Raw genomic sequence first — 123,962 nt, forward strand, 5'->3', positions numbered from 1 at the left:
TTTCAATTTATTTTATGTGGATTTATTCTGATTTTATGAATTTATTTTTTTATTCGTAATTTTAACCATCAACACTATATCTGCTGGAATGGAGATTACAATATTGTTTTATTTTCTTTTTATGAATTTATTATGGTCTCATGACCTAGGTTACAATTTTAACAGGTTAGTCCAAGTTGGCTTGGATTGTTTTTTTTTTAATCCTGTTTTTAATTGATTTTTTTTAATTTCATCTTTCAATAATAGGTTGATTAGAAATTAAGCTTCATAATATTTTTTTTATTTTCTTTCTATGTGACTACCCTTATCTCATGATCTGTGTTGCATGTTAACTTAGGCTGACTCAGATTTTTTTGTTATTTTTTATTTTAATATTTTTTTTTCAATTTCATCCTCTAATATAGGGTTGAATAGGAATTGATCTTCATAATTTATTTTAATTTACTTTCAACAGAGTTATCGCGGTCTCATGACTTGGGCTATATATTTTATAGGTTAACTTGAGTCGATCTATATATCATTGTCTTAATATTTTTTTAAGAAAAATAATATCTAATATGTCATCATATTAATATTTAAAAAAAATATCGTTCCATATGTATTTTATTTTGAGTTTATAATTAGATTTATTTTATTAAAAAAATAAATTAACAACACTTGAATATTTTTTTACATTAAACAAAAATTAATCCAAACCAACCCACATTGAAACATGTATCAATGAGCTTTTTTATATATCTATGGTACCAGCTGACCATTAATAGAGATAGAAACTCCTTCAAAGTTAAAAGATGTTGACTTTGATATTTAGTCATTAATTATTTTCATTAAAATCGGACCAGAAAAACCTATCCCACTCGTAAACCAACCATCAAATTGGTATGAATTCAAGCATGAATTAAATTGTTTAGGAATGCTTAAGCCCAACTGAGATTGATCAACCAGGTTGAATCCGGTTGCATCAAATAAGGACGCATCATTTCATTTACCCGTAGTGCCTGGCTCATGCCTGTCCTCTTGCTCGGGTTTGAAATTGTGCGAGTCAACCGGGAAATTAATGGATGAACTTGAGTTTATTAAATTTTTTAATTAAATAATATTATTATAGATAAAATTAAAAAAAAAATAAAAAGTCATTGTTTTTGTAGGGTTAGGTGATAAACTCTGCTTTAGATTAGACAGTTTAAAAACAAACGTGGCTTGAGCAAGGTCTTGAATTGACGAGGCATTAAACTTACATTTGATAAAAAAAAAAAAAAGTCAAATAAAACTTGCTTTGATAAAGATTCGAACATGTGAGCACATACCATTTAGCAATTCACGCTCCTGTGCCGCGTGGCTCAAACAGACACACACTATATTTCTATTTTTATTATTTTATTCGACCTGTTGATCAACTCCTTGAAATATGATATGTTATAATATAATTATGCAAAATATTATACGGTACTATGGAGTCGTGTTTTTGGTTTTATGTTTTAAATATTTTTTTTAAATTAAAATTAATTTTTTAAATTATTTTTATGGATTGATATCAAAAATAAATTTTAAAAAATTAAATTAATTATTTAAAAAATAATTGATACATATCTTTTTTTTATTCAAATCAGTATAATCCAATTAGAAGAAGCAATACCATTATGTATATAGTCTGTGTTGCTAAGAAATCAATACCTCGCCCATTACAGCAATTTATCATGTCCCCTTGCTAAATTGCTACGAGTTTATTTCAAGTGCGGAGTGATTTAATTAAAATTGTATTTTATCTTAATTATAGTTTTAAAGAATTTGATTAATCAATATATATAGTCTTGTATAAATCCTACAAAACATTATCTCTTGAAATCTTGATTAAAAAAAATTATAATTTATATATATATATTTTTAAAACTATATTTTTAAACCAAAACTATAATATCAAACACATAAACTACATGCTAAACTAGACTACTATGTCACCTTGTGCTTCATTCATTTAAGAGTTAACTAGCTTTTTAACTTGCATTGCGATGCGATTAAGAGTATTTTTTTTTTAAAAAAAATATACAAGTTTTATCAATTATTTTTTATATATATACAAAAATTAACATCAAATCAAAAAGTTTATGCAAACTTCTAATTAAATAAATCAACCAAACATTTGTGTAAATAAGTGAAAAAAATTAAGAAATAGATACAAATTTAATATATCTTGAAATTTTAGTTATGAAAAAAATATAATTTATATTTTTTTAAACGTATCTTTTTAAATCACAACCATAAAAAAAAAAACACACACAGTATATGCCAAATTACACCACTGCACCAACTTGTTCTTTTCTCGTTTAGAGTTAACTAGCTTTTTAACTTGCATTACGCAACAAGTAAGAGTTTTTTTTTTTTTTTTAAAAGGGATATACAGGCTTTAACAACAAGTTTTTACACATAAATTTCTTTTAAGTGCAAAGTAAAAAAAGCTTATGTAAATATTTAATTAAATAAATTAATTAAATATAAAAACTATTAAAAAATAAAATTGAAAAGGATAATTTTAGAGAAAATCATAAAAAATAAAAAAAACCTATGTGGAGAAATACTGTAGCAATCAACAATGTTTTAAAGAAAAAAATTACAAAACTAAATTCTCAATCAACTTAATATTAAAAAAATAAAATCAATAAATATAATTTTAAAAAATAAAAAAATAAAATAGAAAAACTATATGAGAAAATACTGTAGTAATCTACAGTATTTTAAAAGAAAAAAATTATATAAAAAAATTTTTAATTAGCTTAATATTAAAAATTTAAAATTGACAAAAAAAATTTAGGGAAAAAAAAAGAGAAAAAGGGGGGAGAAAAAGAAAAAGTGCGAAAAAAATAAAGTTAAAAAAAAACAAAAAAGTGAGAAAAAAACGAAAAAAAAAAAAACGAAAAAGTGCAAAAAAAAATAAAGAAAAGAAAAGAAAAGTAAAAATAAATGCATCGCGAATTACTATTATAATCTACATTAGATATAAATGAACAGTCTCCACGCCCTTTAACTTATTACTTTTATATATATATATATATATATATATATATATATATATGTACAGTGTTTGCACTAACAAGCAACAACCATGTGGATTGCGGAATCGAAGGCCACATACAGTCATTGCAAAAACGACAGCCACTCCACAATATTGCTGTCAATCACTTACATAAATGATTTGTAGGCCATAATTGAGGATGAAGGACAGCTGCCATGAACCCTCCCCTTATTATAATTATAAATCGAAACAAGCTACCGACACTATATAGAGTTATAGATCTCACTATATTGTTTTTTTAGCAACATTTAATTCGATAATAACTCTTCTAAATACCACATTTATTTGCCATGCATTAACCTTGAGTTTCATGTTGTTTTGGGCCTGCAATTTAGACGCCCGTAGGTTTTAAGTTTCTTCTGGGCCTGGTCACTGCCCTTAGATATCATATAGCTCTAGCACTTTAGGTGATTCTTAGCCCAAGAAATATAATAAAAATATATAGGGCAAATGGACCTCCATAGTTCTTGTAGAAACTATGTTTTGTGTATGGTAGTTTTTGCATCCAATAATTTGACCGTTGTATTAGATTAATCTTTATATATTAAAGTTTTTTTTATTAAAAAAACATTAGTAATGTCTAATTCTTTTTAACATTAAAAAAAATAATCTAATACGTAGAGCGTGACAACAATCAAAAGTAACTACTATAAAACCCAAGAAAATCCTATAAAACCCCTCGGCTCCTTTAATCAAGGTCCTAACAGCATGGCTTTTAATAATGAAGGACTGAGTTAGAAGCTCGTGCCGAAATTAAGTATCAATGAGCTCCAAAAACATCCTGCGGGTTAACAAAACAAAAAAAAAAACAACAAAGTCAAGAACAGAAGAGAAGAGAGAAACATGAAGCAGTTGAGTTGATCAACGGTTCAGAAACAGAGGCAAAAAATGGAGAAAGTAATGAACATAATAAAGCCAAAGGCAAATCCACAGCAACAACTCAGAGATTGGCAGCGCAGGCTACGCCAAGAGTGCCGCAACATCGAGCGTCAAATCCGAGGCAATCTCTTCTTTTCTTCTATTTTTTAGGTCTTTTTTTTTTATTTTAAGATTTCTGGTTTGATTTTCGTCCGATGGATCTGGGTTTTTATTTTTATGTTAACGGGCATTCTTTATTTTGGCCTAACTTTAATGGGTGTGTTCTTTTCTTTTCTTTTCTTGATGGATCCTTTTTAGATATACAGAGAGAAGAGAAAACTGTACAAAAAGCAATTAGAGATGCTGCTAAAAGAAATGATATGGTCTCAGCCAAGGTATTACTTTTGTTATCAAATAAATTCCTTTTTATTGATCAATTGCTAAGCACTCTTTGGAATTTTCAACATTTATTTATTTGACAAAGTTAGAATTTTTATTGGAGTTTTCTCTGATTGATTTATTATATAACTTGATGTTACCTTTCCACTTTAATTGCTATTCTTCTGCTGTTAATGAAATTAAGAATTATTGTTATGAATGCTATCATGTTTTGTGTTTTATTCTATCCAGGCACTTGCCAAGGAAATTGTGATGTCTAGAAGAACAGTAAACCGTCTTTATGAAAATAAGGCACAGATGAATTCAATATCAATGCATCTTGGAGAAAGTGTCGGTATGATTATTCATTATTACCTCTTCTTTTTTACTTTGTACTTTGCAAATGTGGATAACCATTGCTTTGTGTTGTTTATGTACTGCCATAAGTCTCTGAATTTAGGCAGCGTCATTGCTTATATTTATCTCTACAAGTTATCTCGATTATAGAAACAACTTTGACACAGATTCAGACACAATTGACGAGAGGGATGGTTAAATGAGGAGGTGCCTTTCAGATAGTTTGTGTTAACTTAGAGTTCATAACGGTTTAGAATTCTTTAGAAATCATAACTTGAAGAAAAAATTTCATACCTTTTGTTGCAAAGTTTTATGGACAAAGAGCAATAAATGAATTTTTGAATAATCTGGCTTTTGTTTGGATGTTAAGGCAGATGAATCATAAATGTGAAGAAACGAATACCAGAAGAAAAGTTGAATGCATTCAGTAGTAAATATATGCAATAATGGTCATCAGCATGCAATCCTATAATTTATCTTTGGGGAGAATTCTCTTTTAATTCTCGATTGCTTCTAAGAAACTTGTAGAAGTATGTATTTCTTACAATGGAGCGCAAATACAGCCATTGAGAGTGATTGTTGGTAGTATGAACTTCTGATTATGAGTTCAGAGGTGCCTTCCCATCGTTATTCTCACTTTGCTGGAGAGTTAAGGTTGTAATGTGATTTGAACCCTACCCTTGTTGCCATAAGAACCAAAAAAAAACCATAATTATTGTGAGTGAGATATTTGTACTTTGGCTCAAAGTAACAGAAGTATGTTTGGAAAAACAGAGTCAACCATCTGTCCAAGATGTAAGGGGACCAATCAATCCTTTTTCCCATAAATAAATTCAGGCTTTCAAACAACACTTTAATTTCAAGTAAGAAGATGATGGTTTTCATCAGCTGGCTATTCATCAAGTGTGTTATTGAAGCAAGTTATATAATACTTGGAAAAATGTATGCGCAGTTGATTGCCATGTTGAGTAGGATGAACGTGTGTGTATGTTGTCTACTTTCTGATTTATTTTCTCGTTCATTACCCTTGTTTCAGTTGGAATGAGCTTTGATAGTATATTTGAATTTCCTGGTATCATTCTTTTTTGGTTGATTTTGCAGCGATTGCCCGTACAGTGGGCCATTTGTCCAAGAGTGCTGAGGTTATGAAGCTTGTCAATGATCTCATGAAGGCTCCAGATGTGGCTGTTACGATGCAAGAGTTCAGCAAAGAAATGACCAAGGTTCATTTGATTGTTCTGCTACATGAACTGATAATCTAAGAAATGTGAACCTTGGAAGAAAGTGGAAATTTATCATGCATTGCATTTACTGCAGATCTTCAAGGAGTGCATCAACATTTCCTGCCTTCATTCTAGGCATTTTTGATCTAATATGGCAGGAAAATTGGGATAATCTTTGTTTAATATGTTGTGGCTTCTTTATGCACTTGAGCTTATTATATATGTATGGATGTTGCCAACTGAAGAAAATCTTTCTAAATTGATGTTATCATTGGTTGCCTCCATACAAACTAAACTACCTAACAACTAATAGATATTTGTATTTTGTGCTATACTTTTAAAATAAGAGCTCTCGTTCTTGTTTGTGGTTTGCAGGCAGGGGTGATTGAGGAGTTTGTGAATGATGCCCTTGACAGTGCGCTGGATTCGGAGGATATGGAAGAGGAGATTGAAGAAGAAGTTGACAAGGTATTGACTGCTATAGCTGGCGAGACTGCAGCAGAGCTACCAGCAGCAGTCAGGAAGGAGAGAGTGAAGCAATCTGCCCAGATGGAAGAGGTTTGTGTGGCATATTTATGTTTTCTTTATTTTCTTTTCTTTGATGCCTTGAAGCACAAGAATATAAAATACCCTTCTGGATTGTTTTTAGGAAGAAGCTATAGCTGAGGGTGTTGATGATGAGGGTGAACTCGAAGAAATAAGGGCACGACTTGCCAGCGTTAGATCATAAATCAAAGTGTTACACCCCTTCATCTGTCCCATGTATTATTAGAGAAGGATGGTGAACTCATTAACTTGAAGGCTGCCTTAAGTCAGAATGAAATTGCAGTTGGTGCAACACAGTTTTACTTTGAAAATGGTACATGGGATAAAATGCATGTTTTATCTTAAAAGCAGCCCTTTTCTATCTACTTAAGCTATCAAATGTATTTGTACCATATTGAACTGAAGGCACTGTTTGTAGTGCCATTCATACGCCTTACTTGTACAGAAGATAAAAGAGTTATGCTGTGGGATGGAAATAAATCATGTTATGGAATTAGCCAACACAATCTTTTAGATTCAAAGCTTACAGTAGATAAGAGTTGGTATTTGAACTGGTCTGATTTCAAATTTTAGCAATGATCATATATTTGATACCTGTTTTCTTCAGTAAAGATGCCAGAGTGTTACCTTCCATCATTCCATGTGCCCACAATGGACCTATGATTTTTATTTCTGCAATTTCATGTAGTTTGTTTGCCACTTCGTATTTTCAATTTACATGATCTACAGTCAAACTGTTTGTAATGGGTCTGTGCACGCAAGCATTTTTATGCATGTGCCTGCCTGGTTGACGTGCATTGAAAATATGCCGTCATGCATGTGCCTGCCTAATAGATGTACATTGAAAATATTTGTGACTAGCGTGAAAGAAGCCAATCTGCAACCCATGTGAGCTTTCGAAATTGCCTACAGTTTTGCAAACGCAAGTGCGGTGCTCGTGTTTGTGTTGGAAACTGTTGGGAAAAGAAGCCAAGTCACTCCCAGAAATTACATAAGAAAGCAAAGAACCTTTTGTTACCTCATCTGCACAACTACCTTTCGTTTCTGTCATCTTTGTTTGCTGAGGACACGTTATAATATTTTTGTTGTTACTCCCAGAAATTGCCTTCACGTTATAATATTTAGTCATCAGCAGACTGCTTTTCTCAGTGAAGGGGCCATTTGGAATTTCTAAAAAAATGATTTTTTTTTTCTTAAAATTATTATTTTTTTAATGTTTTTGGATCGTTTTGCTGTGTTGATGTTAAAAATAATTTAAAAAAATAAAAAAAATATTATTTTAATGCTTTTTGAATGAAAAATACTTTAAAAAATAATCGCTATTACATTTATAAAAGCAGAATCTCATGCTGCTTTGGATGAAATACTCATCTCATGCTTGCATATGCTTATAAGTGGGTAAGGTTTGTCAAATTTTAATATCTACACTATTTTGTAATGGAATTTAGGCTCCAGCCATCTGTAAACTGCACAACTCATTTACCATCAATTGATTGAATATAAAAGATGGAGCTCATCCGTCTGAAAGAGGGGCTTGAATCACTGGACTCCATGCTCCATAAACTCTTTACATATCTGTCTTGTCTTTACAGTTAAGCATATATGTTGGTATTAAAATAGGTTCAAAACTCTATCAGAAGATGCCATTCCTGACTCATTTCAGGTCACGACACTGTCCTTATAAAAAAGATAAAATCTTGGACGTTGAGTGAAGTCTAATGCTTTTCATTACTTTCTGTACAGATGCTCGTTGCCTTGTGCAGAGACCATGACCATCTAATGCTTTTCATTACTTTCTGTATAGATGCTCGTTGCCTTGTGCAGAGACTATGACCATGACACCAACTTAATCCATTAACTTTCCAGGTTACTGATGATATCTTGCACGCAAGATAATCCCTCTAGCTCCTCTCACCACTCTTCTGCAACCAACCCCGCTTTCTTTTTAGAAAAGCAACTTAACCGCAAAAGGAACAATTGTTTGAGATACAACGTGCTCCTTGGAATAAGGACAATAACTTCCTTGCTTTCTTCCTCTGTTTTTGGCATGATGAAGATAAGCAGACATTTTAAGGTTAAGACATGCATTCTTAGTTGGGGTGACAGACACGATCTAGATAAACCACTAGAGATGTGGCTTACCTTTCAAGGTAAGGCATGCGATTGCAAGCCATATATTTTCACAAACTCTACCTGTGAAATACACATCCAATTTCACATGTAGCCTACTTAAAACTCTACGTGGGAGGAGCATAGTTTTAGTATGCAAAAATGAGTCCGAGAATACTCTTCTTGTAAATAAACGTCCAATTTTAATTGTTCCTTAGTGAATAGTACTAAAATTTGCGTACTGCACAAATAATTTTTTTTCTTTCTTTAACACAAGGCCTAATTAGTGTGGGCTAACATTTTAGCGAAAATCCCAGATCTTAAAAACCTCCTTGAGAACACCTACTCAAATAATTTGAACTTCAAATATAGCAATTTAGCATTCCATAAAAAAAAATATATTTTTATTAGTAATGCTAATTAAAATAAATCTAAATTAGATTGAAGTTGCTCTTTAATCTAATTTCCGAACATATCAAATCCTAAAAAAGAATAAAGTGTTGAGCAGCCTAAGCCATGTATGGCTAATTTTATCCCAATTTATCATATGGAAATTATATGATTATGATTAGGGTCAAGGCATGAATTATTTGTCCCAGTTGTGCTAACTTGCTCTAGTTATAAAATCTTAACTCACCTAGACTTGGGACTTAACCAATTCAGGTTTTGGATTGATTTGGTTTGAAAAAAATAACGTAAAGAATTGATCCAGTTTGATCTAATAAAAAACTCAGGTTGACTAGCGACGTGGTTAATCCGAGATAAAACTTGGGATAAAATTGATATAAATATAATGAAAGATAATCGAGTTTGTTACAAGTCAAAACCTCAAATACAAAGAAAACCATAACTATGGTAAAACTCTTAAAATACTTAATTTTATTCAATCATGTATCGATGCTAAAATACTATTACAACCCTTTATATAGAAAAAAAAACTAGAAAACCCTAATAATTCTGAATAAAAAAATAAATAAACTATTATCTTCAAATAGAAAAAAAACTAGAAAAACATAATAATATAGAATAGAAAAATAATTTTTTTTAGTCAACTCAGGTTGACCCTCTCGATTTAAGATCCCGGCTCTATTATGGATCGATACTTGAACTAGGTTTTATAACTATACTTTCCGTATTGATATATGTGACCATTAGCATATACCATTAATTAGGGGTGTTCAAAAAAATCGAAAAACTGATTAAATCGAGAAAACCGGAAAAAAATAACCGAAAAAACCGAACCGTGAAAAAAAACCAATTAAACTGATTAAAATTTTGAAAAAACCGACCGGTTCGGTTTCGGTTTTTTAAGTCTGGAACCGGAAAAACCGAACCGAACCGAACCGGAACCGAAAAAAACCAGAAAAAACCGAGCCAAAACGAAAAAACCGAGCCAAACCGGTTTGAACCGGTTTTTGCTCTAAAAAACCGAACCGAACCGAAACCGGTCGGTTTGAACCGGTTTCGGTTCGGTTTCAGTTTTTTTTAAAAAAAAAAAATTTCGATTTGGTTACTTTTTTTGATAAAAACCGAACCGTGAACACCCCTATCATTAATTAATATGGGCCGACCAAGCATAACAAAGTATATTATATTTAATTTGAGTTTGAAGAAGCATCATTGTTTAATCAATTTACTTTAATATATTAACATTGAAAATTGAATAACACACAAACTGGATTCAAGATAATAGATCGCATCAACCAAATAATGGTATTATAAGATACATTATTATACACAAACTTGATATTTTTTTTTTGTTTTTATTCAAGTATTCTCATGTTCTTTTAAAAAGTGAGATTAGTCTCATTCGGAGTTCGTAACTGCCCCTTATAATAAGTATACTTTTTAAAGATCAAACTTATATTTTTATTTTTGTAAAAATATACTGTTAGACCAACACTTAATTAATAAACATGAAGTTAGTATATGAATTATCGTATTAAGATTAATTATTATAAATGCAATAGAGCACATGGGAGTCAAAAAGGTTTAACTCATTGACGCGTTGAATCCCATTACTATAATTAGTTCATGTACTGCGAGCCACAATAATATTTTTTTTTGATAAATTACAGCATGAATAACTTAATATTTTTGATACATACTATGTACATATCCCATAAATTCTGAATGATAAAATTGCATCATTAATGACTTCATATTTCTCTGATACATTCTACGGACGTATCCCATAAGATATACAATTGATGCTTCAAGAAAAGGAAAGGGGAAAACAAAAGAAGAAAATAATAGAAAAGGAGGAGGCGTGCCAACAATACAAGATTCTATTAATATATAACTAGAAAATGGGCAAAAAATTATGACATTAACTCTCTGGTCTTTCACACACAAACCCTTTGTAGTTTGGTCCGAATTAACTATTTAAATCCTCATGGTTTGATACCAAATCCATTCATGTTCCATTGTTCTCGTTAGCCATGGCATCGACTTATTCTTACATGTTTTTTTCTTTTTTTCTTTTTCTCTTCATCACTTCACAATTCTCATATGCTAGATATCCCAAGGGCCAGCTTGACTTGTCTGCCAGCTTCCTGCCAAGACTACATGCAGAAACGCAGATAAGAGGGCTTAATTTGTTCCCTAAGCATGCCATCAACGTACCTGCCTTTGATGATAATGAACTGTTAGGCACTTCTTCTCCAAGTATTGTTGAGAAACAATTCCAATTCCATCTTCTTGGTAACCCAGGGCCTTCTGTTCAAGAGTTTGGCCATTATGCTGGGTACTACCGCCTTTCCCATACTAAAGCTGCAAGGTAATTCAGAGCTGCATGTATTTTTTTTTATCGTTATTATGCCTGATGCAGTAAATTAATGAAGACTTGATGCATATGCACGGAGATTTTCAGCCAAGTTATGTAATCATGTGCTGCTTGTTATTTGCAGGATGTTCTACTACTTCTTCGAATCGCGGACTAACAAGAATGATCCTGTTGTCGTATGGTTGACAGGAGGGCCAGGATGTAGCAGTGAATTGGCATTGTTTTATGAAAATGGTCCTTTCCATATTGCAAACAACCTGTCTCTTTCATGGAATGACTACGGTTGGGACAAGGTAATTGCAGCACTGCTTTTACTTTTCTGATGACCTTGATTTCAAATTTCCTCTGATACATGATGATTATGCCTCCAGCATAAACAAGTTTTCTGTAACCTTTGATCTTTGGCAGGCATCAAATATTATATTCGTTGACCAGCCGACTGGAACTGGCTTTAGTTATACGACAGAGGGGACTGACATTCGCCACGACGAAACTGGAGTCAGCAATGACTTGTATGACTTCTTGCAGGTCAGATTACTTTCATTTACTGTCCTCCTTTTCATTTCATTATTTGTCAACATATGAAGTTTTACGTTAATGATTTGATATTCACATCATCTCTCTCTCTCTCTCTCTCTCTGATTCTGTAGACATTTTTCAAAGAGCATCCTCAGTTGACGAAAAATGATTTTTACATAACTGGAGAATCTTATGCTGGGCACTACATTCCAGCGTTAGCTTCAAGGGTTCACCAAGGAAACAAAAAGAAAGAAGGAATTCATATAAACCTCAAGGTATGCACCCAATGCCCTCAAATCTTGCTTGTTTTATAGCTGTTTCATAACTGCTGAATTGGTTTCTACTATTTCTAACCGCTAAAACTTGTGTGATAGGGTTTTGCCATTGGCAATGGTCTAACTCAACCTGACGTTCAGTATAAAGCATACACTGATTATGCTTTGGACAACAAGTTAATCGAAAAACCTGATTACGATAGCATTAACGAGATGATCCCAGACTGCGAACGAGCAATCAAAGTTTGTGGTATCTTTTCTTACTTTGGTTTCATTTCACCTAGTAGTGATTTAACAAGCCGAAGTGGCACCCGAATTACCAGTACCTGTTTTTATTATATATTGAACTGAAAACTCCCTTTCCAGGAACTGATGGTGTATCTACTTGTGAGGATGCATTTGACGTTTGCAACAACATATTTCAGAGCATCTTGCAAGTTGCTGGCAATATAAACGTAAGGAAGCACAACCTCCACTATACATCTTTTTTTCTTTAAACAAACAACCTAGCAACACTAATGGTGGATAAAGGGAAAACGAAAGCATTTTTTATGTAAATGTGAGTTTGTGAACTCTGTTGTCTGCAGTACTATGATATTAGAAAGACATGCGAGGGCAGTCTATGCTACGATTTCTCAAACATGGAGACATTCCTGAACCAGAAAACAGTAAGGGATGCTCTAGGCGTAGGAGATATTGAATTTGTTTCCTGCAGCAGCGTGGTGTATGATGCCATGACAAGAGACTGGATGAGAAATCTTGCAGTAGGAGTTCCTGCGCTCCTAGAGGATGGTATCAAGGTGCTTATTTATGCTGGAGAGGAGGATTTGATATGCAACTGGCTGGGTAAGTCTACATGGTATAACAAACTAATTAACCCTGTTTTTGATCAGTGACAGTAGTATCGTGCTTGTATTTTGCCAGGAAATTCAAGGTGGGTAAATGGATTGGCATGGTCTGGCCAGAAAGACTTCGGAGCAGCTCCAACAGTTCCATTCATTGTTGAAGGCCGAGAAGCAGGACAGCTGAAAAGTCACGGTCCTCTCAGTTTCCTAAAGGTCAATTCTCTCCCCCGTCGTTTTTCTCTGTTGTTTGTGTATGCTGTGATGATATTTAATTCTTACTCAAGAAACTTTGATCACCTATAACTACCAGGTTCACAATGCTGGTCACATGGTTCCAATGGATCAGCCAAAAGCTGCATTACAAATGCTGAAGAGCTGGATGCAAGGAAAGCTTGCCGTGACTGGCACTAAAGATTGGATTGCTCCCCAGTAATTTGCCTCCACTGTCTTGGCATTCTCAAGCATTGTCGCACACCCATGGTTTTCAGCAATGATGTTTTGTGCATTTCTCCAATGATAGATTCTGCTAATCTCAATATTCATGTTCTCAACTCCAGAACAGATACAAAATAAAAGACACATACAATTTTCACTTATATGTCTTCAGTGTGAGCTCAATGGGTTTGGTACTGGTAACCATTTGTAGACCATGAATCAAATCAAAATAAAACAATTTAAAAGAAACCAATTTGAACAACTTGACAGCATTGATATCACCCATTTATGATATACGAGACCGGGAAATATAAACATTACTGTATGTAAAGAGAAATATAGTCTGTCACTTAAGTGATTGGCAGGCCCTTCTCCCAGAGAATGACGATTTCAAGTAAGTTAGGCTGAGCTCTACCCAGTTTATTACTCAAACAATTGATACCCTAAAAAGATATCCTTGAATGCTTAAGTCCTGGAATACATAGCTTAAGACTGTAGTGTCTCTTATACATACTCCCCGCAGCCAATTTACCACTAACAATAAGCAATTATTTTCTTCAGTAAAAAGGAGCCTCGGTGCCTTTGATTTCTCAATTGTCGTAAACAGAACTCAGAAGCAAAACAAATTATCATTTTAAACCATGTATCCAACCCACAAGACCTCCTTGCCAAAAACTACTCTTTTAAGGAAAATTTGGCTGGAATGTTTACAGCAAAACAGATGGCATTGTCAATCCAATGATGAGTGGATAAAAGAATCAAGAAGTTGCTGGTTTTACCCCATAGAATTCCTTCAATGATTCAATTGCTGGCTTGAAACCAGACCTCAAAGGTACAATAGAGACAGCTCGCAAGTGTTGTGCATTACCATTCTTTGGTTTGGACAAAGTCATTCTAAACATCTCTCCTTCCAAAATTTTAGCAGCATTGGAAGCTGCATAAAGCCAGGCATACATCCCATCATTGGAATTTGCATTAAAAAAAAGACAAAAATCACAAGAAAATTTTGTTTTCTTTTTTTCTTTTACCAGCGAAAGGGTGAAGCTTGGAAAAGTGAAAGAAGTCATCAGCAGAGCAGCCAAACAAGACTCTAGCAGCCCTATCAAAGCACATGACATTAAGCACCTTGGTATCCGTGGCTATGGAAACCTGCCCAGAAAACAGAAATCATAAACAGACTCTAGCGACCCTTTATTCCATTATGAAACTTTTGGCAAACTAAATGGTGGGGTAGTAGAAACTTACAAGGACACGAAAGAGGCGCTTGGAAGAGGAGGAGGCGGTATTGTTGTGGCAGAATTTGCAAAGGGCATTGAGAGTATCAGGAAGAGTTCTCTCGCAGAGTGAGCAGGCTCTGTAAGAGAGACTGTTGGCGTAGTCCATGCCTATCACTGTACACATTACTGTTGTTGCCTTCTCATACTCCTCCATTGATTCGCTTCCTCAAAGATAGCTATTTTCTTCCTTCCTTTTTGTCTTTCTTTATTTGTTTTCCGTTCTCCCTCGTTTGGTTGTGCCGTTCTCTGAAGGGAAAAAAGAAGGATAACTTTCATTTTACCCCCTAAATTTATGGATTTTACCAAGCTCTTTCAAAAGGTTTTTTTTTTTTAAATCACCTACCCTTCAATTTCTTCCAAAAGTATAGATAGTTATCGATTTGACTTTTTAAATAAAATTTTAACATCATTCGATTTTAAGACATACACTAAAAATAATTTTTCATAAAAAAAAACAGTATAAAATTCAATCAATTGAAGATATATATTGATGAGATACAAATTATTTTTTCACAATGTCTAATGAAGACATCAAACTAGAATTTCTTGGAGATTTAGTATGGGCCAAGTTTGATAATAACCCGTGATATTCCATCTTATTTATGAATAAGTATTCCAATCAGATGGGGTTCCATAGAATTGATCAAGCAACTCTTAACAATGAAGTTTTCGATTCTCTATCTTCTACAAGTTTGGTTTGCAGGTGCAAGTTGGGTAAATCCTCATTAATATAATCCAATTTATCTTTTCTGAAGATGTACATCTCCACAATTTAGGACTATAAAGCATAAATGATATCATTTAGTTTAATACCAATTTAGGCAGTAGAGTAGTCTAGTGTTTGAGTTTGTATTTGGAGAAGGATTTAGTCTATTTTTGAGGTGATATTATCTAGAGTTTCTGGTGTGTCTATGATCTCAATTACAGAAAGTCTGAGATATTTTTAAGATTTATAGCAGGATTCCTGCTCCAATACCATGTTAGATAAGATCAATGAGCCTCAAAGACTTAGTCTTTCCATTGATACATACAACAGAAAACATATCTCAACATTTAGTATGCTACCATTTAAAAATTAATACAATTAGAGCTCATGTTAACATGATATCTTCTTTTAAGTATGAAGTTTTGTTGTTTTGATTGCGAAATCCATGAGAAAATGTTAGAGAGAGTATTTGGTGTGGGAAAGCCCTTGAATCCTAAGAAAATCAACCCTAGGTGTTTTCAATTCATGTTTTAATTAGGAGGCATGTTTGTTCTTCGATTTGTGAGTAATAGGGTTCTTATGATCTAGGGATACTTTATTTAATTTAGAAATAGATGTTTTGGAGACTAAAAGTTCACTACTGTAGGGTTTCTCTGTGCATTAATTTAAATGGAGCATGTTAGATCTCCTTGATTATATAGAAGATGTAACGTCTCATCTCCATTTTTTGAAAACTGAAGTTCATGGGAAGGGGAACTTGTAAACCCAAACAGTTTCATCTGATTTGATAAATCATGAGCTTGTCATCCATCCCTCTAACACAAGGTGGAAAAGATGTGAACAACTGAAAAAACTAATGATAAATCACAAGCTGCCATCCATCCCTCTAACACAAAGCAGTAACACACGTTATTCTCCCTATCCATCGTGATATCCTTAATTAAACGGCTGGTTATCAATTGTAAAGCTTAAAGTCTCCACTAATTGATCAAGGCTCTGCCTAGGGATCTCAAATGGGGAAGAGGAAAGGGAAGCTTAGAGCATCCTAGCAGATGAGTAGTAGCAACCTTGAAAATTAGTACAGCGAAAATGAAGAGGACAGCCTCCTGAATCTATAAATCACTCAAAAAGATTAATGATGTAAACATCATAGTCCATAAATCATTGATCACCAAAGTTCTCAACTAAATTAGCAGAGGTAAACATCTCATCATATGCAGCCAATCCTGCTTAACATAATTTTGGTTCAAAATTGACCAACTTAGACATAAACACCAGAAGCAAGTAACAGGAACAAGGACCCAAAACCCTGCACCAGCGACATCAGAGATCAGATTGAGCAATGAACCAGAATTAACAATAACAAATCAGAAGGTGATGGGGGAGTAACAAACATAACAAATCATACCAGAAATAAGGAGGCAATTGCTCCTGTTGTAAGCTCCTTTGCCAAACTGCGATTTCTCCTAGAAGAGGTCGCTTCGTAACTGCATAAACCACACTTGTATAACATCGGAAACGAGATGGCACATGTTGGTACACAAACAGATCTTTTCATAGTTCGTCAACAGCATGATTAAACAAAATAGCAGATCTTTTCATAATTCATCAACAACATGTTTAAATTTAAATAGAATACTCTTTGTTCTAGAAAAGAAAACGAAATGCCTGCTCCATAGAGTGTTAATCTTTGTTATTACAGTATATTAAGTATGCCGATGACGTTTGTAATAATTAATCTGACGCAAATTTTGGTGGTATTATCTCATGGAAAACCTAAATAGAAGATTAAAATGTGAGGAACAAATCAAATTAAGGCCTCTTTTGTTTGCTTGGCGAAAAGTTCCATGGAGGAAAACGTTTTCCTAATAATAACAAAAAGCCTTGATTTTTAAGCTGTGACTAGGAACCATTTCCATTGACTAACTTTCCTAAAATTCAACGTGGGAAAATCTAGAAAGTGGTTTCCAGAAACCATTCTATGAAAAACAAATACAAAAAAGCCCTAAATTAAAATCACAAATCACCTTGACTGGTAATTGAATTTTTTTGGGCAAATTACATCACATGTAGATCTGATCTAGTGGAGGAAAGGAACTGCTAATGAAGCAAAAGCACAACAATAATTCCAGCAACAATTCATTTCAGCATAGCTTAGCTTACATGAAGAAGGAAGCAGTGACAATAAGGCCGATGGCCAGCATGAAGACTGCTAGGGTTGGGTACCATGCCACCGGGACTGGACTCGATATTGCTGCTGCCTTTGAACCCTTCATTTCAATAAGAAAAGAAAAAAGAAAAAATCAAGAAGCAGAACAACTACGTAAATCATCCAATTCTAAGCTATTAAAATTAAAAAAAATAATAGCAATTGATCTTCTACCATTGACTTGGATCAGTGCTGTTTGTTTTGAGAGATGTTTTGTTCACTTGACGACACACCCAGACTTCTCTGCTCTGCTTGAATGCTTGGTATCATAAAAAGGGAGGGACTGCGGACTTCGACTTTGGGCCGATATCCAGTTGGGTGAAGCCTTTTCTTTTTAATGCGATGGCCCAGGATAGTTGGACGTGCTTCCTTAGTCCAGCCCGTTTTAATATTGGAGAAGAGATTAGCACTAAGAATTGGGATACTATTTTTTTTTTACTATGGCCTATTTATTTATCTGAAAGTATTTATTTCATGAAAAGTGAATTTAATGGAAAGTTTATTCCTTTTCTAAGAAGAGGAAAATGTTTTCCTAGCAAAAATGTTTTTTTTTTTTAAATTGAGAGGCTTTAGAAATGCATATGTCCATTGATTTTCCAACCCAGCCCCAGTGATTAAAAGAATAATTATTAAAACTTTACCCATGGTCATTTTAATATTCCATAATTTTTTTTTAAAAAATAAATTTTAGAAAACTGAATTCTAAAAAATAAATTATTTTTTGATATTTGGTAGTGTAATGAAAAATATAATTTAAACAAATATTATAAATTATAAATTTAAATAAAAATGAAATTAAAAAAAATATAAGTTTATATGCATCCATGAATATTATATAAATAAATGACTTGCGTGTTAAATGAATGAAGCCGACAAGTAGTGGGCTCGAAATGGGCTATGACCTGCGGGCCTTTGTGTAAAATGAAAACTCCACGTTTGAAGCTTCTGCAAATGGGTGCGGCTGCTTCAATTCCATTACATATGGAGAGCATCATTCGTACTAAACTGCATGTCGTTTTTCAGTGAAGACTATTTCTTTTCTTTGATTGAAAACAACGTTGAGCATGCAATTCAAAGAATTTTAATATATTTAAAAAATTCTTTATCATGTGTTTGAGGGTAAAATCATTGAGGACATCAACAATGTTTTTTCTTTCTTGGTCTTAAATAAAAAGTTATTTATCATGTGTTTGAGGGTAAAATAATCTTTGTTTTGGAAAAATTCTCCCGGGGGGGTTTGGGTTATATTTTGCGATTGGATTGCACAGTAAAATTACAACACCGCCCTTAAAAGAAATCATTTTTTGAATTTCTACTTAGGAACAGTTTTGTTTTTCAATTAAAAATATACAATAAAATAACATTTTCACTCTTAGAATAAAAAACAACTAACAGGAAAATGGAGCGCCTTTTCATTATTTTTAATATTATTGCAGAGTAAAAAGAACTTGATGTCAAATAATTTAACTCTTAGATTAAAGGTATTTTTGTCCACTCTTTTCTTTTTTGCTAATTTCTATAAAAAAAACTGGAAAAATGTTCAAATTTATATTCTTCCAGATAAAAAGAACTCATTTTGTTGTTGGTTTTTCTTTTAATTAATTGGTTGGGTGGGGTCATTTGAGTATTTTAATAATTAAAAAAAGGCTGACGTGTATTGCACAAGTGTCAGCTATTTTGTTGTCTTTAGACGACGCATGCAGTTGATTACAGAGGCAAAAAAAGCTATTCCGAGACGGCTTTAGGTTCATCTCAACATCTCCTTTTAGGATATGTGGCGCGTGCATTGATAAGAGGTCTGGTTTGTCACCAATAATTGTTTTTCTTTCCTCCCTCTTTCTTAGCGCCCTGCCACCTAATTTTTCAAGTCATCCCCTAAACTTATATTTCTTTTTCATGTAGTCCCTATTTTTTGGTTATATTTTTTTAAATAATTCATTGAATTATATTTTTCTTTTGATCTCATCCTTATTTAATTTTTTGCCTTGTCAAATTTGATCCTCATTCTTTTGATCGTTATTTTTTTGTTGTCTAAGATAATTTTTAGAGTTACTTTTTTTTTTCAATTTCACCTTCTGTAATTTTTTTCTTGATAGATTTTATTCTCATTCTTTTGATTATTTTTTTTCTTTGTAAAATTTTCAAAAGTGGTATTTTTTACCCGATTTAATTCTTCAATATTTATTTGGTTTGGATTTGAGCTTGGTTAAGCTTGTGTCTTATATTTCATGAGTTGCAAGTTTTGAAAATTAACCTAGTTTTATGAGGTTTGCCTAAGATTCTTTTTGTTTTTCTTATAATTTTTTTAAGCTAGCGTTTTTTTATTTCATCTTTCATTATTTATTTAATTGGAGATTGAGCTTTGTTTTTTTTTCATGCTCTATATAACTTTGGTTTTATCATTTTTTTTATTTAATTGAGTTACCTCATGTATTTTTATTTGTTATTCTTTGTTAAGTTTATTTTTTAAAATAAATTTTATTCTTCAATTAAATAGATTTGGTTTATTGAATATAGACAGATGTTCACTTCACTTCATTTTGTTTGATTTGTTTTTTCAGGATGTTTTTCTAGTGACCCAACAACCCGGGTCATAAGACTGAGATGACCTCGCAAAACGCAAAAACAAAAAAATCTCGAACAAGATTCTTAACCATCAAAAAATAAAAAAATAAAATAAATAGCAATCAAAATAATAAAGATCAAATATGGTATAAAAACAAATGAAAGAAAATAACGAGGGACTAAATAAAAAAACAAAAAAAACTAAGAAAAGGATAAGAAAAAAGAGAAATTAAAAAAAAATGAGGATTAAAATTGGATAAAAACACAAATGCAATAAAATATTGAGGGATAAAATTAAAAGAAAAAACAAATTAAGAAAAAAATAAAAAAGAGAAATTAAAAGAATGTGGACCAAATCTATATATAAAAAAGAAATGAAATAAAATATTGAGAACCAAAATTGAAAGAAAAAAATATCAAGAAAAGGATAAAAAACAACAATAAAAAATGAATACCTTATTTAATATAAAAATTAAACAAAATCAAATAAAAAAATGAAATTGATTTAAAATAAAAGAATCCTAAAGAAATAAATACCAATAAAAAAGAGGACCACGATTGAAAGACAAAATAAATAGAAGTACAATTTTGTTTTTTTGACTGACCTGACATGAATTTCAATAAGAGAAGAGAGAAAAAAAAGGAGAGAGAAAATAACTTAACCACCGTCGAATTTCTGAGAATTGAACAACACGCGCCACCCCAACAAATGTGCTTCCACTAGACGTTTTAAAAGATATGGTGGTTGGGAAATTTTGGTTGCCTTACGACGCCACGCGTTCTGCTAGGAGAGGATAATTTCCACTCACCGGCGCGTACATGACACTTGCCATCAATTTTTTATTATTATTTAAATTTATAAAAATACTAATTTGCCTGTAATCCTAACAAATTATAACAAAAAAAAGATAAAAAAAAATACTAAAATACCTATGGGCTTTGACTCATACTTTATTTTTTTTTTATCTTGAAAGACAATGAAGTAATTATACTATTTAAAAAAAATGATGTAAAAGCTTTATTAACCTTTTTTTTTTGTTTTTTGCATTTCAATAGTGTCTATGTAATTTAATCGTGAAAAAAATATAAACTTACTAAATTGTCCGGAATCAATTTGCAAATAATATTTATATTCCATGAAAAAAAACGATTTTATCCTCGCTAATAAGATAATTATTTTTCTGTAGAAAAAGGAAAAGAAGTTAAAAGACTACAAATCCCGGTGTTTTCCTTACCATCCACGGCGCACCACATTGCACAACCCTCCTCTTTTATTTTTTTTAATATAATAATGAATAATTAATTAATATAGAAAACAAAGCACGAATCATCCTAAGGTTGATTGTCTTGCTCTTATTTTGTCTGATACACTTTCGCCATCTGTTGCATCATCATCAAGACAGCAACAGCGAGACTGATGTTTGTCCGTCTTTAGTCCCTCCTCGAATCCCAGTCGAGACTTGTTTGACTTTTGTTCTAGTTTGTTGCAAGGAGAAGCCCCTCTTTTTTCTGAAATTGCCTTTTGGTCCTCATCTGGTTTGGTTTTCTCTAGGCTAGCGACGACCTTCTCCAACGATTTTTTCCCCATTTTTTTTTTATATATTCGATAATGATGACTGGAAGAGGTTCTAGTTACTGTACTTGAGCATGATCTGAATACTTCATCAAGTCCATAAATAGTTCTCATGGTATAAAACTCTATAAATTGATGCTACCATGGATATATTAACGTGTCAAAAAACCTATCTTGTGTTTTTTAGTTGTCTTTTTTTTTAGGGTTTGAATTTGACATGTACTGTATTACTTTAGGTTTTAATTTTGGAAATCTCATCATGGAAAATGAAAAGATTGAATCCGAAAAATGAGATGTGAAGCTTACTCTTCCTAAGTCATATGATTTGTTGACAAAAGTTCATTAAAATATGCCTTTGGTCATTTGATGTGATGTGATGATGATTTGTAACATGTTTAGCCTATAAAGTTTAGAATTATTTTTGAAAATTATTATTGTTTTTTAAAAAATTAACAAAATAACACGGTTTGAAAAAAATTAATTTGACAAATAACACAGTTAGTACATGTTGAAAAAAATTAATTTGACAAATAACATAGTTAGTACATGTTGCGATTGAAAAACATGATGTGTTCAGATGTTGTTTATATAAATAACAAAATGTTCAAAAGAATCGGCACAAATTATTATGAGAAGAGAAGAAAGAGATAAAAAGAAAGTAAGTAAGAAATAGAATTTAGAGGCATATTCAAACTCCAATTACAAAATAATCAATATCATTGAAAAGACCTTGACGAGATAAATCTAACAACACCAAGAAATGTCACCAATGGTAATTAGAGTGGGCTATACTATGTGTCCAAAGGCAAATGAGTAATTACAATGAGGAGCAAGAACAAAGAAAACAAAAAAATAATAAAGAAAAAGACCTCAAAGGCACACAAAAGCTCCGATTATGACACCAATGATATCATAGAAAAGATCTCGATGAGATGAACTCAATGACATCAAGAAATGTCATCAACGGTGACCAAAGTAAGTCACACATGACAAGTAACTCACTTTTCTTTAAAAAGAGAGTGTGACTCACTCTAGCCACCATTAGTTACTTTTTTTGGTGTTATTGGATTTATCTCGTAAATATCTTTTCGATGATACATTTGGTGTCATAACTGGAGCTTTGATGTACTTTTAGAGTCCTTTTCCTTTCTTTTTTCCTTTCTTTCTTCTCTCCTCATTGTAATTGTTCACTTGTCTTTTAACGAAGAGCGTGACTCACCTTAATCATTGTTGGTGACCTTCATTGATATCGTTAAATTTATCTCATCAAGATCTTTCTAATAATACCTGTAGTGTCGTACTCGGAGTTTTGGTGTGCATCTATGATATTTTCTTTCTTTCTCTCTCATCTCTTATTATTATAATTTGTGCAATCCATTTAATTTCTCCTTTTGAAATGCTGCATTTTACATCAACGACAACTTTAAATGTCATGTTTTCTAATTGTGACATAATAAAGTTGTGCTATTTTGTCAATTTTTTCTCAAAATGAATTATTTTGCCAATTGCTTTTAAAAACAATGTTAATAAGCAAATTAAAAAACCCAAAATTCAGAGTAAAGAAATATTTCTAGAAGCTCTACAAAATTTATAAATTATAAGAGGTAGGAGAAGGAGAAGTGTTAACTTTTTGAGAAAATTACATTAAATGGTACTCTTTCTTTCACATTTAAAATATTATACTCTACATATATACCACAAGCTACTTATAATTGTTGTTGATAAATTAAAAACTCTTTTATTCTAAAGAAAATTACCACAAGCTACCCAAAACAACCTCGAGATTGAACCAAACCCGAACACCTGAGCCACACCTCATGCCATTGGACAGAACAAAATAGAGGCGAAGGTTATGGAAATGTTTGGTTTTTAAATCATTTGAGGTGTAATCATTTTCTTACATCGTCAACTACAATATCTTAGCTAAAACCCTAACAACGTCATCAGCTCAGCCCCACTAAAAAGACAAAAGAAAGAAGGAAGGTGGGGTTTTACTTGTGATTTTTACTCGCTTACTTGTAATTGCATTTTGTTCTTATTCTTTTGCAGTCTCAAAAATTAATTAATCACAGTACTAATTTTGGTTAATATATGTAGCGACTAGCAAGCACGAAAGAAGAGGTCGAAACACTAGAGTCAAGTGCAGCCTGTAGGGAAATTGACGGCAATTAACGACATCCTTTACATTTTAACAACATAGAAATAATAATATACTAATATGTTTTAATTAACAATATAATAATTATCAAATGGGTACAGCCTGCAACATTTTTCTACCTTGGCTTGCCAACCGTTGAGAAATAGAGGAGAGCGCTAGCAAGAATCTTTCTTGTAAAAGAGTCAATGTTGATGATGACACTTGTCTTTTACGTTCTATAATATTTAAAATTAATTAATTATATTCTTACTGTAGTTTTAATTATAAAGAAGTAAACGTATAGCCTCTAATCCCTTTCAAATCAATGATATCATAATTAAGTTGAAGAATGGGTAGAAGAAGGATTCTTAACTTAATTTGTTCAAAACTTTCTTTAAATATTATTAAACTTAAGCCTTTTATTTCGAAAAGAGCTTGTTTTTCGTACCGGAAATTTGAATAATCTTCCTTAATTATAATTCATTTTCCTTACAAGATTTTTCTAACATTATCAAGCATAGAAAAATAAGAAAACTATTTGAGAAAAATATATCTTAATATATTACACTGACATTAAAAACCAATTAATCATAATCTTTAATTTATTTATATTCTTAAATATTTTCATCCATTTAAAATTAATGGTCAAACTTGTTGTACAAAATTATCAAGCCGCTGAATATATGTTGAATAGTTTATCATTACCGAAGCATACTAATCAAATTAGTTATCAATTTGTAGACTTGTATTCATCCAGGTTTAGATTATAAGCATACAATTTATATATCAAAGCAAACTTTTTATAATTTATTTAAATATATTTTTAAGCAAGGTCTATAAACGGAAAGAAATTTGATTCAAATTATCTTAGATATGAAGTATATGATGGTTATTATCTTTTTTATTATTTAATTAACCCTTTATCTAAAATCTCTCAAGACTATCAGAGTTTTTTACTTACCATAAACTTGGTGGGGACTCCTTTTTTTATTTTATCCCTTTTATATAAAGTTCGATGAGATGTTCTTTAAAGACTTTCACTTAAAAAAATATGTTATAAAATAATATAAATCATAATTTGAGATATTAACTAATAACTTAAGCATTTTTTTGAACTAGTTCTTTGACAAGTTATAACCCTATTGCTCATATAACCTTTATTTCTATTTGAATTCTTTTATTAACTAAAAACTATAAGAGATGATGTTTTTACTATACATCACCATACAAAACATTATTTATTGTAATAGTTTTTTTAATTACCTTTTATTTTTTTAATTCTAATTTCATCATTAAACATTTGGTTTTTTAAAGATTGGACTTCATGATTTATTGCGGTTTGCTTTTTATATGATTATCTCAGTTTCATAATCCATATAATGAGTTTGTCGGGTTAACTCATTTGACTCAGGTTTTTATTGTCTTTCTTTTTAATTGATATTTTTTTCTCAGTTTTATCATTCAACATCCTCAACATTGTATTGATTAGGAATTAGCTTTTGTCATTTATTTTGGTTTGTTTTCTAGAAGGTTATTATAGTTGCATGATTCAGGTAATGAGTTATACGAGTTAATCTATATAGTCTCACGTTATTTTATTGTGTTCATTTTTTAGATTGGTTTTTTTAAAACTTCACTATTCAACAATAGGTTTATTGAGATTTGAGCTTCATAATTGTTTTTATTTGCTTTCTATAGGGTTATCTTGATCTCATGACTCAAGTTATTGATTTAGCAGGTTAACCCGAGTTGTTTTTTTTTTTTAATTTTTTTCTTCAATTTCATCCTTCAAGTTGATTGAATCGGGCTTTGTAATTTATGTTAATTTATTTTATATGGGGTTATCATGATCTCATGACTCGGGCCGTGAATTTGAAAGGTTAACCTGGATTGACTCGGGTCTATCCAAGATGTTGTTGTTTGAATATCTTAAAAAAGAATGTCACCTTGAATTGTTTTTAGTTAAATTATATTTTTATCAGTCGTTCAGGTTACATTTGGACCCGTCAAGTTTATTGGATCATATCGGGTCGACTCCCACTCTACTTAAATTTTTTTCTACTAAGAAAATGTTGGCTTCATCTAGTTATTTCTTTTTACATTAATTTTTTTTTCTAATTTGCAATGCAGCGCAAAGCAATAATCTAGTATATCCTAAATTTGATTGCTATATTACTAGATTTGATGATTTTCCATTTAGTTTATCTAATGCTTGAACTTACTTTTTAGAATTTTATTTTAGTTATTAGTTTTTGTTGTTTTTGTGCTACTTTGATGGATTTTTTATGCTATAGTGAGATTTATTCAAGATTTAAGTAGTTTGGAGTTTAGATTGTTTAGGTGAAAAGTGAGTAGCAATAAAAATATTTTTCAAAGTAGAAGAGTTGTTGAGTGAATTGTTAATTAGAAAACAAGAGCAATTTGCATATTAAACCAAAAGTTCACGTTTTTGGTCTATATAATAGTACAGATTTTTTAATTGACTTGATATATATTTTGATTTTTTAATCTCATGGCTCAACTCCAATACATGATTATAAATCGATTACATCAAATTAATTATATGGGCGTGTTTATTTTTTTTAAAAGAGATAAATATTAATAGAAGATCAATAGATCTCAGACTATGGAATAATAAATTCCTTTTGTTTTATATAAGTATTTTAGTTTTTAAAAATGCATCACAAGAGGAGCTCAAAATATATCCTTGTATATGTAATGACAGCCAACTGAGTTTTTGTTGCAGTAATTACATTTTTTTTTAATGTCTTGCTAACCATTAAACTACTAATATTAATCCTCTAACCATATATAATTAACTTATGACTGTGGGTTTATGATCTTATCTAGGAAAAAAATAAACAAAATAAAAAGAAAATGTTGGTTATTAAAATGTCCAAAGGCTTCAAGAAATATTAATGAGTAGTTGACGATTTCAGGAAAAAAAAAAAAAGCTGTTTCACGCTGGCGATGACTACAATCAATTTCTTAATTAGATAAAACAATTGGGCAAATGGGACCCTTTGGTGTCGCTTCAAGAAATATATACGGAGATATATATATATATATCTTAATGATGTAAAACAGTTGTATGCAATTAAAAGTATTTATATTCATCCCTTTTGGTGTCGCTGGACAGAAATTTCAACATATAGATATATATTTCTGTCTTTCCGTAATCTTTTACATGCTTATCTTTCTTGCGGGCTTTGCCACACTAGTCTCTGTTTAATTGTATTTAATCATCTCAAAATCATCTGTGTTTATCTCCCCCTTATCACCATTTTAAAGAAAATTATAATTCCTAGAAGTCTGATGCTTCCAAGAAGCTTCAATCCCGTCCAGCTTCCTTTCAAGTTGAAAAACCATCTATTATCCTCAATTACCATCTTTAATATATATTATGTGACTCAAACGGTACGTGTCATTGTTTTTGTGGAATTTTAAGAGATAAAATTCCATATTAAGTTTGAAATTAAATAGGACCCTCTCCTCCGCATAAGAGAAAACTCCACTAGATTATTCTTGCTCTATAATAAAGAATTCAAGTTGCAAATATGACATTGGAAATCGTGATCAATATTTCTACTTTTACTCTTATTTTAACTTCTAAGACTTTTGTCTAATTATAATAACGAATCGATCAGCTTCATGTCCACTACTTCCTTTGAGAGGCATTGCTTCTTCTTTTTTCACCTGTCAAGAAATTAAGGCCAAGGAGTTCTTCTCCAAGGAGTTGTTGGAAGAAACTTCAACCCAAAATATTGCAGAGAAATTATATGACATTAAGATAGAGTTTGGTTCGTGTATATATATATATAAACAAACATCACCACTTTAAGAAGATTTTAGGAATCCAGCTTTAAAAAATGTCACCCCTTTATATATATATATATATATATAATAGTAAAAAGAGCACTTTTTTGGAAAAAGAAAGAAATATTAGAGCAGAACGTAATTAATTCCATCAAGGCACTGTCCTTTCAAAAGTGACAAAATCTAATCTTCAACAGATTTTCATCTCAAATTTTGAGTTGGAAGACTCCAAGCTCTCTATCATCAAATATATACTGTAGCTGTCCAGGTTAGTTTTCTTACATGGATAAAAACATCATCGTATATAGGTCGGCTTTGATTATTCCATCCTCTATTTGTGGATTTTCATGCGGCTGCCTAAATGACCCTATCTAGCCAGCTAGCATCAACAAAAACATATATATTGTTCACTAAAAACATGTAACGTTTATCTTTCTGGTATATCTTCTAAGAAAGCTTAGGAACACTGGGACTTTTAGAAGGATTTATATATTTTTATTTTTACTTTTTCATTTTTATGTCCTACAAAATCGAGAAGTGTCCCTCCAAACTGGTTTCTGGGCCACTAGTTTTCATCCATCCCTGTAAAGAAATGTTGCAGCTTACTATAGCAAACTCTGTGACATTTGGTTGCCTATTTTTGCATTCATGACGAACTGTGGCAATAGCTATAATGAGTCATCAAGTCAAAAGAATGGCATTGATGAGTCAGTTCCAAGAACCTGATCAGATAAATTGAATATCATGCTTGAATGGCCCAACAACATATAGGTTCAACTGTAAAAAATATTTTTTGAGTCAGCAAACCATTCTTTTTAAGGTAACTAATTAGTTACTATACTGAACTAGCTGGGATGGTTAACATAAAGATTACTGAAAAATATTAACTAGGGTGCATTGGCTACTTAATTATTTTCCACAAAGTCTTATGCATGCATGGTTCCATTAATTTACTAGCACCATGTTTAATACTGCAGTCTACAGGAAACACTAATAAGCACACATTAATTTCATTCCAGTGATAATTGAATTGAAAAAAAGGAGACAGTGTGTTCCTTATCAAAACTGCACAACACCTCTTCAAATAAATAATCCACAATAATATTATTGATAGAACTAAATGAGGTAACATTGGAACTTGTTTCAAAATCAGAGCATGTACAGGAATAAATGATATCATGAAGATCTAGAATGGTGTGTGTATAAGAAGAGTTTATTTATGTATGCATGTATGACTTGTTAACTAGCAAGTTGAAGCCAGGTAGTTATATTTATCTACCAATAATTAGTCTAGGGTTTGGAAAATGTCACAATCCAAAGGCCTGTAGCTATCAATTCATTTCCTGTTGAATTTCTAGTAATAAGACTTAGCTAGGATGCCTTTGAAAAATGTAGAGAGAGAGGGAGCTAGAGAGGAGGATGTTTTATTTAGGGTACCTAAATATTTCAAGATGGAAAGTTCTATTAGCCTTGCTTATATTTTAGAGCACTAGTTGGAAACTGGTTGAACTTGTCTATCATTTTGACTTGTGTGTATATGTTCGAAAAGAGGAGGACTAATATTTTTTTGTTTTACTTGTCTATACCCCACTCCAAGTCTATAATTAAAAGGCTCAACAGACCACCACCAGTTTTTGTAGGAATTGAGACCTATTGGAGTTCCTCACAGTGTAGAGAGGATATCCAAGACGAGATCTTGAGAGAGAGAGAGAGAGAGAGAGAGAGAGATGGGAAGGGCTCCTTGTTGTGACAAGGCAAATGTGAAGAAGGGGCCATGGTCACCAGAAGAAGACTCGAAGCTTAAAGAGTACATAGAGAAATATGGGACTGGTGGCAATTGGATTGCTCTACCTCAAAAAGCTGGTAAGATCACCACTAACAATTAGCTAGGATCAAACCATTTCCTCTTTCTCTCTCTTTCTAATGGTTGTTTTTACATGGTTTTTGATGATCAGGGCTTAAGAGATGTGGCAAGAGTTGTAGACTGAGATGGCTAAACTATCTGAGACCCAATCTTAAACATGGTGAATTCTCTGATGAGGAGGATAGGGTAATCTGCAGCCTATTTGCAAGCATTGGAAGCAGGTGCATTGATTTTCACTTTAAAGGACTTCTTGATCCTTATTTTGTGTCTTTCTCTTAATTTGATCCATAATTTCTACTCAAATCACACAATTTCTTTGCTTATATCTCTTAGTATATGTGTTTTTTGGTTTCTTTTCTTCTCCACAAGTATCATCTGTGAAATTATATATATTGAGGCAATTTATCTAAAAACAGCTCGGGAAGAAAAAGGTTGAAAGACAGAAAATTCTAGGTTGTTTTTCCTTTTAACTTAAGAAAACCATCCTGCACAGATAAAGAATCTGCCTATTTTTTGGATAATTTCTATGCATGCATGCCAAGTTAGGAGTCTACATCAATACCTACTTACAGCTGCTAAATGCGTACTTAGAGTTTTCGTTCTTATGCAACCTATTTTCCCTTAACATGCAAATTGCAGATGGTCAATAATAGCTGCTCAGCTACCAGGAAGGACAGACAATGATATTAAGAATTACTGGAACACCAAGCTCAAGAAGAAACTCATGGCCATGGCTCCTCAATCTCAAAGAAAACCCCCAACATTCCAATCTCCTCATCAAACTCCACCATTGCCATCTCATTCACTGCCATCCATGTATAAGGACTCTGGTGGTTCTTTCTCTTATTACTCCCAAAACAGATCTTTCTCTGGCTTTGAGCCCATTTCTCAAATTCCGTCTAGTCTTTTAAGCACCAACAGTGTTTCTCTAGCCACGAACTCTTTACTTTTCCAAACCGCCCAAGAGGGCTTGTTCAGTCCCATGCAATACTATCATCCAGTGAAAGATAATTACATGTTGTTTGGTAGTGAAGCAAGTTGCAGTTCTAATTCTGATGGGAGTTGCAGCCTGATAAGCTATGGAAGAGAGATCAAACAAGAAGACATGGGATTTCACAGCTTGATGTCGTCAAATGGGTATGGAGATCAGAACCAGAAGGTCATGCTTGGTAATGGTAACAATGGAGTTGAAATTTTGAACCAATGGGTAGAGAAGCCAAATGGGAATATTGGAGAAACCCCATCAGACTATGATTTCATTGAGGACGTTAAGCAACAGGTTAGCAGTAGCGGTAATCATAACGATGTTAATGGGAGTAATAACAATAACAATGACAACCTGCTCATTGATGAAAACAAGACGCCGGAGACGGTCATGTACCACTACTACTACTGAATGAAATGATATATATGGACTGACTGTAAGTAAAATCAAGAAAGATTTGACGGGGTAAGGTGGAGAGATTTCAGACAAGACTTCGAATTCCTGGGGGATTGTGTTGTTTTATCTGATGAAATATATGAAACATTTCTTCTTTTGACAGTACATGGGTTTGTAAAGACCTCTCTTTTCTTTCCTCCTTCTGTGCATTCTTTTTTTGGGATAGGTGATAGATCTAGGTACAGATGATGTAGTTATGTGTATGTACGGTCCTCACTCCCTTGCAACCACCCCCCCCCCCCCCCCAAAAAAAAATAACGATAAAGACTTGTAAAAACCAGGAAAAAAAAACTAGAATTTGATGCGCAAGTGTAAGTAGTGCGACAGCTTTTGTGATTACAGGATAAAAAAATAGATTTTACGAAAGTATAAAGCTACTAGTTATAGATTTTTTTAATATGATCCATTACACAATTATGAATATTAACTAGACGGGATTGAACAGACCCTGAACCAACCATGCATCATTCTTCTCCCTTCTTAAAGCTTTTTACATTCCTACTTCAAAGAATATTGAGAGAGTTCTTGAGCGTCCTCTAGTTTTGATTTACATCTAGGGTGACCATCATGCTATGTATAATACACACGCGCTTCATGAATAGGTTATTCTGTCCATCAAATTGGATTTTCATTGATGCTGTATGAAGGGATAATTGTGGCCAACATAGATTATGAGAGGAAATTGTGTGGGATGTAAATAGAAAAGATTTGGCTAACTCATTCCAATTATTCTCAACTTAGATTGTTCGCTTCTTTGGCAGGGACTTTGATTGAAGAGCCCAGAGTCTTGTAGTATATAAAAAAAGCTAGCTAGCTAGGTCTGACTGAAGGTGGGAACTGGCCTACTATAGTTTTTTAAGACAGGAGAGATGATGGTGGAAATTTTGGATTTTTGTGGAGGCATAAGCTTTTAAAAATGGAGTAATAAATTATCAAAATCTCAGTCTCCCTTAACACAATCCCCATTATTTATTATACAAGCAGTATCCTTTATTTATCTTCCCATGGTCCCGTCTCTTTATTTTATACAAATACATTTAATTTGCATCGACAAATAACATTTATTTTCAATATGTTCATAGGTACATATAATAATATGTGTATTATTATTTTTTATTTAATTTAATAGAAAATCTGACAAATTTTAGACTACAAGTTGAACAAACGTCTCTATGTCATTTTAATGTTTCCTGTAGACCCCGGCTTTTACATGAACAAAAGTTAAGCACACCCGCAATGCTCATATGTATTACGTACAGCTTGTTAGAGTTGAAGGAAAGCATTCTGACAATTGAACGTCCTTAATATTCTAATGCATATAGCAGAGGTGCCAAGATTTGGACCTAGTGGTTTTAGAATATATATATATATATATATATATATATATATATATATATATATATATATATATATATATATTATTGTGGAATAGTTGTTGAGAGTTTCTTATAGAATATGTTCGAGCTCTTGTTGTATATATATTTATATTTTGAGGAATAGTTGTTGAGAGTTTCCTGTAGGGTATGTTCTGGCGTTGTTCCATAGAATACGATCATAATAGGAAGCATGGAATAAAGATTTTGTATATTAAAGAACTTGAAAGGAAAAGTAGAAAAAGCAGCAAATTGCTCCTTATTACTTGAGATGATAATTTATAAGAATCTTTACTTGAGTAGTGACAAAAACTAAAAACACGAAAGAATGTATATTTCATTCAATGTTACAATGATCATATATACATGATATATATATACATGGATAGACCTAAGAAGCCGTACATTAAATGGTGAATATCTTATGCCTATAAAAGTAGGATTACAAGATATTGAAAGATATTGAGATCAACTTAAAATATCTTATCAAAAAATATTCTATAAATTGTGAGAAATTAAATCTCAACACTCCCTTTCAAGTTGGAGCATGAATATCGAGAAGGTTCAACTTGCTCATTAATTTCTTAAAAATGTTTCCTTGTATGACCTAAATCTTATAACAATTTGACCTGCTTGGATCTTTTCTCTCACAACATGGCAATCAATTTCAATATACTTTATATGCTCATGATATTTATGATTTGAAGCAATATGGAGTGATGCTTGATTATCGCAGAATAATATAACTGGTTTCAAACAAATATACAGATATTTAAACAAGTATTTAAGTCAGGTAAGTTTACATGTTGCAGTAGTCATGGACCTGCACTCAGCTTCAATGTATGACCTAAATTTTTTTTTTGTTTTCTTGTCTTAATTAGAGTCTCTAAGAAATATACAATAACTTAATGTAGATCATCGTGTCATAAGATAATTTGCCCAATTTGCATCACAATAACCTTTTAGTTATAGAGAGCTGTTGGAAGAAAATAATAAACCAAATCCTGAATTGTTCTTTAAATATCTCACAACATGAAGAGTAACATCCCAATGAGGTTTCCTTAGTGCATGCATAAATTGACTTAAGATGGTCACAAAATACATGATATATGATCTAGTAATTGTAAGATAGATTAATCATCCCACTAATATTCTGTAACGTAAAACATCATTCAATAATTGACCTTGATTATTTGTAAGCCTTAGATTTTGTTCCATGGGAAAGTCAACAGGTTGAGCTCCAAGAAATCCAACATCATCAAGAATTTCCAATGTGTATTTTGGCTGAGATATGATAATCTCGACTTTTGATCTTGCCACTTCTAGACCGAGAAAATACTGGAGATTACCAAGCTTTTTTATATGAAACTATTTTTGAAGAAAAAGCTCGAGATCTTGAATAGCTTTGTCCTTGTTTCCAGTAATTTTCATATAATCCATGTAAATAAGAACCATGGTTAGACTAAAGCTTTTTTCTTGCATAAAAAGAGAGTGGTCTCAGTGTGACTAAGAGAAATTAGTCATTTTAAAGGCTATTGAGAACTTAAAGAACCAATTTCTAGACGCTTGTTTGAGTCCATAAAAGGACTTGTGAAATTGACATACAAATTTATCTCCCTGTTAATAAAGTCCTAGTGGTGGAATCATGTACACTTCTTCATGCCAGTCACCATAAAGGAAAGCATTATTGACATTCATTTGATTAAAAAAGGGGTCCATTTTAAACAGTTTTCAAGGTAAGAAGACAAACAAACTGTGGTTAACTTAGCAACTAGAGCAAAAGTCTTATGATAGTTCAAGCCTTCTTTTTTAGTGAATCCCTTTGCTACAAGACGTGCTTTGTATTATTCCACTAAGCCATCTGATTTATACTTGATTAAAAAAAACCCATTTGTTGCCTAAAAAACGATAATTGAGAGAAACTTAATGGAACCAGGGACCATGTATTTTATTTTTCAAGAGTGGTGAGCTTAGTTTTCATTGCTACATGTCACTTTGGATCATGTAATGTCTGTCCATATATTGTAGGTTCAAGAGTGCTAGAAATTATGTTAAGAAATAATTAATAAGAAGGAGATAATAACTGATATGAGATAAAGTTGGATAACTAATATTTGGTACTTGATCGAGAAGAGGATGACTTGCTCATGGTTGTTGAGTAAAATGACATACCAACCTAGCCACAATAAAAGTCACGAAGAAGATCAGAGGGTTGTTAAGGTTGATCGTTGTAATGAAGAATAGAAGCATATGTGTTTAAGATAGGAGAATGAAAAGTTAATGAAGAGAGAATGTGTGTTGAGTTTGATGATGATGGTAAGAAATCACGAGAAGAGGGAGATGAAAGAGAATTAGGTGTCTTTAGTGATGAGTGAGAGGTAGATGATGGAATTGGAATAACATTGATGTCAAGAGATATAGTTAGTAGAGAGGTTGAAGGTGAAAAATTCGATATAGTGAAAGTGGAAAAAAATGTATTTTCATGGAAAACAACATCACAGTTAGTGAAGAACTGTCAAGTGGTAAGATCATAAACTCGGTAGGCTTTTTGGCTCGAAGGATATCCAACAAAAATGCATTGATAAGCTCTTGGTGAACATTTGGTCAAAGGCTACAAGTTGGTGGCATAATAGAGAAAGCTAAAAGAACGTAGATGTGTATATGTGGGAGGTTTGCCAAATAAAAGTTTATATGGCGATTTATGGTTCAAAACGGGGGTGAGAAGTCGATTTATAAGATAAGTGGCAGTGAGTAAATTTTCACCCCAGAATTTCAATGGTAAATTGGTTTTGAATCTCAAGGTATGACCAATGTTGAGAAGGTATTTATGTTTTTGTTCAACAATACCATTTTGTTAAGGTGTGCATGGACATGAACTTTGAAACATGATGCCAAGAGTAGAGAGAAATGGCTTTAAAGAGATGAATTCCACACCATTATCACTCTGTATAGTTTTGACTTGATAGTTAAATTGAGTGTTAACAAAAGTGATGAGCATTATTAACAAGCCTTATGTTTCATATTTGAATTTCATTAGAGAAATCCAGGTAAAATGGGTGTAGTCATCCATAATAGTTAAAAAATAATGTGCATTAGAGTGTTTCAATTTTATATGGACCCCAAATATTACAGTGTATAGGATCGAAAGAATAAATACTTTAAATATAACTTATAGAAAAAGATAACTTTGTTTGTTTTACCAAAGAACAAACATCACATGAATGTTAAAAATCATAAACAAAATATAAAATTAGTTTTTACAGAAACTGAGAAGGCAATTTAAATGGATGTTTCAGTATGTTATGTCAAATAGCTTCTAATGGGAATGAGACTCGATAAGAGATTGGTAAAAATGGATGCAACTCTGATTGTGGCATAAGATAGTGTCATCCTGTATTTTGCTTCCCCGGGCCAATTAGATTCTAGAGCATATGGAAAAAATAAGATTGTGTAATTGTAGCCGTCAAGTGTAAAGATAATGTATCGTGTAAAAAGCTTATCTAGAAAAAAAAATAGCTTGGTTTTTTTTTATTGTTGTTTTTTTTATACAAGTGTTCCTCAATTTCTTTTTAAAATGCTACTAACATTAATCATTTATATAGTTCAAGTTGACTTGATTACTATCCAATAATTTCAATTATGTTGCAATGTGTTATTACTAGGTATTCTTCCATCAGTTTACAAGTTATTTTTTTAAATTGATTTAAAAATTCACCTATATTATTATTATAATTATTATTGATGTTTTATTTTTATTTTTTTAAGAGTACATTTAGATTTTGTTTGCAAGATTTAAGAGAAATAATTTTAGATTTTGAGTTATAATTCGAAAATGATTTTTTGAAGATAATTTATGAAAAAATAAGTTCAATTCTAAGTATTGTTTATTGAGAAATAATTTAAAGACATTTTAAAAAATAAAAGTTAAAATCTACAAATTAAAAGTTAAAAAAAATTACTTAAAGAAAAAATGTATACAATTGAATTAAAGATTTATTTTGAACCAACATATTTATAACCCATACTTGAAATTAAAATTAAAAAATTAACTCTTTAAAAAATAAAAGTTAAAATCTACAAATTAAAAGTTAAAAAAAAATTTACTTAAAGAAAAAATGTATACAATTTCTTAACAACTTTTGATTTGAATTAAAGATTTATTTTGAACCAACATATTTATAACCCATACTTAAAATTAAAATTAAAAAATTAACTTAAATCAATTATTAAAATCCATACCAAAATGTCGTGCACAAACCAAAAGATTTGGTTTTGCAAATTTTATGGCACAAAACCGTAGAATGACAAGAAATCCCCATCGGGCAGTACTCCCAACCAGGCCCATATTAGCATCTCCTAAAGATCTTATAGGCTGGTCACCACATTGCCCTAGGTGCAGGTTAAACTATATTTTTTTATATTAGAATATTAAAATTATAAAGAAAAACACTTTTTCATAATATTAGTTTATTAACTTAATGTTTATTTCAGATAAAACTATTTGAAAGTTAGAAACAAAATGTCAAACATAAAAAAATGAAAGAAAATCTAAAATACTAAAAAAAAAACCTGTCTCTCCTATGAATTATTAATTAAACTACCATGATTTTCTATAATCAAATAATTTTTCCATGTTTGATTGTTAGAAAGCAGTTGGCCATGCCCCGGAGATCTTATTTTTTTCTAGAATGCCTTTTCTAGTGAAGTGTAAGGTCAAAAGGTGTGTCACCTACTGACAATTCTGTCACATTGAGAAATTTACTAATTATAAACAATCAGTTTTTCTTTCTCTTCTTATTTTAAGAATGTGATTTCATGTCAACACATATAGTATTAACTATTTTTTATTATTATTAATATAGATGTCGGGATCAGCTTGCTCATACCTTAACTAATTTCACGAGCCCTGAAGTTAACGATTATTTAAACCTCCAATCACATAACTCGAACCTGAGATCACAGAAGAAGCAAACCCTTTAATTTCAATTTCTTACCACTGAATCACCTGCTAGATGGTTAATAACGAAGAATTAATTATTTATTAGCAACTATTTTTTCATATATAAAACAGTTGTACAAAGAATTAATTGTATATTCAATAATAAATATTATATCTTCTAAGAGAGTTAGTAACGAAATTCAAATTTAAAACTCTGAAATAAGTATTTTATGCTCACCACTGGAGCCATAGTTTTTAACCAAGGCCTTTAAGCACTGTTATAAATTTTGGAAGCTTGCGCAAAGAACTGTAGCGTAGAGTTTATTTTTTCCAGGAGAGCGAGGAATTATGTGCATCCAGCAATGAGGCCTTTTCTATCTTTTGATACGAACACTTGCGTGTGAACCTCAAAAGTCATAATTGGTACTTTGGTTGACTATTGTTTGTGACCACAAGTAACCACTTAATCATATGGGACAAACAACAAATTAGATTAGTTTCTAGAGAAATATTATACCATCAAAGATGATCAATAATAATAAAACAAACTCGAATTAGTTGTAATGTATTCACTTAGCATAAACATAGTGATAAAAACAAACACAGAGTGTACTTGTTTTAAAAATCATGTTATAGAATGATCTAGTAGATGATCTAGTGGTAAGAACTTAATATCAAGAAGTTTGCTCCTCGTGTGGTTGTTAATATGATGGTCACTAGAGATTTATATGGTTGTTAACTTCAGGACCCGTAGAATTAGTTGAGGCTCTTGCAAGCTGGTTCGAACACCCAAGTTAATAAAAAAATCGCATTATAGATTAAACAGTTTGACTCGTCAATAATAAAAAAATACTCATAACAAAGTTAAATTTTTTTAAGAAAAATAAAATGACATTTGAAGTAAAATCTGACTTGAATTAGATAATAGATTAACAAATCATTTAATTAACTTGATAGGCTTATGTTATTCAAAGTAAGCAATTCTTATTTTGACAATGGACAAAATACAATCCAGAGATGTGAAATTGGAGGATAAAAGGTAGGTTGGACTTTAGGAATAAGAAGTATCCTAATTTGACTAATTGTATCTTTTTGTTCTCGGATCTTTCTACAAGTGTGGTTGATTACACTTAGATTATGTTTGTTTCTATGTTGTTTTTGAAAAAATTAAAATTTTTATTTTTTTTGTTTTAAATTAGGTTTTTATATTTTTAAATTATTTTGATGCTCTGATATAAAAAATAATTAAAAAAACAAAAATAATATTTTTTTTATATATTTTTAAATATAAAACATTTTAAAAAAACAACCGAAACCACACTCTCAGATACCCCTGTAAGTAGCCAAGGGCCAGGGCATACAAAGTCCTGAAGAGAATTGTTGGAAGAGGGTAACGTAAATGGAAAGAAGGACTCCTCCTGCCATCATTGAAAATCATTGTAAAGGGCTCGTACTATTCCCACATGGAGATGGCTTCACAAATCTCAGCCGCACCAGGAAATAGCAAACACAGTTTATTCTTCGTCTGCCAAACTTTGAAGCCTAAGATTTGAGAATGGTCACACCTTTCATGATTTTGCCTCACAAGTGACAACTTGAGCAGGCAAAGGTCAAAATCAAATTTATGAAGAGATTTCAATCTTATTTTCTCACAAAGGGTAAAATTTCATTAATCATTGAAAGTTTACAGAGAACAAAAACTCATAATATGGCTCAATAAGACCAAAACAAATTGTGGAGAATTGGCCATGTTTCTTTTTTATTATTAACATAAAAATTCAGGTCAGTTTACATGTATTTTAATTAATTTTATAAATTCTAGAATTAATAATTATATAAATTTTTAGTGGTTCTAAGATTTATAAGATCTGAAATAGTAACTTTTAACAGAAGATTTCAATCTTATTTTCTTACAAAGGGTAAAATTTCATTAATCATTGAAAGTTTACAGAGAAGAAAAACTCGTAATAAAATAGATATGGCTCAATAAGACCGAAACAAATTGTGGAGAATTGACTATGTTTTTTTTGTATTATTAGCATAAAAATGTATATCAATTAATTTTATAGACCATGAAATTAATAATTATATAAATTTTTAATGACTCTAAAATTTATAAAATCTGAAATAATAACTTTTAAAAAACAGCAAATTTAGAATTTACTAAATTAAACTACACCCCTTGAAATTAAATTGGCCATGTTCTTGAAGCTACTGAAAATGGCTCAATACCTATCCGCTTTCCAATCAGTCTTAACGCATGTCTTGACTAAATATTACTCTACCAACAAACAAAACACCCCCTATTTCTATATATTTAAGAGATATAATATTTGTCTACGTAGTTGGATCAATTTTTAAAAAAAATTATTTTTTAGTTTTAAATTAAATTTGTTATGCTATTTTTGAATTATTTTGATGTGCTAAATAAAAATTAAAAAAATATATTATTCTAATATATTTACTAATAAAAAAATATTTTTAGAAACAATATATACCACAATCTTAAACACATGCTATTAATGTACATATCTATATGCTGGTGGCAGGAGGTCATCCTACAAAATTACATAGTCTAGAACTAGATTAAGCTAAAACTAAAGAAGGTTGTAGATATATAAACTGAAAAGAAAAAACAGTTGTGGGATGGGTGCACTTGTAATAAATGATATTTCCTCCAAAACCCCAATTCACACATACACTCTCTCGCCTGAGAAATATTGAAGAAGTGAAAAAAAAGCCACAAAAACCTTGCCATTTATTTACAATTCCTAGTACATTTCGGGGTGCCAAAACCCAAATTCAACTACATAAAGAGAAGGCAATATAAAAAATGTTGAACAAAAATATAGGTCATCTCCATCACAAGAGATGCGTGCATTGAAAACAAAACTTTAGTCTTACTCTGCAGCATCTTTTGAAGAAAGAAATCTTGAAGACTGCAAAATGCCCCCTTTCCTGCACAAAATGAGCAGCGCCGAAAACATGGATAACAAAATGAACTGCTGCCAGACCACCCTTACACCCAAAACTCAAAAGAGAGAAGAAAAGGGGAAAAATGAGCTGGATCACACAGCAGAGATTCCAGTTAAATCTAGCTAGGATCTCACCGCTTGGGAGCCTTGGGCCAAGAGTGTGCAATAAGGAGGCAGCAGTTCAGAGTGTATTGCTTTACACATTACCTAGATACAAGAATTGATACCATAGGGAGTATAAATTGTTGGAGACCAGATATGTGACTGCACAATCATCATACTCTCATGGGGGCTCCCTCTAGATTATACATGAATATTAGAAACAAGAAAGGTATAACATGTACCACGGTTGAAGCGTCTCAAAATATATGGAGCATCAAAAAGGGACACGAAATAATGCGTAAGCAACATATATGCAAGAATAATATGCAAGAATAATGAGGTATGGAAGAAGCCAAGAGGCATGCTTGGATGGTAAAGGATGGTCAGTGTAGTCATGCAAGCCACATAGCTTTTTAGCCCTGCTAGACATTCCATTTGTTAAGGAGGTTGACACTTGATTCCCAAAAGTGGTTCAATGTTGCCTAGCAGGGTAAGATCATATGGAGGTTAAAATGAATAAAGCAATAGCCACCCACCATCACAATAGTATTTCATAAAATTTATATGGTAATACAACCAAACACCTTAACAGTTTGTACCCTTAATTCCTACACCCGCAACATTTACATCTTTCACAATTAGCCAGAGAACATTTCACCACTTCTTTCATCTCACAAACTCTTAACCAGTACACACTCGAGTCTTTACAAGTCAAAATAAGTCAGAGGTGATACGGTCTTGAACTGGGACTTGCATACTAACTATAAAGATGTCTTTCCCCGGTCTAATGTCTAGATACAAATGGCTGTCTGTGAGTATATATGAACACAATTTTGCATCTTGAACAGTAACAGTAAAAATTTGATTACGTTGCCAATCTAATGAAGATGGAAGACAAATAAGAATAAATCAACAACAACAACAACAATAAAAGCTTTAGTGACTCACATGATTTCAAGCAGCGGTTTCAGTTACTTTTCCAATAGTCTTGAGATCCAAGATTTCAGTCCAATAGCCATCAGGATCCTTGATGAATGCTATCCTTTCATTTTTCCTGCAACCAGACTCACAGATCTGAGGCAAGTAATTATAACATATAAATTAAATGATGAACCGATGGTAATATAAATGCCTATGTTGCACCATAAACCCAAATAAAACAACTATTTTCCTAATCATATCAAGTCATTGACGCAATAATTTTTCAGGCCTCTATGATAAGGAAAAGAGGAAAATAAAATACAACTGGAGAAGCAAAGATAAATTGGGTTAAACATCAGTAAATTTGTGTTTGGTGACGCCATTGGAAGTGCTTATCAGTTAAAAAGGCACCATATTAATGCTTTTTTGGGTACCTTTTAGATGGTTTTAAGTTGAGGATGTCAAAACTATTGAAAAGCACACCAAAAAGCACTTCCAACCACATTACTAAACTAAGGTAGTGTTTTGGAGATGGTCCTGCTCCAGCCAAGCAATCATAACACTTATCAGTTAAATTCAAACTAAAGAGAAAATATTTATATCAATTCCCTTCCTTGGACTATGGATTAGTCAGGAGATACATGTAAAGACAACTGCAGAGGTATGAGGGCAGAAGTAACAGCCACCAATATGTGCGTCAGCACAAGAAGCAGATGGGTGCATCATCCAGAATGTTACCTTTTATTTCAAATTAATATAGAGAAAGTTTGCACAGGACAACTTGCAGGTTAAACCATTGATTGATGTCATGTATAGGACATAACCCATGCCCAAGATTAAGATTGATTTTATCTTGCCAAATAGCAAACAATTTAACCTGATCACTCCATTGAACATAAACTACCACCAACAATGTGCAAATGAGATGCTCGTATTAATTAAGGGCTAAACTATTTTATTATCTAAAAGAGGTGTCTTACCATCGTTAGGTTTTTTCACAACCTCCACACCTAGGCGTTCAAATCTCTCGCATGCCTTGTATGTATCATCAAAAGTAACACCAATATTTCCTGAAATGCGAACAGAAACTGTAAATGTTACTTCTTGCTTGGGATAATCATCCTCTACAAATACAGTAACATACATATAAAGAAAACAAAAAACTAGTCTTGTATGATATCTAATTAGGAGAGTCAAACAAATATTTACACAAAGAGCAGTGTGTTTTGAGGATTTGCACCTGATATAAAAATTACTTCTTGCTTGGCATAATCATCCTCTACAAATACAGCAACATACATCTAAAGAAAACAGATCTTGTACGATATCTAATTAGGAGAGTCAAATAAATATTGACACAAAGAGCAGTGTGTTCTGAGGATTTGCACCCTTTTTTATATCATATAGAAACTAAACTGTAAGAACGTAACAGCTTAATTTGAGCCATGCCTACTTGAAGCAATCAAAAGCTCTTGTCACAACCTGTATTGACAGGAAAGTAATCCTTTCTGTTCCAGGGCTTCATTATGATGCTTTAGGGTGCAGGATTGCATCCACCTACTCTTCATTTAAGTTTATCAGTTTATGTTTTAACATTTCTTCAAGGAAAAGTGAAAAGCTTTTAAACTTTGGGTTATCGATGACTCAAATTTAATGGAATCAATTATCAGAGAGACACGAAGAATATGAATTTCAAAGCATATATTATAGCATTGTTGCCAAACATATTCATCCAATTTAAAAGCATTTTGCTAACATGACATTGATTTTGTGATCCTAAGAAGCCTTATAAGCCACCGATAATTCACATCTCGTGTTCCATTCCTATTAAAAAACCACCAATAACAACATAAAAAACCAGTCCCGACAGAAACCCAAACTGCACTGATAGCTTTCTCAAGTAAACTCCATATATCTTTGTCTCACTGTTCTCGTATAATAAAGGTGTATACAAAGTCACAGCGCATTGAATTTCACAATAATAACATGCCTTACTATGCATTCATCAATTAAAATGTACTTTTCCTTTAAATAATCAAGATGATAGGAGGATGGTGGTAAAAATAAATGCATTCTCAGAAAGTTTTACCAGCCAAATTGCATTCAAGTAGTACACAGTCCCAGAAAGCAGAAAATCAAAATCATCAGTCAACACTATATGATGGATGAAAACAGTATTGAAGTTGGAAATTACATGTATTACATATATTGACAAATTCTACCTGAATCATAAGATCTTACATACCAAAGCCACGAGGGTCTGAATTTCCGTTGTGATATTTGAACCCAGGATCACTTTCGGTGCCCCAATTACTGTTAGAAGCATTTAATTGTCAGAACAGATAGGAAACAATAGGCGCTAATAAGGAAAAAAGAGAACTAATATGTTTCAAGTAACAGTAAAGAAAATGATCTGCATCAATCATTCTTACTGGGTTTCAGGAGAATTAAAGATTAAGGATATGGGATTGTTGTTTAAAGCATGAAACGGTGACGGTCTTACAAGATTTTGTTGCTTGAGGGTGTTCTTCTAGTTGAGAGTCATAAATAATTAAACAAAACCTTAGTTCTGGAATGGAAACATAAACGGTTCGGTTTTCGATGTGAAGTGGATGAGGTGCGAGGTGTGAATTCAAGAAAGGGGAGGCGAGCTAACAATGCTGTAGCGGTGGTTAGTGAACAAGCGGTAGCCATGCGAGGGATCTAAGTTTGGTCAAGGATGAACCTCCGAACTTTTCTTTTAGTATTGTAATACCTTTTGAACTCTCACATGATATCATCATTCATACTACTTAGCAGCGCAATGTGAGCAATAAAGCTCATTTTCTTCCAAACCTCGTAAGCTTTACGAACCCTTCTATATTGGGTCGTATTGCCATTTTCTAGCTCTTCCATGAAAACAATCAACATTTCTAAAGCCTTTTGCTCCTCAAGCACTTATTGGGTTTTCATACTCCAGATTTCATAGATTTATATCTTGTATGATTTTTTAAATGATGCACATCAGAGGTTTCATTACCATACTAGGGAACTTTCCTTTGTTTTGCAAGTTTTTTCTTGGGCAAAAGCCTTGATTTCTTTATAATTACAATTTACTTCAATCTAAGAACACTTTAGGGGAGGTTTTTCAATAACCTCATAATGTTAGCCCAATGGTATCCATTGCTACTAGTTTTGATGAATCAAACCATCACTTGATTACTAATCATTCTCTTAATCTTGTATTGATATATGTTTATTATCATTTATATCATATTAAGGATTCTTTATATGTCTTGAAGTTGTGCATAACGTTGACTTACATTAATGGGACTTTTTCTTCAAGATTAGTTTTAGATGTAATATTTATTGTGGCTTAAGTTTTTGAAAGGAATAATTTAATTTCTGAAACCTACTTATTATACCCTAAGAAACAACCCTAAAATGCCTTAAAACACTTTGTATTCACACCTAAAAAGCTTAAAACCTCGCGTAAACTAAATAATCATACCATACACTATTTTTAAGATTTTTGACAAACTAAATAGCATGTGATAAACTAGTTAATCATAATAGATATAATTTTTAAGAATAACTGGTAAATCAGACAACCATATTAGATATAATATCTTGAGATAAATAGTATACAAGATGATTTTTTATAATACGTAGAAGATCCTTTTAAACACATATATGAGTTAAGATTTATCTTTATCTCATATGCATAAGCGTGTAAGAGTTATATGTAGTTTGTCCAAACACTAAAATTTGAATTACCTTATTTTTACACAAATATTTGAATTTAAAATAACCTTATCGTCTCTTTGCTACCTAGAAAAAACAAGACAAGCATTTTAAACACTAAATTTTGAAATTGTAATGTGAATTTGGTTCACACTTTTATAGAACTAAGCTTAGATATGAGAGTAGGAAGATGGAATGGTGAAGATAATTTTTTTCCAAGTTCACTACATGATTTTTCTTTTCCTCTATGATTAATCCATCTTGATCACTAACAAATTACAAAGCAATAGTACCGTTTTTAAACAAGTATAAAGTGATTACTTGACCTTTGTAATCAAATTACAGACATGATAACTTGCTTTAAATATAATTTATTAACTTTATCTATGCACTAAATACACAGCTTTGTAAGGCTTGTTTTCTTCATCATCATTTAAGAAGACTTCCTTTGTTTTGTAGGTCTTTTCTTGAACAAAAACTTCAATTGCTCTATAATTATAATTCACTTCAACCTAAAAAAACACATTTTTAGTCTTTCTATGGCCTCATTAATATACATGTGAATTTGGTTTACACTTGCATGTAGGTAAGCTAGAGATGAGATAGAATGGAGAAGAGAATTTCACCCGAAGATCTCTATACGATTTTCTTTTTCCTCTCACAATCAATCCACCTTTATCACTAGCAAACTACAAAGCAGCAGTAATGTTTTAAAACAAGAATAAAGTGTTTTCTGGGCCTTCTAAATCAAATTGTAATATTAATGCACAATCTATTGTCATGTACTACTTGTATATACAATTGAAGCAACTGTTTTGATCGCACTGATAAGCAAAATCCCTGAGTTTTAACAAGCAGCTAGTATTAATTGATGTCCTCTAGTTATTAGTTGGACAATGATAAGTGTTTAACATGAATCCACAGAATTAATGTGTGTGTGTGTGTGTAAAATGTGTGTGGCTCATTTAGCATTCCTATCTTACTTATCCTAGTATTTGTCTTATCTAATGTTCCGCGAATCCCACCCAGTTACGAGTAGCCACTTCCTTCAAGGCAGCTCTCCATTTCTTCACCTTTTCCATCTTTTCTGTTAATAGTTCATGTTCACCGATTGAATCCCCAATAGATTCAGTTTGATTTCTTACATGAGATGGATTGACCTGGTAGATTAATCGTCTGTCCATTCATTTCCTTGCTTTCCAGGATCTTTACAAGCTCGTCCAAGCACCATTTGGACGATGCATAGTTTTCAGAGAAAACAATCACATGAAGCTTGGATTCTTCAATCGCTTTCAAAAGTAATGAACAAAACATTTATTTTAATTTTTTAAAAAAAGTTACATGTTGATCTGTCGAGATGACTCACATCAGATAAACTCTCATACAATTTTATTTAAATCATCAGTTTAGGGTCGAGTTTAATAACTCTTTAATCTTTAGCCATAAACAGAACTACACATAGTATTGCATGCAATTCTTCCAAGTCATCAGTGTTTGAGGTGTTGCAGGTGATCTTATTGATGGAGTTGTCAATATTTTCTCCACCTGCATCGATCTTCCACATACTGCTTTCAAGTTATAATACTTTCGATCCACATTAACTAAAGAACATGAAATGATACATCAGTAAGTCAAATGTTTCGCTTAGGCGACTAGCTTGAATGAGCAATGTAGGAAAGCAGCTGAGAATATTATTCTCTTAACTTTTTATCAGATGGTAGAGTGCAGAGGCAATTAGAAATTTCTCGGATGCAAAGAGGACAGCAAGAGCAATAGGGTGTCTACATGAGTTGTCTGTGATCGATCATAAAATTTAGTATGTTTTTATTCCACGATGGTAGATATTTTCAAACTTGCTTATCAACCGAATATAATCAATATCTTGGAAATATTAATGGTGGGTAATTAATCAGCCAATTAAGTACCATCATTTATGTCTAATCCCTTTTTGTTCTTACTTGCAGACTGATATTCAAATCATTAAAGCTCGCCATTGCTGACTAATACTTGTACCTTGCCCTCCTTTAAAGGTGTTTAGTTTCATCAAGTCTTCTAGTCGCTTGTTTAAGAGGCAGCATGAGTGAAAACAGAACTGCACCACCCTAGTTTTTGGACTTATGCAATCACTTGATAAAAATATTCTATATCATCCAATCATTCACTGCTTGCTGATCTCGTAGGATTTGTGAAATCCAAACTTTATCTGAAATATATATTATTTTACGTTGAATAATAAATAATATTTTGGTAATGAATATCTGAAACTTGATAAATATGAATCATTTAATTTTTTTTATTAAGTAATGAATAAAGTATTTATATAATAGAAACTCGACATATATAAATGCTGATGAAGATTGGTCGAGTAGACTGTCTTTTTCTATCATTAATTTCTATGCTATTCTAATTAAAGCGACTTTATTTTTTAACAAGTGTATTTTATATAATTAAGTTTATTTCGTGGCTCTAAATATCATGACATGGGCAGAAAGGAGATGCATTAATTAGATTCGAGATGAAATTTCTTAGCCGATTAGTTCGATCGAGCTTGTTGAGTCGATTCTACTATTCTTTCACACCCAAAACAAAATCATAAGTATTTGTGCTCGACTTTTCTTCCAATCATGGAGATTTTTTAAATGTAGAACAACGAATGTCAACATTAGAACTTAGAATGGATGCTCCTCCTACTTGGCAATGGTACTGCCTGTGTGTGAGAGAGAGGGAGACAGTGAGAGAGAGGGAGGTGGGATGCAGAGAGGGAATGTACTTTCTATATATAGTACCTTGAAAACCCTAGCTTCAAATTAATGGAAGATCAAGAGATCTACATATCTAGCACAGGCGCCTTGTTGCATATTGATCATGGATGATCTGTCCTCCAAGTACTTAATTCAAAGATTACTGGAAAACCCTTGAAGTATTCTTCCACATCCATTGAATTGTGGCTGCACAATCACTTCAATTCATCATCACCTCTATAAACACCAAGCACCTGCATAAAGAATTTTATACATGGCCTGTCGTTGTTGAAAACACATTAATTTGCTCTCATAGTTAATTAATAAGCACAAGAATTTCTTGCCCTTTCTCCTTGATGATTACCAGTACAATATTTCTGCCACCATGAAACTGCAAATTAACCACAGACAGATGAAAAGAAAAGAGGCAGCACTGCTGTATATATATGTGAGTGAAAACATTACCAAAATGGCATTCACCTGCACTTGCACCTGCACCTCAACTAAGCTTATTAGTTTCCATATCTAACACTCTATATCTAATTGTCCCACATACTGTATCGACAGAACTTGATTTTGTTTGTGGAGTCAAAAACAAAACAAACGCAAAAGATGCAGGTGCAAATGCAGATAAAGGCAACATATTGGCATGCATGAGATGCCTGTATGACCTGCAGCCTGTTTATCATATTATATCAAACAACTGCTAGCTACTAGCTGTCACTCACTCTCTATAACTAGTAGTATTATATACAATGAGACTGGCATCTCTTGTTCTTCCTTGACGAACTTCCCGAGTACCACGAGATATTTATAGGGGTCGGGAGAGAGATCCACAGCACAGAGGCAAGAGGGCATGCATTTTGGGTTTTTTTTAATTAAAAAAATAGTATAATATATATATAAAAAAAGTGAAATGACGTATTTTTATTTTATATCATATTTTTAAAATGTTTTTAAATATGATAAGATAATTTTTAATATCTGGATTCAAAATCATATCATTTGAAAAATATATGCTATTTGGATTTTTTTTCTGATATGTTAATTTTTTCCGCATTTTGGCAAGTAAAAAGCCATAATCTGCGGATTTGACAAGCACCACCATAGCATCCAACAGTGTAAAAGTGACTGCGGAGGAAGGAACCTCTGGAGATGTATATCTGTCCAATAGCATAAAACATTAAAAAAATCTGTGATGCCCACAAGGCCACGTGATGGAAACCCCCCAAGCACGTGGGATTTGATGTCTGCGCTAATCAGAGATTGCCATCTGGTGATATTCATCTGACAGTCCACTTGAATTGACTGCTAACCTCGTGATCATCGGCGAATAGGAGAGGGATAGCAGTAGGGGCCGGTCTGCCCGTTCAAAGATTGAAACAGAAAGAAGGAAGAAAAAATCAAACTACATGGTATTTATTTATGTCCCCATCGGTTTTTTTTTTTTTTTTAAAGAACATAACGCAGCTAAAATTATAATTTTAAATTTGTTGTAATTTTTATTGATCGTAGTAGACAGACCATGAATATTTAGGGTTTGGAGAAAGATTATAAGAAAAAAAAAATTCTAAGATTTGATTGAATTTTCAAGGGTTTTATTACGAGTATATTTGTTTTTGTGTTTTAAAAATGTTTTAAAAAAATTTAATTTAATTTTTATTTTTTTTCATACTTTAATTTTTTTTATTTTCATATTATTTTTACATATTAATAATAAATTTTAAAAATAAAAAAAAATATTATTTCAGTGTAATTTTAATTAGCAGCTACAAATTCACTGTAATAAAACAAAATTAGTTAGAGTGAAGCGACTTGTCGGGTGGCGGGGCAATACAAATTGCATTTCTCTATTTTGATTAAGCAACAGATCTTAGTTGCATTTAAACAATAAGAGAGCGGTGGACTCTTTTATTATAGAAAGGAAAAAGGTGCATAAACATGTACATTTGAGCGGCAAAGAAAATAGGACCGGGCCTTTTTTTTTTTGGTTGGTGTTAGGGTGAGTAAATAACTGAAAAATTGATTAAATTAAAAAGAAAATAATTAAAAAAACTAAACCGAAAAAAATCAATCAGAATATTTTAAAAAACCGACTGGTTCAATTTGGTTTTGGTTTTATAAGTTTGAAACCGAAAAACCAAACCGAACTGAAATTAATAAAAAAACCAAACAAAAAAACCGAGCCAAACTGCAACCAAACCCATTATAAATTACAAAAAAAATCCAAAAAACAATATAATTTTTTGTTTTTAATATAAAATAACCAAACCAAAACTGGTCGGTTTGAATTGATTTCAGTTCAATTTTAGTTTTTTCTATAAAAAAATTCAGTTCAGTTATTTTTCTTAGTAAAAATCAAATCAAATAAAAAATGATGACTCCTAGTTGATGGGGATGATCTGTTTAATACCTTGTTAAAAAATAAATTAGTTTTGATATATAAAAATTGAACTTAAAATTCCCTCCACTAAAACCCAAAAACCATCATCAAATAAATAAGCATATGGAAGTTTAAAATATTCTACAAGTTGATACACTTATTTAATTTAAAAGATAAATTATAAATTAATATATTAACATTCTATTTGTTACTTATAGAAAACACTTAATATGGAATTAATGAAGTATCAAAGAATCATCATGATGATTTTAAAGTTAAAGATATAAGACTTTAAAAATAACTTTATCATGTTACAATAAAATTATGGATCACTAATTAATTTTTTATCGGAGTTGATCCAATTGAATTGATGAATTAAATTATTAAAAACCTAACCATGTTAACTTAGGTTTTACTATATAAATTATATTTTCTTGTTCAACTTGAAAATCAGGTTAAATTTCAGATCATAGGTTCTCAAAAATAATTTTCTAGATTAATATCAAGTTTAATAATTATAGTTTTAAATTCCCTGTTCATGGTTCTTGTGTTGTAAACTTATCATTTATACGTTTTATGTTTCAATAAAATAACGTGACAAAATAAACAAAAATGGAAAACTTGAAAACATTAAGGCTTGAATACCAGCTGCATGCATAATTAAATTGTGTGTTGCCGTATCATTAGACGATCGTACGCCATATGCACAAATATATTCAACCCAACGACCTAAGGGTTAAATTGTTTATTAGTAATTATCTAGTAGGTAATTCAGTATTTAGAAATTAAGACTAAGAGATTTATTTTTTTATAATTTTAAGTTTGAGTTTTGTGGTTACTAATATAGTGGCCATTGAAGGCTTACAAAATTTTAGAACTCGTGAGATTAATCGATATACGCGCAAACTGACCCGAATACTCACATTAATAAAAATAAATGGTTGAATGGGTCGGCCTTCAAATCATGTTTAACTAAGGGTTAATTCTGTTTCTTGTGAGGATGTGGATTTTAAATGTGTATTTTTAGAGAAAACTAGCAGCCGCGACCATTAATAATATTATTAAAATTTAAAATTTTGTATTTAAAAAAAATGAATTATTCATATAATCTGTTAATTAATCACAATACATAAAAGATAAATTTCTTTGTTTAGAATATAGTCTACTGTCATCTTTCTCTCTCATCTATATTTTTTATGATTTTTTTTAATGTTTAAAGATTAAAACATAATAAAAATAAATTTTAAGATCAAAATATAAATATCTAAAATGGTAGAGGCTAGATATATAAATTCTTAAAAATAATGAAAGAGGATTGGGTGAAAAAATAATGGGAAGGTATCAGCTATTTTTGGTTCCTTTTTCCATGCTGGAAGCAAGAAATACAGGGAGCAGGCAATTTTATTATTATTTTTTTTTTTTAAAAGAAGATAACATGAACGATCTAGAGCCAGAACGTTGCCTGCCACTTGGCCATAAACTAGTTGAGAGTTGAGGAGGTGGTCTGCTTATTTTGGGTTAGTTATCTGACTTACTAGAGCTGTATCATGGGCTTGGGTCAATGGCGGAGTAGTGACAGGTTCAGTTTGAATTGGGCTATGATTTGAAGAAGGTAAAGCTACAATTATAGGGTTGGTGTCCAACTTGCCTTTTTCAAAATGATTATATTTCTTACAAAAGGATTGCCCTTCAGCTAGATTCTCCTTCAATACCTTATTTTCAGCCTCATTAATTATTTGAACTTTTAAGATTTTGAATCCCTGAGTAACTTCCTCAGCATGATCTTTGCATGTTTTCTTAACGGTTCGTGTCTCATTCTTGGAATCATGCTCATCATCTGGCACGTCGTCAGTCCTTTCGATCGTGGTTCTCTCTGTGGAGTCGGCCGCCATGGATTTCCATATAAGAGCTTCAGGTTTGAAAACCATATTTCGTATTATATTTTTCTCGGTAACCGTCCTTTCGTAGCCGTTTCACAGGAGAACTCCGTACCATCTTCATGGTGTCTAACAGAGCCCCAATGTTATGTCTCATCTGTCCTTATTACTTTGCCTACAAGACATATATATACAAGACTGTTCTATTGGTAGATTGGACTGGAACGACGTGCCTTAAGTATCACTACTTCATGATACTCATCCTTGGTGACACTCAAGAATTCGATATATTTTATGATTCAAAGAGACAGAGAAGAGGATTAAAAGGTCAAGCTTTGCCTAGATCGAGAGTGTAGGAATAACTCGCAAGCTAGGTGAGAAAAGAAACCCTAGAAAACCTAAGGAGAGACTCTCAATAAGGGAGAGAATAAGTTGTCAATTTTACAGAAAGTGGAAAGTTAGTACACCAATCTAAATTAAAATGCATTAATGCTAATTATTCCCATATTATTCAAGTCTTAAAGGACCATAATAAACTCCCGCAAGTCTCTTGGGCAAACATTGTGCGTGAAATGGAACAAGGGCCTTTCTAGTATATGCAACTTGAGTTTTTCAAACCAGCAAAGCAAGGTGGATGAATTTTGGTTTCTCCTCCAAGTGAAGTGGCAGCAGCTGGTCAAGCCTAATAGGAATGCTCACTAGTAGGTCACTTTGTTGATTGCAAACTTCCATTCTCGCTTGTTAACAACATTACCTGCAGGTTATGGGGTAAACTCGGTCTGGGATGTTGTGGCTAATGGTGAGGGCTTTTATTTCTTTAAGTTTTCAAGTAAAGAGTCTATGAGATTTGTCCTTGATGGAGGTCCATGGCATGTTGTTAACAAATTATTGGTACTTAAGAAATGGGAGCCATGTATCTCCCTCTCACAGGAGGAGTTGAAGAAGATACTTGTATGGATGAAATTCTACGACAATATTCCTAATGAATACTGGCATAGCTTGGGGTGTAGCTATGTAGCCAATGCTATTGGGAGGCCAATGTATTCGGATGTTATAACTAGTCAATGAAGCGAGATATGTGAGGAGATTGAAACTACTGAGGAATTACCAACTGAGTTTGATATTCAAGTGCGAATGGAAGAGTGGTCAGTATTGTTGCTGAATGCCAATCGAAACCAACTTTATGTACTTGTTGCCAGGTTTTTGGACATGCTACTAGTAAATGCCTATAGAAACTTAGTGCGGCTCTTATGGGAGTAGAGGAAATGATGAGAAGGGTGAAAAACAACAATGGCAAGTCATATCAAGGAAGGGAAATGGAAAGATCATACGAAAAGTGATGGAGATGGCCCTTAATGCTTCTTATATACTTCTGAAATTGATCTGAATAACGCCATTATCCCTAATATTACTAATGGGATAAATGAATCTCGCATGCAAGATGTGCAGGATGAGATGGTAGTGATGAAGAATGATGAGCCTTTAATACAAAAGGAAGATACTTTTGAGAGGTGTAAAGATCAGATTAGAGTGAAGGGGAAGATATATGCAAGCAAGTGATGCAGCTGATGCACTAACTTTTATGTAGGGGAGCACTATACAAACTGAATGTGAATTATCTCCAAACACAGCTTCTTCGACCTAAACCTTTGTCAATGTTGTTGACTCTTGTGAAGATACGAATCGGAGTAAAAGGAAGGGGAAAGGGAAAAATGGTAGTTCTACTAGGATGGTGTCTAAGAGCATCTCAGCTACTCTGTAAACCTTTTTTATTGCTATAAAGCTTGTGTGTGTATGTGTTGTTAGTGGCCTTCTATTTTCTTTATAAATATTGTTTTTTGGAATATTAGAGTTCTTAATGACCCTTTTTTTTTAAAAAAAAAAACTCAAATGTTTCATTAAAAAGAATGAGATATGTGTTAGTGGGATCCTAGAGACTAAAGTAAAGGTTGTTAAAGTACACAAAATTCAGCAGGATATTGATAAAAAAATTGGCATTTTGTGTCTAATGGCCATTCCGATGGCAAAATTTAGATTGGATGAGATAGGGATGTTGTGAATCCTAAGGTGATTTCCATGAATGCTCAAGAAGTCGTGCACTATCTAAGCGAACTAAACAGATGACCCGCGGGTTTATCCAAAAATTTTCAAGGTAAAAAAATAATATAAGACTGAAATAATGTTCAAACAAAATTAATTTAAGATAAATCAAGTGTGACTTGTGATATAAGACTGAAATAACTCGTAAAAAATACAAAAAGAAATCAAAAAGTTTAAGATTTAATAACTTAATGTTAAAGATAAAGAAAAAATCTAAAAATATAATGCTGAAGAAATAAACCCGAGTCAACTTGACTTAACTTAATAAACCCACAACCTACAATATAAGATGAGGATAAAAAAAGAAATTCAAAAGAAGCACCTCGCAAACAAAACGAAGTTCAACAAAAAAAAACTTTAAAAAATTCTCGAGGTAACCCGAGTTAACTTTACCGACCTGTCATTGTAATAACCAAACAGAAAGAAAACCAAAAAAATGACAAAACTCAAGGGCAAATTATTTCATGCAAAACAATAAAATAAAAAAAAATCATAAAAAATCATGCCTCCAAAAGAATCACTTGGTCAAAAATACCAAAGTTAAATAAAAAAAGACTTAGTAATTAAGAAAACATAAGCTAACTCAAGTTAATTTTTACCCTGCACTCGACATAACTCATCATGTGTGCATTGTTTTATAAATAATATTTAATAAACATGCTCAATGGTCAATAATTCAATGGCAAAGGATAAAATTTAAAAATTTAAAAAAATCAACTCAGGTTAACTCAATTAATTTTCGATCTAAGATATGAGGCAGGGATAATCCAACAAAAAGAAAAGCAAAACGAATCAAAAGGCTCGAGGACCAACAATTTAATGTCAATGATAAAAATAAATAAAAACCCTAAAAAAGATCAAATTAACTTGAACCAAGTTCATCGTCGAAACTAGTAGACTGAGTTATGAGACTGAGACTACTCATAAAAAAACATACATGAAAAAACCACAAAGAAAAATTTAAAATCATAAAAAAATAAAAATTCAAAACAAATTAAAACAATGAGGACTAAACAATTCACAAAAATAATTGAAAGAAACTAATTAGAGACTAAATTGAAAAACAAATAAATGAAGAAAATGATTAAAAAAAGAGCAATAAAAAAATAAGGATCAAAATTGAAAACTAAACAAAATTAAATCAAACTCCCAAGGACATAATAATAATAATGAAAGGGATAAAATAAAAATAGCAATTAATAGAATGAGGACCAGATTAGATAACGAAATCTAATTAGATTAAACGATTGTGGATGAAATTAAAAACAAAACAAACTTAAAGAAGCATCAAATCTAACAAAAATCAAAATCAAAATAATGAAAGTCAAACCTAAAATAAATACAAATTGGAGGACACAATTAAATTTGTTAAAACTTTTAACATATACCGAGGCATGGAATAGAGAAAAGAAAGGTATGAGGAAAAAGATCAACCGCCACCAAACTGTCGCTCAGATGACAACACGTGTCACCTGAAAGATGCGTTGCTACCTTCCGCATTGGGTGAGTAAATGATCGGTCTTTTTTAATCAATGTACATGCTCCAACGTGCCACCCGAATAGAGTCAAGGATGACAACACACCTACGCGTGCCACGCACGGTAGGCCAACTTTACTAATTTATTAATATTATAATAATGGAAATTACTAAAATAATATTATGAAAAAAACCATGATGCAAATACAAAAATACCCTCCCATGCAACCTTTAAATTATTGAAGTCAAAAGGCAAAAGCAAACTTTTATTGTACATAAAATGTGCAAAAACATGATAACTTTTACTTAAAGATCAATATTTTTCGGACTTGAAGGGCACAGATATTATTTTACTATAGAAATAAATCGGTCAGGACACGAAAACCCCTAACCAAATATATTTTGTTTAGCTACTACGAGTAGTATAATATTTTTACTGGACATAAAATGCCAAGAACGACAATCTTTCCTCCAATCAAATCTTAAATGATATTTGGATTCCATAAAAAATACGGTTTAATCCTCAAGGCAATTGTTTAGAGAAATAAAAAGTAAAATTATACTGCTTGAATCCACAGTGAATCTGCTCATATTCATATGCTCCCGTAAAACTTTACTGAGCAATTTTAGTTTTGTTTTAATGATCACAAATGGAAATTTATGGCCGGTTTCATTTACGGGGCTGATAATGTTGTTGTTAGAGATCCTCTAAGGGAAGTCTTAAAATCTCAATCCATTGTGTCGGTAGGGCTGTCTCAAATTCTATCAGGTGACTTCAGTTTTATAAGATTTCAGTCGGGCAGACTAGGAGGTTCTCCTTCTTGGGCAGGGTACATGGACAGCTTAAGAACTTGTACACAGTAATCTAAACTTGATGATCTTTGGTGTTCCGGTATGCATTATACTTGGTCTAACCAATGCCATGACAATTTGTTTATGAGGAAATTCGACAGAGAGGTTGTGAATGAGAATTGGGGTCGATATTTCCCTTCATCTGAAGTTATTTTCTTGCCTTCTGGAGTCTCGAATCACTCGTCTCTGAGAATTGCGAGTTTGTTCATGGGATTATAGTAATTGGAAGTCATGAACTCATTGTCAACAGTGATGAGGATGATTTTTCTAGCTAGATAGAAGGGGATTACGATTTGGGGGGGGGGGGGGGGGGGGGATGAGGTTAAAGTAGCATATAACGTGTTTGTTAAAATGTTGCAGATAAGTTCAAGCTTTCAAGGTATGATGTAATTATTAGATTGTTATTTTTTATTTAATGGTTTTTTATTATTATTATTTTAATGTCTCAAGGAATTTTTATTCATTAAATAAAATATAATGACAATATTATAAATAATTAAATTTTTTTATTAATTTTTTTTATGTCATGTAAAGAGTCATGACTATATAAAATTCATGATTTTTTTGTAATTTTAAAAATTATGAAAATAAATTATAAAATTGAGTACACTTTGGGATGTGCGGAATAATTTTCTTTTTTTTAAATATTTGATCTCATTCACTTAAAGAGGATTTAATTTTAAATTTCTTTTTAGAGTAATGTTAAATATTAAAAAAATACAAATGCACTATTGACCTGTAAATAGATTTCATTTTAGCAGCATGATCTAGCATTATACGCCTATTGTTAAAGTTTTTTCTTATTATATTTTTTTTTTTGAATATTTAAGTACAGATGGGGTAATTGACTTGCTGACTTGGTGTAATTGAATAATGAAGGACTCGACTCTCTTCATGAACTGGGTAGCCAATGCCATCCACTCCAAGTGGTCTTACAATGATTTGAAAAATGTAGAAATTTCAAAGGTAATCAATTTTTCTTCTTTTCTTTTTTTTTTAGGAGAAATTTCTTGTTAGTCTTCAAATGAATATTTTCGGTTCGGTTCGATTTTTATCAAAAAAAAGTAATTAAACCGAAATGTTTTTTTAAAAAACCGAAATCAGTTCAAATCGACCGGTTTAGGTTAGGTTTGGTTTTTTAGGATAAAAATCGGTTCGAACCGGTTTGGCTCGGTTTTTTTATTTGGGTTCGGTTCGGTTTAATTTTTTCAATTTCAGGCTTATAAAACAGAACTATTCAGTTTTTTTTAAATTTTAATCAGTTTTTTTCACGGTTTGGTTTTCTCAATCTTTTTTTTATTTTCTTAATTTTTTTTATTTTTTTACTCATCCATGCTCGAGCAAACGTTTTGTTTATTTTGTACACTCAATTCATATCTATAAGGTTTTTTTTTTTTTGGTTCTTAACATTAAAAGATATCCTGAATCTAATATATTCAGAAAAACGATCGTCTTTTAAGGGTGGAAACAAAGAAATACAGGAAAGAAAAGTATCAAACTCTCTTAATTACTGTTCAATCCCTTAAGATTTCTAAAATTAAATTCGTATATTGATGATGCATGCCAGAAAACATAAAGATCACTTGGTAATTTTATTGATTAGCAACAAATGCAATGTTTTTATATTAAAATCTTGAATTTTTTTACTTTAAATTAAATTTTTATATTTTTAAATTGTCTTAATATAATAATACCGAAAATAATTTTTTAAAAAATAATATTTTAATATATTAAAAAATAAAAAAATACTTTGAATAAGTTAGGAAAAAATACTACCGACACTTGAAAAGCATTCGGTTCCAATACGCAGAAAGCGACGGACAAGGAGAGAGAAACAGACGACCCAACAGATCCAAGAATTTACATCTCACAGCACTAAAGCATTTCCTGCCGCCTCCCACGAAATTACACAGATGTTTCTTCTTGCCCATGAGTAAAATACGCAAAACCTTAAAACCACATAAATCCAACATATACGATATCTTATGGTATGGTATGGTATGGTATGGTAACATAACATACATATGGTTGATTTATCATCATCAACTTATATAGCAAATGCCATCTCCATTCTCTTCCTATAAATGCAGTCCCACATTCTCTGCACAACTCCCCCCTCATTCTCTACGATTTCAACTCAGAAACCGCTCTCTAACTCACAATGGCTAAGGTGAGTTAACCAACTCTAGAAAATAAAATGTGTTTTTATTTGCTTGCTTTTCATTTTCTCTCTAATCCAATTAAGGTTCGGTTATCATGGGTATTTGCTTTTCTATTCTGCAGAAGAAAAACAACAACAACGACAACAACAACAACAACAACAGCAACGTAGTAGAGAAGAAAGAGGGAGGAGAAAACAAGAAAGGTGGTGATGGGGGAGGAAAAAAACAAGAAAATAAGCCAATCCCGGTGGTTTTGAAAGTCGAAATGCATTGCGAAGGCTGTGTTTCTACGATCCTCAAACATGCTCGCGCTTTTGAAGGTACCCGTTTTCTTTGATATTTATGGCTTTTCCCCCTTTTGATGCAAAATTCTCTGGTTTCTAGTCAATATTTTATTGCTATTCCCGTTTTGCTACTGGGTTTTTAATGGGCTCTGTTGGATGTTTCTTTGTCTAGGCGTGGAGTCAGTGGAAGCAGAGGCAACTTCAAACAAGCTTACTGTTATAGGGAAGGTGGATCCCTTGAAAATCCGAGACTATCTCCACTATAAAACCAAGAAGAAAGTCGAACTCATCTCTCCACAACCCCAAAAACAGGACACAACCACCGCCAACAAAAACAACAAAGAAGACAAGAAGTCCAACGACAAAAAACCGGACTCTGATGCCAAGCCAAAAGAGGTATTGCTTTAAGAACACTGCCTGAGATTTGTTTTCTGGGGGTTAATGCTGGGGATTCTTTTGTTGTTAATTTTAATGATTGCTGATTAATTAATTAATGACTTGCCGTTATTTTTTAAATGGTAACAGGCTCCGGTGATAACGGCGGTACTCAAGCTGGGACTTCACTGCCAGGGTTGCATCGAGAAGATTGACAAGATAGTCTCCAAAACCAAGGGTATATACGTTTTCAAAATCTTCCCTTCCGTTTAATTAACGGCGTTAATTTCTTATCTTTTTAATGCTGGGTAATTAATTAATCAACTTTGTTATTACGATTAATTTTTGTAGGTGTGCATGAGACAGTAATTGACAAGCAGAAGGAATTGGTGACGGTCAAAGGTACAATGGATGTGAAGGCTTTGACCGAGACCTTGAAGTCCAGGCTTAAGAGGCCAGTGGACATTGTGCCACCTAAGAAGGAGAAGGAAGGTGGCAAGGATGGGGAAAACGTCGCGGGAGGCGGTGGTGGGAAGAAGAAAGGTGGCGGTGGAAATGGTGGGCAAGATGGTGGTGGTGGTGGTGCTGCTGCTGCTGCTGCTCCTGCTGCAAAAATGGAAGAGAATCGGATGGAGTACATGGTGCAACCTGGGTTTGGGTCTGGATATGGGTACGTGGGTCAGCCAATCCATGGAAATGGGTATGTGGTTCAGCCAATCCATGGAAATGGGTATGTGGGTCACCCTGTTTATGCTCCATATGGACCGGGCTACGGGTATGGGTATGGATATGGGTACGGACCGGTTCAGGGTTACCCGGATCATTTGCGGTTCAACGATGAGAACCCGAATGCCTGCTCTATAATGTGAGGTCAAGGTGTTTTAGAGCAGTCATTAGCTAAAGATAAAAAAAAAAGGGTGAATGTAAATAATGAATAGAACAAGTAGGGAGGGGGATTTTGGGTTGATGGGTGGTGACAGATGTCAATTACTATCTTGGGATGCGTGGAGGGTTTCGATCCTGTAATATTGTAAGGTTTTGGATGAATGTTGGGACATTAGTTAATTTTGAGGTTTAATTTTATGACTGCTACTTTACTCTCTCCCCCTCTCTCTCTCTGTCTCTTGTCACTAACAAAATGAATGTTACCTAGAATTACCATATGATAAAAGAACTTATCTTTTTAATTTTCATTTATGACATTAAAAAATGGACAGGCGAGGCATAACCACCAAGATGTGGACTTGTAATCAATGGTGGACTAGAGAGTCAAGCAAAATGGAGAGAAATAATGCATGCACAGTAGATAGGAAGGTTCCCAGCTAAAAGGAATCAATCATGCTTTGCTGCACCTACCAATCACACCTAAAATCGGACCCTGGCATTGAACACAAACAAATGTGGGTGGTCTCACCTTTTCATGCAAATGTCAGTTGTTAGATTAGATGGCACTGAGTTTTGTGTATTTATGGAACAACAACCGGATTAATGTTCAAATTTTGCAAGATCAGTCATCTCATCTGCCTGCCTGCCCACCAAGAACAAAGGACAGATTCCTTGCACATAAGTTATGAGCGAATGCCCTTAAGCCATTGAAGGAGTCTGTCTCTTCTCTTGTATCAGAGGCTTGGGACCTACCGCTTATTTTCAAAAAATTTGGATTGAGGAGTGAACAGCCTGCGAAACACGCCCTTCGCCGAGGGTCCTTATCTGTTGTCCTGGAGAGCCTCGGGGAGGAGGGCCGACTACAGGACTGCAAAGTGCAAACATATACGATAAATGGGTGATTGGCATTCAAAATATAATTAAATATTAAAATAATACAAGATAAAAAAGTTTTTTTTTAAGATATTATGTTCAGAAACACGATATTAATGAAATATCGCGGTTCGCAACTGTTTCGAGAAACGGTTAGACTGTAGCCAAAACTGTCAAATTGATTTGGCTACTGCAAGGTTTTGGGTCATTTTTGTGTTTTAAACTTGAAAAAAATTTATAAAATCATAGTTTGTATTAATCTAAAATTTTATTTACTTTATGATTTTAGAGAGTTAAATTTTATGATTTTATCAAAATTTTGACTGAGTATCCTCTATATAGAAACTATACCCAAAATTTTATCCTCTATATAAAAACTATACTCTAAATTTTGTTTTGCTTAAAAATCCTAGAATAAACCACAGTAACTGCAATCAACAAATTCTAATTAAACTTATCATATTCTCATATTTCATAATCACAAGTAGCCCTGGAAATGTAAAAAAAAAAAAAAATCTATACATACAAAATGAATATAAAATAATTCAACAATACAATATTCAAGTAATCCCAAAATATATAAACATAACTCATCTATCTATCTAAGTCTACGTCGTCTACTTGATGATTCGGGCTCATTAGTATCGCGATCGAATCCAACTCATACTCCTACCTGAGTGGTCTCGTCCTCTACCACAGCATTATCAAGAGTTAGCCTATCTCCAAAGGTTTTAAATCTAGTGCAGCAAACATTTAACCGTATGGACGCTACGATGTGAACTTTGCTTTCTTTGTCAATACTACTAAGATAAGATGCGGTCTCTTGACCCTCCCGTAGCAAGAAGCCAACCTAATATTAATAAAACACTAATGTTAAATTAAAAAATAAATACAAAAAACTCCATGGTTAATATATATTAATTATAAAGAGACTTTATTAGTTATGTGATGTTGAATCCGCTAGGCATATTGCTCATACTGCATATATCTAGGTGGAGGAACCTGCTCGAGATCCAGAGTAATGATCTGTCATGTTATACTCATGTACCAAATCATATACTCCGTATCAGTAATCACAAGATGCATCTCTATAAATCTCACTAAGACACATAAGTACTATGTTGGCCTAACCAATTGTAATCATTATTTTTACCCCTACGAGTAATGGCATGCATAACATCACTCGTATTGATATCGATTGGAATGTATTATTCGTAGCCGAACTATCGCATTACCCGATCCGAGCAATGTAGCTCGACCATATCAAAACATATTCACTAGGTTCAGAATAGTCAAATCTATGTTGATCAACAAAAGGATTGTCAAATATAGTATCATTTATCATTTACAACAAATCATCCAATAATAAACTATTTTTACCTCCACCAACTGAATTTGAATGACCAATAGAAGTTGGGATACACACATAATTTGATCAACTACTCACATACAATATCATCATGTTCAAAGCATTTTGAATGAAAGAATCAAGTTTTAAAACTACCATCAAACACAATCGCTGCATGATAATATTGTTGCTCATTAATTTAACACCTCCAAGTTATTTCAACATCAATATCATTATAATTCCACCCAAGTCCATAACAAATGATTTCTTTCATTTCTACATACGATATGCCTAAATTACTAGTTAACAACAAATTGCTTCCGCCATTATATGTGATATGATTATTCATTTTAGGAACAATATTGTCACCGTAATAACATAACATAACATAAACATGTTATTAGATATTTTGTACAAAAAAATCAAATTCTAGTCAATTTAACGTAATTTTAACTAAATTGTATTCCTCAACTCTAATTGAAAAAATTCATAGCAAATTCAATCATACTCTCAAAATTTAACGTTAAAACAAACTTAACAAAAAATTAAACATAAGTCATGATACATTATCAATTGATATTTTTCATGCTCAATTGCATTAATTCAAATGCCAATTCATAGCAAATTAATTTAATTCCAAGAAAATAATAAATTTATCAACTTATCAACAATTCAATGAAACATGTAATCCATTATAATTCAACCATATTTATGCTCTATTGTATGAATGTGTGTGCGTATTTAACTACATTATTAGTCGATTCCAACAATATACACAAAATCTCTAATTTGACAACTTAACCTAAATTAAACGCAACACATAATTAATTAAAATAATTAATTCATTATTCACTCAACTTATTTTCATGTTCAACTATATCAAATGAACTCTAATTGAATGTGTTTTTAACTAATTTATTATTGATTCAACAAACTCTAAATTTACCATAAACCTAAAATTCAACCTACAAAATTATTTGATTTCAACCAAACCAAATACAAATTAATAGCAATGTATGTTTACCTTACTTATAGGACTATAAGAACGGCTAGGGCAGCAGTGGTGGTGGCAACAAAGGGAACAATTGATTTTCAACACAAAAACATTAAAGGATGCTTAGAAACTAGGATGTGTTTGATTTTTGGTTGATTTAAGGGCAAAATCTAAGTGTTTAACGGGTTTTTTAGAAGAGAAGTGAGGGCGCAGTTTTTTCCATGAGAGAGAGAGAGAGAGACAACATTGTATGTTTGATTTGTTTAAATTTTAATTAAAATCGTGCTTGTGAAGTGCTACATTTTAAGTTATTAAACTTCAGAAACGCGACATCTTAAATTGTCGAGCTTTAGAAGCACGGCATATTGTTATCGTGTTTCAGAATCATAATATTTAATAAATATCGTACTTTAGAAACATAACAAAATCAAACTATATTATTTTACTAAATCTTTTTTAAACAATATCATTTCTTCAATTTTAAAGTTCGTTGTACTTAGTTGACGAAAAAAGAAGAACATACAAGAGGTCGATAGGTTAACAAACAGAAATATATTGGCGCGCGTGTGAGAGAGAGAGAGAGAGAGAGAGAAAGGGTAGGAGGATACAGGGTAGCACCAATTCTAAATTGTAGTGTTATTTGTCCTGTTGCCCCGAGGCATTGAGCAAAAGCATCTTCCTGGGCAATCACTACCCCCCCAAGTTACACTGACTCTCTTCCTCGTATGCCACAGTCGAAACATGCATGCATGCATGTACATGAGATTTTTCACATCACCATCACCATAAAAGGTTGGTAGTGGTACTATTCTATACGTACAGGTGTCATGATCAAGTGCTAACCTGATGCAGAGCGCGTCATTGATCGACTCTGAGTCCTTGGCAATTAATTGGCTCCCCCTCTGGCATGTCCATCCAAAGCATCTGTGGGGGCGGGGCAATTTTTGTGCCTCTTCCTTCGCTGTGCGGGGCGGCGACTAGCCGGAACTTGTGCGTCTGTCTCTCCGCGTCGCGCCGTGTGGTTAAAATTGTATTTTACTTCCATCGTTTTTTTTTGAAATTATTTAGTTAATTAATATATATATATATATATTATAATTTTGTATAGATTCTACTGAATATTTTAAATTTATAGCTTTTTTTACATGTTTTTTAAAACTACAACCATAAAATTTACCACGTAATTTCATACAACTAAAATCTGATTCTAAATTCTAATTAATCTAACCAATGAATATCCATTATTCCATTAATTATTTGATAAAAAAAATTCATTACTTGCTAAAAAAAAAGACATGATTTAATATGAATGTTTGTAATGATAAGTATAGGAGAAAAATAAATTTAGAAAAGAAAATAGATAGTTTTGGTGTGACAAGGTAGCGTTTGACAACATGGTAGTATAAACATTATTGGGTAAAATTTTAATTTAATATATTTTTTTAAAATTAATAATAATAATAATAATAATTATTATTATTTTGATGAAATAAAGAAGAATATTATTTTAATACATTATATAAAACATTACCCACAGAGGTAGAGAAAGGGGTGCCCCCACTACCCATCATTAACTAGTCTATGGCTTACACGTGCATCACATGGTGACCCTACAAAAACAGAGGACGTGCAACAATCATCTACGTGAGTGGCAAATACATGGTGATGTGATTATCATGATGCACTGCTGCATGTTTTTCTTTATATTTGTATTTTTTTTTTAATTTTATTCTATTGAGAATTGCATGCTCGCACTCTGTCTGCTTTTGTGAAGGGTAAAGGAAACTTCCATAAAGATGGGGAAAAGCTGTTTAAACACTTTTATAAATCATCTTGATTTTTTAGGTATAGCATTGGCAAATCTTTTATTAGATAATTCCATTTCTTTTATCTTTCAATCTTTCTCATTTTATTTTTTATTAACGTGGGTGTTTCGGTTAGCTTGTGTGTATCTCGATTAATCCTACGAGCCTTGAAGTTAACGATAATGTAAGCCTTCAGTGATCCTGAGATATGTAAGACTCGAACTAGTGATCTCTAGGAAACAAATCTAGAGCCTGATTAGTTAAGTTACACCCCTCGTACTTCTATCTTTCTCATTTTATTTGGTGACAAAAATATAAAATGTGTTATTAATTTAAAATCTTATATATAAAAACGGATTTAAATTGAATGAGTTGATTCAAGTTTATATAAGTTTTTTTTAAAAAAATAAATTAAAAAAGGCTGTAATAAAAAAAATCAAGTTTTTGACTGACACAATTTTGTGCTAGGTAAATGAATAACAAAGTTAACTTATTAAACTATATATAATTGTATAAAAGAAGGAAATTAAGCAAATAAAAAACAAATGATCAATTAAAAATGACCCAACTAATTGTTAACTCTACAAAGTAAAGATGCACGTAAATTGACTCGGACTTTTATTTTAATAAAAAAAAATTGAACAAAACCTTCTTGAATCTCTGTCTTCCTGATCAGAAATTAGAATTTTTTTTTAACAACAGCATATATACAATATTAATTTCAGTCAGAGATGAATGGCTACAGATGTACAATTTGGAAGTTATTAAGTATTAATCGAGAAAAGGCACATACTATGTATTATGGCAATTAATACTCAAATTTCTTATGTGGAGAATGATTTGCATTGACGCACTATGAAATTAAAGTATGCTTTTGTATATTTGAATTAATTATATTATACTGAAAGAAATTACAAAAGCAGATTCCAATACCCATGTGATCAAGGAGTTCTTTTTAATCCTTTTCCTTTAACCGTGATGATTGCCTGAGTTCCATTCCATGTGAGCGTCGATGCAGCTTCTGTCAAAAAAAAAAAAAAAAAAAAAGTGGATAATAAAGAGGGTTAAAAAGAAACAAAAAAAAGAAAAGGAAAAGCTTTGTTTTGATGGAGAAGTCCTTTTCATTTTTACATCCAAAGAGTACTTTAAACTTTATGATATAGCTGTAAAACCAGACTCACTGCAGATATGTTACAAGACCTGTGAGTTATGAGTAGAAAGAGTGAATTAGATTGATTTTAAATTTAATTTTTGAAAAATATTAAAGTAACATAGTTTTGATAAAAAAAATTCAGAAAAAATTTATGGATTAAGAATAAGTTCGACTATGTTATTTTATGTTAGCGGGATTTTTTCTACCTAGACGGGTTTAGGCTGAGATCAACTAGATCCTAGATTAACCAACTAGCTAATTCATATTTTATAACTAGCTAAAGGTTTAATCTCTCTCTTTGAATTTTGCTCGATAAGTTTTGAAAGATAATTTTATTTATAACTTATTTAGTATTCAAGATTAGTAGATTGTGCAATAATAATGTATTTGATATTATAATGAAAGGTGTTTTTTAAAAATAGTTTTTACCGGAGAATATATTAAAATATTTTTTGTTTTATTTTGTTTTTTATTTTTAACATTAATATATCAAAATTATTGAAAACCATTAAGAAATATTAATTTAATATTTTTTTTGAGAAAAATATATTTTTAAAAAATATATATATATATAAAAAAAACAAAAGTTATCTTAATGTTACAGGGGTACATGTTACAAAACACAATTCTTGTGATTCTTCTAATTATGTGACTGAGACCCATCATGCTCTGCATACTTCTTTTCTTTTACTTACTTGTAATGATTGTTAGAAAACAAGGCACGGACTTCATGGTACGTCAAAATGTTGAATGGAGACTGTCTGAAATCATAATTTTTGCACGGAGATGAAAGAATTTGGATTCTGGAGTCGATATTGCTGTCTGGGATTTTCTTGGGCTTAATTTGCTATATAGTAACTCATAATTAAGCCGACTGCAAAGAAAACAGGAAGGATATTTCCAATTTGGAGGCAAATTTCTAATTATTTCCTTTCAACTTTCTAACTTAGGCAAGTTTAATTACCATGTTAGAATTATACATTATGATTTCATGAATCCCAATAAAAAAAGATTAATATTTATTAAAGTTTTTTTTAATCATTATTGTGAATATAGGACGGAATAAAAGAGTTGGGTGAGGTTAAGGATTTGCTAAATCTCAAGGACAATAATATATAATTATTATTTATTTTATTTTATTTTTTATTTTGTGAAGGATTGAATGAGAGGTAGAGATGGCGTGGGAGGTGTTAGTGCTATGAGTAGAGGAAATTAAAGCGAAAAAATGAATGGATTACGGGTCTTTATTGAAAGGTAAATTTTCAAAGTTGATAATCACTTTATAGAAAAAGTCCTAAGGTGATATTTAGTTGATAGAGACCTAGGGCAAGAATTTCTCCTTCAATGTGGATAGCAAGCAGACATAATTATGAAAGGCGAACCCCCCTCTACACAAGTGTTGTTGACGATAAATTTATAGGGTATGCATGACAATGAAACATTATTAATTCCATGTAATTCCACCACTTCATTTCATTTTGGCTCCATAATAAATCACTCGTGCTCTGTTTTTATTTATTTTATTGTATTTTTTTAATTATTATTAACGTGAATGTCCGGACTAGGTTGCGCGTATCTCAATTAATTCTATGGGCTGAAGTTAACGACCATGTAAGCTTTTAGTGGTCATCATATTAACAACCACAGGGCTCGAACTTGAGACCATAGGGAGAACAAACCCCTTGATCCCAAGCTCTTACCACTGGACCACCTACTAGATGGTTTTATTGTAAGTTTTAAAAAATAAGCAAGATGAAGTCGTGAGCTTCAAAATCTATACAAGATTTTGGTGATAAAAGGATTGGTGAACGCATTCAAATTCAAAGAGCATGAATGTTATAGCATTTGTTGGAGAGCAAGCTAAAATGACGTTCTAGCTACTTAACTAAAAAAATAAAGAGTATGAATGTGGATGCTTTAAGTCCCAATATATCCTGTATTTTGGGCATAGATTCTATTAATGACTTTGTAGCTGGAAGGCAACCATCTTGTAGCTCCATGGACGCCAGGAGACGGGGGACCAGAAAACATGGAGAAAAACCTTTGAAATATTTGTTGCCCAATTAGCATCCCTCCATTCTTTCAAGTTGAGCCTCATTTTCAGAACATCCATGTTTGCCCTTTGCAACAGGAAAACATGGCTAAAGATCAACACATTTTTATTTGAATTCATAAGCATTATTGTCATGTATTACTCAGCAGCCATTTCTATTGTTTCCCTTGTAAAATGCATGCAAACTATCTTCCACGCACAACAATACAAAACAAAACACTAGAAATTGGAAAGGTTATTCACCGGAAATCCGGACGGGATGTGTTCACATTATCCTCATCAAGAATTATTTTTACTCCATTGTTTTTGAGGGCATTAACAATAGCCCAAATCTTGGTGCGGTTCTTGAAGCCTTTTTTCTCAACCTCTTTCTCCATATCGACATGAATCCCTCTTCCTTGTCCCTGTTCTAGACCCTCCACCTTAAGTCGCATTGCCAACACCTCTCCAACAACTGTAGCTGATTTTGCATTGCAAGATCGACCACACTCAAGGGTGTTCTTGATGGAATGTTCAACCGTTGATGCTGTTGCAACAATTCTCCCATTGTTTCTGTCCACAACATTTGCTGTGATGTATTTCAATGATATAAACAGCCTAAGGACATATCTCTTCAAGAGCGTCATTCTTTGACTATCCTGACATTTTGGTTAACAGCAAAAAGACTTAATATGCTTTGGAAAATTAATTGTCAATTGACATAGAGACGACCAAACACAGCCCATATCATCACAGAAGCTAAGCATTAGCCTAATTAAGCTACACTACCACTAGTATTCTTATTTCAGCCCCTTGGAAAAAACCTACAACATTTTCTTAGATCTCAAACTTCATTTGGAGGGAAGTAGACGAACACAATTTTAACTTGAGCAGTTTAATACCTCTTCTATATGGGTATTGTTTTTGCAGCACTTTGTCTATTTCTTCAGCCCCGCCAACTAGCAGAAATTTGTATTCCTACTATCTTACAAATTCACTTTCCAGTTTTAGAGGTCGACTTTCTCTGCCAGATAGAGTAAAAAACATACCAATTGCAGAGTTATGTAATTGCTAATTTAATAGTGGTAATTATAAAAAATCTGTTTATGCTCCTACTGGAAAGGCAACAGACATTTCTAAGAAATCCAAACAAAAAGAAAACATTAAATGCCAGACAAAAACATGCTCAAGCACGAACATGCTAACTACAAGTGGCAGCCTATAGACCATGCCAATAAACAGAAGATAAAGAACTAAGGTGGCTTTTAGTGGATTTCTATGATTGTTATCCACAGCTATATAGCGCATTGAGTATTGTAGCAGCAGACTTCCCTTTATACACTAAGCACAAGAGAAACTTCAATGCATCTTCTGCAATATGTAGTTCTTAATTATGAAGCTCCTTGATGGTCAAACACTCAGTATTATTGAATTGCGACAAACAAGACATGTAGATGGCATGACTGATGCAAGTAGGTAATATAACTTGTGTAAAATTCATGCAAGGTCACTTTTTTTCCTGTTTATGCACTATTCAACTGTTGACCTTCACGATAAGGACATGATTGAAGTCAGACTTCAAAGAAAATATCCATTCCAGCGGCAAATAGTCATTGACTGCAATTACAACAAGCAAACAAAGCATGCATGTACCAAAAATACTTGGTCCTGGTAATAAATTACAACTGTTTGAGAGATAGCTTGACTACATAAGACGGTAAGACATGAAGCTTGACACTCAGATTAATTAGATAATTTGACAAGTTTTCCATCTCTGTACATCTAGACTTTTCACAATGGCAACAGCGTATTTAGATTCAAAATTTGTTGTCGAATTAAAAAAATGAGAAATCATATTGCAGAGGCAGGAGAAACAAACAATATCACTGGAAGCCAGAAACAAGGAGCAACAAAGTGTATTTTCCAATTGAATCAATTCCTCCAAGTTATCAGAATGAGGGAAGGAGTAATCGGAAATTTGCCAGGCTTCTTGACAGTCATTGATATAGGATATCTAAGTATCTTTGACAACCTGAGAACTGTCATGGATCCTGATATGCTATGTATCACATAAGTTTCTCAAGGAATATGGGAGATTGAGAGGAGTCTTGTGAAGCAATGGAAGAAATGCTTTTCATACTAACAAAATTGAGTCTTGTAATAAAAATCACCTGCCAAAATTGATGTCCAAAACTAAAACTAACAAATGAAGTCTTATGTTCAGATAGGCTAGAAAAGAACTTAACCCGTATCAACTTTCCCTCCATACGGACCAAGCTCTCTCAGATCAGCCTTCAACATTTTCCCCCCCTCAAGAATGGAGACAGTGAAGCATCATAGAAAAAACAACATGTTACATTAGAGGAGCATGAACTGATCTCTAACTCAGGATCTAATTAGAAAATCTTATTTTGGGAATAGCTACCTTGAATTCAGATGAAAACTAAGGAAAATCTCCGTCAAAACAGGTAAAAAATAAATAAAAGTAATTATTTTAGAGAGCAGAAAAGCAAACTAAGAGCAATGAAAAGCAACACCTTGAACCGATGTCAAATTAAGCATCATTTCACCAATTATCAATTCCCTTTCTAAGTGGAACATAAACCGGGCCTGCACTTGCAAGAACCCCATGAATTTTTGTATCCAAATTATAACAAAACTCTTTAACTACTATAATATTGCAAACTGGCGGGCTCAACGGATCATTCATATGCTATATTTGAACAAAACAAAAATCAAAAGGTAACTAACACTGCTTTAATAAAAAACAAGGAAAGTAGCAGTTTTTAACATCAAAATTAATAAGTCAAGATTTTTTTTACTAATACATCTAAGAACATGGGCAAATTATTAGCATACCTCAAGTTGTCAGCCAGCCGTCTGCCCACCAATGGATAGGTGCTTCACCGTTTAGAACTAAGCCCAATACCCAGAATCTCTCTTATCCTAAAACTCTAATTGTAAATACTGTTGAAAACAGGACAGACCGTGTCTTCTGCTTTATTTAAGGTTGCACTTGCAGAGGAGAGAGGGAAGGGAGGGGAAGAGCATAGCAGAGCAGTGGGTTCTCTTCTTTGGGCCTGATCCGCTTCAGTTGGATAGGCTTTCAAGTTCGGCTGTTTTTGGGGTCTTAGCGTTTCTCTAAAACTAGTTTTCTTCATAAACGTGTGTCTTATTCATTGTTATTAAAACCCGTATGGTTTAATAGGTCGATTTAGAAACTGATTCTGATCATATTTCATAATAAATAAGAGAAGTTAATTATATATAATTTAATTAAAAACTCAAATTAATTTATAATCTAGTTAACTTGATTAAAAATCAAAGATGGTTCGACTTGGGAAAATAAAAATTATATTATTTTTTTTACTATTATTAAAATGGATATGAGAAAGGGTTTACTCATAACGAGAAGGAATATTGTAGCTTTTTAAACTTCTCATGTACATAGAACACCTCTGTTTTTGGAGAGGGATCTGGATGAGGTTGATTCAAGCGGCGCATGTAGTGGCAGGCGGCGCGTTTCGGCTTTCTCTGTTAGCTGCAGTTGAGAGAGTGGACGGAGGATGGTGGTGATAGAATCGAAGATGGCAGCTGGAGTTGTTATTGTGAGCAAGACATGGTCGCCTTCTTAGAGTGAAGTGACGGACGATTAGATTAGAGAATTCTTGGATGTGTAAGAGACTACAGGTTCAGTTTTTTGTATGCTCTTTTCTTTGTACCCATTTTTTAAGGAGATATTTGTTTTACATAAAGATGTCATGTATTTTTTTTAGTACAATATTTTACAGAAAAAACTATTAATATAAGATGTCTTATTATTAATCTATAAACTTAATTTATTTATTAAAAAAATATTTACAACTCATGAAATTCTATAAAATATTTTATAAATAATAGTTTAATAATTATATCATCCAACAATTTTAAACATTATCGCCACACCATTACCAATTCAACCCCAATGATATCAGTAATGATCTCTACCACCACATTCATCATCACTAATACCATTATTGTCACCACCCCATCACCACACAATGTCCACCATAGTTTTAAAAACAGAACTGGTGCAGCAGGTCAGCTCGAGGATTGGCCGATTCAAGTTTAAAAAAATAAAGGAATGAATTGACCTGACTTGACTCGATAAAAAAAAAAACACTTAACTCGTGAATTGATCAACTCGGGTAAAATCTAATTAAAATACTCATTAATTTTTTTTATTTGAAGGTAAACCCTAAACCCTAAACAATATCAAGATTAACCCTCCCTTGTCATATTTTCAAACTATGATTTTCACCTCCTTATCACTCCATCAACACCCTTATTATTGTCACCATTTCACTACCACATCAAACTCACCTTTGACTCCATCATCACAACTATCACAAACTTCGTTTCCTCATTATTATAATATATCTTCGTCATCATTTCATTATTATTATTTTTTTATATCACTACTTACCAAATATTATACATGTAAAATATTTTGCACAAAAAAAATTCACCCTAAAAATAGGATGAATGCAGTAGCCCTTTAAAGTTTTGGAACAACCTAGTTTATATGAAGTAGGTCTAAAGTATTTACCAAATTTCACTCTCTTTATTTTTTATTGTTGGGCTTGTCCATCTTGTTTGTTTTGGGCTCACTAATTGATCATGATAATAATTGTTTAGACTTTACTAATTTATTGATTTGCATTATGCTATATGTTGAATCAAATTAATTTTAACGTAAGACAATGTTTAGGTCGCATGAAACTATTTAGTATTGTTATTAAACTCGATCCAACATGTCAATCTTGAAATCTTCCAACCTAACTTCTTTCATAACCCGAGTTTAAAATTAATCTGTGTGGAAGTTATTCCAACATGACTCAGTAGACTTAGTGAATCTAAAGACAACTCAAACAACTAATAAAAAATATGGTTTAACTTTTAATATAAATTTAATACGACATTTGTTTTTAATATTGAGATGATGATATATTAGATTGACTTGATGATGTGAGCCCGAAGGCCAGAACCCTAAAACCTACAATAAAAAATATAAATTCTTACCCAATAAAGCTAAAATCAAGTTAATTGTATTTTTTATTGTTGGGTTTGTCCATTTTGTTTGTTTTGGGCTCACTAATTGATCATGATAATAGTTGTTTAGACTTTACTAATTTATTGATTTGCATTATGCTATGTGTTGAATCAAATTAATTTTAACATAAAAAAATATTTAAGTCGCATGAAACTATTTAGTATTGTTATTAAACTCGATCCAACATGTTAATCTTGAAATCTTCCAACCTAACTTCTTTCATAACCCGAGTTTAAAATTAATATGTGTGAAAGTTATTCCAACATGACTAAGTAGACTTAGTGAATCTAAAGACAACTCAAACAACTAATAAAAAATATAGTTTAAATTTTAATATAAATTTAAGATAATATTTATTTTTTAATATTAAAATGATGACATATTAGATTGACATGATGATGTGAACTCGGATGACAGAACCCTAAAACCTACAATAAAAAATCTAAATACTTACCCAATAAAGCTGAAATCAAATTAAAAAACCTTAACCCGTTGATTATTTGAATCAGGAGCTAGAAGTATATGGTTAGAACGCCACAAAGATGATCTCTTTGATTAGTTCTGAAAAAAGTTCAATGAAAAACTAAAAGCAAGAGTGTTCACATAATTTTTAATTCAAAATCCAATATGTTTTCACATCCTAAAAATAAAAGGTAATTATACGTTTGACTTAAATAAAAATAAACCCTAATTAATTATGGACTAAAAATTAAATTTAAATAACTAACTAAATTAAAAGTATGAGTAAAACAAAACCAAAGTCATGTATAAATAAAATCTCAATCCATATATTCCTAAATAGTAATTTTTGGACTTTATCGAAAGGTCTTCTCAATATCTAATTGTTATGAAAATTCAGCCCTGTAAAAAACAAGGTCATTAAAATCCTTCAATAAACTTTCAATCAGATCCAACAATCAAATTAAAAGGTTTGACTATTAATATAAAGTTGTATAGTCAAGCTCTTGTACATGTTAAGCAACCTCATCTCTTGTTTATATCACATTAATCAAGACTTGATCCTTCTTTGAAATCAACTTTGTGCTTAACGCCATTTTAGAAAGAATTCTCGAAGCTTGCTTGACTTGAATGTCATGAATCAATCTCTTAAAGACCTTTTTTATCTTCCTGAATTTTGTCTTTGTAATTAGTTCAATCAGCACATGCAATTGATCCTATGATATTGCTTATTGATTCTCATCATTCCTCCTCTCCTAAAAATATATTCAATCTCGAATCTTGACCTACATCAAAAGGAGAAAGATTAAAAATATTAAATGTAACACTAACATTATACTCACCTGGAAGTTCCAACTTGAATGCATTGTCGTTAATTTGTTAAAGGACTTGGAATAGATCGTCCCCTCTAGGTTGCAACTTAGATTGTCTATAGGCTAGAAATATTTTCTTCCTCATATGCACTCAAACTCAATCACTAGGTTTAAAGATAATAAGTCTACTATCTTTGTTGGTTTTAAATGCGTATTGTTCGTTCTTCTTTTCTATTTGTTGTCGAACACTCTCATGAAGTTTCTTCACTATTTCTATGCATTTTGCACTAACAATATAGCTAAAAAAAATTTCATGCAAAAGTATACGTTTTTAAGTTAGCATATAATTTTTCATTTCTCAAAACATCAAATGCGTTTACTATAAACCAAGATATCATCAAAATAGATTACAATAAACATGTCTATAAAATGCATGTAATATTTGATTCATCAATCTCATAAATATGCTTAGTGCATTAACGATACCAAACGACATAAAACACTCTTGACATCACTTTTTTTTGCATAAAAAAAACTCACAAACATCTTTGTTCTTCACTCAACAACTTTTTTTTTAATTTCTTCTCACGTGCCTTTCTTTTTTTTCTCTCATCTCGGTCACCTTTTTCTTTTAACTCCTCTCGCCTTTAGTCTTTTTTCTTAATTTCAATTGATTTTTATATACTTGTTTTTGGGTTAAAGATACAAAGGTCGTAGATTTATTAATTTTTACAAAAGAGTAACTCTTCTTGAACCTATCATGAATAATCTTCCAATAAAACTATCATGATTTGCCCAATGACCCATATGCATGGAAATAACATCACAAAGTACCTCATCACTACAACTTATATGTTTTATGATGTTTTGTAGTAAGTAGATTGTGCTAATTACATTGACACAATTTTTCTCATCCATGATTATACTAAGATAAATAATCAATATGTTAATAGAAAAAAATTAACTTGTTAAAAATATTTATTTTTTTCAAAATGATTATATTTTCAGGTTTAATAACAATAAAAAAAAATTCTCTAAGACTTAAATAATTTGTTTTACATTTAATTTTTTTTTGTTCCCTGCACGTGCAAACTAGTAATAATCAAAATATATGTTTTTTCCCAAAGACATCAAACTGTCTTAAATAGAATAATCACATTGCTCACTCACTGTCACTGATGTACGAAATTATCCCGTATGATGGAATAAGCCGAGAGTTTGAGCCAACATATACGGACAGGGACAATGCTATTTATTTATAAATTTGAGAATAGTTTTATTTTAAAAACCACACACGTTTGGCTAACTATATCCGTACACGTGTCACTCCAATGGCTTATAAATACTTGATCCTCAACATTTCCCAAACACTCTCTCAGCGGAACCCATCTTTACGGGTTCTATCACACCACCGATACAACCATCCGTCAAGCTACATCAAACCCTAGATACCTCCATCTCCCCTCCCCCGATCTCTCTAGTTGTTTAATATAAAGATGGTTTCGGAAGCCAGCAAGAAGAAGGCTGCTCAAAAGAAGGCGGCCGCTGCGGCCAAGCGAGGTGGCAAAGCAGTAGCAACCTCCTCAAAAACGGCAGCGGCGACGGCGGCGGCGTCTGATTCGCAGAATGAAGGTGTTGATAAGTTGTCGAATGGAGTTGGAGCCCTTCAGATATCCGATCGGACTTGTACAGGCGTCCTCTGTTCCCATCCTCTTTCCAGAGATATTCGAGTAAGTTTCTCGATCTTTCTGTATTTTGTTTTCAAATAATATAGATTTATTTTTCTTATTTTTTAATTAATTATTAATTAATTAATTTTATTTCCATTAGATTTTTAGATTCTAAGAGTTTTTAATCACATGCTATCGAAATTTGATGATAATCATTTTCATCTGGGCTATTTTTTGCTTAGTTAGAATTAATTCACATAATCTAGGACCGCACTTGCAACTTGTATTATATGATTGCTAGTCTTTCACACATCATATAAAAGTTACAAAGTAGTCTCGCTACTAGCTTATTGTTGCTAGCTTGGTGCACCCACTACTATACAAGTGCCTAGGCGAGCGGCTGGGCCTGTCACCAGGGCATTCTGACAACTGTGAACATGCAATGTATAGACTTAAAATTTTCATTTCTGAATGAATATATACAATTGTTCAGCTCATCCTTCTGGGATTCTTTGGAGGAGGTAATATCAAGTGATAAGGGTTTTCTTTTCTTTGCTTCGTGTAGAGTGGGATCTTGGTACAATGGGAGTGATATTAGTAATTAACCAACTTAGCTGTTCCTTGCAGATCGAGTCGTTGTCAGTTACTTTTCATGGACATGATCTCATTGTAGATTCTGAGCTGGAGCTTAACTATGGCAGGTTTGATACTCATACCTATTTGATTCAGGTATTATAGTACTTCATTGTGAAAATGAAATTCATTCTGTTCTTTTTTTCTTCTGCTCATTGTTTTGCACTTCAGACGATACGGATTACTTGGTTTAAATGGATGTGGGAAATCAACCCTCCTAGCTGCCATAGGGTGTCGGGAACTTCCAATTCCAGACCACATGGACATATATCACCTCACCAGGGAGATCGAAGCCTCTGACATGTCCTCACTTGAGGCTGTGATAAGCTGTGATGAGGAGAGGTTGAAATTGGAGAAGGAAGCCGAAGTCTTGGCAGCAAAGGTATATCCTTGTGACTAAATTGCTTTTTTTAGAGCTTGTGCGTGATGGATGTTTTTGTGACTTCCATCTATAATTGATTATTTATTTTTGGTTTGGATATAAGATAGGATGATGGAGGTGGAGAAGCTCTTGATCGTATTTATGAGCGTTTGGAGGCCATGGATGCATCAACTGCTGAGAAACGTGCTGCTGAAATTTTGTATGGTCTTGGGTTTAACAAGAAAATGCAAGAAAAGAAAACTCGAGATTTTTCTGGTGGCTGGAGAATGAGAATTGCACTAGCTCGGGCTTTGTTCATGAACCCAACTATCCTCTTGCTTGATGAGCCAACCAATCATCTTGGTAAGTTGTACCTGTACTCTTATTGCACATAATGTTTTCTAACATTCCCATGTGTTGATGGAAAAAAGAAGAAGAAGAAGAAGCAAAACTGTAGATAAGAAAAGACTGCCATGGCTTGTTTTGTTGAATATGAGATTGGATGAGTACTCTTGAAGTCCTTGACACTTTATATCATAAGAAGCCAAAAAACACATCAAATTTAAGGAAAAAAAAAAAAGAAATTCCTCAATTCATGCTGACTTGTGGAAGGTTTTCAAGAGTCTCTCAATGACGCTTCTAGGAACTTTTAAGCATAAACTTCACATGTCTTCGTAAGCTCTTCAATTTTTTTTTCCTTTCAAAGCATAGTATTAAATTAGTGATGGATCATCAAGATCACCCATTGTTTGACATATATATCTAGCGTAATCAGAACTAGTCACTGCTTGTTTGGAAATTTGGGTGTGTTGTTGATTTCAATTCGATTCTTTTAAATTTATTAGTTGAGTTGGGATCCATCCAAAACATAAGCTTTATAATGGCTGACACATTTTTAATCATATATTGGTTTGTTTGTATTTTTACCTAATCACCAACACTTCTCCTTACATGCTGCAATTTTATGTGAAATAGAATGTGTTTGGAATGGTGGATTTGTTACGAACTTCAATTCTACATGTTAACACCTTTTAAAATTCCACATAAAATCATAGTGTTATAAGACACAAACCGAGAGACAACCCGCTCAAGGCCTGGTATTGGGTTGGGCGGGTTGGCTCGCAGATTGGCCAGTCAACCCAAGCTATGTTTTTTTTAATAAAAAAACAAAAACAGCAAAACCCCCGAAACAATGTTTTGGTAAAGAAGACTGGTTTGAAATAAAACTCGACATGGTCTAGGCTCTAGGTCAGCGGATTGATCCGCAGGCCTGGTCTTATAACTGTGCTGAAAACGGTGGATTACTGCTGGATGGGTCCTGCACCATGCAGTGGTCATGTATTCATGAAAACTAGTGTTTTGTTTTGCAAGTTTTATCCCTTTGCTTCCAGCTCTAAAGGGAAAAAAAGGGAAATTTGAACACCAAATTGAACAACAATTTATTTTCAACAAATATTTGAATGTTTATCTTAATTCAATTCTACTAGTTGATTTGAATTAAACAATTCACTTGAATTTGTTCCATACAGGTTATTAGAGATCTTCTAAGTTTGACTTTTGTTGTGGTTAAAAAATGGAGTGCATGGGCCAAACTCAAGTAATTTATTTGCCTTGACTAGAAAACGAAGAAAATTCCTCCGTTCTAAGATAATAAAAAGCCTTTTTGGAGTTCTCATTCGCAGATGCTCGTTAGCATGGGGACTTTGTTTATTAGCTTGTGGCAACCAATATACTATTCTGAGTTCTTGTATTATTACCAAATCAAATATTGAAAATTATGGCCCTATAACTATTGGATGGTATTATTTTCTGTTGAAGTCTGTTTTTCTTGTTGGTTGGTATATGAGTGTATTTAACTCTTTAAAGTTCAGTCGTAGATTGGAGAAAAGAATGACTTGGGAGGAGTGTTGGTTTGATGTTAATGATTAATCTTCTTTTGTTGTGACAGATCTAGAAGCCTGTGTCTGGTTGGAGGAAACTTTGAAGAAGTTTGACCGCATTCTAGTTGTGGTCTCACATTCCCAGGATTTCTTGAATGGTGTCTGCACAAACATTATCCATATGCAAAACAAGAAATTGAAAATCTACACTGGTAACTTCGATCAGTATGTTCAGACCCGTTCTGAACTGGAAGAAAATCAGATGAAACAATACAAGTGGGAGCAGGATCAAATTGCTTCCATGAAGGAGTATATTGCCCGATTTGGGCATGGGTCAGCAAAATTAGCTCGCCAGGCACAGAGCAAGGAGAAAACTCTTGCAAAAATGGAGCGGGGTGGACTTACAGAAAAGGTTGCGAGAGACAAGATTCTGGTCTTTCGCTTTGTCAATGTTGGAAAGCTCCCACCACCGGTGCTTCAGTTTGTGGAAGTAACCTTTGGCTACACACCTGATAATCTCATCTATAAGAGTATTGACTTCGGTGTTGATCTGGACTCTAGGATTGCGCTGGTTGGGCCAAATGGTGCTGGGAAGAGTACCCTACTGAAGCTTATGACGGGTGATTTGGTTCCTTTAGATGGTATGGTTCGGCGGCACAATCACTTGAGGATTGCACAATTTCACCAGCACTTGGCTGAGAAGCTTGACTTGGAAATGTCTGCCCTCCAGTATATGATTAAAGAGTATCCAGGGAATGAGGAGGAAAGAATGAGGGCAGCTATTGGGAAGTTTGGGTTGACAGGCAAGGCCCAGGTGATGCCCATGAAGAACTTGTCAGATGGGCAGAGGAGCAGGGTGATATTTGCTTGGCTGGCGTATAGGCAGCCCCACTTGCTACTGCTGGATGAGCCAACAAACCATTTGGATATTGAGACGATTGACTCTCTGGCCGAGGCATTGAATGAGTGGGATGGGGGTCTGGTTCTTGTTAGCCATGATTTCAGGCTCATAAATCAGGTAGCAGAGGAGATTTGGGTATGCGAAAATCAAGCTGTTACCCGGTGGGAGGGTGACATTATGGACTTCAAGAAGCACCTCAAGATGAAGGCCGGTTTGTCTGATTAAAGGTAGAACACAGGATGTATTTGGAGATCTTATCATATTATCTGCGTGCTTTGGCCTATGGTTTGTCTATCACTTTCTGTCCCAACAGCTGCATATTCGCAATGTTGGGCTTTCTGGATGACGACACATCCCAGGCAGAATAGTGATGAATGCTTGTAGAGGAGGACTGGTTAGGTGACAAGACTTGGTTATGATTTCAGCCGATGACTATCTTATCCTCTGTGCTCATTACTAGGGAGTATATTTGTTTTCCTTGACTACGTAGAGGCGCCCCGCCCTAGTGGACTTGGTTGTTTACCAAGAAGATATACTTATACAAGTTAGAGGTGATGCCAATGTGAACCTGATCCCCTTGTCCATGCCTTAGTTATATGTGGATGTACTTGAGAAATTGCTTATTATATGGTACCTTGTTTCTTATCGGTCTGCAGCGTCTCCATGATGAAACACTCGGCAACAAAGCAGGAAAAACCCTAAAGAAAGACAGGGAACAGCCAGATTACAAATCAGTATTCTCCCTGGAAACAGAAGAGTTGGATCTCCCTTGGATCTTGGAAAGCACCCAGTCATCCAACATCTTATAATATAGTTCCTCGAAACGCAAACCCTGACTTGTCCTTCACAAACACCAACCCCTGGGAGCATGGCACGCTGTCTCAGCACATTGCCCGCAAAAAAAGTTTTCTAATCAATAAATAATCTGATTGTGCAATAACAGCCATAGAAAAATCCCAACTTTCACACAATTGTAGAAATAGTACCCCGAGAATTACCTACAACTCTAAAAAAAACAACAACTAGGATTTCTTATGGTAAATAGTGAAAGCGCTTGATCTAATTTTCACCAATGTTTTTCTTATTGATCTAATTTTCTTATTTTTTTTAAATTTTATCAATGTAGTTCATTTAATAAAAACCAAAGGTGATTAAAATAAAAATCCAAAACACTATGGAAGATCCAAAATATGGATAAAAACCTCTATATCCTCTTAATTTGCTTCATTTTTGGGAAATTTTTTCATCAAAATTTTTTTTTGAAGAAAAACAATTAGCAAATCATAAATGCAAATTTGAGCACGTTAAAAATATAAAAATAATTGACTAAAACTTTTTAAAATTTGTTTTTCATGTAATCATAAGATAATAACAAAAACCCATACTGGGAACAATTAGTGAACAATTATTAATGCAAACTTTCAACACTTTTAATACATACCCCTCAAGTACAATATCACACTACTATTGATTTTAATTAAAAAAAATGTGCTGAAATTTAAATTTATGATTCTTTAGTCATTAAAGTTCTAATATTATATTAAAGAACTGTTAGGTAAATATCTAAGATATGATTTATATTATAATTTTAATATGTGATTGACAAGTGAAAATGACGGGGGATCTAACTAGTCTTTACAAATATGTAGTTGAATAAGTATATTTATTATAAATTAAGTAGTCTTGACAAATATGTATATGTAGTGGAATAAGTATATTTATTATAAATTAATATATATTGTTATGAAGGTTGATTGTTAACGTGACAAATGACAAAAAAATATATGTTTATTAATTTCAGTCTCATACACGCCTCAGGAGAAATTACTAAACTATTAGTATGACCGACAACCTGAATAGGGTGTATCAAATTACTTAAATGGATTGAATCCATTTGTACACAAACTAAGATGCACGTTACGTGGTTTTATTAAAAACTGAGGATACACCCTATTAAACTGCTTTTAAGCTTCACCATCAGAAAGATGTACCATTACTTCATCCTCCGCATTATGAGAATGATGTCATATCATGTGTTTGGCTTTCTTTGAAGATATAAATAATCTTTACAACTTAGAAATTATTGGAAAGTATCTTAATTTTTTGTATTCACAAATTTCATTCCTCTATCTATATTAGGTTTATACCGAGCATGCCTACAAGTTTTGCACTTGATTAAATTTGCATCTTCACCGTAGTACAACATTCAAAAATTTAGACATGTATCAATTTTTTGGTATCTTAAGCCAAAGGGTTTCATCATAGATTTTGTAGCATAAAAGTTCTCTTTTAGAATATTCCCTTTAGGTAAAATACTTTTTTCCCATTCGATTATGCTATCATAACCGACTTCACTCATACCATAATCCAACTTTATAGTAAACACTCTTGTAATGACCAATAATTTACTTTGATTTGTGTACCTATTCTATAATGGTTATCAAAATCTTTTAAAAGATAAGAAAAAAACCTAGTTCTTCATCTATACGTGAACTCTCACCTAAATAACCATGATTTATTCTCATTGCATTCATCATCATACTCCTATAAGGACTACTATTATCATCAACAATTTCATACATGTTGCTAGAACTAGATGTTGAGCCAACAATCCTTTCTATCATAATCTCGTAAGGAGCATAGGGTTCTCCATATGCAAACCAACACAAGTATTTCTTAAAGAATCCTTTTTTTAAAAGATGCATCATCACAACATCTGATCGGAGAAACTTTTTATTTTTACACTTCACACATAGACATCTAATTTTTCCTTCACTAATATTCTTCGGGTTTGAAAGTTAAAAATGAATAAAACCCTCAACCCCTCTAGAATAATCTTCCCTATATAACCCTTGAGGTTAATTTAGATACATCCATGAACGATTATCCATTATTTAGAAAACTTATAAAGATTAATGCTAACATCATTTATTAATAAGGTAACAATCAATTCAAAATTTAACTTTGGTAATTAAAAATTAATTCACAATCTAATAATCAATTATTATTTTTATACAAAAAACATAATGATGTGTAAAAATATCAAATAAATAAATCCAATTAATGGCAAGTAATCTATAACCCAACTAATTATGTTTCATTTGTTCAATTCAAAGTTATTCAATCTTAATTAATATCAATTCCACAAAAAAATAAGTTCTCCAAAATTCTCAACTTCACAATAAAATTGACAAAATATGATTGTTACTCATTAAATAACCCATAATTTCTTTCAATATAACACCCCTAAATTATAAAATCAAAATCAATTACATAAAATTACTAACAAATTCAAATGTGTCCAAATCACAAACAAACCCTAAAATATAGATCAAACTTTAATTCTCTATGAAAAAAATATAAAACACTAAAATATATAAGTGAAATACACTATAAATACTTAAAAAAACAATAATACACTAACTTAAAACAATAACTTATTGGGTGTATGGAGTATTTAGAGAAAATTATATTAAAAAAATGATGTTGACACTGTAGAACATTGGGTGGCTGAAATTTGTAATGATAGAACTTAGATTTGTGCCAAAATGGAAGGGAGAGACTATTGTTTTGATTTGCAAAGAAAGAAAGAAAGAAAGGAGGAGGAGGGGAGAATAGAGATGTGGTCGATTATTAAACTTTTAGATTTATCCAAAGACTTGCTGATGGAGCATAGCAACATAATATATTGTTGGTAATTTCATTGATTATTGATAACAAGTCATTTTGATGATGGATTTACCAATATAAAATATTTTTATTTTTTAATTATTTTATTATATTCGTGATTATATCAATATTTATTGATAAAAATAAAAATCTCTAACCGAATTATTTTGGTATTTCATTGATTATTGATAACAAGTCATTTTGGTGATGGATTTACCAATATAAAATCTTTTTATTTTTTAATTATTTTATTATATTCATGATTATATCAGTATTTATTGATAAAAATAAAAAAATTTAACCGAATTATTTTGTCGCTATAATAATTGGAAGGTTTCAATAAAAACTTTCACCAATGATTTTTTTGTTATTGAAATTTTTCTGGTACTGAAATAATATAATAACTTATTTAGCAATCAGCTTAAAATAAATAAAAAAAGAATGAAAAAAAAAGAAGAGAAACGATTAACTAAAAAGGTGGAAGTTTATGTTTTTCTAATGTTAAATCATATACATACATACATACATACATACTTGTATACATAAACACACACATTATTCAGTTTTCGATTAAAACCGAATAAAATAATTTAAAAAACTGCACTGAAACTGAAAAACTAAATTAAACTGGTCGATTTGAAAAAAAAAAAAACCTAATTAAAGTGAATAGTGTCACCCTATGACCTGCCATTATTGGTGCGCATGCATACAAACCTCCACCGAGATGTCTCCATCGCCGTCCCTGTCAATGACCATGACTGATCCAAAAGATCATTATAAATTGTTGGGTTTTTTCCTTACAAGCACAGTGTAAAAGAATTTTAAATTAGCACAAAACTTGAGACAAGAAACACGTCTTTCGAATTCAAAGTCGATAAGAACAAACAAAACGATCGATATATCAAAGAGGGACTGACGGATCAAAGCACCATATATGCCTGCAAAAAGACGTCATTAACCTATACGTCGCTTAGCTGAGATGACGAGCAGTTATGAAGAGTCTGGTCTCATCGTTGGTGCATATGCATCTTAATTAATTCTAGCTGCACGATCCTCTGATGTACGCAATCATAAGGTTGGATGATCATCTTCAAGATGCTTGTTTTTATCTTGAAACTTGAATTTTGTTCAAAAGATTTCACTCAAAAAACAAAACAAAAAAAAAAAGAGTTGAAAAGGACTTGCCAAATTTAGATGCATGCAAAAGCTCTGTTTAATCAAAAGTATCATCATCCCAGAGTATTCATAGGTTAGAAAAATACCACCTTGATGAAACACTTGAATTGCACTGCCAATCATGCACATTCCGTCGGCCTCTTTTTTGCTTTTTTCTCGAGGTATATCCTTAATTGAAGGCGGCTCTAGCTAGCAGCTTCGACGGTGGGCATGGTAACAAGGGGCAGTTCTAGAATAGGAAAAAATGACACAGACCACTGGCATTAATCCCTGGCATATTGGAAGTGCTTGCTTGATTTATAAATTCTCTCTCCGATTTAAAAAAAAATATTACTATTTTTTTAATTTTCTCTTTTTTATTTCTTTGTTTTCTTTATTTGTATTTCTCTCCCGGTGATTATAGCCAAAAGATTTCTCCATAAATACAACCTCTCCATAAATCTCCAGCTCTCTCTTCTTGTAACAAACCCTTCTCCCTCCCTCCCTCTTCCTCCTAGCAACAAAACCCTCATAGTAATATGGCAGAGACACACAAGAAACCCCATGTCATCTTCATACCCTTTCCTCTTCAAGGCCATGTCATCCCAGCAGTTCACCTTGCCATCAAGCTGGCATCTCAAGGCTTCACCATCACCTTCATCAACACCCAGGCCATCCATCACCAAACCTCCAATGCTCAGCCCAGTAGTGAACCAGACATCTTCGCCAAGGTCCGAGAATCAGGCCTTGATATTCGGTATACAACTGTCTCCGATGGGCTTCCTATTGGGTTCGACCGGTCGTTGAACTTTGACCAATTCACGGCAGCCCTATTGCATGTGTTCTCGGCCCATGTGGATGAGGCGGTGGGTCAGATTGTAAAGTCTGATGACAGTATTCGATGCTTGATTGCCGATACATTTTTTGTATGGCCATCAAAGATTGCAAAGAAATTTGGTTTGCTATATGTTTCCTTTTGGACAGAACCGGCTTTGGTGTTTTCCTTGTATTATCATATGGATCTTCTAATGATAAATGGTCATTTTGCTTGTCAAGGTAACTTGTCGATTTCCATGTTTAATCATGCCAATCATACTATATTATTGTTTCAAGTTCTTGCTAGATTGAGTTGTCTTTTGCATTAATTATGGATTAATACTAATTTTACTGCATGTTCTTCCCGAATTGAATGAGTAAATATCGTAAATCTAATTGTTGGAGCTTCTTGAAAACTGAATTCAGCAATATACTTTCGGTAAAATTAGCATTAATCTAGTTTATTAAAAAAATGTTGATATTTTAAAAAACTTCATGGTGGTATATGATCAATTTTTGGAAAATCTTGTGACTAGATTGCCGCGAGGACACCATAGATTACATACCAGGAGTTAAGGCCATAGAACCGAAGGACATGGTATCATATCTTCAAGAGACAGATACAACATCCATTAGCCATCAGCTTATTTTCAAGGCCTTCAACGACGCTAGAAATGCAGATTTTCTTTTATGCAACACTGTGCAAGAACTTGAGGTCGAGACTTTGTCAGCCTTACAAGCCAAGATGCCCTGCTATGCAATTGGACCCATTTTTCCTAATGGCTTCACCAAGAGCTTCGTGGCCACCAGCCTGTGGTCCGAGTCCGATTGCACCCAGTGGCTTGACAAAAAGCCTCATGGCTCAGTCTTGTATGTTTCATTTGGTAGCTTCGCACATGTTGCAAAAAGGGACCTCGTAGAGATTGCAAAAGGGCTTTCCCTTAGCAAAGTGAGTTTTGTTTGGGCGCTTCGGCCTGATATTGTGAGCTCCGATGACGCTGATCCCCTGCCTGGTGGGTTTGAGGAAGAGGTTGCGGACCGTGCAATAATCATACCTTGGTGCAGTCAAAGAGCAGTGTTGGCCCACCCAGCGATCGGAGGGTTCTTAACACATTGTGGATGGAACTCTGTACTGGAAAGTATATGGTGCCAGGTTCCACTACTGAGTCTCCCTTTGCAGACAGATCAATTCACAAATAGGAAATTAGTGGTTGATGACTGGAAGATAGGGTTTAATTTGAGTGATGGAAAGTTTGTCACTGAAGAGGAAGTTTCTTACAATGTCAAACGTTTGATGAGTGGAAAATCAGAGGACGGATTCAGGAACACAATCAAGGAGATGAAGAAAACATTAGAAAATGCATTGTCATGCAATGGGTCGTCAGAGATAAATATGGCTCGGTTCGTCAAGGACCTAAGGACCAAGATCAGTGAAAAGATGAAGCCAGTTGACAGATCTGCATGCACCGGCAGCCAAAACCATTAGCCAGTAGACAGATCAGTTCATCTAGGACCTATAAGGCTAGGACCCGTTTGGAGATACTTAAGCCATGCATGCGATCCCCACTTAAAAAAATTGTCAAGCTCCAAATTAGCTTCTCTAGCTTTTGCGAATTGGACTGTAGTAGTATAATGGTAAATTAGCATTATACCCTCTTATTTTTATTGCATAATTAGATATGCAGATACTTTATAATAATAATACTAATAAATTATTTTATTAATTATATCTCATTCTAATTAAAAATAAATCTTCTTAATTATAACTACTTAAAACTCATTTTATGTAAAAATTCAAAGTAATTGATATTTGTTTTTTGTAATTTTATGACTGCACCAATAACTGTACCTTTAACTAAATATATTATGTTATTAGCATATTTGGTACTGTGATAGTAATCGTTTTTTAAATTATTTTTTATTTAAAAATATGTTAAAATAATTATTTTATTTTTTAAAATTTATTTTTGAAATCATTATATTAAAAAAATCTAAAAATATCAAAAAAAAAGAAAAAAAAATACTTTCAAAAAAATAAAATAAACGTATACAATTGCAGCTAAGGCTAGAAGCCAACCAACGTCTGCCAATTACACAGTTACAAGAACATATTTCATGGCCACATATTCAGGCACCGTTCGCAAGCAAGTGGCAGAAATTGACAGGACTTGTCGCAAAATTAACATGTACAAATTGACGGTGAGCTCGTCAGAAAATAATATGCCAGAGGTAACGTCAGGCAGAGTGACTTGCATGATGCATTATTGCTAGGGTATGGGCCCAAATGTTACATGTGGTTTCGCATGGGGTCTGATTGTGAAGTGAATGGTGAACATCACACCTTCCGATCATTGAGTTAGAAACTGTGATTTGTGTATTTCATGCCATTTCTTAAAAATATTGAACTAGGTCTCCATAGACTACAGATCATAGAACTTCAATAAACTCTGGTGCGTTAGGACTTCATATATTGCCATGATTGCAGCAAAGATACCTTCCATTTCCTCCTTTCTTTCACTTTCTTTTGAGATCAATGCTTGAATTCAAAATCAATACCAAGAAGAAAGAAGGATGGCTTCAAAATATTACAAACTTGGAGGAAAAGATTCATACGGATGTTTGCAATATATGGATGAACCACAAGTATGAGGTTAAACGCATGATGGTTGATATTTGTCCGGAAGTAGTTCATTTCTTCTGCATGGAGCTCCACATAGCTACGGAGCCCTACATAGATCCAACGCCACATGGAATCACTCATGCTACAAATGTTAGAGATAAGAATGTGTTTGGTTAAAGGAGAGCTGTTGAGAGTCAAGTAAAAATTGACTTGAAACCAAATGAGATTAGTTACAAATCGAGACATGATTACGTAGTTCATTATATGATATAAAACCTAACTAGGTGTTCGAGGATGACCATGATAAGTATTCATATATAAAGGTAAAAGGAATCAAAAGAAGAATAAACTGTCTTAACCAGGCATGAAACGCTAAATAGAGGCTATCCTGGCAAATAGAAGGATCTGAGAAACTTACAAGGGGGAGACATTATTGTGACCAATGCTTTCTTTCTTTAACTGAATTCGTTCTTTTGTTTCTAACAGTAAAACTGAAATAGGGAGACAAAAACAGATTAGTTGCACAGAAGTGGCAGTACAATTTCCATTCATCTAGGATTGTCTGTATCCCGATTACACCGGCAACACTTTAGTATGGATACATGTTTCCCTACACAAAAATGCAGTACAACAAACACAAGAATGCGATAGCCAATTGCCATGAGAAACAACACCAACAAATTCTCCCATTTGGAATTACGATCAGGAGAGATGTCATATGCACTACGGAGTGCCTGCAATCCCGAAATGGTCCTTACTTGCCCGACAGCAAACGAAGTTCTCAGGTACTCGTTCTCCAAAAGCCCCTGCAACATCAAGACCAATGAGGCATCTAAGATCCTTTCAGACATATGATCTTATTTCAACTGCTTCCAACAAATAAAAATTAAAGGGGAAAAAGGAAAGTTTGAATGTGTCTGATGGTCAGGGTTTTCGTATTGAATTGATTGAGCAATAACAAGTGTTAATCATAATGTCAATAAAGAAACACAGCTACTCATATGAAGGATACAACAGAGTGCAATTACAAGCAAACTTGCCTGAATAGAGTAAGTGTGAAAAGCAATATAGGATACTGGATATGTCCACACTGGTCCTGGCAAGGCACTTCGAATTCTAAAATACCCCGCAGAAAGCATCATTACAACCTGAATGGCACGCATATAAACATCACATTAAGAAATGCCAACTCATTAATCAATATAAATATGCATATACATCAGTACTCACTGCAACTTAGTGATCTGTTTAGAATGTTTATGTCCAATGGGGTAATAACTTTCATATATGCATCAGAAAGGTCATCAAACACCATACAAGATGCTCTGAGTGAACATTTGTGATGAATTTTTATTTTTATTTTTGCAATTAGCTTTAGTACTCAAATACATTAGAACTATCTACACTAGAATATCCCAGCTAAATGAGAGAGAGGTCAATTTAACACCAACAGCAAAAGTAGTTGTAAGTGCACGTGTGTAACATGAACATATTTCTCATCCATTAACTCAGCGAAAGCAAAACAATCCAAAGATAATAACATAAAGTACTGATAATGAAACTCACATGTATGAACACCATTGTTAATACACTCCAGAAAACATGTTGCCAAAGGGAAGTGATAAGCAGCATTAGCCCTTCATTTACCAAGAGGCACACGAAGAAATTCAAAACAAAGTACATCAACAAGCTAAATCCGTCTTGCAAGCCTACGAGGAAATAGAAGACAAGACTTGACGAAATGGAGATGAGAAAGAGGAATGGTATGCTGGATATAAGTTGCCCAAGTAAAAAGACAAGTGCTCCTGAATGCCTATTTGATTCTTCACATGCAAATATCTGCAAAACAGGCAACCCGGTTGACCAAATCAAGTATGAGAAAGATGAACCATGGGCAATCAAATAATGATTAAAAAGAAGACTCGGATTGATTACATTTTAATATAATTTTCCCATATTGGACTTTCTATGATACACATAGATGAGTTTTAAACTTTTTAGTTTATCTATTTTCTACCTAGTTCATATGATGTATAATCAATGAACTTAATAAATAATATTTATTGTCTTTGGTTCAATCGGGATATCAAAGGCAGCTTCCTGATCCACAGAACTGTATACGAGATCAATTAAAAAACAAGTACCATTTATTCTCAAGCCAAATCTTACTTTCCTATATCATATGTAACCATATAACAACAAATTTTACATATTAATACCCAACAAAACAGACAGAATACCTTAATTTCCTTCAACAGCGCAGGTACACCCGCTATGCTTAGAAGTGAAGTAAATGAGACAAATACAAATATAGCTGCAACCCTTGTCTGCAAAATGGGAGTGGACATGAGAAATCCGGATATATCAGAGCAAGAGAAATAGTGCATGTGCATGAATGAAGACAAAAACAATGAAAAACAAGGTCAAGAAGTAGCGATGAACAAGAAATTGTTATCAAGCTAAAAGATGAACATTTACCACTGACCAAATGAATGATAGATGGAAATAACATGCATCCCATGCCAATCAGGCATTTAAAAGAATAAAATATTCAAGGAAAATCCTTTTAAGTTACACATCTGAACCATGTCCTAGGAAGTCCAAGTGATAGCAGAAGTAACCTTCACCTGCTGAATATCAAGATGATTTTATTTTTTTTTCCCAGAAGAGGAAGGATCCAATGCACTGGGGTTAGTTAGAGGAATAGTCACAGTAATAGCTGCTTCCATAATGAATCAGACAGTATGATGTGCATGTCCAACCCAGACCTGTCTTTACTCAAATCATGTGTTTGATCACAACAACTTGATATAAAATACAGATATGAACAGGTTCTAAAAGTCTTATAGTTATCATGTTCTTCCTTAGGGTACTTATGGGTGCAAATTCAGATGCAATAATGATCTTGTTTTAAGGAACTCACCACAACTGAAGACAAAGAATGCCTCAAGCCTGAGAATACTGTACCAATACAGAGAGTAAGGAGCATATAGAGAATAAGGCGAAGCCAGTAGTATTTCCATTCCCTTGACATAACTAGCAAAGATCTCCAAGTCAAAACAGCAACCCTTGTAGCAATGCCAGCTTTTCCCTTGCTTTTAAGAAGTGGACCTTCCTGCAGGGTTGAATCACATATGACGAGATTTGGTGAAAGCTATAAAAAAAAACAATGCTTTCATTGCAGTTTGTTATTCAATGCAAAAATGGGAGCTTGTGCTTCAATGAAAAGAAGGGGAAGAAGATTGGATGGAAGTGTATTGTGGGTATTACAAGAGTTGAAGGAGTTTCTCAAATTAAAAATTTACTTGGGATAAAAAAAAAATTATGGAATGAAAATTCACTACTACACTGAAACTTGTATTTGCATGCAGACACAATCACGTACACATGGACACACTCACACACATGCCCATGGGGGATATCTACACACAAACAAGCACATCTGCATGGCTGCATAGCCTGCATTTCTACACCTAAATTTACAGTGAACTGCACTCTTCTTCACCCAATGATACCTGGATAAGCTTGATTATTTCTGTGTCACCCTCTGTGGGTCTTATGTTCCAAAATCATAAAAACAATTGAGGACTTTTTTCACATATATGATGGTAAAATTATGACTTAAATCCAGCATACACCAGCCCCCTTTACCATTCGATCTAAATCCTAAAGTCAGAACTAAAGCATCACATGATTAATCCAGAAAACATTATCCAGCCTGTCATGGCATTGACACAGCAATCCAAGCGGGAAGAAGAAGAAAGAAGAAAAAAAAAGATGGATTCATTCATTATCCACAACCTATAAAAGTAGGAACTAACAAGATTCATACAAGTCTCTCTCGGTGTCACATGACAATCAACAATTACTTACAGTGAAGGCAGAGTATATAGGCAACCAATAAACATGGTGTGATACAAGGAGATAATGACAATACCCTTTCAGTGAGTTTCAATATCATAGTTTCAACTGCAGCAGCATCAGCTGATGATTTATAGGTTGCTTCTAGGGTACGTATGGCAACAGCAGTGTCCATGTTCACTGATGAAAAATCTCCATGGTCATCCTGTGACAATGATTCCATGTCTAGCAAATGTCAGAATGAGTACTAAATAAAAGTGTCCTAAATCGACATGATAATAATAAGCGCGCAGAAGTCAACAGTTGTACAGCATTGCAATCAACCTCAGGTCGAAAGTATAAGCAATATGAGTGTCACAACTTCAAACATCAGCCCCAATATTAAGTGCACAGAAGTCGACACTTCTACAACAATTTGTTCAACCTCAGGTTGAAATTATTAGCAATATGAGTGTTACAACTTCAAGCAACAGCCTCAATATGAGTGTTACAAAAGCAACCATCAGTCTCACTGTTTCTTTGTTTTAAGAGCATCTTTTTGGTGCCATCAGAAATAAAAATCACTGAAACAACAATAATTACTCAAGTACCTGCCAATTTTTGCACATTGCAATGATCCTGTCAAAATCCGTGTTTATTGCACGTAAGAAGTGATCAGAAGGACTTTGCATAATTGGGCAAGGAAATCCAGCATTCGAGAAGTGCTTCATCAATGTAAATATGTCAGTCAATATCAATATAACACAATCTTTAATTCCAAGAAAGAAAAAATTCTTGGAGTTTTGTGCATAACTAAAGTTATTTTGATACCATATTTTACGGCAACCAAATGACACACAAAATAAATACCACAGTACTTGGTTGAATACATTTGATACTAAACAATAAAATGGCCATATGATATGGGTCTCCCTAATTTCGACATTATGTTCTTCATTAGAAAATGAAACAAGGTTCCCAGCATCCCTTACTTGCAAGCAGGCCAATGTTTCTCCAAAAAATAAGGTATTTCCATTTGAAAGCAGGCAGATCCGATCAAAGAGACCAAACACTTCTGTGCTGCTCTGGTAAATGGTAAAGATTAGAGTGCACCCAGTGCTAGCAAGTTTCTTTAATGTAACCATCATCAGAAGGGTAGAGACACTGAATGAGGCAAAGTCATGAAATTAGATAGAGCATGGCAATCAATCAATACTCACAGGAAGAAAGACATAAATCATTAAGAGCATGCAGAGCCATGACCCACATACAGGTATGGAAAAAGTTAGGCCATTAATAATGTTGGATCCCACATAAAATGGCAAATAACTTGTTGATACCAAAATTCATAAGAAGTTAGTTAAACTTTCTTTGATGATGCAGTCATATTCCTCTGTCATTTCAAGAACTTTGGTCCTCCAGTTCTGATTTTATGGAGAGTTAGTATTACATTTTAAGATGCCCTCATTCACCCACACACATAAAGTGGTCTAACAGCATCTAATATAGGTTCTTTCAGAGAAAAAAAACCTAAGATGCATGTTCATACCCCTGAATAAGTGCTTCACATCAACAGTGCGATAAGCCCATAGCACACTATGCAGGATGAATGTAAGAAAATAATAAGAGCCTTGAAAACCTAAATGGTGTTGGATGGAGAAATATGCAATAACCTGTCAAGATGATAGAGAGGTTCATCTATAAATAATACGTGTGGCCTCATCACAAGCTCCCGGGCAATGCTTATACGCCTTCGCTCGCCACTTGGAAGGCCCTTAAAATAACAATGTCCTCCAATCAGTTTGTTTGCATAATCACTCAAAGACATGGCATGGATGGCATCCTCTACCACACTCTTTTTCTGGCAGAAGAAGCCAGGAAGTTGAAGCAGTGCGGAGTAGTACAAGTATTCTCTGACAGTGAGAGATCCTATCAGAGTAGTTTCCCTCTCAACAAAACCCTACAAATTGGAAGATAATTCAACATCAAATGCCCCAACTTTACTACAGATAACAAGTTTTAGATCCATCATGGAATTGCAACTTTAACTTTCTGTTTGTAGATAAATTTCCTCGGTATCAGATAATAGCTTTCAGTTCCGTCAAGTTTCTTCATAGTTCCATCATGGAATTGCAACTTTAAATTTCTGTTCGAAGATAAATTTCTTCATTATCAGTTACAGAACTTGTCCAGTTATGAAAAGGATGTGAAAAATTTAAGTGTCCAACCTTGATTCGAGGGAAAAATTCTATATATTCCAAATTATGATGTAAACTAAAGTTGACACAAAGGACCATCAAAAGGCAAAACACTAAACATTATGAAAATGACTACCCATAGGTGGATTTTGATTAAAAAAAATAAAATTAAAACAGTAACAACATCATATGCCTGTTAAAGACCATCATAACTCCATTGAGTTCACAGACACACACTTGCGCACTCGTGCATACATGTAATATATTCTATGCAAAATAGTGAACAGAAACCTATTGTAAGAAAAAATGGTTGTGATTAGGGCCTTGATCCTAATATAGAGTGTAGACGACTTTTTTCTCTCTCTCTTTGACAACTAACTGACATGGATGAAAGTTATCAACATAACAATCTCTAAGAAGACAATGACGATGTATTTGAATTTTATCACCTGGATAAGCCGGATATGAGGCTAGATTTTGGGCAAGCAAGTAAAGTACAGAAAGTATGTGCTTTATCTCTCAAAAGAGACACGTAATCAACCAGATTGTGCAACAGCCAAACTTAATAATGCATTCCTTATGATAACTTGATCGTATTTTAGCATACCAACCATAAAACATGATCTAAAAATTGTACAGAAATGGAGATGTAAGGAGAGCAGAAAATTCAAAAAGGAACGGCAGAAAATGTGACAATCAACAACCCATATTGGTCATTTAATATAGTGATTCTTAGTACAGCATTTGGCTCAGTTATGACAAGAGAAAATTCAGCCAACAATTCTGGTGACAGTTTTATGATGATTACAGAATCAATAAAACAAAATCTAATTGCATGGATAACAAAACAGCCTTGCCAACAGAACCATTTATTACAAATAGGTTAATACTGCAATACCAAAACATATATATACCTATATCACTCAGCTCCTTGACACAAAGTAATGCACTAAGAAATTGATGATAAATATACTAAAGGGAGATTGGCCAAGAACCTTTTGATCTTACATATTAAAAGAGCAAGAAGATATTAATCATAGAAAGAAGATTATCAAAACTGCGGCAGAGAATCTATCTATCTTGCATATTTAAAGAACAAGATGAAACAAATCATAGAAGGATCAAGATGACAGAGTTGAGAGGAAAACCAATGAAAAAATTTAAATTGCTAGAGAAATAACTATCTAATAGCAAGAGAAAATACTTATAACTTACATATGTGCCATAACGCATGCGTGATTTTGCACCATTGACAAAAATCTCACCATACATTCTAGCTGAATGATGCAACCTCCCTGCAGTGTTGAAATTCACTTCTTTAGTTTCAAGCATCCATCCATGGAGACAATTTCAAAGCAAATGTTTCAACTTGGTGATAAAAATGAATGGCATCTAACTAACCTGCAATAGCCCTTAGCAACGTCGATTTCCCTGATTTTGCAGGACCCATGATGACTGTCATCGTCCCAGGCAATGCATAACCACTTGAGCTCTTGACAACTTTGTCTGAGTACTTCCTTTTCCCTTTGATTGTAACAGTCAAGTCTTTCCAAACAACAGATGCCCCTGCAATTTTTCTTGCAACAACTGCACGCTCTGGTAATGGTGGGGATGGCAATGACCCACTATTAAGCTTTGACAAAGATGGGGATGCTGGTGTAATAGCAACATTGATAGAGTCACCTCCTTCCTCCACCCTAACATCAATATCGGTATCCTCCCACTCAGGTGAATCCTCAAATGAGATAGGTTGTCTAACTGAACCAGGCTTCCGCAAGTAGAAGAAGTTACTTGATGGCACCCTACTTGCAGGACTACTTGCTGAAGACGAAGAAGATCTGTAATTATCCGATTGAGATTGTATCTCTTCCATTTCCTAATCCCACTTTTTTCTAAACACAAAGTATCAGAAAATGTCTACGCTTTCACGCAAACATAATAGCATCTGTGCATACTGCTAATCACAGATTTCGACAACTCCCCATCTTCATGTCAGAATAAAAGGTCCTACATCAGCAATTCAAGAAATCGAAAGTTTCAAGCATCAATTAGTAAATTGTGGATTCAGATTCCAACATACCATAGTTATGCACTGAACATTGACAAGCAAGTATAGGAGAAACTGTAGAGAAGGAAAAGGCAAGTAAATTTTCTTAACATTTGGGAATTGTTAAATCAAAGGCCTCCAATCAAGTGAGATAACAATATAATCCCAAGGTACTTCTGAAATGAAACAATAACAAAAACAAATAGAAACCCCATCGCCCATCTCGCTTGGAAGCTTTTTCCTTAAGAAGAAAATAAAAATAATGTAGCACAATGATAAGCAGCAAGGCAGCACTTTTCAACAGTATAAAGATCCCATTATCAGATTACATTTGTAACAAGCCTTATAGGAATAAATAAAAAGATTATCAAAAAGCAACCGGCTTTTTTTCATATACCTTATGTTCATAGAACAGAAAATGACAGCAAAATGGCAAAAGAAGAAGAAGAGAGCCCAAAAACCCAAATGCTGAACTAAACGAAGAAACCACCAATCAGACCAAAAATCACCCTCATTTTGATACAATAATAATTAAAAAAAAAAAAGAGGCAGAGAGCAAAAGGCAGGCAAACCCACACGCACATACTTCCTTTAGTAACTTGTCAAATAGTATCATGTGTCTCAAACTTGATAAACTTGTTGTACCTAGTATTAGTAGTCTGTTTTGTAGCCAAGATAAGAAAATGGCAATAAAAGTCTGAAAAAAAAGAAATGAAGACTTTGCAGCTTAACCTAACCTAACAACTGTGAAGAGTAGGCCAGTGGAGTACCCAAGAAACAGAAAGGAAGGTAGCTGCTTGAAGTATTCTTCTTCTACTTTCTACCCTCAGTCAGTAAGCAAGTAGAGTAGAACCCATGTTAATCACACAAACTTCAATGGATAGAGAAGAGAAGAACGTAAAAGAGACAAACCTGGATCTAAATGTGAATAGGAGACCTGCCTTAAGCCATAAGCCTTAAGCCTTACTCCTTAGAGAGAAGAGAGGGAAGGAGTGAAGTTGGAGTGTCAGAAGTGTGTCAGTGTGTTTAATAATGACATAAACTTAAGATTTAATTCACCATATAATAATTAATTCAATTGAGGGTAGGTTTAGTCTACTAATATATAGTTTCAATTATAATTTAAAAAGTATTTAATAAATTAAAATTTTTAAAAAAATTAATTATATTTAAAAATTATAATTTATAATTTTTATAAAATCTATTTTTTAAAATCACAATCATGAAAATTATTATAATATCAAATATGCGCTAAGTTAATATTAATTTTACACTTAAATAATGTTTTATATAATTTTTAAGAAATAATTTAATTTTTTCTATCTTATTCTTTTGTTAGAGTTTTTTTATTAGAAAACACCAAGCTCGTAAGATTATAACCAAAAAAAAACCTAAATACAGATAAAAAAGACTTAATTAAGGATTTTAATAACTTGAAGACAGGAAAATAAACGGCTAAACCGGGGGGCTTTGGATATGACCGGTTGCTCCGGTCTGGTTGGCATCTTTGCTTTATCTCTTTTTTGGATTTGGGTTTCTTTTTTGTTTTTTTCTTTTTCTTTCTTTTCTGAGATTTGATTGTGATGATGGTTTGATATTGCCAATGCAACACTTGTAGAGTCCAAAATCTTGTTTGAAATAAAGGGTGTCCCCTTCCTTCATCCATGCCCTCGAATGATCAGAGGCAGTCAAGAATAATTGTAATAAAAGCATTGTTTTTTTATTTAGAAAAACAAAGAGAGAGAGGAAAATAATTGTCAATTTATCTGTGCTCCATTCCAGAGATAAACATTTTTAATTCAGTTCGATCTTTTTTAAAAAAAAAATTAATTCAAATCTTTTTTAAAAAATCAAAACTCATTTAAACCGACTAGTTTCAGTTTGATTTTTTTGGATAAAAACCAGTTCAAACCGGTTTGGTTTGGTTTTTTCTGGTTTGACTTATTTTTTCCAGTTTTTTTGTTTGGGTTCGGTTTGGATCGGCTTTTTTGGTTTCAGGCTTATAAAACCAAAACCGAACCAAACCGGTCAGTTTTTTCAAAAATTTAATTGGTTTTTTTCATGATTTGGTTTTTTTTATTATTTTTTCAACTTTTTTCCCGGCCTTACTCCATTCCAATAAATCTTTATGGCAAAGCATTTGAAGATGATTTTGCTTATGTTTTACTACTGTTTCTTTCAATGATTTTGGAAATCGAATACCCATTCGGCATGATTGCTTAAAATATTTCCTTTTGACCCATCGGGCCAAAGCCGTGTGGGTCACAAACGAGGTTCGATCTAGTTGGAGTGCAAGATCTCACTACGTGCCAAACTTTACCAGACGAGACCTGATTGGATTGGAAGAGGAAAAAAATATTAAAAAAAGACCCCTTTTTTTCGGGCGAGGAAAAGCTCTCACGAATGGACAAAGAGACGTGGCATGCTGTCATTTGACACATTACAGTATCTTGATAAGCTTCAATTTTTTTTAATGAAATGATGTTACGGTTATAACGCGGGTGGTAAAACTCAAGGGCACGGATATTCTTTATCTCTCTTCCTCCTCTTTTTATCAGTGTTTTCAGATTAAGCAGCTGTTTTAGTTTTCTTGTTTTTTTAAAAAAAAATTTATTAAAAAAATTTATTTTTAATATCAACGTGTTAAAAAATAAAAAAATATAAAAAATTAATTTTTTTTAAATTCTTGAAAAATACAATTTAAAACACGTTGAATATGGTTGGCAGTGTGGTGGTGATGGTTTCTTTTCAAATAACTTTTTGTGCCGAAATACATGTCAATGATATTTTTTCATTTTTTTAAAAATTATTTTTGATATCAGCATATCAAAACATTTCAAAACGTACAAACTATATTAAATTTTAGCAAAAAATTTTTTTTTATAAATGCGGTTTGCACCGCATTCCTAAATACATTCGTTCTCAAACAACCTCATTAAAAAGATATTACTGAAAGAAATCCAATACCACGATGGAAGGTTGTTGCCACATGTGTCGCTAAAGTGCGATGGGTATCTTCCACACGATCAATTTACTCTGCCTGTTTACCCTAGTCCATTATATTTGTTCCATTTTTAATCTTGGTGCCTCAACTTATAATTACTTTATACAAACATAATCTTATTTTATTTTTTCAAACTGAGCATTAACCAAGCACCAAATATTTTCTCGATATTATGACAACCATATATCTAGGCAACCAAAACAAAACATCAAGTTAATTCTCAAATAAAGCCAATTTGAAATGATTAAATTAGAAGAAAAAAAGTTGAGTGACTAGAAAAAAAATTAATTCTTTTAAATAAATAAAACTAAATCTTATCTTTTTTTTTTTAGTTTAACGTGAGTGTTTGTGCCAACTTTCGCGCACCTTGACTAATTCCACGGGCCTTGAAGTTAACGACTATGTAAGCCTCCAGTGGCTATTATATGAGCAACCATAAGGCTCGAACATAAGATCACAGAGAAAGCAAATCTTTCAGTCTCAAGTTCTTATCACTAGGTCACCACCTAGATGGTTAACTAAATCTTATCTTGCCAAGCCTAGTGATGGAATATATATATAAAAAATTAATTCTTTTAAATAAATAAAACTAAATCTTATCTTGCCAAAGCCGAGTGATGGAATATTTCCCCGGCACTGCAAGCCCCCATGCACAAGCATAAAAAGAAATCATCATGAACAAGGATCAATCCCATAGAAAAACAACATTAAATGACCATAATAAAAGACAAATAAATTAAGGAGCCAAAATATAAAAAATGTCACCCAGGAGAAGCCCATCGAGTTTAGTAAAGGTAAGTTCAAGTTGGAGTAGGGATGCAAATGCAAGCCCAAATGACCTCAATAGACGGAGGAGGCAGGTGAACCGTGAACGGAGGATATGAAGAAAGGAAGAAAGGTGGACTTAAGGTCTGATACAAGCCCAGTTGTCAGCAACAGCAGCGCAACCGAGTTTTTTCTTGGCTGACCGGTTCATACCGAGTCAATCTTCCTCTAAGTTTTTTTAAAGCCGATTTAGACCTCGAGTAATCCTGATCACAGATCACCCGCTGAACTGAGTTGAATTTTAAAATATTAACCGGCAGGATGTGAATGGTGCCGCTTGGTTTCCAAAAGAGTGACGAACATTTTATCATGGTTGGAAAATATTTGAGTTATTAATAATTGAGTCCATGCAGTATAATAAAACTAATATAATAGTCCTCGTTATTTCAAAAACTATTTGTTCAGTCCCCGTGCTTTAAAATCTGTTTATAATTTAATCCCTCCATCAATTACATATATATTTGTTTTTCCGATTTGTTCTCTTTTGTTTTCTCTTCCGAGATATATATAGCTGAAATAAAACATAATTTTGGTGAATTGGCGTTGATTAAGCAAGAGCCTTGCTGCATAATTCCGCTGCGTTCGTAAATATATTCAGATACAAGCCATATTTAAGTAATTTCCAGAGAGAGTGACAGTAAGAGAAACAAAAACAAAATTTATCATTGGAACATACACACAAGAACAAATTAACGTACATCATTAATTCCCCCAAAATTCATCATGGACATATCCCATGCATGTCCCTCTCGATCGGTCCATAGCTTATAAGTAATAAGCACAAACCATGTTTAAACGTACTAACTAATTAATTACATGCATATGGCTGTAATATTATACCTTAAGCATTCTTCATCAACTGCACCACGTACGTACACAATCAAGGCTGCAACTTAGAGCATAAGACAAGGGGCAGATTGTTCACAAATCTGCTTGGAGCCGATGAATGCCTATAACCTTTTGGCAAGCAACCTTTCACATCACGCTCACCGTAGAAAGGTCGCTTGCGATTCAAAAGAGGCTTCATTCTGACATGATCTTCACCTTGTGAATCTAAAGGCACTGCCATCATGGTGCTTGGAACGCTAGAGGGGGGCTTGGGGATGTCACGTCCAGCCATGGTGATCCCCAGAGAATTAGATGACAACAGGAAATAGATGAACAAAATGTAAAACATGGTGGTACTGCTAGCACTACTCATTTGTAGGGTTTTGATGCTTTGTTTGTGCCTTTGTTATAGAGGTTAAACTAGAAGGGGGTTTTATGGGAGACCTAAGAGAAGAAGGGGAAAAGGGCCTTAAATAGGCTCGTGATCAGCTGCTGAAGAAAGCAGACATGGCACAGCTCATTGCTAGCATGGCCATGGCATTGCTTTTGAGAATGTGGTGGGAGGTGATGAATTAATTACTAAGGTGGGTGCAGCTGTTCTCTTTCACTGCCGGAAGAGGTGATGAATTAATTACTAAGGTGGGTGCAGCTCTTCTCTTTCACTGCCGGAAGAGGTGATGATACCCGTGAATTTATTTTTTCTTATTGCAATCTCTACCTTGTAATCTCCATATCTAACTTCGATATTTTCGTTGATCACATTCATTTGGGAAATTAACTATTGTTCATGCAAGCAATAAATTTGACTGCTTCAACAATAGAAATCAATAGACACTATTTTTGCCCAGCACATGTCTTGGATAACAATAAATCCTAACCTTCCTTAGATAAAAGATTAATGGGGTTCGCACCATTCTCATCATCTTCCAAACGCACCCTAAGACTCTCGATGAACCTCCAGCAATAGTCATTAATTAAGGAAAACAGTACTTAATGACAATCCTAGCGTATTTGATATGGATTAATGTATGCATGTGTCCATGCATCTTAAGAATAGTGCAATACACACGTATTTTGCCGTTTTATACTTTGATTAAAGGTTCGGAACAATAACTTTATATACACAAGTAATAATTTAATTAGAAACCCTGAAAATATTTTAACATAAACTAGTAAGTGAAATATTTTTTTATTCAAAAGCTTGTCAATGTTTATTTTTATATATATTTTTAATGTTTTGAATTTTAGTTTGTTATAAATTTAATAATAAACTGGTTTTATCAATAATATCTTGATTATTATATAAAAAAAGAGTTCTTTCAAAATGGATTAATGTAGAAAACACACCAATATTGATGGCATTAATCGATTATAAAGCTTTCAATAGTAGATACAACAACATGATTTACTCAAGAAATGGGTCATCAACTTTGCTGGTGGTGCTTTCAAGACGTGATCAGCATTGATTCCAAGCCACGTGATTCTCACTGTTGCTTCTCCAAAATCATCTTTATTTCATGAATTTTGTCAAATTACAATTAGCAGTAACATTTTATTTACCATGTCCAAATTAGAAGAGTGATTTATATCAGTTAATTAAGCTCCTCTTTTGTGGTTAATTGCATCATTTAAAATCTCTCTTTGACTCTACTCATGCCCATTAAAATGCCAAAACTGGAGATAAACTTGATTTACATGAGTGGTGTACAATCAGATGTCAACCTTAGATCCACTTCCCTTGGGATCCAGGTGGGGCCTTCTGATTGGACCACTGAATTAGGTTCAAGCATTAAAAACTGGGTCGTTTGAATCAAATTTGAATGCAGCAAGGAAGATGGGGGGATTTCAACGTCGACCTTCTGTAATTGATTGTGTAATTAGCATTGAAAATACGAAGAAGTGTGGCTGTTTAGGGTTGTGGTTATTATTGTTTTTTTAAAATGTATTAAAATAATATTTTTTAAAATAAATTAATTTTAAAATCAGTATATCAAAACAATTTAAAATATATAAAAAAATATTAATTTTTAATTAAAAAATCAAATTTTTATAGAATGCAGTTTTCACCTCATTCCCAAACAATTAATTTAATGCGCTAGTAGCCATTAATAGTAACTTGTTATAACTTAAACATGAATATGCAAAAAAATATAAAAAATTCTCTTACATTAAATAATAATCTCAACGAACGACTTGTTTATTTAGATATTGTAAAATAATGATTCATTGCTTTTTTATGTAAAATAACAATTCATTGCTTTTTTTTAATTATTATTATCATTACATCACATTATATTAAACATGTCTAATTGTGATTTTTTTTTGGTTAAAATCAGAAGATTTGTTTCAAGTTTTGTTTAGCCTTCAAGATTAATACCAAGTCGATGATTTAATTAGTATATATATATTTTTTTTACCTCAAGAATTTATGGCCAAACTTATTTATCATGGGACTTGTGAAATCATTCAATATCCAATGCTTGTACGTAGTAGTTGTTCGTAGTTAAATTGATATGCTTCACCAAACATTAAAGTTAGCAAGTAAGAGCTTGCTGCTGTTGGGTGAAGTGGGAACAGGAAAGCTCATAATTGAAAAGGTTCAGATTTGTACACTTCTTCACGACTCTTATTTATTAACTCTATTGTATATGTATATAATATAATATACAAGCAGTTTTTTTTTTTTTTAATTTTATAGTGTATAATCTGCTGAATTAATTCTGTTATATAGCAATACTGTTCTTTTAAGGGAATTTAATTAACGCGCAAAGAGTTACAAGTAGGCTAGCATATGACGAATTCATCAAGAATGCTAAGAAAATATTCTTACTAGTGCTAATTAATTCAAGATGAATTTATTGAACCGAATTTAAACAGATGATATGTGATTTTTAGAGGGTTTTGGCGGTCTTAATCGTTCAAGTAATAGCTAGTTTTATAGATAATTATTAGATGATTTCCTAAGCTACATGTTGCATCAAGACCTTTTTTTAGAAAAAAAAAATCTAGATATTGTTAATATATTCTTTAGCATAAAAATTTTTAAATTATGTGGGGATTTATTTGACGCAACCTGGATGACTTGATAAATTCAAAGATATTCCAAGCTACCGATAAAAATATAATTTGACTAAAAAAAATAAATCAAGATGATTTGTTTTTTTTTTAATATTGAAACGACAATATAGTAGATCAACTTGGATTAACTCGAATTAACTTGTCAAATTCTCTATCCAAGTTTTGAAACTCTAATAACTTTATGGAAAACAAATAATAAAAATAAAAATATTAAACTCAATTCTCAATCAACTCAATATTAAAGGATAACATTGAAAATAAAATTCAACTAAAAAAATAAGTCAAATCAATTCAAGTTAATCTGTCAAATCTAGATCATGAGACCGAGATAACCTCATATAAAACAAATCGAAACAAATTATAAAACTTAATTTTCAATCAAATCAATATTAAAGGATAAAATTAAAAAGAAAATCAATTACAAAAAAGATATAAAAACCCACTCGAATTAATTCGAGTCAACCGACCAAACCTGTGACTCAGGTTATAGGGTTGGAATAACCTCAAAGAATACAAAATGAAATTAATTATAAGGCTTCATTCCAAACTAACCCAATATTAAGGATGAAATTGAAAAAAAAAATAAACTAAAAAAGAACAAAAAATTGACCCGAGTCAACTTGGGCCAGGAAGTCAAGATAAACTTTATGGAAAGAAAATTAAAACAAATTATAAAGTTTAATTTTCAATTAACCTAATATTGAATGATGAAATTAAAAAAAATATTAAATTAAAAAAGAATAAAAAAATCCAAATTAACTTGGTTAATCTGTAAAACTCACTAGCCAAATCATTATAATACCATGATATCTTTATAAAAAAAATTTAAATAAATTATAAAATCCAAAACCTAATAATAAAAGGGAAATTATATAGGGTATAAGTTTTGCACCAATAGACTAATGAAAAAGATCTTATTTCCCTTATTCTTAGGGTATTTTTTTTTATCTAATGATAAAATGATAATTTTATTATAATTTAATTGAAGATGAAATTAAAAAATATATTTTTATTTTTAAATAATATTTTTGATATGTTGAGCCTGCATAGTATTTTTTAGAATAAGTTTATTCATTCAATTTTATTTATATTTATAATTATATTATATTTTACTGATTAAATAAACACTGGTTATAGGAATGGTAATCACTAAAAATATATAATTTTGGTTAAAAAGAATGGCAATTGTGAAATTAGCTGCAACATCAAGGGCTGATATGCGAAATTGGATTGACATAAATGCAAGATAGAGAACATTTCAGTTGTTTCAGTTTCTATAGAAGCACAGCACGCAAGTAAGCCTTTTTGTATCTAAATTTGGAGATGGAGCTGGCAGTGCGCACTTTATCATTTGCCTCCTTCTCCAAGAGTAAGTAATTCAAACAAACAAACTCCTTCCCAATATTTAATATTCAACTCTAATGGCTCTACTTGTTGGTTGTTGTTATAAGTCTATGCTGCCATCATGACATGCTCTTTGGCTTCATAGTTACAAGTCAGTGTAATTTTTTGAAGGTAGTTGACAAGTAGTGTCTTACAGTTACGAGAAAATGAAATAAACCCATTAAAGATATGGCCATGGAGGCTTTTATAGGGTGGTTGTTTCTTCTCATACATGTACATCATCATTTAGGTAGACGAGGGGGGTTTTCCCTTTGTATTTGGTTGAATCATTTGAGCCATTTATGTTAAACTTTATGGAGGAAGGTCTCTGCTATAATGGTTTCTAAATTGAGATAAGGATCATTACTTGTCTTCGATGTTTGAAGCTAATTAGAATAGTTATGGCTACCATAAAGAACCTCCAGAAGGGGGACACTGGAGTTAATGTTGAGTGCTTGGAGAGGTTTCTATAACTTTGATGGGTAGAATGATGGTATTTGTTTTCTTGGTTCTGTCTAGTAATACAGTACATTAATTCTTGGTTAAGTATTAGGTGCCTTGAAATCCAGAACAAGAAATGCTTCTTAGATTGCTGAAAGTTGTTGTTGATCCAGGATAAGTGATTCAATGGGGTTTCTAGTCCCATTTTCTGGAGTCTAATGGCTACATGAATAATTAGGTGATTCTTTTAGGACTGTGCCTATGGGTTGTTGCTAGTGGAGGTTTGCGCTTTGATGAGGTTTATTATCATTATCATCTAGGGGTTGGAAGGGAAAGGACCTTTGGTGGCCTGAATTGGTGCTTCAATTATTAAATCAAATAAATTCAGACATGTGGGAATAAAGATTTTATTCTAGCTGTGGCTTTAGACCTTTTGTTTTTCATTTATGTTTTATACCAACATTGTAATGAACTCCTTCTTTTTCAGCTAAAATATTGTCTGCAAGGCTTAATTTATAATTAATTTCCCAAATCTAACTGATTCCATGTATCAACAGCACCCTATCTGTATTAGTTCTAGAAAGTAAACAGGATTCAATACGGTTTTTCTGGATTTCTGCTGCAGTGATAACTTTATGGAGTGATTTACTGTTTTTATTCTTCCTGAACGACAAAGATCTCTTAGATGTTAGTGATGGAAGAAATCAATTACAAGTATTGTTCTTGGGTCATCTGCTATATTTGTTTTTCAGGCCTATACTGGAATTTTGTACAAGCATGATCTGTTATGTGCTTCAACCAATCTGTGACCAATATTTTGATTTATTTCCTAGCAAATTTCTCACAAATATTATGAGTTTTGAGGTAATGAATATGCTCTTTTTTTCTTAAGTTTGAGCTAGCAATGGATGCGATTTATGGGTACCATACAACATGAACTTTGCTGGTTAGGATTAATTGTTATGTGAGAACGAAGATAATGAATCTTTATGAGAAATAGATGCCACCTTTTGAGTTGCAACCATTTGAAAATGGCGTCGCTCCATGTCTATAAATGAACCAGCCAATACCCACGGATGTCGTTTTTCTACCAAGTGCAAATCAAGAGAAAACTTTATGTAACTTTGGAGGTTATAGCACTTCGATCGTGGATTTGTGTGCTGATCTCTCTCGTTGATAAACATATTTCCGATTGCAAGGAGATCAGAGAATAGCATCCTTAGTCTTTGGAGTATAAAGATTATTTTTAAGATTTTAAGTGCATGATTTTAACAAAAGAAATGTTCTAGCTAGAAATCTAAGAGATTCATTTCTGTCAAAGTATGGTGGTCTTGCCACTATGGTTACTGTTTTTTTCCTGCGCTGCCTTGCCCTTCTTCTATAGTAATTAAAAGGTTCAAATTCAATATTGGGTTACCTTGACTTCCAGCTTACTGCTTTAGAAACAAGAGCAATTAAAGTCAACTCCTCCATAAATACTGGAAATGATTGAACGTCTCCATAACATGATATTAGCTTAAATTCCTCACCTTGTAATGCCATTTCCACATCATTCTTGGTTAAGCGTGGCTGCTTGCGGGTACATTTAATTTCAAAGCTTCAGAAGACAGAAATAATTTTGTAGATAAGAAATGATGGTGCTTAAAGACACCAGAATAAAACCTAAATATCAGAATTTCAGAATCCTTAGAATGATACCTTTAACTTAATTAGTTTCCGTCTGATGATTGAAATCTACTCTACAGAGGGTCGAAAAAAACAAAAAAGAATACCTAACAGACAATGATGGGATTATTTCAATGCCTTTACAATCCAAAAATCTGGCTTGCATCGTTTTAGATCTTGCCTATTGCACTACAGAGGCATGGCTGAAGGTTTGGTGTGGTATTTGGTGGTGTTGGTGCTGAGGCAACACTCATGCCGCGTTCAGACCCGCCGTTCTCGGCAAACTTGAGGCTTTGCTGGTGCATGCCGGCCCGTCTGCTTCTCCTCCTCATTCCACTCTGATGCATAATAGGATTCTTCAGTCGATTTCACTACGTCTTTTGATGCTGGAAAGAACATGCCACCCCATTGTGGGAAGTAAACCAAAGTCACAGGAAGAGTGCAACCACAAATCATATCACCCATCCAGGACAGACCAGCTGCTGTGGAAAATCTTCAGCTTGAAAAGAATATTAGTTGTGTCAACCCAGAACCAAAATTTCCAGCTGCATCGGTTAGACCTGGTATAATGCCCAATGATCGTCGAGAAATGAAGGGAATGATACCGAATGCTGCTCCACAAGCAGCTTAAGCTCCAATGGAGAAGAGAATCACTGTCACGATAGCCATGGAAAGTGAATTAGCACGACCAAGCCAAATACAGAAAACTCCTCCGAGTGTTTGTAAGATCAAGAGAGCACAAAATCTACCTCTCATATCAAAGTATCTTGCTGCTACGTCAGAAACAATTCCACCAAAGGGACGAGCTAGAAGGATAGCCATACCAAAGGTAGCAGCAATAACACCAGCTGTGTGAAGCTTTAGATCGAACCTGTAAACAAAAATCTTAATTAGTTCACATATCATATGATCAGAGTACAGCCTACAGGGTAAGCTTAAGACGCATATGCATGATAATTAGTTCAAAAAACGTACATAGATGGTGGCGTTACACCGCGGGCCGCATATTTTTTTATAATGTAAAAAAAATGCACAGGTGATCATACTGTCTTTTAAAAGAAGAAAGAAAGATTTGGGATCTGATTTATTGGCTTGATTAGGTTTAATAAGTTTGATTAATTTAATAATATAATTAATAATAAGATATTAATAGTAAATAAAGCAATAATTAACCATAAAATAATACAATTTCATTATCAGTAGAAAATGAAATAACAGCTCATTTGAAACTCACCATTAATTGTTTTACCGTGGACACCGCTAAATTCAACCTAGTCTTTGAGCTTTAATATTCAATTTAACCAAAGAATATTATGAATAATTTAAGCTTGTTAAAAACTTTTCATAAACCTTAAACTAAATATTTTAGAAGCATTGTTGCCTGCACAGTAACCAACCTGTGGGAATATTTATTTAACTGTGGAAAATTGCAAGTCAACCAAGTCCCAAATAAAAATTAAATCAAGTCCTCCCATCACCCTCATCAATTCCAGATCACAAGTTAGGGTTTTGTCATCTTTTTATTCACTTATTAAACTGCTCATTATAATATGTGGCTTGCACTTAGCCATGGTCAAAGGAAGGATCTTTCTTAAATACCGCAAGTGCAATTCTCTCCCCTCCTTGTCGTCCCTTTTTGCCAGTTTAATTATGGAGATATAAGAAAAATATCCTGTAACCTTGCATTACCCTTTCAAAAGCTCTCAAGAGTTCTTTGTTTTCATGGTGCCAACCAGGGACAAGACGACTCTCTTGATTTTAGGGTTTGGGTTTCGCTGGAGCTGAAGGTACCTTGAAAACATCCGTGCAATATTTTAAAGCTTGGAAATTATGAAATGGTGAGTCTTTGTTCACATCTTATAATAGCTCGTGTTTTAATGTATATCCATACAAGAGCTCCATTATAAGACCTTGTGTCGATCAAGTTGCGTAGTAGAATTTTAGTTATTTATTCGAGTAAATTCCATAGTTCAATTCAAAATTAATTGGAAAAGGAGTACAAGTAGTCATGGAGATCATGATTTCAGTACTTTCCGATCGATCCAAAGGCTAGATTTTAGATGGATGCAGGTACCGTCAGTACCGGAGAAACCAAGCTTAGGAGTTCAATTTTGTTTTCGGAATAGTGGATCGTTGCTTAGGAGTTAGGAGTCACAATTATTTATTATACGTTTTCTAATTAGTTGTTTGTTTTGCAATCTTCCATCTTATCATGCCCCGTCTGAGATTCGCTCCAGATTGAATTTTATATTGAATTATGTGAGAATTAATCAAACTCGGCACGGGTTTACTCGTGAATATCAAATAAATTTTTATTCAAAACATCTGTTGTTTTATATTTTTTTTTTTTAAAAAAAAAAACCTTTAAACAATGCTGGTTTAAATTGACTCAATTAAAATATAACCTAAGCTTGAATGGAGTCATGGACCTAACCAAGTTTCATAACTATGTTTTTTTGGAACTTCAGGACGCCTTCTCACCGCTCTTTGTATTAAATTACTATATCCGGGGAACATGTGCTTAAAAGGGCTGCAGTAAATACATTTAGGAGCTAAGAAAGAAGCTGGCAACTATAGAAGAACAGCCCTAAGCCCAAAAATCTTGCTTTACCATGGCCTCATTTTCAAAGTCATCAAAGGTAAGTGAATCTCCCAAGCATACATAGAAGCTAATATCCATGCACACATAATGCCTGCTAAGGGTGTAGAATTAGGCTATGAGATTTATCATACAAGACTCCAAGTTTCATGTCAGAGTGCTTGCAGAAGGATTTTTGAGGTACAGTTGAATTCAGGCTTTGTAAGTAGTTTCTGAGGTTGTTTTTCTTCTTGTTTTTCCTGGGCTTTGTATCCCGTCCATAACAATAAAACAGAAAGGTTGAAACTTGAAAACGGGCACACCTTCAACAAGGAAGCTTGAAGCGGCCAGTTCTGCACTTATGGTTGTTTTCTTTATCATCATTTATGGTAAACAAGAACAAAGAACTGTAAACATATCTACTTTAAGTGCATCCCGAGTCTCAGACTGCTAAACAAAATACATATCTACTTTCAGTGTATCCTAAGCATTGTCTAGACACAAGCTACCAGTTAACAATGCCCCAATCCCACAAGGATAGGAATGGGAACGATCTTGGACAGGTAAAAACCTTAGTCATGCACTACCAATGACCTGGAGCTTAAGCTATTGAGTCATGGGAGGATAACACCCAGTACATTAAGTTATGCTGCCCAAGAGGCTACTTGGGACGTGGAACCTCATTCCTTAATTTTCATAGCTTGATAAGCCACTAAAAAATAAAGGTGAAACCATATTCAATGGTTTAAATTTTGTAGCCCATCATAATGGCATCCTAATCACTGACAATAAGACAATGATCCATATAAACCAACCCCAAAACAGTAAAACAATTTAGGAATCAGGTGATGCAATCACATCTTATGGCCTTATCTAAAGAACTCCTAACAATACAACTCGACATTATCTGCAGAGGATAGCCTATGTACACAATGCATTGCAAAGAAACATCAGGTGCATTCAGTATGGACTGATAGATCAGATTATCTCAAAGTATTCTTTCAAACAGTGGGCAAGCTATTTCCGCATATTATTTTAGATAATTCTATCAATTAAAGAAACTTATTATAAATATAATCATGTGGGTTTCAACTTTCAACTCATTCTATTCATAAAACCTAACGGATGAGTGAGGAGGAACACTTGGTTGCCAGATAACCTTCTAGTGGTAAAACAAAGCTAGACTGCATGAACATGACCCTGTTTGCAAGACAGCCATTTGTATCATTACAGAGCACATTTGAAAACCAAAATGCACATATCCAAGGGATAAAGCAGATCTTCAAGTTTCATAGTACAAATAAGCTCCATTCCACCATATTAGTGTTCATAAGAATATGAATGTATACTTTACAAGTAAAGCAAATCTAACCTCATGGCACAAGAGACAATTCAAGTGGAGAGAACTTCAAGGTTCAATAGAACAAACCTAATTCCATCAGCTGCTGTGAGGCGAGGCAATAAATATTCTCGTTTTGGCTAATCTCATATTGGAGTCTATTGTAGCCAATTCCATCACAACAAGGGCAAAGAAACAAAATCTAGCAAAGGTTTATTATATACGCATACTAAGTGCTGGCACTTCCCCTCCTTTGAACAGGTTTGTATAGCACAACAGTGACAAATTTTGAATGGAAGCGATGAGTGAACCCTAGAGCCACCACAGATCGTGGGGCCTCCCGGTTCTCAATGTAAAGATGGTTGAGAATCACATTCTGTGGCAGTGGAAGGGTTTCAGAAGTGTCTGCACTTACTGGGTAGCTAAGCAAGGAGTGTTGCAGGTGTTGAGGTACTGAAGGTGGGTCCCGTACCTCATCTTCATTCCCAGGGTAGACATTGTTGTAACTTGAATCAGGTGATCTAGGAACTTCAAATCCCACAACAGTTGCTTCTCCCTGCAACAGAATTAAATTATTAAAGTTTTATACTTACATGACCTTGAAGTCCCGATATAATATCAAACCCCAAAGCACCATGTTTTCTACTTACATGTTCTTCACTATATTGGTTGCTCATGTTGAATATGGCAAAGCAGAGAGTTAACAACACAAACTCATCAAGTTTGCAATGCTCCCAATCCTGAAAACACAACAATTCCCACATAAGCATCCAAAAAACTGTAATGGCAGCATAAAAAAAGTAACTGTTTCTCACTGGTGAGTTTTACAGAAGTAAAGCCTTACTTTACGTCAACAATCAGAAAATCAGCAAGCACAAACTCATTTCTATTCTTTCTCAGGATTCATGCTTGGCTGGGGGTCTTAGTAACGGCCTTCCCCCTAACCTCTTGACCTAATACTCTTTGATCCACTTAAAAACTTTCCCACAAAAAAAGCTCTCAGCATTCCAAAGAGAAGTCCAAACACATTCTTCTGTTCTTTAACACAGATGCCAATATACATACAACTATGAAACCACCCTCTATTAACGTAGTGCACCAAAATACGATCCAAAAAAGAAACATAGCTTTGACACAACCCACAACCCATTTTCTTGAAAACTGCACAAAACAAAATAGCCCATAATTTTCTGTCAATTCAATCAACAGAGTCCGCTTGCTAACCCTTTTGAACAAATGTAATTTCATCCTTTTCACATGCCATAAAAGATTTAGCTAACACTAAATAAACCCCAAAAAAAAAACATTGTTTCCCTAAAAATCTCATATCAAGAATTACAGGAAAAAATCTCAATTGAGTACAATCCTTGAACACAAATAAATCTTGATTTTGTTAACAAAGAAAGAAAGAAAACAAGCTACCTTGATAAAGCTGATGAAGAGAATTAATCTTGGATCTGATAGTTGAAGGAAATTGAAACCAAAGAAGCAGAAGTCAGTAGATGACAGTCGCCGGAGTTGTCGTCGGCCTTCAATTTTTTTACTACAAATTTAAAAAGTAGAAGAACCCTAAGCCTAAGGTCATCGAGATGACAAGGAAACGTTGTTCTTGCTACTGCTGCTGTTGTGTAGGTAGACAGGCTGAAATTGGAAAGGACGGAATGCCCCCATCTGAACAAAATTATTTGTCTGGGTAAAATTGTAATATCACGCTTGTCCTGATCATTTTAATTAATTAAATTAATAATATGGTTTTGAATTTTTTCCCCTATTTTTTAAAACATAATCACAAAACTGTGTTTATTTTAGTAACGCGCATAAAGCCCATGGGCTCAAACATAAGCCCTAAACTCAAGCGTCAGGCATGCACTTGACATTTGTTGGCTCATGCATTGGGCTTGAGTCCTAAACATTATATCTAGATTTGTTATTAATTTCAGGTTACACATTCTAGTATATTTTGGGTCTTGATTTATGATTTAAACTTAATACCTAATTCTTGGTTTTTTTATGAACATTTTTAGGTGTACAAGAGTCTTTTATGATCTACCACATTATTATTTCATTAATATATATATATATATGTACAATATATTCGTTCCATATTCATATTTATGTTAGTGGTATTTGTTCTTTATTAAAATTTATGTAAGATATATTTATTATTCATTAATACTCTAAGGGTGAAATAACTATTCATCCCTCTCCTTCGAGGAAAAGATAAAGTTCATGAGGTATAAATACTTAATGAATCATCTAGGTAAGAGGTTCACAATTTCTATTTTCAACACACACATACTATTTTTTTACATAACATTCATTTCAAACCAAAACAAAAAAAAAACAACATTGTTCTTAAAAACATCTTTCATTTTCAATTACTAATTTATTTTTATATTATTTCATTTAAAAAAAAAGGAAATGAAATGTCCTAATCTAAACTAACATATAATTATACGTATAACTCCTTTCTCTCTTTATGTTTCTATGATTCAAAAAAATGCATGAAGAAGTGATTTTATTGTCACTATTCGACAATTAATGGTTGTGAGGGAGCCGAGACTTCTTTACAATGTCGTTGATGATATTAGTTCTTTTAAAGAGGTTATGAGGAAGGGATAAATTTAGAATGGTTGGTTAGGATCTTGTAAAATAGATTCTAACCAACCATGTCAGCATCATTAAATATAAAAGGGTGTAATTATAATTAAAAGTAATGAATAAAGTTATATTAAAAGAAAAAAAAACATATTAGAATAACCTTTAAATATAAAATAAGAAGTTGTTTACACAAAAAATAAATATCCTCGTATCAACTATATATATAAAAAAACAATGATTGATCATAATAAAACAAGGAAATGAAGTTGAAATCAATCGACTATAGTTGAATTGACTACATTAGAAAAGTCTTAATAGATCAAAATAAGTAATTGACTAGATGACTAGGAGTTTAGATCGACCAAAAAAAAGTGATGGACCATAAGAGTTAGAACATATGTAAAGAAGCACAAAGCTCAATTATATTCAGGGTGAGATTCCTCAATAAAATAATGAATAAGAAGTCATAAGATTAACTTAAAATTCACATAGTATCGATAAAGAAGGATTTTATTTTGTATTAGGATTAAATAAAATCTCATTACCTAATACCAATATCTGTATAAGATTAATACTTGGATGTTTAGATAGGATTCAAACTTTGTTATATTATATAAAAGGTTGCATAGAAGCTGTGAAAGTTGGTCAGCCTCATATATACAATTTAAATTCTTCAATCCAATTTATCCATTTCTTATTTTAAATAATTTCTTTATCTTTATTTACTTGCCTTTATTATTTTCCAACATATTTAATCCTTGCAATTATTTTCTCTTCATGTATTTTTCTTCCAGTTATTTTCCTTGTATGTTGTAAAATAAGACAAATTACCTTTTTTTAAGGTATGAAATCTTGGTATTCTATTTCTTACTTAATTTTACAAGATTGCTGCATGCCTCATCTCAAGATTAAGTTCTTATTATGTGATTCTCCTTATTGAAAAGTAAAAATGATTAATTAGTAGGATAATTATTTAAAAGATTGTCTAACAAATCAATCTATTGGTATGTCTAGCGGGGAAAAATTCAATATCTATTCCATAAGATAATAATTATGTCTTTAAAGAAAAATATAGGTAAACTTATTGTGGTTGCATTAGATGAACAGTCAGTACAAGTAACAATGAGAGACCAATTTCTTAGCCATGAAAAACATGACAGTTCATCATCTCCTCATGTTTTTTAAACATATATTGGTCATGAACAAGCTTTGTAAACCCAAGATTAACAATATTTATTCACAATGCATTAATCACACCAACAAAAACTAGAAAAAAATGTTTTATAAAAAACAACCTAACTAAAAGCTTTTATTACATTGAAAACATTAAACACATCCAAAAAATGCTTCAGAAAACAACATCAAACCATAGAATAAAAAATCATAGCAAGAACAAGGAAAACATAACCATACTTTTCAAGCATTCCAAACTTCATCTCCATGTTTGTAAACATTAATATAGACCAAATAATAATAAAAAAACTCAACTAAGTCACATGAACTCCATTTTTAGATAAAAAAAAATATAACTTCAAGCCCCGTAGCTATTAACCTTTTTGCTTTTCATTGTAAAGATTTGATTCCACAAGCGTGTTGCACTTTCAAAACTTAAGAAATCTTTGTGCCAGGCTTGTGGACCTTCACACATAGTTTTTTTTTTTTATCAAGATCTTCTCTTCTCCTCTCGTTCCATTTTTTTTCCTTTTATTTTTTTTCTTCCTTGCCTTGATTTTCAGGGGGTATTTATAGGGTTTTAAACTAGGATTTAATCAAAAATTGATCATCCTTCATCAAAGCATGACCCTTTAATCAAAATGGAAGTGTTTTTAGGTACGTTTTATAGTTATGAGCTTTGTACCGATACTGATTTTACAATGGTGGTTTTGCAACAAACTTGGTTTTTTGAGATTTTGATGGTTTTTTCAAAATTGGAGACCAAAGAGCTTGTTTTTAGCTTTTGAATCTTGAGAGAAACATAACCAATATTTGATAAGAACCCACTAAGAAGGCTTCAAGTTTAAACACTTGAAAAAGATTAATAGTTTTGTGAAATGAGTATCTTAGTCAAGGCTAACTGAGTTGATCAATTTCAAGGCTTTGCTAAAGAAACTCTGATGTAACGTCATCGGAGACCACCTGAATGAGGTAAAGGAGAAACATATCTTTCGATTGGATCTATTATTGCTCAAATTGGGGGCATATAACTCCACATTCATTTGTTTGAAGGTGCCATCTCGATTAGCTGATAATTTGAAGATGCAGTGATGGTTGATCGGGGAAAAGATGGGATGTAAACATTTGATGGGGAGTAGTTGATATTTGTAGAGGGGGTGTTTCTAAGTTGAATGGTGATGGTTACAGCTCTAATGGAGGTCGGAGACGTGACATTCATTCGCTTGAAAGTACCTATTTAATTAGCCAAAACTGCCAATGAAGATGCTAAATAATGGTCGAATGATGCATCGTCTAGGTTAAACTCTATAAATTAGGTTTTTTAATTTGGAATTTGATAGATTTTACTTTAGCCCCTATTCTTTCAATTGCTTTTAATTACACACGTAATTGCCTCCAAAACTTTTAATTTCTTACAACTCCACTCTTACCAAACTCAATTGTCAGGCCCAAAGTTGACCATTTGTTTCATTTTACTCCTTAGTTATTAAAGTGTACATTTTAACCCTCAATTTCTTTAATTTGACAAATGATTTGATCAATTTCAACCCCAGCATTCAAGCATCCTTTCTAGTTTAGTCCTCAATTTTGAATTTTTTCAATCAAGTCCCTTAAACTCTAATATTTATACAATGAAGCCTTTATTTTGACCAAATTAACATTTTAAAACTACAATTCAACCTTTAAATTTTAATTTCTTCTAATTAAGGCCTAAATTGACTTTAAAAATCAATTTTTCTTGCCTAAAAAATTAATTAAGCCCTAAAAAATTCTCATTGAGTCCTTACCTATTAATATTTGTATTTTAACGATACATAAGCTAAAATGAATTGATTACAATCCTTATAGTTTGAGATTAGGGTTCCTTGGTTACAACACCAATCCTTTAGTGTGAGAACATTAGGATACCTATTTATATGTTAATCCAATCTTTTATGTAGAAAATGAAGCACATTGTGATCTATAAGAGGTGACTTAAGTATTCAATTTATTTCAACTCTAGACCAAGTTATTGACATTATAACAAAGCCTTTCTTTGTGGTGTAATGAGTCCAACAAGATACTAACAAGGCATAAACATTAGCTACGAGTATCAGTATCAATAGTATTGGTGAGAGTCTGTTTGGAAGTCTTATCTTATAAGTATATTTCTTTGTATTCTATTATCTAATATTTGCTAACTTTTACGAGTTAATAAGGTTTTGAATTTAGGAGAGAAGTCTCAATAATTAAATTATGTTAGTTTAATTATTAGCTACATTAGACCGACAAAATCTTCCATCTGTATGGTTTGTCCCTCTTTTAATTATAGTAATCTACTCTGTATTAATTTGATTACGTACTCTAATTTATTTATACTGTAAACAATATTCTCTTTTATTTGCTGCCTAAGAAGGGGGGAAAAAAGAGAAGATCCCACGTATACATGAGATCCAAACTGACCTTTAAGTTGCATGTTTGCCACGTGAAACCCTATGGTGATGTCAAATCGGATCACCATGGGACATCTTTGATAATGGACCACCAATAATTCCTTTAAAGAAACTTTTTCGAATAATTACTTAAGTACATGTGATTGTGGATTCTATTTTATAATCGGCTGCTTTCAGTATTCAACTCTTGGGTGCTTTGGTTTGTCACAGATGTAAGGGGAAGAAGAAGACACGCAATGCCTTTAAGAACATTTGCGCAAAATATCAAACAAAATATCCCTAGGAAAAGATTTCTTCTAGTGTTTTTTTAGACAGGAATAAATAATGAAGGGTGGCCTAAGAAAAGACTTACATACTAAAAACTAGATGTGGCTTAACCACTTAATTATACACAACCTAGCTGAGTGATATTTGTGATGAAATTTCTTTTTTTTTAATCATATAAAAAATTTTACCCTGAAAACTCTAATGATAAGGGAGATAACGTAAATAGTAGATATATATATTTTAGCGTTTATCATGTTTATGCCTTTCATTTTCAGGATTCAAAAGCTTTATTTTTAGCCTTTTTTAAATATACAGTAAAAAGAAAATGTAGCATAAGGTAGCAGCTAGCTCCTTGAAAAGGAGTACTACGAGCTATGGGCAACACGAACTTTTTTAGGATAAAATTGTAATGATAAAGAAAACTGATATTTCCTGATAATTAAACAAATTGACATCATACATAAGAAGAAGTAGTTCATGATAAAGAGCAACAGAACTAATTCCAAGATCTTAAGAAAACTATATATGTAAATAGTGAAACAAAAATTTTACATTAATTGTTAAAATGAATTAACATCCAATAATTTTATCAAACTTTCCACAAGGAAAAACATCAGTTAATACTTTTTAAGATGAAAGACACAAACACTCATGTCTGCAAAAGAGTTGGACTCCATGTCAAGGCCAAGGGTCCAAGTTGCAAGATAGATATAGATGGTCAACCAGCAAGATTGATGGGAACTGATTTAATGCCAAGGCCAACACAAACATGGCAGCGATGATGTGGCATGTTCCCACCATGAATTGGCATACCGAAGTTGTCAAAGCATTTAACAATTTCCAAGGATCTACAGACAAAAACCACTTTGAGGAATGTCCATAAGATATTCAAGAGTATTTTGAACTGCCTCCAGTAAAGACAAAAGATTGTGGGATGGAGAATACTCTCAAACTCCAGTACTATTTTAGCTGATATAATGAAAACCCTATAAAGAACAAAATCCGATAAAACTACCTTCTTCTTTTTTTAATCTCTATTTCCTTCTTATCCTTACCAATGTTATCAGCTTCTACTTGAATGCTCTATTTCCTGTCTTATCATACTCCAAAATTGGAAAATGGCTATCATCAACATACATGATTGTTGCTTTGCCTTTGTGTACAAATGAAAATTGAAAACCACTCAAAACATTATTATTCTTTGAAACAAATCAATGATCTTAATTAAGAAGGATCTAAAATCAAACACCTATAGAAAGGAAACAACTATAAGGGTTTGAGTAAATTCACCTTTAACACCAATATTTTCTAAGCTCATGCATCATCGTCGAGGCTAAGGGTATCCTTGCTTGCTTACAGACAAAGACCTATCACATCTGGAACAAAATAATCTGCAAACTGCAAGGAAAAGAATTATATATAATTCCAAAGTGGGAAATCCACCATAAAATAGAAAAGGAATCACTACTAAATATGCTCACCTGACACTAACATAAAGGAAAATAGAAAGAGTAGAAAGGGAAAATAATGAATCACCTTTGGCTCTATCGTTGGTCAGTAGGTTCATAGTGTCACCACTCTGCAAGTCCTTTTACGTTGTATATATAGTTGTTTATTACCGATGCAACATCATCAAGATTCTCACTTCCAAAGAACTTTGGCAGATGATCAGAAAGAAAGAAAGATATATTTTTTATATAAAAAAAATTTCTAACATATATCATCGGCCATGCATTTGCATGTGAATCTTGGTGATGCAACACCCGCAAACAATGACTGTTAATATATTTCCATGCACAAAAACTCATATTTAAAGAGTTTAGGCTTCAACTCCATAACCATTATTTATCTTTCAAAACTCTGATTCAACTGAAGCTAAGGAGAAACAAATACTAATATATGTATATCAAACCAATCCATGTCAAAAAAATAATTATTTATGAAAAAAGAAAATATTGCACAACACATATGCATTGCAGACCAACAAGCCCACGAGCACGAGCTGATGTGGCCTTTTACCACCGGTTAGGACCAAAAGTGAATACGTGAAGGGAATTGCCTGAGAAAGACTCCTACAACTGTGTTTAACTCAAAACTTTATAACAAGACAAAGCCATTTTTTGGACATCAAAATATGATAATATTTTTATATTATAATAAAAAAACACAATTACAAAAAAAAGATTAAATAATCATAGTCTTTTATCCTGGCTTTAAACACAAGCAACCATGGATTTAAATAATATAAATATAATTTTGTCCTTGTAAGAAAACTGATTAAGCTTGTAATTAAAGGTAGAAATGTCTTTTTTATTATTTACATTTGTCATTGCAAAATTTATTAGGACAAAATAGTCCCAACATGTTTTTTTTTGTTGCAGTATAATGACTATTTTGCCTTTAAAAGCAAAAAAATATCTTTGAGTGAGGAGCTCTTTTTTCTTTTCTTTTCTTTTATTGTAAATGAACAATAGAGTTATGATCAGTATACATGCATAGAGGGGTTTTCCATCTTTTACTTTTTCTTAAACAGTAAAATGACAGAATTAACCTTGCAATTCAAAAAACAAAGGTTGTTTGCGAGGGTGTTCTAGTATTTTTCAATCGATTTTGCTGTTATTTTAGGTTATGTTAGGGGCAACTTGGTAATTTTAAGTTTTTAATATTGTTAAAACAAGGAGGTAGAGCGTCATGGTCTTCGCGCCATTCAAGTGGTGTGTAAGGGACCGTGCGGTGGCCAAAGTATTACTTTCACCTCGGCATTAGAAATGCCACATCTTTCTCTTTCCAGCAGTGTGGTGTGTGCTTAAAGAGGAGGTTCGGTTGGGCTGCAGTAGATTTGTTTTCTCTCTCTTATCTCTCTAATTTCCTAGAAAACATGCCTGAACGTCCAACAAAAAAAAACAATTGTGTCCTCTGGTTTGTAATCTTATCGATTTTAGTCCTACTTTTTATTATTGTTTATTTGGTTTTTATGATTTTTTTATCCCTCTTGGTCCCTCTACTTTTAATTGCTATATTTTCACGCTTTATACTTTTTTTGATTATTTGTTTTGCAATTTTATCTCTTTTAATTTTATTGCATTTGTTTTTTAATTCATTCTTCATCTTCATTCTTTTGATTGTTATATTCTTATCATTTTCTTGATTTATCTTTTTTTTTCAATTTTATCCCTTAACATTTAATTCCATTTGGGTTTTTATCAAATTTTTGTTCTTATTCTTTCAATAACTTTTTTGTTAATCCTTTTCTTGTTTTTTTTTTCATTTAGCCCCTAATTATTTTCTTTCATTTTTTATATTATGTTTTGGTGTGCATGGTTTCGTTTTTAAATTGTTTTATGGTTGGATATCTTACTTTGTTATTTTTTTATGGTTTCCTTCCAACAAGGCAATCCTTTATTGAAAATTGATTTTTTTTTCAAATTCATCATTTAACATTTGGTTATTAAGTCCTTAGCTTCATTGTTTTTTGTACTTTCTTTTTTGTTAAGTTATCACAATCTAATATCTCGAATAATAAGTTAGTCAAGTTAACCATGGTTGTTTCAGATTTTTTTTCCTTGATTTTTTTAACAATTTCATACTTTGCCATTAAACTATTGGCTCATGAGCTATGTGATTATTATTTTTACTTTTCTTTCTATTGGGTTATCCTGAGTGTGGGTTAATTAAGTTAACCCGAGTTAGCTCGCATTTTTGTTCACAATGTTTTTTTTATTTAACTTGGGCCTTTTTTGCTAGGCCTTTCTCTTAGAGGTCTAATTTTTTTTTTCTTATCTCAATCTCATATCATATGTGGCGAGTTAGTTGAGTTAACCTGGGTTGACTTAGATTTTTTTTTCCCTAGATTTTCTTAAAACCATTTTTTTTCAATTTCAATTCTAAGACTGCAACAACCTAAAGTAAAACCTTTTTTTAACGAACCCTAGACGCAAACTACTAAGCTTTAAACACAAAATAATCAATAACCGGATAAAAAACAGCTAAATCTTAGGAAGCTGAAACTAACAAGAAAAAAGCATATAACCTGATTTTTTAGCCTAGCTCTAATATCAACTGATGTGAATCTCTTGATCACGTGGTCAAGTCACTCCTAACGAAGTATATAACAACCCAGAAACCTAAAAATCAAGTTTGATAAAATCTTGACCTAGAGGTAATGTTGTACCTAAGAACCAAAGGTATTAGAAAAAGACTTGGACCCGGAGATAACCTCGTATCTAAGAACATTAAGCATGTGAATGACACCATGAAGCCAATTAATATTTGATAAGTTGGTGTATGATCTTTATCCCTGCAAAGAAATGTTGTTTTACCACAAACAAACAAAATAAAAACTCACATTTATTCTCTAACTTGCTGCTGAAATTTTCAGCTAAAAAAACACAATATAGTATTCTCTAACTAACCCTAATAAACCTCATTTGGATTGCAAGCTAATAGGCCTAAACTAAAAGTCAATTAACATACCCAAATAAAAAACAATTATTCAATACTAAATAAATAAATAAAATAAGATAATAAAAACGAAGTCTTCATGCCAAAATTCTTCCATGTAGATCTTCAATTTTTGCACATTCTTGATAGATTTTTAGTCTTAACTTCAAACACATCATTCTCTCTCATCTTGATGAATTAATGGGCCTACTATATATGGTTAGAAATCATGAGATGGCTAGTTTCTAGTAAAATATAAATCATAACAAAATTCCACATGTAGCTTCAGATATTTTCAGGCCAAATTCAGACCTGACTTGATTTGTATCACAGATGCAATTATGTTTTTTAAACTTTTAAAAGATTTTAATGAACCATTATGGGGTTGGTGCACAAATCATAGTAAATTATTAGTTGTTGCGTAAGTGTTCACCATCATGTCAAATCATAGGCTGAGTAGGGTCGGTTATGACATAAACATCGAATAGGCTAGAAGCATTTTACCTAAAGGGACTAGGCTGAAAGAAAACTTTTATATTGTTATATCCATGATGAAACCCCCTATCCTAAGATACTAGAAAATTAACACGTGTCCAAACTTTTATATGTTTTGGTACCATGAAAATGTAGATTTTACCGAGTGCAGAACTTTTAGGCATACTTGGTATAAATACAAAATTGGAAGGGAAATCATTCTTATCGCAAACAAAAAAATTAAGACACTTGTTAATCACTTATAGGATGTAAAGGTTATTCATGTCTCCAAATATTGTTAAGCACATGATATGGTATAATTCACATGATGCGGTGGATGGAGTCATGGTGCACCCTTTAGATGGTGAAGCTCAAAAGTAGTTTAATAAGATACATCATCAGTTTTTAATGGAACCATGAAACACATATATTAGGTTATATACAGTTAAATTCAATCTATTTGGTGCATTTACTACATCTTATTCTTGTTGGCTGGTGATACTCATAGTTTACAACTAGCCATTAGAATATATATGAGGTCGGAGTTCGTGTTCTTATCTATAGTCATACTTGGTCACAATAGTTTGGGTCGAAGTATAGATGTTTGTCTTCAATCATTGATTGATGAGTTGAATCAGATGTGGTCATTCAAGACTTTCACGTCTGATGTCTCAGGGAAATAAATTTTTTAGATAAATACAGCTTTGATGTGGACTTTCAATGACTTTTCTATGTATAAAATGGTATATGATTGGAGCACGTATGGAGAATTAGCCTGTCTATGCTATATGGAAAATAACAACACATTCACATTAACAAATGGTGGTAGATTATCTTTTCTTGATCGCCACTGGAGATTCTTGCCAACCAATCATAAGTATATAAAGAATAGAAATGACTTCTTTATAGATAAAGTTGA

At 32.8% G+C, this 123,962-nt stretch overlaps 11 protein-coding genes and 2 long non-coding RNA genes across 21 annotated transcripts; 7 read left to right on the forward strand and 6 right to left on the reverse strand.

The window, feature by feature from the left end:
- The first annotated feature begins 3,843 nt into the window (after positions 1-3,843).
- On the forward strand, positions 3,844-6,938 carry LOC133698377 (vacuolar protein sorting-associated protein 24 homolog 1-like). Its single transcript, XM_062121277.1, has 6 exons — positions 3,844-4,070; positions 4,247-4,323; positions 4,559-4,661; positions 5,765-5,886; positions 6,262-6,444; positions 6,536-6,938. The coding sequence occupies exons 1-6, from the start codon at positions 3,959-3,961 to the stop codon at positions 6,614-6,616; spliced, it is 678 nt and encodes a 225-aa protein (XP_061977261.1). The 5' UTR covers positions 3,844-3,958; the 3' UTR covers positions 6,617-6,938.
- A 3,922-nt stretch (positions 6,939-10,860) lies between these two features.
- On the forward strand, positions 10,861-13,561 carry LOC133698739 (serine carboxypeptidase-like). The gene is made up of 9 exons (XM_062121773.1): positions 10,861-11,320; positions 11,451-11,619; positions 11,735-11,854; positions 11,977-12,120; positions 12,220-12,370; positions 12,487-12,575; positions 12,708-12,966; positions 13,045-13,178; positions 13,276-13,561. The coding sequence occupies exons 1-9, from the start codon at positions 10,983-10,985 to the stop codon at positions 13,396-13,398; spliced, it is 1,527 nt and encodes a 508-aa protein (XP_061977757.1). The 5' UTR covers positions 10,861-10,982; the 3' UTR covers positions 13,399-13,561.
- Positions 13,562-13,707: 146 nt separating this feature from the next.
- LOC133698741 (uncharacterized) lies at positions 13,708-14,945 on the reverse strand. The gene is made up of 3 exons (XM_062121774.1): positions 14,646-14,945; positions 14,429-14,549; positions 13,708-14,334 (listed from the first exon to the last, which is right to left on the reverse strand). The coding sequence occupies exons 1-3, from the start codon at positions 14,829-14,831 to the stop codon at positions 14,159-14,161; spliced, it is 483 nt and encodes a 160-aa protein (XP_061977758.1). The 5' UTR covers positions 14,832-14,945; the 3' UTR covers positions 13,708-14,158.
- A 1,528-nt stretch (positions 14,946-16,473) lies between these two features.
- LOC133698943 (uncharacterized) lies at positions 16,474-17,900 on the reverse strand. Its single transcript, XM_062122057.1, has 4 exons — positions 17,767-17,900; positions 17,547-17,653; positions 16,792-16,870; positions 16,474-16,692 (listed from the first exon to the last, which is right to left on the reverse strand). Exons 1-4 carry the CDS (start codon positions 17,767-17,769, stop codon positions 16,645-16,647), a joined length of 237 nt encoding a protein of 78 aa, XP_061978041.1. The 5' UTR covers positions 17,770-17,900; the 3' UTR covers positions 16,474-16,644.
- An 11,431-nt stretch (positions 17,901-29,331) lies between these two features.
- Positions 29,332-31,093, forward strand: LOC133698159 (transcription factor RAX2-like). Its single transcript, XM_062121003.1, has 3 exons — positions 29,332-29,546; positions 29,639-29,768; positions 30,187-31,093. The coding sequence occupies exons 1-3, from the start codon at positions 29,411-29,413 to the stop codon at positions 30,941-30,943; spliced, it is 1,023 nt and encodes a 340-aa protein (XP_061976987.1). The 5' UTR covers positions 29,332-29,410; the 3' UTR covers positions 30,944-31,093.
- A 16,496-nt stretch (positions 31,094-47,589) lies between these two features.
- On the reverse strand, positions 47,590-48,623 carry LOC133699135 (uncharacterized). The gene is made up of 2 exons (XR_009843237.1): positions 47,808-48,623; positions 47,590-47,728 (listed from the first exon to the last, which is right to left on the reverse strand). It is a non-coding gene; the product is annotated as an uncharacterized LOC133699135 (long non-coding RNA).
- A 9,839-nt stretch (positions 48,624-58,462) lies between these two features.
- Positions 58,463-60,364, forward strand: LOC133699954 (heavy metal-associated isoprenylated plant protein 3-like). Its single transcript, XM_062123493.1, has 5 exons — positions 58,463-58,621; positions 58,735-58,933; positions 59,070-59,293; positions 59,423-59,510; positions 59,624-60,364. Exons 1-5 carry the CDS (start codon positions 58,613-58,615, stop codon positions 60,139-60,141), a joined length of 1,038 nt encoding a protein of 345 aa, XP_061979477.1. The 5' UTR covers positions 58,463-58,612; the 3' UTR covers positions 60,142-60,364.
- Positions 60,365-68,468: 8,104 nt separating this feature from the next.
- On the reverse strand, positions 68,469-71,512 carry LOC133698667 (uncharacterized). Of its 6 annotated transcripts, none has more exons than XM_062121676.1 (3): positions 71,222-71,512; positions 69,265-69,386; positions 68,469-69,016 (listed from the first exon to the last, which is right to left on the reverse strand). In XM_062121676.1, exon 3 carries the CDS (start codon positions 69,007-69,009, stop codon positions 68,623-68,625), a length of 387 nt encoding a protein of 128 aa, XP_061977660.1. In that variant the 5' UTR covers positions 69,010-69,016; positions 69,265-69,386; positions 71,222-71,512; the 3' UTR covers positions 68,469-68,622. The 6 variants fall into 6 exon arrangements, with proteins under 6 accessions (XP_061977660.1, XP_061977658.1, XP_061977663.1 ...); XM_062121674.1 differs by having other exon boundaries at positions 68,469-69,021; positions 71,222-71,509; XM_062121679.1 differs by lacking the exon at positions 71,222-71,512 and adding an exon at positions 70,609-71,208.
- A 4,591-nt stretch (positions 71,513-76,103) lies between these two features.
- Positions 76,104-80,821, forward strand: LOC133699600 (ABC transporter F family member 1-like). Its single transcript, XM_062122900.1, has 5 exons — positions 76,104-76,455; positions 77,023-77,096; positions 77,200-77,410; positions 77,518-77,752; positions 79,338-80,821. Exons 1-5 carry the CDS (start codon positions 76,222-76,224, stop codon positions 80,393-80,395), a joined length of 1,812 nt encoding a protein of 603 aa, XP_061978884.1. The 5' UTR covers positions 76,104-76,221; the 3' UTR covers positions 80,396-80,821.
- Positions 80,822-84,790: 3,969 nt separating this feature from the next.
- Positions 84,791-87,469, forward strand: LOC133698812 (UDP-glycosyltransferase 86A2-like). The gene is made up of 2 exons (XM_062121889.1): positions 84,791-86,050; positions 86,347-87,469. Exons 1-2 carry the CDS (start codon positions 85,534-85,536, stop codon positions 87,294-87,296), a joined length of 1,467 nt encoding a protein of 488 aa, XP_061977873.1. The 5' UTR covers positions 84,791-85,533; the 3' UTR covers positions 87,297-87,469.
- Positions 87,470-88,860: 1,391 nt separating this feature from the next.
- On the reverse strand, positions 88,861-97,556 carry LOC133699610 (ABC transporter G family member 3). Of its 4 annotated transcripts, none has more exons than XM_062122920.1 (13): positions 97,428-97,541; positions 97,286-97,335; positions 95,870-96,475; positions 95,684-95,763; positions 93,944-94,230; positions 93,263-93,434; positions 92,882-92,995; positions 92,368-92,496; positions 91,354-91,545; positions 90,671-90,757; positions 89,997-90,269; positions 89,471-89,578; positions 88,861-89,236 (listed from the first exon to the last, which is right to left on the reverse strand). In XM_062122920.1, the coding sequence occupies exons 3-13, from the start codon at positions 96,339-96,341 to the stop codon at positions 88,979-88,981; spliced, it is 2,172 nt and encodes a 723-aa protein (XP_061978904.1). In that variant the 5' UTR covers positions 96,342-96,475; positions 97,286-97,335; positions 97,428-97,541; the 3' UTR covers positions 88,861-88,978. The 4 variants fall into 4 exon arrangements, with proteins under 4 accessions (XP_061978904.1, XP_061978905.1, XP_061978903.1 ...); XM_062122921.1 differs by having other exon boundaries at positions 97,253-97,335; XM_062122919.1 differs by lacking the exon at positions 97,286-97,335 and having other exon boundaries at positions 97,428-97,556.
- An 11,585-nt stretch (positions 97,557-109,141) lies between these two features.
- LOC133698694 (uncharacterized) lies at positions 109,142-110,675 on the forward strand. The gene is made up of 2 exons (XR_009843181.1): positions 109,142-109,577; positions 110,208-110,675. It is a non-coding gene; the product is annotated as an uncharacterized LOC133698694 (long non-coding RNA).
- A 929-nt stretch (positions 110,676-111,604) lies between these two features.
- Positions 111,605-113,317, reverse strand: LOC133698693 (SNF1-related protein kinase regulatory subunit beta-3-like). Its single transcript, XM_062121717.1, has 3 exons — positions 113,079-113,317; positions 112,307-112,396; positions 111,605-112,212 (listed from the first exon to the last, which is right to left on the reverse strand). The coding sequence occupies exons 2-3, from the start codon at positions 112,331-112,333 to the stop codon at positions 111,886-111,888; spliced, it is 354 nt and encodes a 117-aa protein (XP_061977701.1). The 5' UTR covers positions 112,334-112,396; positions 113,079-113,317; the 3' UTR covers positions 111,605-111,885.
- Between the last annotated feature and the right edge of the window lie 10,645 nt (positions 113,318-123,962).

The sequence above is a fragment of the Populus nigra genome, chromosome 7 (genome assembly GCF_951802175.1).
Source record: "Populus nigra chromosome 7, ddPopNigr1.1, whole genome shotgun sequence".
Lineage (NCBI taxonomy): Eukaryota > Viridiplantae > Streptophyta > Magnoliopsida > Malpighiales > Salicaceae > Populus > Populus nigra.

Bases quoted from the DNA above. Each gene is read 5' to 3' on its own strand.
- LOC133698739 (XM_062121773.1), top strand. From the start codon at position 10,983: ATGGCATCGACTTATTCTTACATGTTTTTTTCTTTTTTTCTTTTTCTC. The intron at 11,855-11,976 runs GTCAGATTACTT...CTGATTCTGTAG, and splicing joins ACTTGTATGACTTCTTGCAG to ACATTTTTCAAAGAGCATCC. The intron at 12,967-13,044 runs GTAAGTCTACAT...GTATTTTGCCAG, and splicing joins TTTGATATGCAACTGGCTGG to GAAATTCAAGGTGGGTAAAT.
- LOC133699600 (XM_062122900.1), top strand. From the start codon at position 76,222: ATGGTTTCGGAAGCCAGCAAGAAGAAGGCTGCTCAAAAGAAGGCGGCC. The intron at 76,456-77,022 runs GTAAGTTTCTCG...TGTTCCTTGCAG, and splicing joins CTCTTTCCAGAGATATTCGA to ATCGAGTCGTTGTCAGTTAC. The intron at 77,097-77,199 runs GTTTGATACTCA...TTTGCACTTCAG, and splicing joins CTGGAGCTTAACTATGGCAG to ACGATACGGATTACTTGGTT.
- LOC133698741 (XM_062121774.1), bottom strand. From the start codon at position 14,831: ATGGAGGAGTATGAGAAGGCAACAACAGTAATGTGTACAGTGATAGGC. The intron at 14,550-14,645 runs GTAAGTTTCTAC...TTTTCTGGGCAG, and splicing joins AGCGCCTCTTTCGTGTCCTT to GTTTCCATAGCCACGGATAC. The intron at 14,335-14,428 runs GTAAAAGAAAAA...GGCTTTATGCAG, and splicing joins CAAGCTTCACCCTTTCGCTG to CTTCCAATGCTGCTAAAATT.
- LOC133698667 (XM_062121676.1), bottom strand. From the start codon at position 69,009: ATGACGCTCTTGAAGAGATATGTCCTTAGGCTGTTTATATCATTGAAA.
- LOC133698943 (XM_062122057.1), bottom strand. The intron at 16,871-17,546 runs GTAAGCTAAGCT...TGGTTTATGCAG, and splicing joins GTCACTGCTTCCTTCTTCAT to TTACGAAGCGACCTCTTCTA. The intron at 16,693-16,791 runs GTATGATTTGTT...TCGCTGGTGCAG, and splicing joins CAATTGCCTCCTTATTTCTG to GGTTTTGGGTCCTTGTTCCT.
- LOC133699954 (XM_062123493.1), top strand. The intron at 58,934-59,069 runs GTACCCGTTTTC...TTCTTTGTCTAG, and splicing joins ACATGCTCGCGCTTTTGAAG to GCGTGGAGTCAGTGGAAGCA. The intron at 59,511-59,623 runs GTATATACGTTT...TAATTTTTGTAG, and splicing joins GATAGTCTCCAAAACCAAGG to GTGTGCATGAGACAGTAATT.
- LOC133698159 (XM_062121003.1), top strand. From the start codon at position 29,411: ATGGGAAGGGCTCCTTGTTGTGACAAGGCAAATGTGAAGAAGGGGCCA. The intron at 29,547-29,638 runs GTAAGATCACCA...TTTGATGATCAG, and splicing joins TGCTCTACCTCAAAAAGCTG to GGCTTAAGAGATGTGGCAAG. The intron at 29,769-30,186 runs GTGCATTGATTT...TGCAAATTGCAG, and splicing joins TTTGCAAGCATTGGAAGCAG to ATGGTCAATAATAGCTGCTC.
- LOC133698812 (XM_062121889.1), top strand. From the start codon at position 85,534: ATGGCAGAGACACACAAGAAACCCCATGTCATCTTCATACCCTTTCCT. The intron at 86,051-86,346 runs GTAACTTGTCGA...TCTTGTGACTAG, and splicing joins TGGTCATTTTGCTTGTCAAG to ATTGCCGCGAGGACACCATA.
- LOC133698377 (XM_062121277.1), top strand. From the start codon at position 3,959: ATGGAGAAAGTAATGAACATAATAAAGCCAAAGGCAAATCCACAGCAA. The intron at 4,662-5,764 runs GTATGATTATTC...TTGATTTTGCAG, and splicing joins GCATCTTGGAGAAAGTGTCG to CGATTGCCCGTACAGTGGGC. The intron at 6,445-6,535 runs GTTTGTGTGGCA...GATTGTTTTTAG, and splicing joins AATCTGCCCAGATGGAAGAG to GAAGAAGCTATAGCTGAGGG.
- LOC133699610 (XM_062122919.1), bottom strand. From the start codon at position 96,341: ATGGAAGAGATACAATCTCAATCGGATAATTACAGATCTTCTTCGTCT. The intron at 95,764-95,869 runs GTTAGTTAGATG...TCAACACTGCAG, and splicing joins GTTGCTAAGGGCTATTGCAG to GGAGGTTGCATCATTCAGCT. The intron at 93,435-93,943 runs GTTATTGCATAT...TGCCTCATTCAG, and splicing joins CCTCTCTATCATCTTGACAG to TGTCTCTACCCTTCTGATGA.
- LOC133698693 (XM_062121717.1), bottom strand. From the start codon at position 112,333: ATGAGCAACCAATATAGTGAAGAACAT. The intron at 112,213-112,306 runs GTAAGTAGAAAA...ATTCTGTTGCAG, and splicing joins ACCAATATAGTGAAGAACAT to GGAGAAGCAACTGTTGTGGG.